We start from the raw sequence: 117,652 nt of genomic DNA on the forward strand, positions 1-117,652 counted from the left end.
AATCTCGGCTCACTGCAAGCTCCGCCTCCGGGGTTCAAGCCGTTCTCCTGCCTCAGCCTCCCGAGTAGCTGGGACTACAGGCGCCCGCCACCACGCCCCACTAATTTTTTTGTATTTTTAAGTAGAGACGGGGTTTTACCGTGTTAGCCAGGGTGGTCCCGATCTCCTGACCTCGTGATCCGCCCACCTTGGCCTCCCAAAGTGCTGGGATTACAGGCATGAGCCACCGCACCTGGCCGCAGTATTCTTATTTTTAAAAACATTCTATCTCTCAAAAGCTTTTGGATGAGTGAAAGGAAAATTCTAATCATTCCTGCTGAATTATAAGCTAAAGAACAAACATGCGAATTTATATCATGCCAACAATTAGTGGTCATAAAAACTCTTATTTTTTAAATTTTATTTTTTTAAGATGGGATCCTTCCATGTTGCCCAGGCTGGTCTTAAACTCCTGGGCTCAAGCGATCTGCCTGCCTTGGTCTCCTAAAGTGCTAAGATTACAGGTGTGAGCCACAATACCTAGCCATAAAAAATCCTAAAATGTTTTTATTTATTTATTTATTTATTTACTTATTAGGAGACAGTGTCTCACTCTGTCGCCCAGACTGGAGTGCAGTGGTGGAATGCCAGCTCAGTGCACCCTCAAACTCCTGGGCTCAAGGGATCCCCCTGCCTCAGCTTCCCGAGCAGCTAAGACTACAGGTGTGCCTCAACAAATCTGTATTTTACTTTTTATAGAGATAGGAGACTCACTTTGTTGCATAGGCTGGTCTGGAACTCCTGGCTTCAAGTGATCCTCCCACCTCAGTCTCCCATAGCCTTTGGATTACAGGCATGAGTTATTGTGCTCAGCCAAAAATCTTTAAAGAACACTTTATATTTAGACTTTTTTTTTCTTTTGAGACAGAGTCTCCCTTTGTCACCCAGGCTGGAATGCAGTGGCGTGATCTCGGCTCACTGCAAGCTCCGCCTCCCAGGTTCACACCATTCTCCTGCCTCAGCCTCCCTAGTAGAGAGACTACAGGCGCCCACCACCATGCCCGACTAATTTTTTGTATTTTTAGTAGAGATGGGGTTTCACCGTGTTAGCCAGGATGGTCTTGATCTCCTGACCTGGTGATCCACACGCCTCAGCCTCCCAAAGTGCTGGGATTACAGGCGTGAGCCATTGCGCCTGGCCTGTATTTAGACTTTTAATCAAGATATAGATGAGTGTAATAGTACTCAGTAAGAGAAAAATGAGAGAAGTATATTTTAATAACTCTGTATTCCAAATCAAGGCAAACTATTTGATTGATTAAATCTGGGGGGTACATTTTGGGTAAAAGATGGCTCTTTGTGGTGTGAAAATCTGGAGATTTTCCCCAGTGAGAAATAAAAATGCAAAATGATATTTTAGCTCATGCAAGAATATAGATTTTTTTAAACGGCAAAGTAAATTTAACTTCCTAAATTTGCTTTATAAACTGGTTCTTGTAAGTATCAGATAAAATGGAAAAATATGTGTATCTACACAGTTAAGATAAAAAGTTTCAAGATGTCATATTTTTCTGACAAATGCTTATTTTCTCTTTTTCTTTCTTTTTTTGCTTTTTTTTGTTGTTGTTGTTGTTTGTTTTTTGTTTTGAGACAGTCTCATTCTGTTGCCCACACTGGAGTGCAGTGTCGCAATCAGTGCTTATTTTCAATAGTGATTGTGTTCTATGGTATTAACATAGGGCACTTTCTAAATTTCTTAATTGTTTAGGGACCATAATCTAAATCAAAATTCAGATAATTGAGTGAGTAATTTTACTGTATGCAGAGGCCACTAGTGAAATTAAAAAATCACTGAACAGAGAAAATAAAACCCATGGTCATTGTGCAACCCTCATTTGTCTTCTTATTTAATTTCTTAGAAGAGCTGGTAAAACTCATTTAAAAGAACTGTTGCTTCTCATATCGATGTTTCTCAATCCTGGTGAGCAGCGGTCCCCAGCCCCTAGGCACCAGGCCTGGTTGATGGCCTGTTAGGAAGCAGGCAGCACAGCAGAAGTTGAGCGCTGGTGAGGCAGCTTTACTGCCTGAGCTCCACTTCTTGTCAGGTCAGCAGCGGCATTAGAGTCTCATAGGACCACAAACCCTATTGCAAACTATGCACGGGAGGGATCTATGTTGCGTGCTCCTTATGAAAATCTAACTTACTGCGATGATCTGAGGTGGAAAAATTTCACCCTGAAACCATCCTCCTCATCCCCTCCCCATCCATGGAAAAACTGTCTTCCATGAAAACTCTCCCAGGTGCCAAAAAGATTGGGGACCATTCCTGGTGCAGGCTGAATCTTCCCAGTACTCTTAAGGGACACAGTGTGTGGATGGGGCATACGTGATGCACAGTCCAGCATTCTTATGTTTCCAAGACTGTGCAAGATGTCAAGAGCTTTATGGCATCTAAACTTCTTTTGCATCATCTAAAACTCTATTGGGTAATTTATTGTCCAATTCAGTAAACTAGTAGAATCACATTCAGATGTACAAAACGATACTCTGAATGCATAATCTCTGTTAAATCTACCCATGTGGAGAAATTCAGCCTAAGGTAAAATAGTGTTCCTCCCACCTTGGTGGATCACCCTCAAAATCCACTTTCCAAAAGAGTCCTCGGAATTGTGTTGACGTTAATAAACAAATATCTCAAATGCTGTCAATATGCAGACTTCCACTTTCAGAATCTGATTTTACATTTTACCCCATGAATGTTGAGATCCCATTCTGATAATTGCCTCGTGGTAAGGAGGAGGGCTGGAGGGAAGTTATTCCTTCTTTTTCTTGTATGGGGTTTCCCTCTAGAGAAGCAGTAACAGTTTGTCCAAGCCATGGAGAAGAGATTTTTCAGGAAAGGAGAGGGAGAGGCTCATCTCTGTTTGGGCGTCAGGAGCAGGACTCTTCTTTGGCAAGCCCACTTGCCTGTGGGATTGCGCCTAATGGGGAAAGTCAGAAGATAATGTTCCTGTCAACTTTATCTCCAGGCAGCAACCCAACCACCAAAATGAGACAAAACATGTCACTCCTCGTTCCCCTTTGTCTGTACCCCTTTCCCCTTCTTCCTCTTGCTCACTCATCTCTAGCATTATTTATTTATATTTGTATGAATTTGTAGGGTACTAGTGCAATTTTGTTACATGCATAGGTTGCATAGTGGTTAAGTCAGGGATTTTAGGGTATCCATCACCTGTATAAAGTACATTGTACTCATTAAGGAAGTTCTCATTATCCACTCCCTCCCACTGTCTCATGCTTCCAACTCTCTATTGTCTATCAGTCCACACTCTATGTCTATGTGTATGCATTTTTTTTTTTTTTGAGACGGACTCTCACTCTGTCACCCAGGCTGGAGTGCAGTGGCGCGATCTCGTCTCACTGCAAGCTCCACCTCCCAGGTTCATGCAATTCCTCTGCCTCAGCCTCCCAAGTAGCTGGGACTACAGGTGCCTGCCACCACACCCAGCAAATTTTTTTGTATTTTTAAGTAGAGACAGGGTTTTACCATGTTAGCCAGGATGGTCTTGATCTGAATACCATGGAAACGTTATGCCCTTTTTGGTGCATCCTACCGAGAGGCCCAGGATGTCTGTGTGTCTGATACTCGCCATGTGAACTTTGACCACTGGGTTAAGTTGATGAAATTTCTCCACTGTACACTTTGATGAAATTTCTCCAATTTATAGTTTCCATCTTTCTTGTTGTAGTTCAGTATCTTGGGGGAGACTATGTACATTCCATTCCCCCCAAAATTTCACCCACTAATTTTTGCTTCTACTGTGGGATTGTGTCTGCAGCCTTTATTCCTGGTGTTTACCTGTTGGCAATGTTTCTATCTTCATTTCTTCATTGGAATTATGTGAAGAAGCATCATCTCTTCCCCATTTGTTTATTGATTTTTGCCATTACTAATATCAGCATGATGGATATTCTATTCTGTGGGTTAAAATCTAATATCATCCTTTATTTTGTTGCTCAAATTATTCCATCCTTGGCAATTAGGAGCTCCTTCAGGTTGGGTCCTGTTTGGACAAATTCCTTCCTTTCTTCCTTCCTCCCTCCCTCCCTCCCTTCTTTCCTTCCTTCTTTTCTTCTTCCTCCCCTCCTTCCTTTCTTCCTTCCTCCCTCCCTCCCTCCCTCCCTTCCTTCCTCCCTCCCTTCCTCCCTCCCTCTCCTCCTTTCCTTCTTTCTCTTAGTACCTCTTCACTTTCTGGTATACAAGATGCTCCAGGCTCATCTTCTATGTTCTCTGCCCCAGCCCTGGAGTCAGTCACTTCCCCTGAGAACCCTGATTTCTATTACTGGAAATTGGTGCTTAGGGACCAAGCTCTGGGCACAAGGCATGCTCATTGTTATAGGGTGTCATTATTTGGCTGCTCTGATGAGCAGAGCCCATTTAAATTTTGTCAGTTGTCTGAGCTCTCCTGTGTGCAGGGTCCTGTGTGGCCCTGGTGCAGCAATGATATTCTACCTGGTGTCTTGCTAATGGAAGCTGCTGGGTTGCAGACGAAGGAAGCCCCAACCAAGCCCCAACCAGGCTGGTTGGTTGAAGGAAGCCCACTAAGCAAGAGTGGTAGTGGCACCCCCTCAGTGAGGGTGGCAGAGGGACCTGGACCTGACCCACCACATGGTGTGGGGAATCTGAAAGTTTTTCTGGGACCCAATTCCCTCTTGGATGGAACTTGAGCTTGTGCTAGATGAATGTGGAGGGCAGGATCCTTGAGGTCTTCCAGGCCCAAGACGTAGCACATAGCCAGATCCAGTGGTCCAGTGTGCTATCACCACCATCACCCTCCACTGGGCCCTTGGCCAGGCCTGGGGTCTCCCTAAGGTGCAGGGGCAATGGCAGCAGCCCCTCAAAGAGCTACTGTAGGGCTCACGCCAGCATGCACGCCAGACTTTTGGGAGAAGGTTGGAGCATGGAGTTCACACAGCACAGGGAACTGTGGTGGGGACCTTCACTCTGGCCAGTACCTGAAGGTGAACATCAGAGCATCCTCCAGGACAAGGAGGGGTGAGATCCAGGTTGTCCCCAGGGTCAAAGAGGGGGTGGTTGTGGAGATCCACTCTGGGTTAGGGCAGTGTTGGGCTGCAGAGGTGGAGCATAGAGCTGGAGGATGTTGGGATCAGCTGTGTTAAAGAAAAAATATTCCTGGTGCTTTTTAAAACCCCATAAGGCCAACTTTGTTCAGGCCCATTGAGATAGGTACAGGGTCTTGTAGTGGGAGAGAGATATTTGGCTCAGTTCCAAACACAGCTTGGACAACTGCGGATTGAGAGCCAAGAGCAGGTTGGGGGTTGCCGGACGGAGAATGATGGAGGGAAAACAGCAGGGGGAAGGGCCATTCTGGCTCAAGCCGCCTAACGGGATTGTTGCTGAAAGCTGGCCACGGCGACCAGACAGCACCCAGGGTGTGGTAGGGGATGGGGAGTCTGGCCAGTTAGTGAAGGTGACCAGATGACTGAGGATGGGGTATTCTGGCTAAATTGATTTAGTAGGATTCTTGCTAAAACTGGGCAATGGAGGCCAGGTGCTGTGGCTCACGCCTGTAATCCCAGCACTTTCGGAGGCCAAGGCGGGTGGATCACCTGAGATCAGGAGTTCGAGACCAGCCTGGCCAACATGGTGAAACCCCCTCTCTACTAAAAACACAAAAATTAGCCGGGCACAGTGGCAGGTGCCTGTAATCCCAGCTACTTGGGAGGCTGAGGCAGGAGAATTGCTTGAACCCTGGAAGTGGAGGTTGCAGTGAGCCGAGATCGCACCACTGCACTCCAGTCTGGGCAACAGAGGGAAACTCCATCTCAAAAAAAAAAAAAAAATTGGACAATTCAGAGACAAACATAGAGACCCCCAAATCAGGGCTTGGTTGAAAGAGAGTTCAGTGGAGCCTGAGTAGAGTCTGGTTAAGGAGAGAACCTTGTCAGCTGCCGTCATGGCTTGGGGCCTGGAGTCTTCTCTCCCACAAAGTCCAGACGTCAAAGCTAAGAGGACACCAGGCCAGGGACTTGACTGGGCTTCTGGGTCCCCTGATGCCAAGTGGAAATAGTGTCTAAGTTGAGGTTTTGTAACACGCCGTTTACCAAGGCTGAGTTGGCACTGGTCTTAAACACCATATTCCCAGAACATTGACAGGCAGATGCAGCCCTTACCATCATTCTGCCATGGGCCTATACACAGACCAGCAGCTGTGGGCAGGCAGCCTGCCTCAGCCGGGTGGAAACACTGTGTGTTTCCCTGTGTTTAGTTCTCGTGGGTTTGCACAGCTGGTAATGATAGGATTGGGGATCTGGGATGCATCATCCCAGAGTGCTGGAGCCTTGGGTGGAGCTGGAAAGTGGAGCTGCAGGGACGGAGTAGGGAGGCAGTGAGGCCCAGACAGGGAGGGCCCTGGTGGCAAGGAGATATCATTTCATCATCTTGCAAGTGAGGTCCCCCTGAGGGAGTTTCTGGAGCAGCGCAGGTGTCAGTAAAGCTTCTTTCCCACATTCTGGATGCTCGGCAGGTCTACCCTCCCTGGTGTCCCTTACCTGGCTGTGGCGGCCACCAGCACTCTGACCTGCCAGCATCCTCAGGTCTCAGGTCTCAGTGCTGTGTTCCAAGAGCCATCGCCACTGAAAATTAAAACTGCCATCCCCTCCAGATGCAGTCCAGAGGGCAGGAGGGGCAACCTGGACTAGGTAGTGGGGTGCTTCTTGAGGCCACCTGGGGAACAGCATTCTCTTTCAGGGACGCTGATGTCCCCAGGGGCTGACAGGGCTCCACCAATTCAGCTCCAGAGCCTGCCAGGGCTGGCACTGAGGTCAGAGAGCCCAGGAGTCCAGGAAGGAGAATCTTGGAGCTCCCATGTCCAGGGACACTCACTGCCCACCCTTACCCAGAACTGCTGTTCCCGAAGGATTTTACACATCGCTGATGGAGATGAGCCAAGTGGGACAAGCAGTCTCCATGACCGGAATAGAGGGGCTGCTGTGGGGCGCCCCTGATGGCCAGCTGTGGGGCCTTGGCTGAGCCATGCCCTCCTCTAAGTCTCAGTTTCCTCTTCTGTGGAACAGAATTAATGATGGACCACCCAGGAGCAAATGATATCCTTGTGTGAGGGCCTGGCACGTACAAAGTATTTAGAACTATGTGTTCATCATATATTCCATGTACAGATGGATATGCAGTTATTTCGTAAAGAGTTCTTATTTAATTCCAATTTAGTATGTAATACTTTACTCCTTCCTTTTGACCAGTTGCTACAGAAAGCAAATTCTGTTTTGTGGTAGGCTTTCACCTCAGGCCACTGATTGGCGTGTTTTATGTTATATAACATATAACACAGCACAGTGTGTTATATGTCTGCGTAGGCTCTCGGAGGGAGGCTGCCATTCCTAGGCTGCTGGGCCCTGGCAGGTCAGACACAGCCAGTGCCCTGTGGCCATGTGCCCAGATGCTGAAGCTTGTTCCTGGCTCAGCAGTTTGGAAACAGTTGGTGCCACCACCTGTTCCTTCTCCTCCGGAATCAGACCGGAGGGTGGAGGCTAGTAGGAGCGGGTGTGAGACCGTCTGCTGGGGTGACAGGAAGCTGTAGTTGATGCTTCTCCTGTGAAATGTCGCAAGCTCATGGCTGAAAGCTGCAAAGAAAGGAGAGCATGTCCAGCCCTCTGGGATGAGGCACTGGCACCTTTGTGCTCCTAGGTAGCAAAGGAGGACTATCTTATTGGCGTGGGCAGCCACTTGGATATTGAAAAACCCAACAAATAAAGCTTGGAATTGAAGTGTTTCTTCATTTTTCTGGGGGAAATCCACATTGCTCAAACCTCAAGTGAAGACACCTTTTCTTTGCTGAGGCTTTTTTTTTGAGATGGAGTCTCACTCTGTTGCCCAGGCTGGAGTGCAATGGCGCGATCTCAGCCCACTGCAACCTCTGTCTCCCAGGTTCACGTGATTATCCTGCCTCAGCCTCCCCAGTAGCTGGGATTACAGGTGTGAGCCACCACACCGGGCTAATTTTTGTATTTTTAATAGAGACGGGGTTTCACCATGTTGGCCAGGCTGGGCTCGAGCTCCTGACCTCAAGTGATTTGCCCGCCTCAGCCTCCCAAAGTGCTGGGATTACAGTCGTAAACCACCACGCCTGGCCTTGCTGAAGCTTTTGAACACAAAAGTTGCCATGGGCTCAGGCCATTTAGGGCTGAGTTCCGTGGTAACACATGGCCAACACTTTCCAGGGCAGGCCGGGGACCACCTTGTGGGGCAGGACTTGGGGCTGACCCTGGACATATTGCAGCTCTCACTCTCCTTAGTGTTTTAGGAGTCATGAAACAGCCGTTCTCTAAGAGGTGTGTGAGTTTTGGGTGAAAAGACCAGGATTTGGATAATTAAATGATACTGCCTAGGGAAAGTACCTGGAACATAATGGATACTTAGAAAACAAAAGAAATTCCTTTTTTTTCCCCCTGATTTTAGTTTATTATATATTACATTTTTTTTTTTTTTTTTTTTTTTTTTTGAGAGAGAGTCTTGCTCTGTCGCCCAAGCTGGAGTGCAGTGGCGCAATCTCGGCTCACTGCCAGCTCCACCTTCTGGGTTCACACCATTCTCCTGCCTCAGCCTCCTGAGTAGCTGGGACTACAGGTGCCCACCACCATGCCCAGCTAATTTTTTGTATTTTTAGTAGAGACAGGGTTTCACTGTGTTAGCCAGGATGGTCTCGATTTCCCGACCACGTGATCTGCCTGCCTCGGCCTCCCAAAGTCCTGGGATTACAGGCGTGAGCCACTGCACCCGGCCTATTATACATTTCTCATCACAACAAAAGAAAACAAGAAGAATATTTGCACAGAGTCCCACCACATGCTCTGTCCCCTCCACACGTGCAGAAATAGTTTTGACCAGGTGGTAATTGCAGCATTCATGATTCTGTTTTCATTGTTTGCAGTGTTTTCCCATGTTGCCACATAACACTCCTGATTATTTTAACAGCCACATGGTATTCTGTGCATCAGCTCTTCAGGAGCAAAAAACCATTTAGTGAGACGACAGCATTTTTCCTAGACCACGAGTCTATGTTTTTATTTGTGGGATTTTTCCCGGCACAGCGAAGGCCAGATCAGGACAGCTAGAGTGAGGAACCCAGAGCTGTCTCCACGGGAAGGGACGAGAAGCACAGGATTACCTGAGTCCCGAGAGCTATCCCCGGGCATTGCCTTTTGGTCCAGACACTGCGTGGGAAGTCACCTGCCATGTGGGCACGGAGTGACCAATTGGCAGCCCCGTGAGGCTGACCCTGTGGGACTGGGGTGCAGGCTGCCTGCCTCACTGCTGGTTCTTGGCCAACACAAGTCCCAAGAACAAACCAGAAATGCAGACCCACAGGAGGTCCTCAGCTTGACAGACCTGTGCTCCCCTTGTAAGAACAAGGGGTCTAGGCCGGGTGTGGTGGCTTACGCCTATAATCCCAGCTACTCTGGAGGCTGAGGCAGGAGAATCATTTGAATCCGGGAGGCAGAGATGGCAGTGAGCCAAGATCACGCCACTGCACTCCAGCCTGGGCAACAGAGTGAGACTCCATCTCAAAAAAAAAAAAAAAAAAAAAAAGAACAAGGGGTCTGGAGGGTCTTGGGTCCACATGCTCTGGGTGGTGTGTGGTGTCCTGGATTTGCAGGAATTTCTCTGTCCCTCTGTAAGATAGGCGTGTGAGAGTGTAAAAATGAGCCATTGTTCATGGTGCCTTGAGACTATCTGGGCAGAGTAGGGTCTGTGGCTCAGGGCTTGGTGAGAGAGAGGCCCCCGGCAGAGAAGGGAAAAAGCGCTTGATTGCTGATTTCCACCCATGTCTACCTCCTGTCAGGGACTGCAAGGGCAAAGAGTAGAGAAGCACCAGCAGAGAACTGGCTGGGACCCAGGAAGGACAGGGTGGGAAGAACCCCATGGCCATAAGAGAACATTTATTAAAAGCAAAAATGTTGCAATATGTTGCAGGGTGAGAAAAACACACCTAAAATAACAGGCCTGGTAGAGTCTGATTAAAAAATAAAAAGCACATGTAAATACTAGAGTAGTAGAATGGTACCAACTGGCATGAACAGAGCAATGAGTGGGAGCTGGGCTGTGTGTGCATTTGTGTCCCATGGAATTCTCTGGCAATGCCGAAGGAGGCCCGGCTAGATGTAGAAGATGTCCACTTTACAGCTGAGGGTAACAAGGCCCCTCTCCTGAGGTGCGGGCCGAGGCTCGGACCTCGGTTTTGGCACTTAGGGACATCCTTTTCCTTCAAAGTGTTTTCTCTTCATTGCTTTTTTTTTTTTTTTTTTTTTTTTGAGGCAGAGTCTCTCTGTCACCCAGGCTGGATGGAGTGTGGTGGTGCAATCTCAGCTCACTGCAACCTTTGCCTCCTGGGTTCAAGCGATTTGAACATCATACACATACTGCTGAGACCAGCTCTGTCCAGGAGACCCTAACCCAGCGGCGCTAGAGGAATTAAAGACACACACACAGAATATTATAGAGTGTGGAGTGGGAAATCAGGGGTCTCACAGCCTTCAGAGCTGAAAGCCTTGAACAGAGATTTACCCACATATTTATTGTCAGCAAGCCAGTGATAAGCATTGTTTCCATAGATTATAGATTAACTAAAAGTATTCCTTATGGGAAATAAAGGAATGGATAGTTATCTGCAGCAGGAGCATGTCCTTAAGGCACAGATCACTCATGCTATTGTTTGTGGTTTAAGAACGCCTTTAAGCAGTTTTCTGCCCTGGGTGGGCCAGGTGTTCCTTTCCCTCATTCCGGTAAACCCACAACCTTCAGCGTGGGCGTCATGGCCATCATGAACGGGTCACAGTGCTGCAGAGACTTTGTTTATGGCCAGTCTTGGGGCCAGTTTATGGCCCAATTTGGGGGCTTATTTCCAACACATACCACAACACAACATGCACCACATAAACCATACACACATAATGCATACAACACACACTACACATTGCACACACCCCCATATCACACACACAACACACAACATACCACATACACAACACAACACATACCACACCACACTAAAACCACAAAACATACCATACACACATCACATCCCACATACAACACGTACACACAACACAACACACATACACCACAAAGCACATTACACACACCATACATCAGATACACCATACACAGCCTACCACACATACACACACCACATATACATGCCACACGCTGCACACACACCGCACACACAAGCATGCACAGCACACACACGCACGGCACACACACGCACATGCACGCACAGCCTCTGCACCAACACCTCTTTAAGCAAGTGCCTATTTCCCACTCCACCCTCTCTAAGCCTGGAGGAAAGTGCACACACCTAAAAAGGGGTTTCCTTGTGGTGAAGGAGCAAAGAAAGTTACTGCTGCCCCAGGACCCTCTAGAAAGTCTGGCAGAGGTAATGGCTCCGGGCAGAGGTGTCAGGAAAAATAAACAGCATTTCCCCCTTGGCCTAAGGGACCCGCTCCGCCCGCAGCCCCCAGCCCTTGTTGTCATGGAGAGCGGCCTGTGCACCCGAGCCGGCGCCCCTAGCCCTCCCGCTGGCTCTCCGCAGGCGGCTTTGTCAGGGCTCAGCGCGTCCCTGCAGCTGCTGGGAGAGGAGGAGACAGGGTGGCTGCCTGTGGGTGCCGTGGACCTTCGGGGCGGGCCAGGGAGGCGGGACCGCTCCTCAGAACCCCAGCGGCTTCAGTCCTGGGCTGATTGGCGCGGGAAGCACAGCCCGGCCCTCCAGGTCCCCAAGGAGACCCCAGCCTCCTGCTGCCCACTGTGAGCGACCTCCCTGGGGCTCCTCTGGAAGCGGCTCTGGCAAGCATTGAGTTTGCCTGTGCGGAGCTGGGGGAGCCTGCGGCTTTCCTGTTTGCTTTGTAAATTATTTTCGTCCCCAGAGGAAGGCGGTGAGTAGGTTACATTGGAAAAGGTGGCGATTTTCGCTTGTTTCAGGTGGCTTTGAGATCCTGTGCGGGCTCATTTTTCTGGGTGTCCGCGGCTGAGCAGGGCTTCTCCAGGGGGCGGGCTGGCGGGACCCTTCTGCAGAAGGAGGAGGTGACTGCCTGGTGTATAGTTTGGAGAGGGGTTTTAATCAGCTTTCTGCCGCCTCCTGAGCACAGCCCAGTGGAGATTGAGCTGAAGAAGACCACCTTGGCAGTCCTCGCGGTGGGTCCTGGGACCCCCGGCTCTGGAACAGGATTCTCCAGGATACCTACTGAATGATTAAGTGCTGGGCTGGACTGTGATGAGACCTGTTTTATTTCTGGACTTCTCCACCCTTCGCCATTCTTCCCATTTCTTTTCAAATGGATGGGAAAGGAAAATAGTCTGCTTGAAAAAAAAGAACACATGTCATTGCCTGGGCGATTGCCATGGCAACGGGGACCCCATGTCGGATGCTGAGATTGTCTTTTCTTTTTGTTACCTTATTCTTGCCACTCGGCATTTCCCCTAAGTGTCACCTCTCTTAAGGGAGAATATAAAACCAGGGTGAAGGCGGGTGCTTTGGCGCTGCTAGGCAGAAGTTTGAGGTTCATTAAGACCTCCAGTTCTTCGGATAGACATGGGCGGAAAGAGGCCGCAAGGCTGGCGGTGCCCCTTTTTGTAGTTCGTGCCTCTGGTCCTTGGGGATCCAGGTTGTCCCGGCTCTTTGACTGCGTGTTTCCTGTGCTCTGTGTCTGTGAATTAGGGCAGTTAGAATGTTGTCATTTTCTGGGATGGCTGGGAAACACAGGTATCATTGCCTAAAATCAGTTTGAAGTGTAAACAATGAGTGCGTGTGTGTGTTGCATCTACGTATGTGTGTGCACAGGATTTAATGTTGTGAACTATTAGGATGATAGCAAACTCCAGCCCCAGTGAGGCTGACCCTCTTTTTCATATTGTGCAGAAAGGTTAAACATTTCTCAACAGCAGGGAAACCTGGCTGCTTTCTGGCCGCTGCCCATGGCTCTTCTTCCCAGGCCCTTGTGTTGGGGAAGGGGGTGGTCAGCTGAAAGCCAGCTGGCTTTGGACACAACGCCTTCTCTGTGTTGTGCCCAGGGTCCCAGCTCATTCACTGAGACTTAGCGGCTCACACCATCTGTTCTGGGATTGGGCTGTGTCCCAAGTGCCCCTCCTCATCCTCAAACCTCAGGACTCACTGGGCAGAGGTTGGGTTGGGACTGGAGGCCTCAGTTTCCTTATCTGCAAAAGCCTTTAGTTGGGCTCCTAGGGGACTGCAGGCTTCTCCAAGCCCATCGTGGTACTGGCTTTTCTCTGGACACCCCGGAGAGGGGGTCACACATGATCTGGGGGAGGTCAGAGCAGGATACATCCTCCTGTCACCATGAAGCACATGTACTGAGGGACTGGTGCCGGAACGCAGAGCAGTGTGGAAGGAAATCTGGCCTCATCCCGTGGACCAGTGCCTCAGTTTCTCCATTTGTAAATGGGGTTATGTGTCACCCACTGGTGGCTTGCTGTTGGGTGAAAGAGCTGAGGACTGCATTTTCGCTGTGTGTAACCTATACGGAAGCCTGTCATCCATGACAGTGTCTGACAAGCGCCTGCCAGTCTGCAGCGGGGCATCCATCCACTCTGGCTATGGGGACATGTGGGCCCATTTCCCCATCATCCCTGCGTGTCCCTTCCCAAGCTCATGAGCAACAGTGCTGACTCAGTCCTGCAGCGTCAGTTCAGTCTTGGGGTGTCCTCATTCTCCAGGACATCCCAACGAGGGATCCAGCAGCCCTCCTTGAGGGTCCCACCCTCAGGGACAGGATGGGTTTGGGTGGTAGCCATAGCTCCGTAGTCTCAGGTTGCCCAGGGCCACCAGGCAGCGGCTCTTGGCCCTGAGTGTATCTGTGTGGTCCAAGAAGAGGCGAGGTGCTCGTGTGTGCAGAAATGTGCCAGGAAGGACAGGGGAGACTCAGGCTTCCTCCACAGCACCCCTGTTCGAGTGTGCCAGTGAGGGGTGGGGCTCCCTTCTCCCACCACAACCCTCTGAGGAGCTCTCCCTGTCCTGCTGGCCAAGGAGCCCTGTGCCCACCGGCAGAGGCTCAACTGACCAACCAACTAACCAACAGCTGACCAACTAACCAACCAGCTAATTCATCAACTCCCTTTCTCTTCTCTGTTTTCTCCTTTTCCTCCTACCCCTTCTTGTCCTCCCTTCCTTCCCCCCTCCCTTCTTTCCTTCCTCTTTTTTTTTTCTTTTTCTCCTCCCTTCATCTGTTCACCTGTTATTCCAGGAAGGATCTGGTTCAGCATAGAGTGCAAAGGATAAAAAGAAGCAGATGGGGCCAGGCACGGTGGCTCACGCCTGTAATCCCAGCACTTTGGGAGGCCGAGGCGGGTGGATCACGAGGTCAGGAGATCGAGACCATCCTGGCTAACACGGTAAAACCCCGCCTCTACTAAAAATACAAAAAATTAGCCGGGCGTGGTGGCGGGTGCTTGTAGTCCCAGCTACTCAGGAGGCTGAGGCAGGAGAATGGCTTGAACCCAGGAGGCAGAGGTTGCAGTGAGCTGAGATCGGGCCACTACGCAATCCAGCCTGGGTGACAGAGCAAGATTCCATCTCAAAAAAAAAAAAAAAAAAAAAAGCAAACGGGTAAAAAGTAAGAGCAGGAAGAGCAGGTTGGATTTGCCAGACAGAACTTGTCATGGGGATGACGAAGTCTGAGGACACTGGGGAGGCTCCGGCCCCATGCAGCTTGGCAGTCCTTGTTCACAGAGGCCAGGACCGTTCCGTGTGGATTCTGGACTTGGACCAAAACTCCTGGGTCCCTGACTGATGGTGGGGAAAGAAGGGGGCAGGAGGGGTTCATTCAAGGCTGGCAAATGTAGCCTGAGTCCCTTCTGACCCCTGGTAGGGCCCTCATGAACTGTGGAGGCTGTGGTAGTCTGTGGCTAGGGTGCCTGGTGACATTTGGTCTAAAGAATTAAATCCAGTGCAGATGAGTCCACCCAGGAGGGATCTGTGGACGACAGCCCCTAAGTGACCTGGGGACAGCTCAGGGACAGTGCTGCCCTTTCTGCCTAGGCAGATGGAAATGGAGCCAGGGTCCTTGTTGTGCCATATCCCGTGCGTCCAGCACTGGAGATTGGCTTCTCCCCGAGATCTGGCTGCCCCTGGCCTGCTTAGGCCCTGAAGAGAATGAGGAGAGGCAAGGGTGCCTAGGAGAAAGGTGGTAGAGGTGGAGGGAGCCCTGCAGGCTGAGGGTTGTGGCCAGGGGCTGCTGAGACACCAGTTGCTCTGGGGGTCCCGCTCTAGGTCTGGTGTGTTCATGAGGGAATTCCAACAGGCCTTTAAGGAATGTGGGGCTTTTAGAAGGAAAATGGTATATAGCATACTAATATGTGCTTGTTGAATGAATACATGAAAAAGGCCTTTTATTTTTCTAGTTACTGATATCCAGTAATTCTAAGTATTCCTAGCTTGTCTTCTCTGGGTAAATTATTTTGCTTCTCAGAATATGCCAGCTAGACACAACCCATAAGGTAGAATTTTTCATTGAAATGTGTCTTACATGGAACTTGTAACTTCCTAAAATAAAGTTGTGTAGCCGAACGGGATGGCTCATGCCTATAATCCCAACACTTTGAGAGGCCGAGGTGGGTGGATGGCTTGAGCCCAGGAGTTTGAGACCAGGCTGGGCAACATGGTGAAACCCTTCTCTGCACAAAATACACAAATAAGCCAGGTGTGGTGGCATGCGCCTGTAGTCCCAGCTACTCGGGAGACTGAGGTGGGAGGATTGCTCCAACCCAGAGGCTGAGGCTGCAGTGAGCTGTGATTGTGCCACCGCACTCTAGCCTGGGTGACAGAGCGAGACCCTGTCTCAAAAAAATTAATTAATTAATGAAAGTTGTGTAGATTTTGCCAGATGTAGGGTTGTGTCTGAGCACGCTTATGTTCTTGGTCCTTGAAACACTAGTGCCTGAAGGATTCATGTAGCTGCGGAGGTGGTAAACTGAATGAATAAAACTTCTGGTCTTTGACCATGCAAAGTAGGTGCAAAGGAGGCTTGGGGGGGATCCCAGTCAGAAGACCCTGACTTTATGGCTGCAGAGAGGATGCCCCTGCCCCCAGTTCCAGGGCAGACAAAATCTAAGGGTCTAAGATCTTCAGTGGCAAAAGGGGCATCTGGTTCTTTGATCCTCTCCCTGATCTTGCTTTTAAACAAGTTCCAAAATATTTTGTCTGCAAAACAAACTATGCTGCATAAGGAATAATTCGTGGCCCTGATTCATCCATTAGAGACCACACTTGACTCCCCAAGGGCTTCTTAATATCCCTGGTTTCCAGCTCATGTGAGTCAATGCAGGGGGTGACCAGAGCACATCTCTGTTTATTTTCAAGTATGCAAAGGATATATACACATATCATTGTTGAAAATCAATTTTTTTTTTTTTTTTTGGGAGATGGAGTCTTGCTCTGTCGCCCGGGCTGGAGTGCAGTGGCACGATCTCGGCTCACTGCAAGCTCCGCCTCCTGGCTTCACCCCATTCTCCTGCCTCAACCTCCCAAGTAGCTGGGACTACAGGCACCCGCCACCACGCCCGGCTAATTTTTTGTATTTTTTAGTAGAGACGGAGTTTCACCGTGTTAGCCAGGATGGTCTTGATCTCCTGACCTCGTGATCCGCCTGCCTCAGCCTCCCAAAGTGCTGGGATTACAGGCGTGAGCCACCGCGCCCGGCCCGAAAATCAAACTGTTTTAAAGCTGAAGGCCCCCCCCACCTCATCCTCTACCCTCCAATCCTAAGGCCCCACTCCCTCCCTTCTTTCTCTGTTTCCTTCTTTCTCTCCTTCCTTCCTTTTCTCTTTCCTTCCCTTTTTTGCTCCTTCCTTCCTTATTTCCCTTTTTTCTTCTTTAGGATAGTGCTGCTGTGATCACCTTTAGGTGCCTCCAATTCTAAGCTTTCTGATTACTTCCTCCCCCGAGGTCCCCCAGCTCAGCATCTGCCCTTAAAGGAAACCTAAATAAACATGTGCTGTTGCATTCTGAATAGCCTCTGGTTGATCAGGAGCTTAGACTAAGGACTGAATAGTAAAGGGTGGATCCAAGTGATTGTGAGAATACCACTTGGCAGAATGTGACGTCTGGATTGGACACGGAGTGCATAGGAAGGGACCCACACCTCCCTGGGCATATGAGTGTTTCTGGTTGACGCTGTGCAGCTGCCCCATAACAATGCTGGAATTATCCTTTATTCAGGGCCTGATTGAGTGGGGGCGTGGCCACCCCTTTATTGACTTATTTTTTAATGTATATCATTCTCTATTTACACATTGATAATTTTTTTCTACAGGGTAAAAAAAAAAAAAATGCACCAGATGCAGCACTTTTGTGTAAGTATAGACACATCAGGGCTCTTTGTTAAGGATAAGAAAGAATCGCTTCCACTTCAGGCTCTAATGTTATCATAGCCAACTGCCAGAGCCGCTCTGTAATTACGTCTCCTGAGTGGAAAGCTCTCAACATGCCACTTGGTCTAAGAGTTTGAAGCTGGGATTGCCCCTCCACTTTGGCCAAGATGACTAAAGCATCACATATTTTTAAAGCAACTTTTAAGAAATGAGGTATAGTGAGTGATGGCTAGCCAGCTCCTCGCTGCTCACACTGTAGCATTTTACACGCGTTTTCCCAGGGAGCCCCCAGGAACTTGGTGTCCAGGGATATTTTCCCCATGTTGGGGTGAAGGGGCTCACACAATGTCACCTGCACACGGGCCTCACAGTTCCAGATCTGGGCTGGTCCACTCTCCCAGCTGCCTGCCTGGGAGGAAGGCAGGTAAAGTTAAGGGCAGTGCCAAGGTTTAGGAAATATTGTCTGCCTTTGGACCAAATGTAATTTCAATTTAAAGTAACCTAGAAAATGTTTTGCAAAAAATGTGTTTTCAGAAAGCAGAATTACACTCAGTATCCCTTCTTTTTTTGGTTTCTCAACCACATCTTTCATTAGAGAGATTTAGGACAGCTAAGTAGAAATTAAATTTTCCATATGTAAACAGACATGGAGACAGCTGGCTTTCACTGGGCAATAGTTCCCGGCTGGGAATCTCCAATGAGCAATGAGCAGCTTCGATTCTCATATTTTTAAACGGGTTGGCTTTCCTCCCAACTGCAAATATAATGTTCTATGTAGAAATTTATATGTTACTGAGAAGCATCAAGAAGCAAATGAAAATTCCCAGAAGCTCACCACCCAGAGACGGTCACTCTCAGGGTTTCACACAGCCTCCCTGCGGGGAGCTTTCATTTCCTTTGGTCTTGTCTATTGTTAGGTCACATGTTGAGTAGGATTTGTCTTGGAGCCTGAACGCTGACAAAGGTGCACCACCCTAGGACCCCATCCAAAGCCACACGGGAATGACTACTCTGGTCCCACCCACTTCCTGCCCTGGCTGGTGTGGTATTTTTGTGGCTTTCCCCTGTCTTGTCAAAAGAATGAGAGTAACTCAACATGGGCACTTTGTCCAATCCTTGGGTCTCAAGGGTTCTGGGAAGGATCCAAGAGCTGTGGTTCTTGGTTCCCAAAAGCAGGCAGGTGATTGGAGAAGCAGCCGGGCTCTGAGTCCTGTGCCCGTGTGGCCCAAGTGACTGGCTGTGACCCTAATAAGTGAGCAGAAGGGCAGGGGCCGGGGTCACCTTGCACAGGAGGAGTGGCAGCCATGAGGGTCTCTGCAGGCCAGAGCTGCTCCTTCCTCAGGGGCCATCTCCCAAGCCTGTCGAGGATTCTTGTGTCCTAGGAGCCGCTCAGCAAATGGTTGTTGACTGACTGAGTGACGGCACTTTGGCCTCTCTGAACCTCAGTGTCCTGGTCATTGAATGGGATTCTTACTTCCAAGCTCTTTACTCCCCTGAGCCCTGGCCCCCTGGTTCCCCTTTGTCCTACACCTTGGGTTGTGTCCTAGAGACCAGCCACCTCAGCTGCATCTTGCTAGGCTCTGAGTGTCGTGGCCTTGACATTTCCTCCACCTCTCTGAACCACAGCTTTGTCTTCTGGAAAAGGAGAAATGAGAGGATGCTTGGAGCATCGTTGCCTGCATTCATGGAACTCACGGTCTGCCTGGAGAGTGATGGCGATATGGTGTCTATGTGTCCGAGAGCCAGCTGCACCCAGAGGGAAGCTCTAAAGCTGGTGTGGTCAGGTGGCCAAGGAGCGGAGGGAACAGACGTGAGAGGCAGGGCCCGTGAGGGTAGGGAGAGGTGCTCCCAATCATCGTAGAGGCCGGGAATGAGGCTGGGAGGCTGCAATGGCCAGGTTCCAGCCGGGCCAACTCTGAGATGACACTGAGGATTCCAGCTTTACTGTGAGTCACTTGTCGGCTCACTGCTTCTCTTATGAGGCAAGGGATGGCCGGGCACAGCGGCTCACGCCTGTAATCCCAGCACTTTGGGAGGCCGAGGTGGGCGGATCACCTGAGGTCAGGAGTTCGAGACCAGCCTGACCAACATGGAGAAACCCCATCTCTACCAAAAAAATACAAAATTAGCCAGGCATGGTGGCGCATGCCTGTAATCCCAGCTACCCGGGAGGCTGAGGCAGCCTGGGCAATGAGAGCAAAACTCCCTCTAAAAAATAAAAATAAAATAGAGCCAAGGGATGCCACTAGCTGGTTGTTTAATTAAACTTTTTATTTTGAAATGACTGTATAGACACATAAGAGATAATGCAGAGATACTGTGGGCCTTTACCCAGGATTCCCCAGTGGTAACGGCTTGCAAAACGATATAGGACCATATCATAGCTCGGACCTTGACACTGGTACAGTCAAGACACAGAGCAGCACCAGCACAGGGAGCCTCCTGTGGCCCTTTGATGTCCACCTGCTCCCTGCCTGCCCCTGACAGCAGCCAATCTGTTCTCTGTTTCTACAATTTTGTCATTTTGAGAATGTTATATAAATGGAGTCATATAGCATGTAACCTTTTGAAATTATCTTTCTTCCACCAGCATAATCCCTTGGGATTCCTCTAAGGGAATTCATGCAGGGGAATCATCACACATCTAGGCTGCTGTGTGTGTCAATAGTGTTTCCTTGTTATTGCTGAGTGCTGTTGTGTGGCATGGATGTACCACAGTTAATGTGTAAATGACAACATAGTTTTCATTTCCATGTCTGCATGTTCATTGCCAGTATATACAAATTAAAGTGATTTTTGTGACTTGATTTTGTATCCCTGACCTTGCTAAATTCACATACTAGTTCTGGGAGTTTTTGTTTGTTTGTTTGTTTGTTTTCGCTTCTTGGCATTTTCTTTGTAGACAATCATGTCATTTGCAAACATGGACAATTTTATTTCTTCCTTTCTGCTCAGCATGCATTTTCGATTCTGTTCTTGTTTTATTGCACTGGCTAGAACCTTCTCCACTACGTTGAATAAGAGTGGTGAGAGCAGGCATCCTTGCCTTGTTCTCACTTTGGGGGACTATTATGGGCCTGCCTATGTCACTGCAAAATACATGTTGAAGCCCTAATCTCCAGTACCTCCGAATGTAACTGTGTTGGAGACAGGGCCTTTATAGAGGTAACAAAGTTAAAATGAGGTGCTGAGAGTGGGTGCTGATCTGTCATGACTGGTGTCCAATAAGAAGAGCTGAGGACTCACAGAGGGACAACCACGTGAGGACACAGGAAGATGATGGCTGCCTACAAGCCAGGGAGAGAGGCCTCAGGAGAAACCAACCCTGCCAACACCTTAATCTCAGAGTTCCAGCCTCCTGGAATGTGAGAAAGTAAATTTTTGACTTTTCAGCCACCTAGCCAGTGAGACTTTGTTATAATAACCACGATAAACTAAGACACTGCCTTCCAGAGTACCACAGGGCACCTCTGTTCATACTTCAGAAACTAGTTCTGCCTGTCTTTGAACTTCATGTAACAGTCTTTTGTGTCTGGCTTTGAGATCCATCCATATAATTGCTGTCTTTTTTTTTTTTTTCGAGACAGAGCCTTGCTCTGTCTCCCAGTCTGGAGTGCAATGGTGCAATGATAGCTCCCTGCAACCTTGACCTCTGGGGCCCAAGCAATCTCCTGCCTCAGCCTCTGAGTAGTTGGGACTACAGGCACATGCCACCATACCCAGCTCTACATCATTGTTATATCAGTGGCTTACTCCTTTTTATTGCTGAATCCTGTTCCATCCATATTGTGGCTGCACCACACTTTGCTTATTATGCATTCTCCAGTTGTCAGACACTTGAAGTTGTTTCCAGCTTTGAGTTATGAATACAGCTGCTCTGCACATTTGTGTACAGGTCTTTGTGCGGACAGATGTTTTCTTTCCTCTTGGGTAGATACCTAGAAGTGCAATTGCTGGGTCGCAGAGAAGGTGTATATTTAACTTTGTGAGAAAATGCCAAACAGTTTTCCAAAGTGGTTGAACAATTTTCTGCTTCCACCAGCATGAGAGTTTCACACTGAGTTACGTTTGCTCCACATCCTTGCCAGCAGGTGGCATTGTCAGTCTTTTTCACTGTAGCCATTCAGCTGGGGCTGTAATCATTCCTCAGTGTGGTTTTTAGTTTCCCTGATGGCAGGCAGTGTTGCCCACCAGCTCATATACTTATTGTCTATTTAGGTAACTCAAGTCAAATATATATTCCAGTTTTTTTTCTCATTTTAAAAATGGAATCGTTTGTCTTTTTTTTTCATTGATTTGTAGGAATCTTTATGTATTCTGGACACAAATCTTTCATCAGATATATGTATTGCAAATGTTTTCTCCCAATCTGTGATTTGTCTTTGAAATTTTCTTTTTTTTTTTTTTTTTTTTGAGACAGAGTCTTGCTCTGTTGCCCAGGCTGGAGTGCAGCAGTAGCATGATCTCTGCTCACTGCAGCCTCCACTTCCCAGGTTCAAGTGATTCTCCTGCCTCAGCCTCCAGAGTAGTTGGGAGTACAGGTGTGCACCACTATTCCCAGCTGATTTTTGTATTTTTGTAGAGATGAAGTTTCACTATGTGGGCCAGCCTGGTCTTAAACTCCTGACCTCAGGTGGTCTGCCCACCTCAGCCTCCCAAAGTAGTGGGAATACAGGCATGAGCCACTGCACCCGGCCGCCTTTGAAATTTTTTAAAAAGATTTAATTTTTTTTTTTTTTGAGACAGGATCTCATTCTGCCACCCAGGCTGGAGTACAGTGGCATGATCTCGGCTCACTGCAACCTCCACCTCCCAGGTTCAAGTGATTCTCCTGCCTCAGTCTCCTGAATAGCTGGGATTACAGGTGCGCACCACCATGCCCGGGTAATTTTTGTATTTTTAGTAGAGACAGGGTTTCTCTATGTTGGCCAGGCTGGTCTCCAACTCCTGACTTCAGGTGACCCATCCTCCTTGGCCTTCCAAAGTTCTGAGATTACAGGCATGAGCCACCGTGCCCGGCCTTAAAGACCTAATTTTTTTACAGCAGTTTTACATTCACAGTAAAATTGAGAGGAAGGTACAGAGATTTCCCATATATTCCCTGACCCCACACGTTCAGAGACACTCGCTTTATCAACATCCTCCCCAGAGGAGACATTTGTTACAATTGATGAACCTGCACTGACACATCATTATCACTTGGAGTCCGTGTGTGGCTGGCCTTTTCACGTTCCTAATGGTGCCTTTTGATAAGCAGAAGTTTTCTATGTTGATGAAACATATTTTCAGGTTGAAGAAGTTGTTTATCAAGTTTTTTGTGTGTGCAGCTTAGTGCCTTTTATACCCTAAGATATCATTACCAACCGCAAATTCATAAATATTTTCACCTATGTGTTTTCAGAAGCTTTACAGTTTTAGCATTCACAATTAAGGTTTGGATTCATTTCTAGCTTTTTTCTGTGTATAGTGTAAGCAGTCAAGGTTCATTTTTTGGTACGGCTATCTAAATGTTCCATTACTATTTGTTGAAAGGAAGTATCTTTCCCTATTTATATGTACTGGCACCTTCATTGAAAATCAATTGAACAAATGAATGAAAATCTATTAGTTCATTGATTTCCATTGATTTATCCTTATGTCGATACCACATTATCTTGCTTTTGGAATTTATTTTATTTTATTATTTATTTAGTTTTGAGATGGAGTCTTGCTCTGTCGCCCAGGCTGGAGTGCAGTGGCATGATCTTGGCTCACTGCAACCTCTGCCTCCCGGGTTCAAGCAATTCTCCTGCCTTAGCTTCTCCAGTAGCTGGGACTACAGGCGCCCGCCGTCATGCCCGGCTAATTTTTTTGTATTTTTAGTAGAGACGGGGTTTCACCGTGTTGCCCAGGCTGGTCTCGAACTCCTGACCTCAGGCAATCCGCCCACCTTGGCCTCCCAAAGTGCTGGGATTACATGCGTGAACCACTGCGCCCAGCCAAAATTTATTGTATTATAGTAATTATTTTATTAATGAAAATAATTACTATAATAAAATTATTTTAGTTAATAAAATATAATTACTATAGTAAGTCTTGAAATAGGGTAATTGGTTGAACTAGTTCTCTGTTGTTGGACCTTCAGCACATCTCTGACATTGTGCAAGGCTCAGTGGCTCATGCCTGTAAATCCCAGCACTTTGCAGGGCTGAGGTAGAAGGATCGCTTGAGCCCGGAAGTTCAAGGTCAGCCTGGGAAACATAGCCAGAGTCCGTCTCTGCAAATAATAAAAACTTAGCCAGGCATAGTGGCACACACCTGTGGTCCCAGATACTCAGGAGGCTGAGATGGGAGGATCCCTCGAGCATAGGAGGTCGAGGCTACAGTAAGTCATGATCGGTCCAGTGCATTTCAGCCTGGGCAACAGAGGGAAACTCAGTCTCAAAAAAAAAAAAAAAAAAAAAAAAAAAAAAAAATCAGCCCTAATAAGACTGTATAAAATGTCCTTGCTCATTTGTGTGGGTGTTTTGGAAGGTCGATGGCTGAGGCGAGTGTCCCTTATGTCTGCGTATCCTATGTCCTTGTGTCCCCATGCCCCCGTATCTCCAAGACCTCACGTCCCCACGTCCCCTGTACCCCCATGCCCTCATTTCTCTATGTCTATGTGGCTCCACAATCCTCATGTCTGCGTGTTCTCATTCTTCATGTCCCCATAACCTCCACATCTCCATATTCTTCATGTCCCCGTATCCCTCACGTCCCCGAGTCCCTGTGTTCCCATGTCTCCATATCCCCATGTCTCCATGTCCTCATGCCCCAAGTCTCCATATTCTTCATGTCTCCATGTCCTCTTTCCCCATTTTCTCATGTCATGTCCCCGTGTCCTCATGTCCTCACATCCCTATGTCTTCAGGTTCCCATGTCCACTTATCCTCACGTCCCCATGTCTCCATGACCTCCACTTCCCATGCTCTCATGTCCCAAAATGCCCATATCCTCATGTCCTCTACGTCCTGTCGTCATGTCCCCATGTCTGCATGTCTCCATGTCTCTCGTGTCCCCAAGTCCCCCATCCCCATGTCCTCATTCCCCCATGAGGACCCCTCTTATCCCCACGTCCTCATGTCACCCATAAACCAGCCCAGAGCAGAGTTTGCCTTATGCTGTGTGCTTGGTAAATATGAGCTGCCTTCCTCCTTAAACCTTCCATTCAAAGGCTGCAGAATCACCATGGGTAAGATGGCTTCCCTGAAAAAATGTACCCCAAGTGTCACTACTAGACGTCAGATGGACACTTTCCCCCACAGCGGATAAACTGGTAGCAACCCTGGGAAGGAATGGGGTGTAACAGCCAGGGCCAGCTGGCTGCTGTAACAGTCCCAGGCTTAGTCATAGTGCAGTGCTGGCAATGGGAGAGTTGTGGGGGCTCTGTTCCTCGCAGTCAGATGGGGGGCACTCACCCACCAGGACAGAGGCCCAGGGAGAGCACTCACCCACCAGGGAAGAGCCCCTAGGCCAGCTGAGAGAAATGAGGCCAGGGGATGCTGAATAGGGTAGAGCCCCTGGGCTTCCCTCCTGGTGAGTGGGTGTTCCCCCTGGGCCTCTCTCCTAGTGGGTGATCCCCCTGGGCCTCTCTCCTGGTGGGTGGGCCCTCCACCCAGGCCTCTCTCCTGGTGAGTGGGTGCTCCCCCTGGGGCTCTCTCCTGGTGAGTGGGTGCTCTTTCAGGCCTCTCTCCTAGTGGGGTGCTCCCCCTGGGCCTCTCTCCTGGTGGGCAGCCACTCCCCCTGGTTGGCAGTTCTCTGCCCATAGGCTCTCTCTATCCTGGCCTCTGTGGTCCCACACAGGCCACTCTGGGTCCTGGACTTCAGAGCTCCTCTGCCCGGCCATGGCCAGCTTTCCTGGAAGACAGGGCTGGGAGTCCCTGGGACAAAGCAGGAGTCCTGGGGAAACCCCCTTTCTCAGCAGAGGCTCCCATCCCTCATGAAGTGAGCCACCTGGGGGAGGATGAGCAGCACCCCTGAGGGACAGGCTAAGGGACACTGGAGGCACAGGTCCTTCTCTGCAGAGTCTCTGACTCCACAAAGTTATTCAAGGGCTTTGAGACTGAATAGCACCAATAGATTGTCACTGTGGTCCCCAGGAGCCCTCCATGGTCACCAGGAGCCCTCCAGGGTAGAGGACTCATTTGAGCCATTGGAACATGAGTGAAATAATTGGTCAGAGAAATTGGAATATGCGTTGATACTTCCTGGTGGTCGCTTCTCCACTGTGGGCTGATCCCACCATTCCCCAACTTCAGGTCACCCCTTGCCCTTTTTCCTGATGAAAATACTACATCACTTTAAAACAACAGGAAACACTTAACTCTTTAGTTTTGATGGGTCAGTATTGGGGTGTGGCTTGGCTATGGCTTGGAGATCTCTCATGAGGCTACAGATGGTGGCTGGGGCTGCAGTGTCATCTGAAAGCCTGACTGAAACTGAGGATCATTTTCAAGGTGACTCATTCACACATCACAAGTTGTTGCTGGCTGTTGGCTGGGGGCCTCAGTTCCTCTCCGCATGGGCCTCTCTGCAGGGCTGCTTGAGCATCCTCACAACATGGCAGCCAGCTCCCCCACAGTGAGTGATTCAGCAAGGAAAGGCAAAAGCTGCAGTATTATGTATGGCCTGGCCTTGGAAGTCACCTTATCATTTCTGTAATGTCCTATTGTACAGTAGTGTCCACAGGTCAGCTCTATTCACAGTGGGAGAGGCAGATAACCAGCAGTTGATGATCACTGGGCCATTGAGGGGCTGGCTGCCACAAACATGTTTCTTTTTGAATGATGTCACTCCCAGGTGGAGGCACCACTTCCTCCCACTCACCCCCACCAGGGACAACAGGACACTTGGCCTCAGTTCTACTTTCAAGCCACAAACCCCTCCCCATCCTCTTTTTGTTCCTCACCTACCACAACCCCTCACCTTTCAGGTCATCACAGCCAGCCTGCTGATGTGCTGCCAGAATTTGTCTTGACCCTCTTAGGACGACAGTTGTGTATTCCTAGTGTACCTGGGTTTGTGTCCCTGGTCCTCATGGGACCCCACTGCTGGCCTTCTGGCACAGGGGACGTCTGTAGAGGAGAAGGCTGAACCAGGTGGTGGTGGCAGGCACCGCTGTCCTTCCTGGCCTGGGATGGAAGCATCTGGATGGTCCAGGGCTGCCTCCTCAGGGGGCAGGAGCCAAGACTCCAGGGCCTGGGCATTGACAGCACAGCAACGGTGATTCAGATGTTGGTGGCTGGGATCCCTTGAGTACCTACCATGGGCAAAGCCCTCATTTCTCACAAAAACTCCACCACATGCATCCCATATTTTCTCCATTTCGTGGAGGAAGAATGGAGGCTTCAAGAAGTTCATCAATGGCCGGGCGTGGTGGCTTATGCCTGTAATCCCAGCACTTTAGGAGGCCGAGGCAGACAGATCACCTGAGGTCAGGAGTTGAGACCAGCCTGGCTAACATGGTGAAACCCAGTCTCTATTAAAAATACAAAAAATTAGCTGGGCATTGTGGTGGGCACCTATAATCCCAGCTACTCGGAAGGATGAGGCAGGAGAATCTTTGAAACCGGAAGGTGGAGGTTGAAGTGAACTGACTTTGCGCCACTGCACTCCAGCCTGGGCAACAGAGTGAGGCTCCGTCTCAAAAAAAAAAAAAGAAAAGAAAAGGAAAAAGAAAAGAAGAAGAAGAAGAAGTTCAGCAATGTGGCTGAGGCCACAGCACCCATGCGTCCGAGCTCAGGTGACACTGTCCACCCCATCCTTGTCACGGCTGGGTGTAGCTCTGCATCCTCACACAGGCAGGGAACTTGGGGACAAACTCCACATCACCTCAGCCTTTAGCTTTTGGGAGGGAGGGACACACCACTCTGTCCCGAGCCTCAGTTTCCCTATTGTCAGACGGGGATAGCCATACTTCACAGGGGCATGAAGGGGCCCGATGAGCAACCATTCACAGGGCACCTGTGGCAGCACCTGGCACAGGGAAACTGAGGCCCAGATAAATTGCATTTATTTATTTATTTATTTATTATTTTATTTTATTTTTATTGAGACAGTCTCTTTCTGTCCCCCAGGCTGGAGAGCAGTTGCGCAATCTCAGTTCACTGCAACCTCCACCTCTAGGGTTCGAGCAGTCCTCCCGCCTCAGCCTCCTTAGTAGCTGGGATTACAAGCATGCGTCACAACACCCAGTTGATTTTTGTATTTTTAGTAGAGACAGGGTTTCACCAAGTTGGCCGGACTGGTCTCAAACTCCTGACCTCAAGTGATCCTCCCTCCTTGGCCTCCCAGAGTGCTGGGATTTCAGGCATGAGCCACCCTGCCCAGGTGAGAAATTGCTTTAAAAAAATGAATTTAAGGCTGGATTAACAAACATCATTAAAATTGAATCCGACTTTGCACTCTAAGCCCTTCAGGACCTGGTGTTATTATTTATTGACTCTCTCCCTAAAACAATGAGGGTGCCCTCCTGGTGGGGCTGCTCAGCGGGGCAGGTGCTGGGCCTGCTGGAGCAGCCCTCATGGGTCAGGTCTCCCAGGAAGCATCTTGAAATATCTGTTTGCAGGGGGCCTCTTCACCTTCTAACTTGTGGCCATTTCATTGTTCCCAACCAAGAGGGTCTGAGGAAGCCTCTGACGGTGTGTTTCTGGGCTCACTCTGGGCTTGTCTGTTCTAGGGCCGGCCCCCTCATTCCCTGCTGGGCCCCTCCTCCCTGAAGATCTACATAGCAGATCTACTCACAAAAGTCCACCCAGCAGAAGCAGGAGGATGGTGGTTGTGGGTCCTCTGTGCGCAGCCCTGTTAACCTTTAAACCAGCACGGCTGCCGCAGCTGTGAGCCTAGCACCTGATCAGTGGAGAGCTGTGGATTGCATGTTTGTTTGCCATTGCCCCCGCCACCCTGCAGTTTGCACCTTCTAGAACCAGCAAGCCAAGCGCCTCTCACCCAGCATAATGATGCGGAAATGCAAATGCACCATCATGTTGTGACCCATATTGCGAAAATTAGAAAAAAGGAAGTTGTGTTTCGCTATTGCACGAAGTTCAGCCCGGAGGAGAAACTCGCTCACCTTCAGAAGACAGGTGAGTGGGGTTGGTCCTGAGGTGTTGGCCGAGCCCTGAGATCCTAACTGCTTTTGTGGAACTTTGGGGTGGTAGGAACATTCAGGGCAGGAGCCATTTGAGGGAGACGGATGTTTTCAAGGCAGGAAGTTGCTGTGGTGGCACGGAATGGTGTCTTGTTTTTGTTCTGTTGTCTTTCTCTGGGTTCCTGTAGCATGATGCGTAAAAATTCAGAGTTATTGTGGGCCTTGAATGGCAAGTGTGAAAAGCCTTTGTAAACTGCTCAGTGCTGGGACAGTGTTGCCTATCGTCTGGGGGTGGCTTAGGCTCTCACAAGATGAACATTGCCTGCCTGTGTCCCCATCGAAGCCTGGCAGGGGCCCGGGTCCGAGGCTGACCAGATGCAGGGAGCCTTTTCCCATCGGCTGGCAGCACATCAGCCAGGGCATCGAGACAACGGCCAGCCCCTCTCATGTCACCCAGGCCTGGGGGGCAGGGGGTAGCGCGAGCCTTCCTCTGCCTGAACAGAGGAGGGTGGTCCCAGACGTGCCCTGGGGGCTAGGCTTTCCCACACAGTGTGGCTCCAGAAGCTTCCTCTGCACTCTGCAGTTTAGATATTAGCAGATGCGGGCCTGTGTAGCATGGGGCTATGAGGAAGGAGTGCTGCGCCCACCAAAGCCTCCTCAGCACTCCGTGCTGTGCCTGGCAGTGTGGGACAGTGGCGGGGCCACCTCAAGAGGTGCATGGACTGATGGCAGGGTCCCAGCGGCAGTGGCGGCACAACCCGATGCCACCGTGATTGTGCCCACTGTGCAGAGGGGGCCCGAGGGGCAGAGGCATGTTCGGGTCGCACAGCACGGCCACACTCATCTGTAAAGTGGTGACTGAGTCGTGCCAGGCTCACTGTAGTTCAGGGCTGGACATGCTCAGCAGGTGCCACTGCCATTCAGATCGGGGCTTGCCAACGCCCAGGGCGGATGCTGGTCAGCCATTCTTGCAGGGGAGGAAACCAAGTCACACAGCTGACTTTCCCTGGGACCCCCAGCCTGCAAAGTGTCTGACTGAGCCCCAGTACAAATCTTCACAACTTGCTCAGTGGCCCCAGAGCCGGGTGGGGCTGGCCGGCTGGGTGTGAAAGGGAGGAAGTGGTTTGTCCCCAGCTGGGCTGTTACAGGAGGCCGGAGGAGGCCCCGGTTCCACTCCTCAGGGGGCGGAGGTCCACGTCTACACAAAAACCAGCACCACGCAGTGTGCAAGACCCCTTGGAGCGACACCAGGCCGAGTGCCCTGCACACAGAGGCCTGCAGCCATGTTGTACAGAGGTTAGAGCTGAAATGACCTTTTCCTGAGAAGCCTCACCACTGTCCAAGGATGGGCCTGACCTTCCTGGCCTGTGCCCCTTGAGGACTCCCAGGTTAGTCCTGGGGCTAGAAGAGTGACCTGGGAGTCACTGGTGCATGTGCTGGGAGCTCCCGAAACATCCTCCCCACCTGCCCCGATAGGTCTATCAGGAACCTGGTTTACAGATAAGGAAACTGAGGCCCCTCAGTAAGGGCAGTGCTGGGCAGGTGTGATACTTAGACAAGGATGAGACTGGGCTTGTGGAACAAGGAGGCTCGGAGGCAAGCATGTGCCGAAAACAATGAACAAGGACAGGAGGAAGAGCAGAGCCAGGCACTGTGGTGCCTGCCTGTCCCTAGGCGGGACGACCATCAGCCGTGGGGACTGAGCCGGTCGGGAAGGAAACAGGATACGAGGACCTTCATTCATCCCTTACATTTCTCCCCATGTGCTGCCTTCTCTTTTGCAGATATTGTGGGTCCTGGTAGGTGACAAGGGGCCCATTGTCTGAGGAGGGAGACAGGGACATGAGCCTGCCACGGTTTGATCTGGCTGGCTGCAAGGACAGTGCAGGGCAGGCCCTGTGTGAAATGGGGGCAGCCACGTCTGGGTCTGGGGACAAGCTGCCTGCTGCCTAGTGACACGAACCTGTGCCTGTGGTGCCTCCGTCCCCACACGTGAGCTTCCCCACTCCCTCCTTATGAGCTTGCCGCCTGCCGGTGAGTGTCCCTGGTCTCAGGAAAGTAGCCCACAGGCAAATAGTTGCTGCATTTCCCCGAAAGCAAGTATTGAACCCCTAACAATAATCTCAGTCCTCCAGGACAGAGCCCCCCCACTCTGTGCCACAAGGTGTGCTGTCCCCCAGCCCCACCCCCCAGGTGGGGGCACCGCAGATTCAGGCCTGGAGGCTGCACCTGTGGGCCCTGCCCGGGGCCCACCCCACCTGGGAGTCTGTATGAGGCCTCTGCCCAGGGTGCCAGTCTTCTGAGGAGCAGCAGTGGCTGTGCATGTGGACCAAGGAAGCAGGGCAAGAGTGTGTGAATGCGGGCTGAGCTCTGCAGCCTCAGAAAGGGACACTAACGATCCCGCCTCCCCCGGACACCCCCAGCTGGGCAGGAAGGTTGACAAGGAGGCTGGCCTGGTGCAGGGCCTTGCCCTTTGCACCTTGTCATTTTGGTGCAAATTCAAGAAACTTCTTATGAGAATCTTCTGCATATGTTTAAAAAAAGTTTTCTTTTTAAAAATGGCAGTAAAATACACATAACCTAAAACTTAGCACCTTCATCTTTTTTCTTTTTTCTTTTTTTTTTCGGGATGGAGTCTCACTCTGTCTCCCAGGCTGGAGTGCAACGGAGCCCATCTCGGCTCAGTGCAACCTCCGTCTCCTGCGTTCAAGCGATTCTCCTGCTTCAGCCTCCCAAGTAGCTGGGATTACAGGCGCCCACCACCAAGCCCAGCTAATTTCCTGTATTTTTAGTAGAGAGGTGATTTTACCATATTGGTCAGGCTGGTCTTGAACTCCTGACCTCAGGTGATCCATCCGCCTTGGCCTCCCAAAGTGCTGGGATTACAGGCGTGAGCCACCGTGCCCAGCCTCCTTCATCGTTTTTAAGTGATCAGTACAGTGCCCTCAGCACATTCACATTGCTGTGCAACCATCACCACCATCCATCTCCAGAGCGTCTTCACCTTCCCTATCTGAAACTCTGTCACTCTCCATTCCCTCCCCTGGCCCTGGCAGCCACCATTCTGGTTTCTGTCTCTGTGAATTTGACTCCTCTAGGACCTCACGTAGGTGGAATCACACAGGATTCGTCCCTTTGTGACTGGCTTATTTCACTTAGCATAATGTCCTCAGGGTCCACCCCTGTTGCAGCATGGGTCAGTATTTCCTTCTGGTTTATTTATTTATTTATGAGATGGAGTCTCACTCTGTCGCCAGGCTGGAGTGCAGTGGCGCGATCTCAGCTCACTGCTATCTCTGCCTCCTGGGTTCAAGCTATTCTCCTGCCTCAGCCTCCCAAGTAGCTGAGACTACAGGCATGCACCACCATGTCCAGCTAATTTTTGTATTTTTAGTAGAGACAGGGTTTCACCATGTTGACCAGGCTGGTCTCGATCTCTTGACCTTGTGATCCACCCGCCTCTGCCTCCCAAGATGCTGGGATTACAGGCGTGAACCACTGCGCCCGGCCTCCTTCTGTTTAAGGCTGAACATGATTCTGTTCTATGGAGAGGCCACCTTTTCTTTATCCAGGTATCTAGGGATGGACACTTGAGGGGCTTCCACCCTTTGGCTATTGTAGGGAATGCTGCTGTGTATGTGGGTGTACAAGTACCTGTTTAAGACCCTGCTTTCAAACCTTTTGGGAGAAACATTCTTGACTAGATGGACTCACATGGGAAACTGGTGTTGGAGAAATGTGGCTGCCCTAAGAAAAGCTGCTGCATCCTTGGGAGAGGTAGACACCCCCCGCCCACCAGCCCCCGATTCCAGGCTGTCCAGCCTGTTCTCCCAGTCCACAGTCACAGCGTCATGCCAGGGCTTTGGGTCATGAAGACTCATACAGTCTTAAACAGTAGAAGTAACTTGTAAAGGTGGCGGTGTGAGCCATATTTGTGAGTGTCTGCTCATGGCATGACTGCAAACGGGGAGTTGCTGCGTTGATCTGCCTCCTCTTCTCCCTGCTCAGCTTGCCCTCACTTCCTGCCCTCTCCGAGGTCCCTCTGACCCCCATCCCAATTCAGGAGCATGTGGCACCTCACTGAGTTCTCAGCAGAGATGATGGAGACACCCCCCTCCATCCATGCCCACAGCAGACAGGGCATTTCCCAGGCTGAGACCCCAAGGTAATTACTCTGGGCTTCCAGGCACCTGTAGGTCACAAGGTGGCTTTAATTTTTGTTTTCTTTTCTTTTTTCTTTCTTTCTTTCTTTCTTTTTTTTTTTTTTTTTTTTGACACGGGGTCTCGCTCTGTGGCCCAGGCTGGAGTGCAGTGGTGTGATCTCCTCACTGCAACCTCCGCCTCATGGGTACAAGCAATTCTCCTGTCTCAGCCTCCAGAATAGCTGGGACTACAGATGCAAGCCATCACGCCTGGCTAATTTTTGTATTTTTAGTAGAGATGGGGTTTCACCACATTCATCAGGCTGGTCTCGAACTCCTGACCTCAGGTGGAGGTCTGCCAAAGTGCCTTGGCCTCCCAAAGTGCTGGGATTGCAGGTGTGAGCCACTGCGCTCAGCCTGGTGGCTTTAATTGACTGCCATCGGCCATTACACCTGGGCATGGCCAGGGTGCCCTGGGCCTTGCTCACTGTGGGTGGCCTCAGTGGGTTTGGGACCTCAAGGGACCAAAGTTAAGCCAGTGAGAAGCCATATGGGGACCAGCAGATGTAGGCAGTTCACATGGTTTATTGTATCACCTAGAGGCACTTACAGTATTGCCTGGATTCTCTATCACAGGGTAACCCACAAGGGAGATCTTGTCGTCATCATCCCTCATGATTCTGGGCCACCCGGGTGCAGCAGGCGGCTCTTGCCCACAGGACTGGGACCCATTGCATAAGGCTTCCCCCAAAGGCTTCAGGCCTGGCTGCCACCTGCTGTCGGTGGGGATGCCCCCGCATGCCTCTCTGAGTGGCCAAGGCTCCCTCACAGTGAGGTGCTGGCTTCCAAGTGTGAGAGCCCGGAGCTGTCTTCCCTCCTGACCTGGCCTCCCGCATGCTGCCCTCTCTAGTTACAGCGAGTCTCTTAGGGGCTCTGTATTTAGGGGAGGGATGTCAGAGTCGGCTTTTAGATTGAAGTGGCGTCAAAGAATATACGGGCAGTTTAAAAACCACCACTAACGTGTTTGTTGCTCCCCCCACATAACATGCCGTTGTTATGGAGCCTCCTGTGTGCCGGGGGGCCACTGGGCCACTCCAGCGACAGGACAGGGGAGGTCCCTGCCTGCTAGGTTCCAGGCAGCACAGTAGACAGGTGCCGTGGTGGGTTTCTTTCAGATGGGGGGGGGACTCCCGCATGGCCCCTGGGAAGGGACATCTGGTGGCAGATAGAGCTGGGTGGTAGGCAGACTGGTGGCCCATCTGTGGGACCAGCCCTGCCTATCTGGGGGGCTGCTGCACTGTGGAGGGACACGGGGCGGGGACCAGAGCGCTTCCCCCTGCTCACTGGCTGCTGTGATGGAGACACATGAACAGTTCTAGGACACCCTGGATTCTGGGGCATTCTAAATTTCTTCAGATTTGTGGATTTCCTCGTGCTACGTGGTGGCAGCCCTGAGTGTCTGGGACCTGTTCCCTGGCTGAGTCCACAGTGGGCACGGCTCACCTGGGTCAGCAGCTCTAGCCTTGTGCTCACCTCAGGCAGCTCAGGGCTTCCTAAAGGGAAAGCTGAGGTGGCTGGATACAGAAGACTGACCTCGGCTCCCTCAATGCCCCTGTGGAAACGTAGGCATAGCCCTGGGCGGACCAGAGTGACCCAAGCCCAGGGGCTTCCAGCACCTGTGTGCCAGGGCCAGCCTCTCTGAGCCTTGGCGTCCTCATATGAAGGACAGAAACGTCCCCTGCGAATGTGAGAAAGGGCTCAGCACTGACCCTGCACATGGGTGTGCATGGGTGTACTTGCATTATATGTGTGTATGCATTGCCAACCTAAAATAATCAAGAGAATCAGAATATAGTCTAAAGAGAGTTTATTCAAGCACAGGGTTGAGGACTGCAGCCAGGGAGACACTTCCAAGTTGCCTCAAGGAATGTCTGGAGAACAAAAGAGAGGCTCAAGTGTTTAAAGAAAAGAAAGGATGAATCAGGAGAGGGGGTGGTGACCGTTGTTCATCAGGAACTCTCATTGGTTCACGGAAATAACACTGGTTAGTGATTGGCCAGCCACTGTTGAACTACAGAGAATGTGGCATTTTAGGGCTACTTGGCATCTGTTAGTCTCAAGCCTGCGTAGCAAGTGGTTTCAGGTGGGACCTATTTTGCTCGATGGGGAGTGACTGTGTTGCATTCCAGCGCCTCTCAATGCCTGATTATATAAAGGGGCTGGCATTCCTCAGATAAAGGTCTTTTTATTTTTCAGCATATGTGTGCACACATGTGTATGTATGTGCACATGTGCGTTTGTTTATGCATGTGTGCATGCACCTGTGCCTTGAAGGCCAGGCAGTGGCCACACCAGCCCAGGAGGGTTGCTGCTGGCAAAGCCTTTGGCCACAGAGGGGCTCTGCCCAGCTACACTTCCCAAAGTAGCTCATCCCTCTCCTGCTCCTCTATCCAGCTCTCTTTGTTTTCTGTTCTCATTACCTCTTTTATTTTAAAACAACGCATACTCTGTAAAAAGTCCTTGCAACAGAATAGAAGGAAGTGAAGTGACAATTAGGGGCTTCTCAACCCAGGTTGCCCCCACCAAGGGCACCCTAAAAACCTCACTTTTAATTTGATTACCTTTGTAAAGACCGTGTCTCCAAACATGCCTTCATTTTGAGGTACTGCGGGCTAGGACTTCAGTGTGTGAATTGGGGCGTACCGACAGGATCCATAACACAGGTGTTTGCAATACAGAGTTGCAAACGCAAAGCTGGAGGTGAGTGTCCTTCATTTGTTTTGGTTCATCTGCTCTTGGACAAAAGCCCTACCAAGATGGGAGTGATTTGAGGGCCTCCAATGAGCACAGTGCACCCCTCTCCTCTGGACAGGATGTCTGGGGACCCGGGCTGCTCGGGCCTCCCAGGCTGCGACCACACACCTCCTCACCTCTCCTCATGATCCATCATGATCCATCCTCCCTTTTGTGGTAAGGAAAATGATGCTCAGGAATGTCTGAAACTCACCAAGTTTGTACAGTTCAAAGGTGATAAGGGTGAGATTTTTCTTTTCTTTTCTTTTTTTTTTTTTTTTTTTTTTTTTTTTTGAGACAGAATCGGGCTCTTTCTCCCAGGCTGGAGTGCAGTGGCGAGATCTCTGCTCACTGCAACCTCCGCCTCCAGGGTTCAAGCGATTCTCCTGCCTCAGCCTTTCGAGTAGCTGGGTTTACAGGAGCCCACCACCACACCTGGCTAGGGTGGGATTTTTCTTGATCAGCCCTGTGAGGTATACTTGGCGTACCATTGATGCATAAAGTTTAAAGTGTACAGTTGGATAAACTTTGACACGGGGTATGCTCATGAAATTATCACCACAATCAAGGTAATGAGTATGTGTGCAACATCCCACAAAGCTCTTGTGCTCCTTTGTAAGCACTCCCCACCTCCCCAGCCCCCTCCACCTACCCACCCCCCTCCCCCACACCAACCCCCACAGCCCCTCCCATTCCTTCCAGGCACCCAACTGATCTGCTTCCTAGCACCATGGCTACTTTGCACTTCCTAGAATTCTGTAGTAATGAGAAAACAGTAGGTCTTCTGTGGCTCCTTTTGTTCAGCATAATTATTTCTAGATTCATCTGTATTCTATTCCCTTTTTAAAAATGGTCTGAAAGATCTGGCTGGATGTGGTGGCTCATGCCTGTAATCCCAGCACTTTGGGAGGCTGAGGTGGGAGGATCACTTGAGGTCAGGAGTTCGAGACCAGCCTGGCCAACATGGTGAAAACACATCTCTACTAAAAAAAATACAAAAATTAGCCAGGCGTGGTGGTGGGTGCCTGTAATCCCAGCTACTCAGGAGGCTGAGGTGGGAGAATCACTTGAACCCAGGAGGAGGAGGTTGCAGTGAACCTAGATTGCGGCCACTGAACTCCAGCCTGGGTGACAGAGCGAGACTCCATCTCAAACAAAACAAAAACAAAAACAAAAACAAAAACAAACAAACAAAAAAAGGTCTGAAAACTCATTAGATGTAGGTGTAGAATTAGCGTCATTATTTTCCTGAAATGTTTGTAGAATTCACCAGTGAAGATCTCTGTGCCTGAAGTTCTCCATGTGGGAAAAGTTTTAACTACAAGGATTTCTCGTGCTTGTTTTACATTGAGCTTCTTAGATGTGTAGATTTATAGTTTCCATCAAATCTAGAAAACTTGTCATTATTTCCTCAAATATTTTTTCTGTCCACCCCTTTTTGAGACTCCAATCACACATGTATTACACTACTTGAAGTTTTCCCACGTTTCACTGTTGCTCAGTTTCTCTGTGTGTGTGTGTTTCATTTTGGGTAGTTTCTGTTCCTATCTCTTCAAATTCACTAGTTTTTCTTCTGCAATGTCTAACTAGTTGTTAATTCCTTCCAGTGTGTTTTTGGTCTCACACTTCGTAGTTTTCATCTCTGGAAGTTTAATGTGGGCCTTCTTACATTCTCCACATCTCTACTGGATTTTAGAACATAGGATGACACAGACATGATAGCAGTTTTTAATGTCCCTTTTTGCTAATTCCAACATCTGTGTTAGTTATGGGTCAGTTTATATTGAATTTTTTCTCTTCATTATCTATAGTCCCTTTTACGCCTAGTAACTTTTTTTTTTTTTTTTTTTTTTTTTTTTTTTTTTTTTGAGACAGAGTCTTGCTCTGTCACCCAGGCTGGAGTGCAGTTGCGCAATTTCAGCTCACCACAACATCCGCCTCTTGAGTTCAAGCAATTCTCCTGCCTCAGCCTCCTGAGTAGCTGGGATTACAGGCGCGCACCACCATTCCTGGCTAATTTTTGTATTTTTAGTAGAGACAGGGTTTCTCCATGTTGGCCAGGCTGGTCTCGAACTCCTGCCCTCAAGTGATCCATCTGCCTTGGCCTCCTGAAGTGCTGGGATTACAGGCGTGAGCCACTGCGCCCGGCCTCTGCCTGGTGATTTTTGATTGGATGCCAGACTATGGGAATTTTACCTTGCCATACACTAGATATTTTTGTAGTTCTATAAATATTTTTTAGTTTTGTTCAGGGATGCAGTTGGGTAAACATATGGACTTCTTCCTGTTAAGGTTTGTTAATATTTGCTAGGTGGGACCAGAGCAGTGATCACTGCAGGGCTAATTATCCATCATTTCTGAAGCAAGACCCTCTGAGTATTCAACGCAATGCCCCGTGACCTGTGGGGCTTTTAGGGCTGGCTGGTGGGCACAGGCATGCCCTGCCCTGTGAAAGCTCCCTGTGGTCCTCACAGGTGGTTCTTTCTCTGGCCTCATGTGCTCTCCCCACCACACACATGCTGAACGGTACTCGAGGAGCCCCTCTGAGATCTCCGGGTTCTCTCTCTCTCTGCAGCTCTCTCGTCTTCAGGGCTCCATGCCGTGGACTCTGGCCACCTTAGTCTTCTGGGCCTCCCAGTTTTGTCTTCTCAACTCAGAGAGTCCACTGGGCCCCACAGGGCTCCCTTTCCCTGATCCATGGCCCAGAAATGGTCTCCGGGCAGTGAGGTGGGGCAATAGGAGGGCTCACCTCATTCATTCCCATCTCTCAGGGACCACAGCGTTTTACTGCTTGGTGTAGAGCCTTGCAAAGTTGTTTCGTAGGTTTTGTCCATTTTTGTTGTTGTTCCAGGTGAGAGTAAATCTGGTTTCTATTACTCCATCCTAACCAGAAGCATAATTCCCCTGAGATGGGGTTGAACCAGGCTCTGTCTCGCCAGACAGCTACCTTTGAACACACCGAGGCTGAGCACAGCTCACATTCCATCTGGTGCGTTTTTATTGCTGTGCCATGTTTGACCTCTGGAAACCTGAGTTTATCTCTTGTGCTATGAGAAGAATGCAGCAAAACATGTATTTTCTGTTTAGAAATCTTAATATTGCCCCCCATTGAACTCGTTAGGAATGCGGCAGTAGCCAATCATAAATGCCCACCTGAGTGATTCTGGAGTCATTTAAAGAAACGTCCACTCAAAAGGGGTTTTGCCCCAGGAGAGTGAGCACTCAGGAGACTGTGCAGGGTGGGGGTGCTCCACCCTGGAGCTGGTCGGCATCCACAGCCACTGGGATGCTGCCAGAGCCCAGGCCTGCGCCACGCCCTGCCCAGAGGCACACCTGCCTGCTCAAGGCAACCAGGGCAGGCTCAAGGCAGCCAGGGCCAGTTCACTGTGTGCCTGTCACTGTGTGAAGCCTGTTTCTTCACTGCTTCTTCTTTATTCCGCTTAGCAAGTGAGGCAGGAACATGTGAAGCTGCTGGCAGAGGAATATCTAATTGTGAGTGTGAGTGTGTGTGTGACTGTGAGTGTGAGCCAGCCCATCAGTGTGAGTGTTTGAGGGAGCCTGTCTGTATGTGCTTAGGGGAGGGTGTGAGGTGTGGGCTGGGGAGGGGCCTGGCGATGCCCACCGGCTCGCCTCACACTAGACAGCGCCTGCGTGTTCAAGGTGACCCTTTCCCCTGGGCCGCAACATGCTGCATGGCAAGGGACAAGCTCAGCCCTAGCCCCAGAGTTTCCAGCCGAGCAAGACACTGCCCACCCCACAGTGCATGGCTGCTGGTGCAGGCCCCACCCTTTTGGAGGCATTGTGTGCCAGCCTGGGGGCTGAGGATATGACTGTGCAGATGGCCATGCCCCAATCCTGGGGTCCACCATGCTAGGTGGTGGCATGGAGCGTCCCTCCTTCACATCCCCGCAGAGCCGGGGCCTCTGGCTGCTCCAAATGCCAGTTGGAGAAGGTGGTTTTCTTTCTCTTCTAATGTCTTTTCAGTACCTCCTAAATGGCTCTACTTTGAACCTGCTGGGCAAGGAAGAGATTTTCAAGGAAACCATCTACCGTGTGCGAGCCCCTGCCAGCCAACCCCAGACCCCAGCACGGAGCCAGGCGCCTGTGCCCGCCGACCTTCAGCACCCTCCTCGGAAAGGCTGGTGGCATCAGGTATGGGGATAAGTGACCGCCACTTGCAGCCCCTAGGCTCCTCGGCAGCTGTGTTTTGGGTTCAAGAGGATGATTTTGAGGGATGATAGTCTCCCTCCAGGCCCGTCTCACCTTTGCTCCTCCTCAGAGGTGCCCGGTGAATTCTCTGTGCACTTAGAATTGACACTTGAATTTGGCCCATGAGAGGCGTGGTGGGCCAGTGTGAGGTGGCTCCAGTGCACAGGAGGGAGGAGGAGTTTTGGGGCAAAGACCTTGGTCCACATCCTCTGGCAAGATACACCTCCTGCCCCAGCCCTCACCTGAGGGAGATAGTAGAGACAGCTGGGACCCTGGACCCCTGGGGGCTGTTTTCTGACCTATCCAGCAGGCAGTGGTGGGGAGGAGGAGGAGTACACTGGCCTCATGTCCTGCCAGTATCAGAGGATTGAAAAGCACCACGGATGCGCTATAAACAGAAGCCACTGTGTTCCTTTTGGTTATGGTCACTACCTTGAGCATCTATTTTGAATTTATTGAACAGCAGATAGCTTCACACCACAGGGTTAATTTTTTTTATGTGGAAGAAACAATTTTAAAACAAAACATTTTCCATTTTCTGTTCTTTAAAAGCCTGTCTGTACAAGACCCAGCTGAAGCTGACCAGGGCATTCACACTTCACACACAACACCCAGCCCACCTGCTCCAGGCTTTGGGTTGGGGGCGGAGGGTACTGCCTGGGGGCTGCATTTGGGGGTTGCACCTGAGGGGGCTGGTCCATGCCTGGCTAGCACTGACTCCGGCTTGTTTCTCCCCTACAGGAAGCCCCTGGCCAGCCTCCACCTGAGCCCAGTGAGCTCAGCTTTAAGGATGGAGTCAGGCGGGGGGTCCTCAACCCCTCCAGGACCCATTGCTGCCCTAGGGATGCCAGACAGTGGGCCTGGCAGTTCCTCCCTAGGGAAGCTTCAGGCGCTCCCTGTCGGGCCCAGAGCCCACTGTGGGGACCCTGGCAGCCTGGCTGCAGCAGGGGACGGCTCTCTAGACACAGGCTCCACGGGAGAGCTGAGTGGTAGCTTAAAGATCCCCAACCGGGACAGCGGGATCGACAGTCCATCCTCCAGTGTGGCTGGAGAGAACTTCCCCTGTGAGGAGGGCTTGGAGGCTGGCCCAAGCCCCACTGTACTGGGGGCGCACCCAGAGATGGCCCTGGACAGCCAGGTCCCGAAGGTCACCCCCCAGGAGGAGGCGGACAGCGATGTGGGTGAGGAACCTGACTCTGAGAACACCCCCCAGAAGGCTGACAAGGATGCCGGCCTGGCCCAGGTAGGCTTCCCCTTCTCTGTCCCCGCTGCGGGCTGCAGGCCTTTCCTCAGGAGGGGTTTGAGATTTTCAGTGGGCATCATCCCACACCTTGTTTCCAGGAATGTGGCACACAGGCTCGTGCTGTGTGCAAGGGGAGGTACTGGGATGCAGTCTGCCCTAGAAAAGCCTGTGGGAAAAATCCATGCAGGCCAGGCCAAGCCCACCTGACACCTTCAGCAGTGACCTCAGTCCTGAGTCTCAGTTTCCACAACTGCGCAGTGGGCACCTCCCGACCCTGGGAAGGTATGATGGTCAGTCCTACTGGTGGTGCTGCCAAAGCCGCCCTTTGCACAGTGCTCACTGCTGACTTTATAAAACTCCTGGGAGGAGACAGTGTGAGTGGGGAAACTGTTTTCCTCAATGGGAAACTGAGGCACAGAGGGCGTGGTACCTGGCCAGGGTCACCCATGAGATGTGGCACAGGCTGGGTGCCCTGTGCTCTTCAGGACATGGTGGGGCAGGACCTGTGAGGCCCGCAGTGCAGTGTGGAGACCAGAGCAGACAGTTCGCACAACACGATGGGGCTGCATAGAGGGAGTTTGTTTGCGTTCTCATTAGCATTTATGGGGCTCTTGGCTCGGTGCTGGGATCTTGGGGAGATGGAGAGGCAGCAGATGGCTTCAGGCTCAGAGAAACTGTGGGTATGGAGCGCACAGCTTATGTAAGTTGCCAAGTGACCAGGTCCTCGGAGCGCTTTGCACGTCAGGCTTGCTGGCTCCTGGGTGGGGACGTTGCTGGCTTACACGGGGACCATCGGGAGACGGGCTGGGCAGGTGAAGGGCAGTCCGGTGCCTGGACCACTGTGAGCCAGCTTCGCGGAGATGAGGCCAGGGCTGTGTTCAATGGAGGCTTTATTATCACTCAGGTGTAGGAAGGATCAGGAGACCACTGCCATTGACAAGATGGTTTGTCATCCTCAGTTTCCAAGAGAAAGGGGCATGTCACACCACACCGTGGGGCCACAGGGAAGCCCAGGGTCAGTCAGGAGGCAGAGGGCTCGAGGGGGAACTGTGGGCCTGAGACGGTAATGTGGTTTCTGCAGGAAACTTGAGTTCCCAGCCATGATGGGATGGGAGGTCAGACACACCTGGTTCTACTCCCTCACTTTTGTAGTTTACACACAACTGATCAGCATTAATCTTAAAATAGAGATCAGAAGACTGACAGACTAGACTCTGTGGCAATAAGATACCAAATTATAAACAGGACCAGGCAAGTGTACACACCATACACTTAAAGAATAAACTATATTCTGGCTGGGCGCGGTGGCTGACACCTGTAATCCTAGCACTTTGGGAGGCCGAGGTGGGTGGATCACCTGAGGTCGGGAGTTTGAGACCAGCCTGACCAACATGGAGAAAACCCGTCTCTACTAAAAATACAAAATTAGCTGGGTGTGGTGGCACATTGCCTGTAATCCCAGCTAATTGGGAGGCTGAGGCAGGAGAATCGCTTGAACTCAGGAGGCGGAGGTTGCGGTGAGCCGATATCGCACCATTGCACTCCAGCCTGGGCAGCAAGAACGAAACTCCATCTCAAAAAAAAAAAAAGAATAAACTATATTCTAATAGCCACGAGGTATTTTCTTTTTCTTTAGCAGCTAAACAAGCAATAAGCAATATTAAAACAACTGTAGCTCCACCAGATGCTGACTGACACTCCCACCGCCCACCCCCCACCCCACCCCCATTCCACCAGCCATAACTGCAGCTTTGATTGGACAAGAGACTGATTTAGTAACTTTCTTTCAGTAAGAAGATCACTGACTCTGTATGGACTGGCTCTGGCCAGTTTACAGAGGCTGCACACTTGCGTGCATTTGTGTCCTGAAAAGACCTTTTGGCATATAGAGCCTGACTGTAATACATTTAAATGTTAAGGCTCCACCCCAAGGTGAACATGAATTGCATGTTACAGGCACCCTCCCCTCCCCTCCCCGCTCTTCTTTCCCCTCCCCTCCCTTCCCCCACTCGCCCTCCCCCACCCCCTCCCCTCCCCCATCCCCCCCCACTCCTCTCTTCCCCTCCCCTTCCCTCCCCTCTCCTTCCCTTCCCTTTCCTTGAGACGGAATCTCATTATATTGCCCAGGCTCATCTCAAACTTCTGGACTCAAGTGATCCTCCTGCCTTGGCTTCCCAAGGTGTTAGGATTATAGCCGTGAGCCACCATGCCCAGCACCAACTGATTTTTTTGTGTTCATTTTGTATCCTGTAACCTTACTGAACTGGTTCGTTAGTCCTAACAGTTTTTAATGGAATCTTAAGGATTTTCTACTATAAAATCATGTCATCTGTGAACAGAACTAATTTTACTTTTTCCTTTCCAATTTGGATGACTTTTCTTCCTTTTTCTCTCCTAATTGCTCTGGCTAGGACTTCCCATACTATATTGAATAGAAGTGGTGAGAGTGGGCATCCTTGTCTTATTTCTAATCTTAGAGGAAAAGCTTTTAGTCTTTCACCATTGAATATGATGTTAGCTGTGGGCTTCTCATATATGAGCTTTATTATATTGAGGTAGTTTCATTCTGTTCCTAGTTTGTTGAGTGTTTTTATCATGAAAGGATGTTGAATCCTTTCAAATGCTTTTTCTGCATCAATTGAGATGATCATGTGGCTTTTGTCCTTCATTCTGTTAATGTGGTGTATTACATTAATTGATTTTTGTTATGTTGAACCAGAGTTGCATTCCAGGAATAAACTTGGTCATGGTGATTAATCCTTTCAATGTACTGTTGAATTTCATTTCCTAGTATTTTGTTGAGGTCTTTTGCATCAATATTCATCAGGGATATTGACCCGTAGTTTTATTTTCCTGTATCGTCTTTATACGGCCTTGGTATCAGGATAATGCTGGCCTTATCGAATGAGCTTGGAAGTATGCCCTCCTCTTCAATTGTTTTGGAAGAATTCCAGGAGGATTGGTTTTATTTCTTTTTAAAATGTTTATAGAATCCATCAGTGAAGCCATCTGGTCCTGGACATTTGTTTGTTTGGAGGTTCTTTGTTACTCATTCAATCTGCATACTCATTGTTGCTCTTTCAAATTTTCTGTTTCTTCATGATTCAGTCATCCCAGGTTGTGTGTTTCTAGGAATTCACCCATTACTGTTCATAGTATTCTCTTTTAGTCTTTTTATTTCTGTGGCACCTCTTGTAATGTCCCCTCTTTCATTTTAGTTGAGTCTTCTCTCTCTCCTTTTTTTTTTTTAGGCAGTCTATTTAAAAATCGCAACATTTAGAAAAAAATCTATACATTTAGACAATAGAATAGATTTTTTTTTTTAGATGGAGTCTCACTCACTCTGCTGCCCAGGGTGGAGTATAGTGGTGCTAACTGCAACCTCCACCTCCTGGATTCAAGCAATTCTCCTGCCCCAGCCTCTCAAGTAGCTGAGATTACAGGCATGTGCCACCACGCCCAGCTAATTTTTGTATTTCTAGTAGAGATGAAGTTTCATCATTTTGGCCAGGGTGATCTCAAATTCCTGGCCTCAAGTGATCCACCTGCCTTGGCCTCCCAAGTGCTGGGATTACAGGTGTGAGTCACCATTCCCAGCCTCCTTTTTCTTAGTTAACCTAGCTAAATATTTGTCAATTTTTTTGCTCTTTTCAAAAAACCAACTTTTCATGTTGGTTTGCCTATTGTGTTTCTATTCTCTATTGCAGATACCTATATGTATATAGATATCTCTATAGGTCTGATCTTTATTACTTCCTTCCTCCTGCTAGCTTCAGTTTCAGTTTACTCTTCTGAGTTTCTTGATGTGCAGAGTTAGGCTGTTGATTCAAGATTTTTCTTTTTTAAAAAATGTACGTATTTATAGCTGTAAAATTCCCTCTTAGCACTGCTTTTACTGCATTCCATAAATATGATGATTTCATTTTTTTCTTTTATCCTTTGGTTGTTTAAGAATGTGTTGTTTAGGCCAAGTGCAGTGGCTCATTCCTGTAATTCCAGCACTTTGGGAGGCTGAGGCAGGTGGATTGCCTGAGGTCAGGAGTTTGAGACCAGCCTGACCAACATGGGGAAACTCTGTCTCTACTAAAAATACAAAAATTAGCCAGGCGTGGTGGTGAGCACTTGTAATCCCAGCTACTCGGGAGGCTGAGGCAGGAGAATTGCTTGAACTGGGGAAGTGGAGGTTGCAGTGAGCCTAGATCCCGCCACTGTGCTCTAGGCTGGGCAACAGAGCAAGACTCCATCTCAAAAAAAAAAGAAAAAAGAAAAAAATGTGTTGTTTAATTTGCACATGTCTGTGGATTTTCAATGTGTTATTGAATTCTAGTTTCATTCCATTGTGATTGAAAAAGATAGTTTGGGCCAGGCACGGTGGCTCACGCCTGTAGTCCCAGCACTTTGGGAGGCTGAGGCAGTCGGATCATGAGGTCAGGAGATTGAGACCATCCTGGCTAACATGGTGAAAACCCGTCTCTACTAAAAATACAAAAAATTAGCCAGGCATGGTGGTGGGCACCTGTAGTCCCAGCTACTCGGGAGGCTGAGGCAGGAGAATGTCATTAACCTGGGAGGCAGAGCTTGCAGTGACCTGAGATCGCACCACTGCACTCCAGCCTGGGTGACAGAGCAAGACTCCATCTCAAAAAAAAAAAAAAGAAAGAAAGAAAGAAAAAGATAGTTTGTATAATTTCAGTCTTTGTGTGTTTGTTGAAACTTGTTTTATGCCTAACATATGGTCTATCCTGCAGAATGTTTCATGTACACTTGAGAAGAACATATATTGTGCTGTTTTTGGGCAGCGTGTTCTGTAATTGTCTGTTTGGTTCAACTGTCTGTAGAGTTGCTCAAGTTCTCTATTTCCTTATTGATCTTCTGTCTGTTGATTCTATTGGTTTATTGAAAGTGGGATATTAAAGTCTCCTAATATTATTTTGCCACTCTCTATTTCTTCCTTCAATTTTGCCAAAGTTTCCTTCATATATTTAGGAGCTCTGAGGTTTGGTGCATAAATATTTATAACTGTTACATCTTTTTGGTGACTTGACCTTTTTATCACTATATAATGTCATTCTTTGCTTCTTGTAACAGTTATTTTTTTTCCAGTTGGCAGCAGTGATTCTTTTTTTTTAAAGTGACACATACTAGCTGTACATATACCTGAGTTACATAGTGATGTTTTGATACATATAATATATAGTGATTAGATCATGGCAATTAACATAGCCATCATTTCAAACATTTATCATTTCTTTATGTTGGGAACACTCAGTACCCTCCTTCTAGCTATTGAAACTATATACTATACGATTGTTAACAATAGTCCTCCTACAGTGTCATAGAACACTGGAAATTACTCCTTTTATCTATCTGCAATTTTATATCTTTTAACAAATCTCTCCCTATCCTTCTCTTCCTCCTACCCTTCCTAGTCTCTAGTATTCTCTGCTGTACTTTTTACTTCTGTGAGATCAACTTTTTTTAGCTTCCACGTATGAGTGAGAATATGTGGTGTTTAACTTTCTGTTCCTGGCTTATTTTGCTTAACTAAATGTTGTCTAGTTCCATCCATGTTGCCACAAATGACAGGATTTCATATTTTCATGACTCAGTAGTATGACATTGCCTATATATACCACATTTTCCTTATTCACTCATCTGTTGTTGGACACCCAGGTTGACTCCATATCCTGGCTGCTGTGAATAGTTCTGCAATAAACATGGAGGTGCAGCTGTCCCTTCAATATACTGAGTTCCCTTCCTTTGGATAAATGTCTAGTAGTGTGATTGCTGGATCATATGGTAGTTCTATGGTTTTTCTTTTTAAAAAGAATGTATTCGTTCATTTTTTTTTTTTGGAGACAGAGTCTTGCTCTGTCACCCAGGCTAGAGTGCAACGGCAAGATCACTGTTCATGCAGTTAGCTCCTGTTCTGCTTGATATTCATGAACATTTCAGCTCTCCATAAGAGTCCTGAAAGTTTTTCCTCTATTCTAATATCACAATCTCCAACGTTATCAGAAACCTACATGTAGGAGCACCTGTTAGAGTCCTATAGCTGACTATAAAAACCACCTTTTGGCCAGGCATGGTGGCTCATGTCTGTAATCCCAGCACTTTGGGAGGCTGAGGCAAATGGATCACCTGAGGTCAGGAGTTCAAGACCAGCCTGGCCAACATGGCCAAACCCTGTCTCTACTAAAAATACAAAAATTAGCTGGGCATGGTGGTGCTTGCCTGTAATCCCAGCTACTTGGGAGGCTGAGGCAGGAGAATTGCTTGAACCTGGGAGGCAGAGGTGGCAGTAAGCCGAGATCGTACCACTGCACCCCAACCTGGGCAACAGAGTGAGACTCTGTCTAAAAAAAAAAAATTCACCTTTTAAAGAGGATTAAAACAAGTCAGCAATTGTCTGTGGATGACAAAAAGTCTTATGGTGCCACAGTCAAAGACACAACTGAAAAAGAAATTTGTTATCTCTGTGGCACACTAATTTAACATAACAATTATCATTATTGGCTGGGCACGGTGGCTCACTCCTGTAATCCCAGCACTTTGGGAGGCTGAAGTGGGCAGATCACGAGGTCAGGAGATCGAGACCATCCTGACTAATATGGTGAAACCCCGTCTCTACTAAAAATACAAAAAAAAATTAGCTGGGCGAGGTGGCGGGCACCTGTAGTCCCAGCTGCTCAGGAGGCTGAGGCAGGAGAACGGCGTGCACCCGGGAGGCAGAGCTTTCAGTGAGCCGAGATCACGCCACTGCACTCCAGCCTGGGCAACAGAGCGAGACTCCATCTCAAAAAAAACAAAAAACAAAAAACAATTATCATTATTAGTGATAACATAGTAAGTTATGTCATAATTATAGAAGTTTTGCATAATTTTGGAACATGTACCAATAACACATTTATAAGGAGCAGAATAATGCTTTAATAAAACTCTGTTGTGCTTTTATTCCAATGTTCAATTTATGGAAAAACTGAATACTCCTTTAACTCTAGCCAATATGGTCACATACAGAATTTCTTTTACAAGATTAATTTTTACAAACCTTCCACAACTTGCTTTAACCTTTATCTTTATCGTATATAATTTAAAACAATCCTTTAACCCTCTAAACTAGGCAAAAATATCCACATTTCCGTGCCTTCTTATAATCTTTTACCAAAAGCACATTCTGCTTTCCCTACACATCTTGCATGTAAACTGTTTTTCCAGTAGTGTCAAGTACACGTTACACTGTTAACTCTTAGCAACTTTTACTTTTGGTGAAAAACCTGGTAAGTAAGCAATTCTAATTATGCACTAGGTTTGGAGCCTAGGACATCCAACAGAAATGCAGATAAGGTTTGACTCTTTCCAGCATAGATGAGGGGATACAGCTAGCTCTGTATGTCCCCAGGCCTTACCTAGCTGTAAAGCAGGCAAATTGTACAGTTAAGAGTCATGATCGCAGTTTATAAAGCATTTTACAACTTGCACTGACCATCTACGGCATGCTTGGACTTTCTGACTTGACCTAAACATCCCTTTTAAACAACCAGTTATTTTACTTTGGGACAAGAATTTACCATACAAAATCCTTTTCATGCAAAATCACTTTTCTTTATAACCTTCCTTACCAACAATACCTTTACCTTTATAACTTTTGAATTAGACAAATTAATTTTCCTTCTGTTAGGAAGTTATGGTTTATACTACATGTTGCTGTATGGGTCCTGTGAAGGGGGAGCAGACAAAGAGGTTATCTACATACTGTAGAAGTTATCCCTCCTTGAGAGATGCCTTGTTTAGATTTTTGCTAGGGTTTGTCCAAATAAGTGTGGGCTATTTCTAAATCCCTGAGGTTAGACTGTCCAGGTTAAAGTTATTGGTTAAAGATTTAGGTGGCTTTCCCAGGAGAAATAGAGCTCTTAGAGATAAAGATGAATTCAGAGGTCAGGTAAATGTTAAGCAAACACCCATCTAGGAAAGTATATTTTTGCCCCAAAGAGGTGTCGGGTATTTAGACACTACCAGGGACTGGTGGGAATGTGGTAATTGGTCTCTTAAATAATATAAAAGGGTGTGAATCTTTTTTTTTTTTTTTTGGAGGGAGGGAGTGCTATTTGCCCACATTACCTGACTGCATTTGGAGAAGAATTGCTCAGAGGAGATTAGCACAGAGTAGGCAGCTCTTGAACCCAAAAGGGAAATTTATAATTTTATTTGCTGCCTCCAGAGTCACCCTTGGCTTTGTCCTGTTAGTGCCAATGTCTGATTTGGAAGCCAGCTAGAGCAGAGAGCTCTCCAGCTCAAGGCCATCAGGGGTTGGGATTCTGTCCTGGGGGCCCTTCAGCCTTCAAAGCAGTCTCGTTTCCAGTGGCCAAGCTTTTGGCAGAGGGGTAAATCCATGTGAGGTTTCCTCCCGTTTGTCCCACTGGGGCAGTTTGCCTTCGAGTGGCCTGGCTTCCCGCGCCAATGACAGTTACCTGGAGGAGTGTCCTTAGGGCAACCTGGAGGAGGCTGGTGGGCTTCCAGAGCAGCCAGTAGTTAAGCCTGCCTCTGGTCCCTGCATTTCTCCTTTTCCTTAGCCCTGTCCTCCTTATTCTACTCCCAGTTATAAAAGACTGAGGAGGTGACTTTGAGGATTTCCTGCATAGAGACAATGACTTTTGTTATTTCTTCCCAGTTAATTTTGAGGAAAAACAGTATTACAAAGAAAACCTAGTTTTTCTATTTTTGTTTGTTTGTTATTTGTTTGTTTTTTGACAGAGTTTTGCTCTTGTTGCCCAGGCTGGAGTGCAGTGGCACAATCTTAGCTCACTGTAACCTCTGCCTCCCGAGTTCAAGTGATTCTCCTGCCTCAGCCTCCCAAGTATCTGGGATTACGGGTGTCACCCATCATTCCTGGCTAATTTTTTGTATTTAGTAGAGATGGGATTTCACCACGTTGGTCAGGCTGGTCTCAAACTCCTCACCTCAGGTGATCCACCCATCTTGACCTCCCAAAGTGCTGGGATTACAAGCATGAACCACCACGCCTGGCCCATTTTCCTGTTTTAAGGTTTGGGGGATCAAACTTTTCCCACTTTTTGGGAATACATCTGAGGGTGTGTCCTGTGGTATGGAGATGTGATTACCCATCTGTGAAGAAAGAACAGCGGAGAAAAAAAGGAAAAAGGTAAAATGTGTTCCTTCTTACTTTCCTATTATCTTGAATAGGGCATCCCCCATTCATCCTTAGGGTTCCAGAATGAACCAGTCTTACTGTGTACCCTTAACCTTGGTCCCATTTCATCACAATTACCCACTTGACAACAGAGGAAATACCAGAGTGAACAGTGGGCCCCCTGCTCATCCCTGGGGTTCTGGAATGAAACAGTCTTACCATGTACCCCTAACCTTGCCTTCATCTCTGTTTTAATGGTAATCTGTCAGCCTTTATCTCTGTCCTATGGGTCTCTTGTGCCTGTGGACTTCAGCCGGCCTATATCCTTATCTCCATGACCTTATAGTGACTTGCTCGGAGCATTCTGGCAACAAAATGATGATCTCTTTTCTCAGAGTCCCATTTCTCATGTTCTTTAAGTAGATGAGAAGCCTGTTTTTCAGCTAACTGCCACAAGGGGGCTGACTCCCCTGCCTTTGAATATGACCTTGAAGGTCTTGATGCATGTTGAGAGGGGTGTGGAAGTGATTAGAGAAATGGAGCCTACAGGAGGAAGTGGGAGGAGGTGAGAGGAATACTCATGGAAAGCCTTTATATGCTTACAAAAATAGCAGCCCTTCCATTTGAGAGGGCAATGTTTATTTTCCCCCTTGACATAAAAGAAGAACCTCTGGAGGACTTAGGGCTTGGGGTAAGAACTTACAATGGCAAAGGAAGAATGTTCCCTTATCCCAAAAAGGTGCTAACTCAAAAAAGCAAGTAGGCAGGATCCTTAAAGGACCACAGAGTGAGGCCCTGTGCCCGCAGACAAACTGCTTCAAAAGCCACTGGAAAACTTGGCCCTGGGGCATAACAGGAATGAAAAGCACATGGTAAGTCAGAAGGAGCTGGCAGAGCCAGGGTTCCAATTAGTGTCTGTCCTGGCCATGTGCCAGTAGTCAGGGGAAGGGTAAGAGGTCATCCGAGCTGGTAGGGTAAAAACAAGTATAAATCTCATGGCGTATCCCCAAGGGAGCCTGTGTCTTTGCTGCCACACAAATTCAGCAAGAGCCATGAGTGCATGAATAACAGGGAGTGTGTGTTTAAGAAGTCCAGCGACATACAAAGTGAAAACAAAGAGGCAGACTTGCCTCCGAGGTAGACAGTCTAGTGAGTGCACAAGCCATTTCAGAATACACACAGAGAAAACAGGAGAATAGGCAGTATGGGTTTTTGGAAAAGAACCAATTTTAGTTGAAAAAGCAGAGGAGGCTGTGTGCAGTAGCTCACGCCTGTAATGCCAGCACTTTGGGAGGCCGAGGTGGTCGGATCATGAGGTCAGGAGATCGAGACCATCCTGGCTAACACGGTAAAACCCCATCTCTACTAAAAATACAAAAAATTAGCTAAGCGTGGTGGTGGGTGCCTGTAATCCCAGCTACTTGGGGGGCTGAGGCAGAAGGATGGTGTGAACCCAGGAGGCGGAGCTTGCAGAGAGCCGAGATAGCACCACTGCACTCTCCAGCCTGGACGACAGAGCGAGACTCTGTCTCAAAAAAAAAAAAAAAAGAAAGAAAAGGCAGAGGAAACAACAGACATTGCATGGTGTTAGGCTTTAGCCCTACCACTCTCATGAGCCTCCTGTCTAGGAGGGCCATGGGTGCCTCAATTCTACTCAGTGCAGACTCCAAGTTCCCTCCTCTCTGACTTGAGAGATTCAAGTGCTCCGTTTAACCTTTGACTTGGGGTATTCTGCACTGGCATGCTTCCAGGGAGTTACATCTCTTCTCCCCTGATTCTTTCGTGTGGTGGGCTGTCTGCATGCCCAGTGGCCCACCAGCACTTGGGAGGGGCCGTATGTGTAGTGTGTTTACTGGAGTTGTGAGCATGCTCACTTGAGCTGTTCTTCCTGTACCTGTCAAGTGTTCCTAGAAGGTCATATACCAATTACACTTCACCATTTCACCCCTTAGCGCGCATGCATGAGCCCATTTATCCAACTCTTGAGATCTTATCAGGAAGCTGATTATCTGTTTCAGGTTTTTCTATCTATTGGGAGAGTGCCTTTCCCTGGTGCTGGCTGCAACCAGTTATTATTTTAGAGAGGCTGTTTAGCAACCACCTGACCAATGCAGGATTTTTTGCTCCTTAGTTCAGCTAAAATCCGGGTTCTTGTCTCATTACCAGGAAAAATTAGGACACATTGAAGGGTGAGGAGGGCGGATTTATTAGACAAAAACAAAGCTCTCAGCAAAGAAAGAGGGGGTCCTGCCAACAGGCTCCCACCTCACAGATTGAATACCAGGCCACCACACACTAGTTGAAGAAGCCAGGCTTCTCCCCTGCATAAGGCACGAATTCCTGGTAGCTCCACCCCATTTCCCCAGTACCTGTGGGCCTCCAGTCCATTGTGGGCATGCCCAGGCAAGACCCTGCACAGGTTCCCTTACCTACACAAAAACATCTGGCATAAATGCTTGTGGGGCAGGTTGGAGATTCTCCAGGGACCCTTTCTTATCTGCCTCCTGCATCTATCAAGACCATCACCTGATATTCCTGGTGTGGCGGGGCCCCTGCTCCCCTGCTCATGTCTGCCTGGCTACCTACCTTACACTAATCTGCCATGTTGACTTCTGATTAATCATAGTTCCAGGAATGCCTCTAAGATTTCTATCTTATTACTGTTCCTTATATAAGAGCAAGAACTTACTGTAAATCTTAACCTTAGGTCATGACAACCTTGATGTTATCATAAACACGTACTTACCATAAATCCTGCCCTTAGGCTATGATAAATACAACATTCTTGCCTTTCCCTGAGGGGTTGATTTCAATGTTCTACACACTCCTTCTGAAGCACTGTATACTCTTTCCCTATGGCATATAAGTCCTGGATTTGAGGGTTGACAGTGTGAAGATCTACCTGTTTTGTGGCCACCCAAGACCATGCTCCTGTCTGTAAGTTCCCCAATAAATCACCCTCTGCCGAGAAACTACATTAGTCTGCCTTGTTCTTTGGTTCCTCAACTCCTTCAGCATTTAGGGATCTCTGCATGCACAGCCCTTTCATGAAACATTATCCACTTCAATTTCTTTCATCAGTGTTTTTTTGTTTTGTTTTGTTTTTGAGATGGAGTCTTGCTCTGTCACCCAGGCTGGAGTGCAAGGGCGCAGTCTAGGCTCACTGCAACCTCTGCCTCCCAAGTTCAAGTGATTCTCCTGCCTCAGCCTCCCGAGTAGCTGGGACTACAGATGCCTGCCACCACACCTGGATAATTTTTGTGTTTTTAGTAGAGACGGGGTTTCACCATGTTAGCCAGGATGGTCTTGATCTCCTGACCTCAAGATCCACCCGCCTCAGCCTCCCAAAGTGCTGGGATTACAGGCATGATCCACCTCGCCTGGCCAACCCCTGACCTCTTCATCCGCCCACCTTGGCCTCCCAAAGTGCTGGAATTACAGGCGTGAGCCACCACACCTGGCCTCATCAGTGTTTTTTAGTTTTCTTTTGTAAACCAAAAAGTATCTGAGACTGGTTTCAACCAATTTAGAAGTTTATTTTGCCAAGGCTGAGGTCATGCTTGGAAGAAATAAACATGGAATCACAGAAAAACTGTCTGTGGCCTGTGCCTTTCTCCAAAGAGGACTTTGAAGGCTTCAGTATTTAAAGGGGAAAAGTGGGCTGGAGGGGAGAAAGGGAAGGTATGTTAATCCACATGTTGCAAGAGAAAAGGAGCCAGTAGGCGAATAGTCAATTATGTATTCATCTGGTTCTCAGTAAATCGGCACTTTACATAAGATGAGGTAAACGTAGGGCAGCCACCTGTGGAGATATTTAACCTTTCATCTATAGCTGTCTGCTTAGGAACAAAAGGAAAGGCAGTTTCTTGCATGACTCAGCTTTCAGCTTAATTTTTTTCTTTTGGCATCATGAATTGGGGTCCTGTGTTGTTTTTTTTTTTCCTTTCGCACCTTGTAGAGGTTTTTATTTTTTACCTCCTTCATTAAATGTATTCCTAGGTATTTATTTTGCAGTTATTGTATATAAGATTGCCTTCTTGATTTCTTTTTCAGCTAGTTTGTTGTTTGTGTATAGAAACACTACTGTTGTTCATATATTGATTTTGTGCCCTTCAACTTTATGAAGTTTGTTGATCAGTTCTAAGAGTTTTGTGATACAATGTAGGCTTTCTATATATAAGATCACATCAGCTAGGTTTAGTGGCTCACACCTGTAATCCCAGAACTTTGGGAGGCTGAGGTGGGAGGACTGCTTGAGCCAAGGAATTCAAGACCAGCTTGAGCAACATAGTGAGACCTTGTCTATACAAAAAAATTAAAAAGTTAGCTGGGCATGGTGGTGCGGGCAACAAGATGTAAGGAAGCGGTCCAGTTTCAGCTTTCTACATATGGCTAGCCAGTTTTCCCGGTACCATTTATTAAATAGGGAATCCTTCCCCATTGCTTGTTTTAGTCAGGTTTGTCAAAGATCAGATTGTTGTAGATGTGTGGTATTATTTTCGGGGGCTCTATTCTGTTGCATTGGTCTATATCTCTGTTTTGGTACCAGTACCATGCTGTTTTGGTTACTGCAGCCTTGTAATATAGTTTGAAGTCAGGTAGCATGATGCCTCCAGCTTTGTTCTTTTGGCTTAGAATTGTCTTGGCAATGAGGGCTCTTTTTTCGTTCCACATGAACTTTAAAGTAGTTTTTTCCAATTCTGTGAAGAAAGTCATTGGTAGCTTGATGGGGATGGCATTGAATCTATAAATTACCTTGGGCAGTATGGCCATTTTCACAATATTGATTCTTCCTATCCACGAGCATGGAATGTTCTTCCATTTGTTTGTGTCCTCTTTTATTTCGTTGAGCAGTGGTTTGTAGTTCTCCTGAAGAGGTCCTTCACATCCTTTATAAGTTGGATTCCTAGGTATTTTATTCCCTTTGAAGCAATTGTGAATGGGAGTTCACTCATGATTTGGCTCTCTGTTTGTCTGTTATTGGTGTAAAGGAATGCTTGTGATTTTTGCACATTGATTTTGTATCCTGAGACTTTGCTGAAGTTGCTTATCAGCTTAAGGAGATTTTGGGCTGAGATGATGGGGTTTTCTACATATACAATCATGTCATCCGCAAACAGGGACAATTTGACTTCCTCTTTTCCTAATTGAATACCCTTTATTTCTTTCTCTTGCCTGATTGCCCTGGCCAGAACTTCCAACACTATGTTGAATAGGAGTAGTGAGAGAGGGCATCCCTGTCTTGTGCCAGTTTTCAAAGGGAGTGCTTCCAGTTTTTGCCCATTCAGTATGATATTGGCTGTTGGTTTGTCATAAATAGCTCTTATTATTTTGAGATATGTCCCATCAATATCTAGTTTATCGAGAGTTTTTAGCATGAAGGGCTGTTGAATTTTGTTGAAGGCCTTTTCTGCATCTATTGAGATAATCATGTGGTTTTTGTCTTTGGTTCTGTTTATATGATGGATTACGTTTATTGATTTGTGTATATTGAACCAGCCTTGCATCCCAGGGATAAGGCCAACTTGATGGTGATGGATAAGCCTTTTGCTGTGCTGCTGGATTTGGTTTGCCAGTATTTTACTGAGGATTTTTGTATCAATGTTCATCAGGGATATTGGTCTAAAATTCTCTTTTTTTTGTTGTGTCTCTGCCAGGCTTTGGTATCAGGATGTTGTTGGCCTCATAAAATGAAATAGGGAGGATAACCTCTTTTTCTATTGATTGGAATAGTTTCAGAAGGAATGGTACCAGCTCCTCTTTGTACCTCTGGTAGAATTCAGCTGTGAATCCTTCTGGTCCTGGACTTTTTTTGGTTGGTAGGCTATTAATTATTGCCTCAATTTCAGAACCTGTTATTGGTCTATTCAGGGATTCAACTTCTTCCTGGTTTAGTCTTGGGGGGGTGTATGTGTCCAGGAATTTATCCATTTCTTATAGATTTTCTAGTTTATTTGCATAGAGGTGTTTATAGTGTTCGCTGATGGTAGTTTGTATTTCTGTGGGATCGGTGGTGATATCCTCTTTATCATTTTTTATTGCATCCATTTGATTTTTCTCTCTTTTCTTCTTTATTAGTCTTGCTAACGGTATATCAATTTTGTTGATCTTTTAAAAAAACCAGCTCCTGGATTCATTAACTTTTTTGAAGGGTTTTTTGTGTCTCTATCTCCTTCAGTTCTGCTCTGATCTTAGTTATTTCTTGCCTTCTGCTAGCTTTTGAATGTGTTTGCTCTTGCTTCTCTAGTTCTTTTAATTGTGATGTTAGGATGTCAATTTTAGATCTTTCCTGCTCTCTCTTGTGAGCATTTAGTGCTATAAATTTCGCTCTACACACTGCTTTAAATGTGTCCCAGAGCTTCTGGTATGTTGTGTCTTTGTTCTCATTGGTTTCAAAGAACATCTTTATTTCTGCCTTCATTTTGTTATGTACCCAGTAGTCATTCAGGAGCAGGTTGTTCAGTTTCCATATAGTTGAGCGGTTTTGAGTGAGTTTCTTAATCCTGAGTTCTAGTTTGATTGCACTGTGGTCTGAGAGACAGTTTGTTATAATTTTGGTTCTTTTACATTTGCTGAAGAGTGCTTTACTTCCAACTATGTGGTCTATTTTGGAATAAGTGTGATGTGGTGCTGAGAAGAATGTATATTCTGTTGATTTCGGGTGTAGAGTTCTGTAGATGTCTATTAGGTCCACTTGGTGCAGAGCTGAGTTCAATTCCTGGATATCCTTTTAACTTTCTGTCTTGTTGATCTGTCTAATGTTGACAATGGGGTGTTAAAGTCTCCCATTATTATTGTGTGGGAGTCTAAGTCTCTTTGTAGGTCTCTAAGGACTTGCTTTATGAATCTGGGTGCTCCTGTATTGGGTGCATATATATTTAGGATAGTTAGTTCTTCTTGTTGAATTGGTCCCTTTACCATTATGCAATGGCCTTCTTTGTCTCTTTTGATCTTTGTTGGTTTAAAGATTGTTTTATCAGAGACTAGGATTGCAACCCCTGCTTTTTTTTGTTTTCCATTTGCTTGATAGATCTTCCTCCATCCCTTTATTTTGAGCCTATGTGTGTCTCTGCACGTGAGATGGGTCTCTTGAATACGGCACACTGATGAGTCTTGACTTTTTATCCAATTTGCCAGTCTGTGTCTTTTAATTGGAGCATTTAGCCCATTTACATTTAAGGTTAATATTGTTATGTGTGAATTTGATCCTGTCATTACGATGTTAGCTGGTTATTGTGCTCATTAGTTGATGCAGTTTCTTCCTAGCATTGATGGTGTTTACAATTTGGCACATTTTTACAGTGGCTGGTACTGGTTGTTCCTTTCTGTATTTAGTGCTTCCTTCAGGACCTCTTGTAAGGCAGGCCTGGTAGTGACAAAACCTCTCAGCATTTGTTTGTCTGTAAAGGATTTTATTTCTCCTTCACTTGTGAAGCTTTGTTTGGCTGGATATGAAATTCTGGATTGAAAATACTTTTCTTTAAGAATGTTGAATATTGGCCCCCACTCTCTTCTGGCTTGTAGAGTTTCTGCCAAGAGATCCGCTGTTAGTCTGATGGGCTTCCCTTTGTGGATAACCCAACCTTTCTCTCTGGCTGCCCTTAACATTTTTTCCTTCATTTCAACTTTGGTGAATCTGACAATTATGTGTCTTGTGGTTGCTCTTCTCGAGGAGTATCTTTGTGGCGTTCTCTGTATTTCCTGAATTTGAATGTTGGCCTGCCTCACTAGGTTGGGGAAGTTCTCCTGGATAATATCCTGCAGAGTGTTTTCCAACTTGGTTCCATTCTCCCCGTCAATTTCAGGTACACCAATCAGACACAGGTTTGGTATTTTCACACAGTTTCATATTTCTTGGAGGCTTTGTTTGTTTCTTTTTACTCTTTTTTCTCTAAACTCCTCTTCTCACTTCATTTCATTCATTTGATATTCAATCACTGATACCCTTTCTTCCACTTGATCAAATCGGCTACTGAAGCTTGTGCATGTATCAGATAGTTCTCCTGCCATGGTTTTCGGCTCCATCAGGTCATTTAAGGACTTCTCTACACTGGTTATTTTAGTTAGCCATTCATCTAACCTTTTTTCAAGGTTTTTAGCTTCTTTGTGATGGGTTCAAACATCCTCCTTTAGCTTGGAGAAGTTTGTTATTATCAATCGTCTGAAGCTTACTTTTGTCAACTCGCCAAAGTCACTCTCCTTCCAGCTTTGTTCCGTTGCTGGCAAGGAGCTGCATTCCTTTGGAGGAGAAGAGGTGCTCTGATTTTTAGAATTTTCAGCTTTTCTGCTCTGGTTTCTCCCCATCTTTGTGGTTTTATCTACCTTTGGTCTTTGATGATGGTGACGTACAGATGGGGTTTTGGTGTGGATGTCCTTTCTGTTTGTTAGTTTTCTTTCTAACAGTCAGGACCCCCAGCTGCAGGTCTGTTGGAGTTTGCTGGAGGTCCACTCCCTGTTTGCCTGGGTATCACAAGTGGAGGCTGCAGAACAGCAAATGTTGCAGAACAGCAAATGTTACTGTCTGATCCTTCTTCTGGAAGCTTTGTCTCAGAGGGGCACCTGGCTGTATGAGGTGTCAGTCGGCCCCTACTGGGAAGTGTCTCCCAGTTAAGCTACTCGGGGGTCAGGGACCCACTTGAGGAGGCAGTCTGTCCGTTCTCAGATCTCAAACTCTGTGCTGGGAGAAGCACTACTCTCTTTAAAGCTGTCAGACAGGGATGTTTAAGTCTGCAGAAGTTTCTGCTGCCTTTTCTTCAGCTATGCCCTACCCTCAGAGGTGGAGTCTACAGAGGCAGGCAGGCTTCCTTGAGCTGTGGTGGGCTCCACCCAGTTCGAGTTTCCCGGCCGCTATGTTTACCTACTCAAGCCTCAGCAATGGTGGACGCCCCTCCCCCAGCCTTGCTGCTGCCTTGCAGTTCGATCTCAGACTGCTGTGCAAGCAGTGAGCGAGGCTCCGTGGGCATGGGACCCTCTGAGCCAGGCGCAGGATATAATCTCCTGGTGTGCCGTTTACTAAGGCCATTGGAAAAGCACAGTATTAGGGTGGGAGTGTCTCGATTTTCCAGGTACTGTCTGTCACAGCTTCCCTTTGCTAGGAAAGGGAATTCCCCAACCCCTTGTGCTTCCCGGGTGTGGCAATGCCCCACCCTGCTCCATGGGCTGCACCCACTGTCTGACAAGCCCCAGTGAGATCAACCCGGTACCTCAATCGGAAATGCAGAAATCACCCGTCTAATGCGTTGCTTATGCTGGGAGCTGCAGACTGGAGCTTTTCCTATTCAGCCATCTTGGAACCTCTTTTTTTTTTTTTAAAGACAGAGTCTCGCTCTGTTTCCCAGTCTGGAGTGCAGTGGCACAATCTCAGCTCACTGTAACCTCCGCCTCCCGGGTTCAAGCGATTCTCTTGCCTCAGCCTCCTGAGTAGCTGGGATTACAGGTGCCCACCACCACGCCCAGCTAATTTTTCTATTTTTAGTAGAGATGGGGTTTCACCATGTTGGTCAGGCTTGTTTCAAACTCCTGACTTCATGATCCCCCCGCCTTGTCCTCTCAAAGTGCTGGGATTACAGGTGTGAGCCACCACGCCTGGCTGCCAATATGTCTTTTGATTGGGAAGTTTAATCCATTTACATTTAAAGTAGTTACTGATAGGAAAGGACCTACTACTGCCATTTGGTTGTTTTCTGGATGTCTTATAGGTTTTTTGTGTCCCTCCTTTACTCTCTTACTATCTTTCTTTGTGTTTCATTGATTTTATTTTTGTAGTGATATGCTTTTATTTCTTTCTCATTTCCTCTTTTTTCTATAGATATTTTATTTGTGCTTACCATTGCAATTACATAAAACATTTTAAAGTTATAGCATTCTATTTTAAACTAATAACAACTTCAATCACATGCAAAAACTCTACTCTTTTACAATTCCACCTCCCTCTCCCTGCTCTGATTGATGTCATGAATTCATCTTTATTTATTCATATAGATTTAAATGTTTAAATGTTTTTGTGATTTGAATTCTATGCACCAAAAGGATAATAGTACAAATTATTGTATTTATCCATGTGTTCACCTTTACTGAAGAACCTTATATTATCCTGTGGTTTTGTGTTGCTTTTTACCATCCTTTTGTTTCAACATAAAGTACTACTTAATCTTTTTTATTTTAGAGCACATTTAATGGCAAAGAACTCCCTCAGCTTTTGTTTAACTGGAAAAGTGTTTATTTCTCCATTTTTGAAGAACAGTTTTATCAAATACAATATTCTTTGTTGACAGTTTTTTTTCTTTCAGCACTTTGAATGTATCCTCCCTCTGCCTTCTGGTTTGCAAAGTTACCACTGACAAATCCTCTCATAATCTTATGGAAGACCCCTTACATGAGACAAATTATTTTTCTCTCACTGCTTTCAAGATTTTCTTTGTATTTGACTTTAGACAGTTATATAATTATAATGTGTCTTGGTATGGTTCTCTGTTGATTTACCCCAGTTGGAGATCTTTGAGAGTCTTGAATTTTTAAGTCCATTGCTTTCCTCAAATTTGGGAAATTTTCAGCCATTATTTCTGTAAATAAACTCTTTGCCCCCTTCTCTCTCTTCTCCTTTGGAACTTACAAGTGCGTATATTGATCTACTTGATAGTGGCCCATACATCCCTCAGGCTCTCCTTGCTCTTCTTTCTTTTTTTTTTCTTATCTGACTCTATGATTTCAAATGACCTCTCTTCAAGTTTGCCGAGTTTTTCTTCTGCCTGATCAAGTCTGCTGTCAAACCCCTCTTAAAAATTTGTCGGTTCAATTAAAGTGTATTTCAGCTCCAGAATGTCTGGTTTGTCCTTTTTAATAGTTTCTATCTCTTTGTTGATATTCTCACTTTGTTCATGCATCATTTCCTGATTTTTTTTAAAGTCATCTATCTGTTCTCTTTTATCTCATTGAGCATCTTTATGACAACTATTTCTATGTTTTTTTCTCAAGCAGCTCATAGATCTGTGTTTCCTTAAGATCAGTTTTGAAGTATTTTATTTTTTTCCTTTGATTGGGCTACATTTTTCTGTTTCTTTGTAGCTAATTTTGTTTCATCTAGAAGGTCAGAGGCAAAAAATGCTTGCTAAGTCTGATTAAAAGAGCCCCAGTACCTTCAAGGCCTGTCTACTGTGGTACTGGAGTGATTATTTCTATCTTATCTTCTTTACAGCTTGGTCTGGAGAGCCGCCTTAGACTCTCCAATGAATCTATTTAAACAGCTGTCTCTGTTACCTTGACTTGTCTCAGATTCCGTTGACCCAAGACGGGTCCTGGCACTAGGAATGTAAGACTGCCTCCATTATTTTGACTTGCTCCAGGTTAGGGAGAAGCTTATGCAAGGCTCCTACTGACTGTGTTTTATTTCTAGCTTTGATGTCTGGGCACTGATTTCCCTAGGTTTAACTACTTGCTCCATGTTAAGGCCATGCTGTGGAAATCTGTCTGTGTGACTGTCATGCAGTCCTGTCTATGTGATTGTCAGGGAGAACTGGACTGCCACAATAGGGCCTTCAGGAGGTGATTAAGTAATGAGGTCAGAGCCATCATGAATAGCATTAGGGCCTTTATAAAAGAGAAAGTTCATGGGTTTGCTCTCTGCTCTTCCACCATGTGAAGACACAGCCTTAATCTCCCTTTTTCTCTTCTACTGCTTCCACTATGTGAGGGGATAGTGTTCAGGCCACCATCTTGGAAGCAGAGATCAACCCTCAGAAGTGTGAGAAATAAACTTCTTTTGTTTAGAAATTACCCAGTCTCAGGCATTTTCAGTGAAAATTTCCATAGTGATGATTTCCAGCTTTGATTAGCTCATACTCTGTGCCCTGTCCCGCATGAAGTGTTTCATATGTGTTGTTCCACTCAATCCTCATAACATCCCTGTGATGTAGGTACTAGGTGGTGACGCTGCTGTTTTGCATTTGGGGTCACTGAAACTTACAGAGGTTTGTTAGCCTGCCCGATGTCAAAAACAGGAGGAGGCCAGGCACGGTGGCTCACACTTGTAATCCCAGCACTTTGGGAGGCTGAGGCGGACAGATAGGTTGAGTCCAGGAGTTCAAAACCAGCCTGGGCAACATGGCAAAACCTCATCTCTACAAAACGAAAATAGAAAAAAACTAGCTGGACATGGTGGTACGCATGTAGAGCAGGTAAAATGGACTAAGACAAGCCTGCCAAACATCACCAATTTCCCTACACCTTTTACTGAAATCTTTTCTTGGCTTTATAATGGCTTGGGTGCTGTAGCTTCTCAGCTGGTCTCTGGAATTCTCACACAGGTGTTCTGGCCCATATATTGTTGTTAACCTTATGTCTCTGAGCAGAAGGAGGGCTGAGAGCTGTTTAGTCCATCATCTTGCTGACATCACTGTGCAATATATTTTGACGTGGTCGCTGCAACTGCTCTGTAGTCAAAGGCCCATCTACGAGAACTGAGCACCACATCGCCACCACAGTGGCCCCTCCTGCCACCCCCGTGGCCCCTTGTTCTCCTGCACACAGTGGCAGCCCGTTAGGTGCCGATTCCCCAAGGCTCATCTTCCCCAGGTGAGCTGCATCTCTTCTCTCCACAGCACTCTGGCCCCCAGAAGCTTCTCCACATTGCCCAGGAGCTCCTGCACACCGAGGAGACCTATGTGAAGCGGCTGCACCTGCTGGACCAGGTAGCCCACATGGCTTGGGGGCAGTTTCAGTATCTCTTAGCATTGGCTGGGCATTATAGGTGCAGTATGAATGACTTAAATACTAAAACTCAGACAAATTTAAGTCTGGTCTACAAACTTTTTTTTTTTTTTTGAGACAAAGTCTCACTCTGTCACCCAGGCTGGAGTGCAGTGGCGCGATCTTAGCTCACTGCAACCTCCGCCTCTCGGGTTCAAGCAATTCTCCTATCTCAGCCTCCTGAGTAGCTGGGACTACAGGCACACGCCACCACGCCCAGCTAATTTTTGTATTTATAGTAGAGACAGGGTTTCACCATATTTGTCAGGCTGGTCTTGAACTCCTGACCTCAGGTGATCCACGAGCCTCAGCCTCCCAAAGTCCTGGGATTACAGGTGTGAGCCACAACGCCCGTCCTAGAAACTTATTTTTTGTTTTCAGTGCTTGTAGCTCTGAGGAAAAGGCTTTGCCAAGTCACCTGTGGGACATTTCTTCTTGGCAGCTGCATGATCTGAGCATGTAAATGGCTTCTGGATGTTTTTCTGCATAAGTACTTGGGACAGGGTTTGCCACTCATCTCTATCCACATGACAACGTGGGGTTTATGAGCACAGGAAATAAAGCACCCATGGAAGCTGGGGTTTTGACAGATGGTGCTGCTGCTGTTTTTACCTCACGAGAAAGAAAAGGAAGTCTGAACCTTCCATTTTGCATGAGAGGTGGCTGAGGAAAGATGTCATTCCCTGTCCTCAGGGGACTGTCCCTGCCTCACCCACATCCGTAAGTCATAAGTGAGCTTGCATTAAGACCATGAGGTTGTCTGAACCAGTTCGATGAAAAGGGAGGACAATAATTCTGAAATTCATTAAGAAAACACAACGTGGCAGCAGCGGCCCTTCCCAAGCGCCCTCACCAGTGGCCGAAGCAGGGCGGCAACTGTGCTCAGTGGAAGAAGAGGCTCACTGGCCACACGTGGGCTTTTCTATGCTCAGGTTTTCTGCACCAGGCTGACGGATGTGGGGATCCCTCCAGAAGTCATCATGGGCATATTCTCTAACATCTCCTCCATCCACCGCTTCCACGGGCAGTTCCTGCTGCCGGAGCTGAAGACGCGGATCACGGAGGAGTGGTGAGTACCATCTGCGGATGCCCATGGGGCCCCTCAAGTGGTCTCTAGACCTGGGTTCATGTGCCTGAGAGCCAGGCAAGTGCTGGGGAACTGTCTCATGGTGGCTGGGCGCCTCCCTTCTCTGCATGGTCCTGGGTCCGATCCAGACTCCACCCCTTCCTGGTTGGTGACCTTGACTGGCCACTTACAGTCTCCAAGGCTTAGTTCCTGAGAAAGCAGATGATGCGGAATGAAGGGCTTTTAACGCCCCACTTGGGGCTCTGAAACTAAAATGAGGTTTGACATCTGGAAACACCACACAGTGGATAGTGCTAGTTGGTTTTCTTTTCCCTCCTAGCTTATACTCCATCTTTGTTTTAAAAATGCTGTTTTTCCCTCTCAACAGTGGACCTCAGATCCTCCTCCTGCTGTCCCTGTGGCCTGTCCCTCTGTCTCACTGCTGCTTCTGTTCATTAGCAGAGGGACAGCTCAGTGCAAGTCACAATTCATGAAACATCCCAGGCTAGCCCCCAGACTCATCAGTTCCCCACGTTGCATGTTGTGTTTCCCCTCATTCTGGGTGCCGCTGCTGTTTGACTTAGGGTCTCTGCTGCCTGCATCCTTCGCAGGCCCAGCTTCCCTCTGCATCAGGAGCCTGGCCCTTCTGTGTTCCACAAGCCCATTCTCCAAGCTGCAACCCAGGAGACCACAGAGGCTTGACTGGAATGGGAGGCCGGGGGGAGTCCTTTCACCTGTTGCTCAGGGAGGGCTGTGTCAATTTATAAATCTGTACAAGGACATGGTCCAGCTGCCAAACAGGTTACATTGTGTCCCCGAGGCAGTCAGGACTGGATGCAGCCTTCTGGCTGACAAAAATCCATGCTTGGTAGAGACAGGTTTTCTCCTGCAAGGCCCTGGAGACTGCTAACTCATGAGTGCATGTGTGACCTCCTCTGCAACTTTTATAACAGCACAGGGGTCCAATGACTTAGCCACTCTGCCCTTTGGACTTTTTTTTTTTTTTTGAAACAGAGTCTCACTCTGTCGCCCAGGCTGGAGTGCAGTGGCGCGCTCTCGGCTCACTGCAAGCTCTGCCTCCTGGGTTCACGCCATTCCCCTGCCTCAGCCTCCCAAGTAGCTGGGACTACAGGCGCCCGCCACCACGCCCGTCTAATTATTTGTATTTTTTTTTTTAGTAGAGACGGGGTTTCACCGTGTTGGCCAGGATGGTCTCCATCTCCTGACCTCGTGATCCGCCCACCTCAGCCTCCCAAAGTGCTGGATTACAGGCATGAGCCACCGCACCCGGCCTGGACCTTTAATTAAATGTATGAGTGCAGTTCACAGTCACGCCTTAGTGATGGCTTTGTGCCTGTGGCTTTTTTCTTTCTTTTTGAAACAGTCCTAAGGTCAAAGACGATTAGTATATTTTTCTGTTTCTTGAAAATTATTTGCAAATCCCTGTCCAAAGCAGCTTTTTTCATTATCAGTACTACAAAGAGCTACTTTCCCCAGGACTTCGCCAGCATTGGATAGAACCGTTGTTTCTAATCTTTGCCCATTTAAAAGGAGCATAATGGTATTTTGTTGGTTCTCTTTGATAACTGTGGTTCATCATTCAAGCGATTCTGCTACTACTGTTATCTCCTGTGTCTGGGTCACTGGTTCTAAGCTTGCAGCTTGCACTTTTAACTGTTTTACAGGCATCTTTCATTTAAGTGCCCAGTTAACTATTTTCTACTCTACATGACATAGGGGAGGAAGCTAAGGCTCAGAGAGGGTGAACAGTTTGCTCACCATCACACCGAGCTGGCCTCCACCCCACACTCCCCTGGTGGAGTTCATGTCCACTAACCTCAGAGCCCCCATTGCACCCAGCTATTTCTCTGATGATTCATTTCTCCGCAAAGGGACACAAACCCACGGCTCGGGGACATCCTGCAGAAGCTGGCCCCATTCCTGAAGATGTACGGCGAGTACGTCAAGAACTTTGACCGAGCCGTAGGGCTGGTGAGCACGTGGACCCAGCGCTCCCCACTGTTTAAAGACGTCGTCCACAGCATCCAGGTAAGGCGGGCAGTGGGAGTGTGGACACGGATATTCTCAAGATGCACAGAGCCCAGTGTTTTATTTTTTAAAAACATATATATGTATATTTTACTCCAAAAAGTAACATATGACATTACTGGAATTTTGGAACATAGAGAAAATTAGGAAAATTATAGGATGTGCCCAGATGCTCTGTTGATGCTTTGAGCCTTACAATAACTCCCAGAGATGAATCAGCATTCCCATTGGAAAATCATGGCTCAAGAGGCTGTGCAAGCTACAGCATCACGAGCTATTATCTGATGGAACCTGAATTCAAAGGACAGTCTCTTGATGGCACAGTGTCCCTCGATATCTAGTGCAGGCATTTTTGTTTAAATGTTACATTGCTTTTTTGTTTTTCGCTTTCTGCTAACAGCCTCCTCACAGCCCTGGCTGCTCTTGTCTCCTATAGGGCTGGTCTCTTTCTTCTTGATTCACAAGGCTTTTATATGCTAAGAACATCAACTGCTTTCTGTCATGCATGTCACAGATTATTTTCCCCCATTGATCTTTTATTTTTTTATTTTATTTTTGAGACAGAGTCTCACTCTGTCTCCCAGGCTGGAGTGTGGTGACACAATCTCGGCTCACTGCAACCTCTGCCTCCAGGGTTCACGCCATTCTCCTGCCTCAGCCTCCCGAGCAGCTGGGAATACAGGCACCCACCACCACGCCCAGCTAATTTTTTTGTATTTTTAGGAGAGATGGGGTTTCACTGTGTTAGCCAGGATGGTCTTAATCTCCTGACCTCATGATCCGCCCTCCTTGTCCTCTCAAAGTGCTGGGATTACAGGCGTGAGCCACCATACCCAGCCTGATCTTTTAACTTTGTGGTGTTGTTTGCCATACAGAATTTTTTATTTTTTATTTTTATTCATTTATTTTTTAATTTTTTTTGAGACGGAGTCTCGCTCTGTAGCCCAGGCTGGAGTGCAGTGGCACAATCTCAGTTCACTGTAAGCTCCGCCTCCCAGATTCACGCCATTCTCCTGCCTCAGCCTCCTGAGTAGCTGGGACTACAGGCACCCGCCACCACGCCCAGCTAATTTTTTATATTTTTAGTAGAGACGGGGTTTCACCGTGTTAGCCAGGATGTCTTGATCTCCTGACCTTGTGATCCACCCGCCTCGGCCTCCCAAAGTGCTAGGATTACAGGCGTGAGCCACCGCGCCTGGCCCAGAATTTTTTATTTTTAAGTACCTCCACTCACCACTTCTTAAAATGTAAAGCTTATTTTTAAATGCATTTCCCACTACCCAAGACTATATAACCCCATCTTTACTAAAAATACAAAAATTAGCTGGGCGTGGCATGCCTATAGTCCCAGCTACTCTGAAATGAAGGCTGATTCAGGAGAATTGCTTGAACCGAGAGGCAGAGGTGGCAGTGAGCTGAGATCACGCCTGCCATGTCCTGGATGACGTCTGCCTGGGGACACTCGAGGCAGACACGGTCCCGGTTGCAGGCCAGCCACTGGTCTGCGCATCCCCTCATCCTAGGCAGATTGGGCACAGGGCCAGGCAGGCTGTGGGGAGGGCTCTCCACCTGGACTCAGTACCATCCAGCCATTCCCTGAAGGTGACTTTGCCCCCCGGGGATCCCAGGCCATATCTGCAGACATTGGGTACACCCAGCATCTGGTGGGTGGGGTCCGGGGATGCTGCAAAACACGTTGCAGCAGACCGGATGGCCCACCGCAGAGAATTCTCCAACCCGAATGTCCATAGTGCCCAGGCTGAGAAGCCCTGGTGTGGACAAAACAGGATCGCGTGACAGTCAAGTTGCCCATGGCCTTTTGCAGGTTTCCTTCCTTTAATTCAAAGCATATTTTAAACGTTAAACTTTTATTTTGAAATAACTTTAAACCTTAATGGGAAAGTTGCAAAAATGACAAATTGTTATGCATTATTAACATTTTGTCTGGCTTACTTTATTATTCTCTCTAAACTCATACAGATGATGATGACTTTTGAGCGTTTTGAAACTAAGTTGCAGACACCGTAACCCTTTATCACTAAATATGTGAACAAGGATATTCTCTTGCATACTCCTAGCACAGTGATCAAAATTGGGGATTTTACACTGACGTCCTGGTGCTATCTACTCCGCAGCCCACACTCAGATGTCACCGATTGTCCCAATAACGTTCTTGTTTTCTGATCCATAACCCAACCCAGGGCCACACATTGCGCTCATTATTGTATTTGTTCTCTTGGGTCTGGAACAGGCCTCTGTCCTTGTCTTTTTGAGGGGTGCAGCCTAGTTACTTGTAGACTGCCTGCTTGGGTTTTTCTGCTGTTTGTCCACAGTTTGATTGAGGCTGTGCCTTTTCCTGGAGTGAGGCTGTGCTCTTCTCCCTGCGTCCTGCCCAGTGACGCAGTCTCTGCATCCTAATCCTGGGGATATTCACTTGATAAAGGGCGTGTCTGTCAGGACTCTTCAGGTGAAGCTGGGTTTCTTCCCCTATTAATAAGTTTCTTGGCCGCGCTTGGTAGCTCACGCCTGTAATCCCAGCACTTTGGGAGGCCCAGGTGGGCGGATCACCTGAGGTCAGAAGTTCGAGACCAGCCTGGGCAACATAGTGAAACCCTATCTCTACTAAAACTACAAAAATTAGCTGGGTGTGGTGGCGCACTCATACCTGTAATCCCAGCTACTTGGGAGGCTGAGACAGAATTGCTTGAGCTGGGGAGGCGGAGGCTGTAGTGAGCCAAGATCACTCCACTATACTCCAGGCTGGGCGACAGAGCAAGACTCCATCAAAAAAAAAAAAAAAAAAGTTTCAGCCGGGCGCGATGGCTCACGCCTGTAATCCCAGCACTTTGGGAGGCCGAGGTAGGCAGATCACAAGGTCAGGAGTTCGAGACCAGCCTGACCAATATAGTGAAACCCCATCTCTACTAAAAATACAAAAATTAGCCAGGTGTGGTGGTGTGCACCTGTAATCCCAGTTACTTAGGAGGCTGAGGCAGGAGAATCGCTTGAACCTGGGAGGCGGAGGTTGCAGTGAGCCGAGATCGTGCCATTGCACTCCAGCCCAGGCAACAGAGCGAGACTCCGTCTCAAAAAAAAAAAAGTTTCTTGTAGGGAGATACTTGGAGATTATGTGAATATCTTGACAGAAACAGTTGTTTTTATGAAGATTGTCGACTTGGGTTTCTCTCACCCTGTTGTATCCCAGGCATTTTTGAGCTCATTTGAGCTGGAAGCCGTTCTGTTCTGGGCCCTGAGCCAGATGAGGGTGGTTGAGGCCCTCGAGTTGCTGGCAGGTGGGTGGGGAAGCTGGTGGGCAGGACGACAAAGTCAGCAGGCCCTCACAGGCTGCCCAGTGGGCATCGTCAGGGGAGGCAGAGGCAACGTGGCCCGGGCAGGAGGACCCGACTGGGGAGCACAGAGGTGACAGGTGGGCAGCATTCAGCGCACGTGTCTGGGGTTCAGATGCCAGATGGAGACATGGCAGCGAGGAGGTGCTGCAGGGTGCGAGGGGAGGCACAGGGAGCCGGTGAGCAGAGCTGGGCACGGGTGGAGCGCGAGGGTCTCAGCACCCGATTGGAACACTGGTGCATTTACATCGAGAGCAATCTGCAGAAGAACTCCCCAAGCTGCTTCTAGTCATAAGGACAAGCCCTGGCCTGATTCCCAGTGGGGATGGTTGGGCGAAGCTCTGCCTGATTTCTCAGCAGAGGGGTCGAGGGAGTCCTGCTTAGGCCCACGGATGGGTGAGAGTGGGGAGAAGCCACTCTTGACGGGAGGAGACAGTCCTGTCCAGGCATTTATTTTCACCACCGAGGATGCATGTAAGAGAGCCAGCTCTGGGCCAAGGGCCAGCCTGCCTGGGGTTCCAGTTCTTGCTCCATTGGTCAGTCTCTCTGAGCCTCAGTTTCCCCCATTGTAAAGTGTGGTCTGTGCCAGCCATGTCTTGAAGGACAGTCAGTTCCGGGCAGCTTCCTGGGGCTGTGGTGGCCAGAAGCCGGGGTGGGGCTGGCATCCACACACGCGTCCTTGGGGTGCCCAATGCTCCCTCTGTCCCCACAGAAGCAGGAGGTATGCGGGAACCTGACGCTGCAGCACCACATGCTGGAGCCCGTGCAGAGGGTCCCCCGGTACGAGCTGCTGCTCAAGGACTATCTGAAGAGGCTCCCGCAGGACGCCCCAGACCGGAAGGATGCGGAGAGTGAGCTGGGGCCAAGGGCTCCCAGGAGGGTGCAGGGGCACCTGTCAAGAACTCTGGGGGTGGGGAGGGGGGGAGAGAGAGTCATGGGGTCACGGGGGTACGGGAGAGAGAAACAGAGAGACCAGAGGGAAAGAGACAGAGACGGGGAGGGAGAGAGATGGAGACAGAGAGAGAGATAGGGAGACGTCAGGGAGAGGGAGAGGGAGGGAGAAACAGACAGAGGAGGGGAGGAGAGAGAGACACACAGAGACAGAGAAAGGAGGGGCAGAGAGAGAGAAAGAGAGAGAACGAGTGAGCCCCCTAGCAGCCCAGGAAGGGACTTAGTGTCTTTGAGGGCAGAGAAAAATCTCCCCTGCTTGAAGTATGCGGGTGGACATTGGTCTGGGGAAGGTGCTACTAAATGCTGGCCCTGTTCAGGAATGGGCCTCATGGGGCTGGTGGGGGCTGCTCCTGGTCCAAGGGCAGCAACTGGTGTGGCTGGCAGGCAACCCGGACAGGCGTCTGTGCAGAATCGTGGGAGCCCCCTGCCTGGTATTGGCCCCAGAAGGGATGTGTCTGGAGGGTCTGAGGCAGGGTCACCGCCTTCCTCTGGGCCAGTCCTCTAGAGTAGCCCAGGCACCCTGGGAAAGGCCGAGAGCAGAGACAGATCCTCTCTCTGGAGGCAGCTGCCCTGGAGCCCCTCAGGCAAGCAAAAACAGAGCCACCGTGGCCCCAGGCTGAACCCAGTCTTCCTCCTGCAGGGTCCTTGGAGCTCATCTCCACAGCCGCCAACCACTCCAATGCCGCCATTCGGAAAGTGGTGAGTGTGGGGCTCCGGCGGCAACCGGCAGGGTGGTGCAGCAAGAGTGAGGGCCAGGGGCCCTTTTGGGCCAGCCCCTTCACCCCCATCCTTCAGGGGGCTCCACGAGTGACTCTTTTACACCTCCTTCCAACCCCATCCCCAGGGGGGTCAGCTGGACAGCCCCGCCCCTTGCTATAATAGATCTGTGTCCTTGGGACTTATTTAGCACTCTATGCCTTAGTTTCCCCATCTATAAAATGGGAGCCCCGACAGAGCCTGTCTCACTGGGCATCTGTGGAGAGTAAAAGAATCACTCTACGGGCCGGGCGCAGTGGCTCACTCCTGTTATCCCAGCACTTTCGGAGGCCGAGGTGGGCAGATCACGAGGTCAGGAGTTCGAGACCAGCCTAGCCAATATGGTGAAACCCCGTCTCTACTAAAAGTACAAAAATTAGCTGGGCGTAGTGGTGTATGCCTGTAGTCCCAGCTACTTGGGAGGCTGAGGCAGAAGAATCACTTGAACCTAGGAGGCAGAGGTTGCAGTGAGCCAAGATCGTGCCACTGCACTCCAGCCTGGGCAACAGAGTGAGACTCCGTCTCAAAAAAAAAAGAATCACTCTACGGCCAGGCGCGGTGGCTCACGCCTGTAATTCCAGCACTTTGGAAGGCCAAGGCGGGCGGAGCATTAGGTCAGGAGATCGAGACCATCCTGGCTAATACAGTGAAACCCTGTCTCTACTAAAAATACAAAAAAATTGGGCGTGGTGGCAGGCGACTGTAGTCCCAGCTACTCAAGAGGCTGAGGCAGGAGAACGGCATGAACCCGGGAGGCGGAGCTTGCAGTGAGCCGAGATCACGCCACTGCACTCCAGCCTGGGCAACAGAGCAAGACTCTGTCTCAAATAATAATAATAAAAAAAATGTATAACAAACAAAAACCAGGGGAAAAAAAAGGAATTTCCTTTGTTTTCTAAGTATCCATTATGTTCCAGGTACTTTCCTTAGGCAGTTTCATTTAATTATACAAATACGAGTCTTTTCACCCAAAACTCACACGCCTCTCAGAAGACGGCTGTTTCATGACTCCTAAAACACTAAGGAGAGTGAGAGCTGCAACATGTCCAGGGTCAGCCCCAAGTCCTGCCCCACAAAGTGGTCCCCGGCCTGCCCCGGAAAGTGTTGGCCATGTGTTACCATGGAACTCAGCCCTAAATGGCCTGAGCCCATGGCAACTTCTGTGTTCAAAAGCCTCAGCAAGGACAGGCGTGGTGGTTCATGGCTGTAATCCCAGCACTTTGGGAGGCCGAGGCGGGCGAATCACTTGAGGTCAGGAGTTCAAGACCAGCATGGCCAACATGGTGAAACCCTGTCTCTACTAAAAATACAAAAATTAGCCAGGCGTGGTGGCACACACCTGTAAGCCACCAGGTGTAGGGAAAAAAGAAAAAAAAGAATCAGTCTACATAGAATGCTCAGAACAGGACCTGCCTGGTGCAGGAAGTGTCAATGCTCAGTGTTATTGTCATTCATTCACTCACTAAAGCTGCATTAGTCCCTTCATGGACTGGCTCTGTGCTCACCCAGCCCCCCAAGACATGACAGGTACACACCCAGCCCTCTTAGTGCACACCAGGTGCTTGCCCAGCCCTCCCAGTACATGCCAGGTGCATGCATTTCTCCACTGTTAGACACCAGCTGCACACACAGCTCCCCATTACATACCAGGTTCACACCCAGCCCCCCCGGTACACACCAGCTACACAACCAGCTACCCAGTACGTACCAGGTTCACACCCAGCCCCACTGGTACACACCAACTGCACACCCAGCCCCCAGTAGTGGGCAGGTGCACACCCAGCTCCCCTGTGTATATACCAGGCAGCTGCCCATTCCCCCAGTTCTCAAAAGACCCTCACCCCTACCTACCCTAGTCTGCTCCTCTAAGCTCTCTGCAGCTGGCTCCTCTAGTGCCCCCCACACCCTATGCCCACTTGCACCTACCTGCATTGGTGCCAGAGACGGAAGGGTCAGCCAAACCCAGCCGCCTCCAGGGTGTACAGGCTGAGATCACTCAGGTCCAAGGATGGGGCTTCCGAGGCACGGCAGGTCCAGACTTGGACATGTGGCTGTTGTCGAGGTTGCCGCAGGCTCAGCTCTGCGTTCTGCTACACTGGCGTCCGGCTCAGAGCTGGACCATGAGCTTTGACCCTGTCCCATCGCACTTCTGGGTGCTGGTTACCCATGTGACCGCCCCACCAGTCACCATGGCCAGGGGAAGGTGACATATGGATTGTCTGAGTCTGGGTCTCAGATACTCAACTGACCTCTCTGTGCCTCAGTTTCCTTGTCTGTAAAATGAAGATAACAATGGCACTCACCTCACTAGGTGAGTTAAAACATGTATCATGTAGAACAGCACATGGCTCACAGCAATGGTTAGCTCTGTTGCTGTTTATCATTGTTATTATGCTCTACATGGTGAACTCCTATTCATCCTTCAATACCCAACTCAAACATCACTCTGTTTTCCCTCCCACCCTTGTCAGTAGCTCATTGCCCTCTCTGGATTCTGGGCCACGGTTGCAGGGAAGGACTCAGCGCATTTCTAGGTCACCAGCCACTCTCACAGACCTTTGGTGCCTGAGTCCCATGTCTCTTGCAGGAGAAAATGCACAAGCTCTTGGAGGTGTACGAGCAGCTGGGTGGGGAAGAAGACATTGTCAACCCAGCCAATGAGCTGATCAAGGAGGGCCAAATCCAGAAGCTGTCAGCCAAGAACGGCACCCCCCAGGACCGCCACCTCTTCCTGGTGAGCCTGGCCCCTGCCAGCCCAGCCGCAGAGCCTCCCTTGCCATTTGCCTCAAGCCCAGGGCAGTGCCAGGAGGGCTCTGGCTGCCCGAGGACATGGCTCTTCTGTGGCCTCTCCTACTGGGGACTCTGGCTCCCTCTGAGACCCTCAGCATCCCTCCCCCAGCCATGGGGAGCCTCCCTCCTCCACATCCAGACACCAAACTTTTGCCAGTGGCTCTTCCCCATTTGCTGCAAATATCTCATTTTTAAATCCCTCACAGCCAATACCTCTTTCCTCCCCAGAACTGAGCAGACTCCAGCTTGTAGCAACCAGGAGAGCACAGAGAACTGTAGCAGCGAATCACAGTTTCAACTATTCCTGAGCCAAACCCTGGCCGGGAGGGAGGGGGAAGGTGGGATGGAAGTGTAATTCGAGACCCACCCCGGGTGCCATGGCGCAGTAGAAACAGATGTGGTTCTTCTTTCCTCCTCCATTTTCCTCTACCTTCTGATTCTCCTTGAATAAACAATTATTTCTTCAAAAGGTTTTTAAGTTTTTAAAAATTACGTTAACTAAAACTCATTTTTGCTTTATAATTCTGACTTTTGACTAATACAGTTGTGACCACAATCAAGTTACAGAACAAGTTTTTGTTTTTGTTTTTGTTTTTTAAGACAGAGTCTTGCTCTGTCGCCCAGGCTGGAGTACAATGGCTCAATCTCGGCTCACTGTAACCTCCACCTCCCAGGTTCAAGCAATTGTCCTGCCTCAGCCTCCTGAGTAGCTGGGATTACAGGTGTGCGCCACCACGCCCGGCTAATTTTTGTATTTTTAGTAGAGATGGGGTTTCACCATGTTGACCAGTCTGGTCTCGAACTCCTGACTTCAGGTGATCCGCCCACCCAAAGTGCTGGGATTACAGGTGTGAGCCACCTCACCTGGCCAAGTTACAATTTGATCACTACCCCCGCCCACCCCCCCAAGTTCCCTTGTCCCACCCCTTTGTGGGCAAGTGCTCGCCTGCCCTGGCAACCATGGATCTCTTCTCTGTTTCTAGAATTTTGCCTTTCCCAAATGTCACATCAATGCCATGAGATGAGTCTGGCTCCTTTAGCTTACCATGTGGGTTTGAGAGATTCATCCATGTTGGTGAAGGTATCAGTAGCTCATTCAAAAGATTTGGTTTGGCTGGACATGGTGGCTCATACCTGTAATCCCAGCACTTTGGGAGGCTGAGGTAGGCGGATCACCTGAGGTCAGGAGTTTGAGACCAGCCTGACCAACATGGCAAAACCCCGTCTCTACTAAATATGCAAAAATTAGCCGGGCGTGGTAGCACCTGCCTGTAATTCCAGCTACTTGGGAGGCTGAGGCAGGAGATTTAAACACGGGAGACGGAGTTTGCAGTGAGCCAAGATCGCGCCATTGCACTTCAGCCTGGGCAACAAGAGCAAGACTCCATCTCAAAAAAATAAAAAAAAGTTTTTTTTTAAAAATTATACAGTTAGCTCATGTTCATGGTTTAAAAATTTAAAAATAGAAATGAACAAAAATAAAGCTAGCGACTAGAGTCTCCTCACTCAAAGATGTAACCATAGTTAAAATTACTGCACATATCTTTTAAAAATATTTTTCACTTTAAAACATTTAAAAAAAATGAAAAGGATCCCATGTGAGAAGCTCGCTGGGGCCCCTGGGGTGGCCTGCGGGCAGCTCTCGTTCCTCACCTGTGCCATCCCTCTTGCAGTTCAACAGCATGATCCTTTACTGCGTGCCCAAGCTGCGGCTCATGGGCCAGAAGTTCAGCGTCCGGGAGAAGATGGACATCTCAGGCCTCCAGGTGGGTGAGCTCCTCCATCTCAAACCTGTCCCCCTGGAAGGGGCACTGAGCAGGGCTGGGGACACCGGGCTCTGGCCGCTGAGGCACTCACCTCTGTGCAGCCTGGCACCCCTACCTGCTTTTTCGAGCCATAGACCCTATCTGTGACCAAGGCATTGCCTCAGTCCTGGTGCCCCAGGCTGGAAGGGCAGGATTCCACCCTTCTCTGCTTGGCCTACCTGCCACGTTGCTGTCAACTCCCCTTTCTGCAGAGCCTTGGAGGATGCAGGGGGCAGTAGGGATGGCACCAGGACCTGGACTGAACCCTGTCACCTGTGAGACTGGGACTTGGGGCCCTATTTACAAACCCAAACATGAAGCCCAGGGTTGCAGGGAGAAATCCTGGCTGGGGTGGGGGGACCTGCTTCCCTTGCCTGGTTCCTGGGTCCTGAGCTCTTTCCTGTCCTCCTGCACCGGAGCCGGGGGAGAGTTCCAGGCAGATCTGTAGCATGGTCCAGAATTACCTTCTTTTTTTTTTTTTTTTTTTTTTTTTTTGAGACGGAGTCTCGCTCTGTCGCCCAGACTGGAGTACAATGGCATGATCTTGGCTCACTGCAACCTCCACCTCCTGGGTTCAAGGGATTCTCCTGCCTCACCCTCCCGTGTAGCTGCGATTACAGGTGCGTGCCACCACGCCCAGCTAATTTTTGTATTTTTAGTAGAGACGGGGTTTTGCCATGTTTGCCAGGCTGGTCTCGAACTGACCTCGTGATCCACCCGCCTCAGCCTCCCAAAGTGCTGGGATTACAGGCGTGAGCCACTGCACCCAGCCTAGTTAGTCATTATTTTTAATGGTATTTCTTAACCTGGAGTGCAATGGCGCAATCTCGGCTCACTGCGACCTCCACCTCCTAGGTTCAAGGGATTCTCCTGCCTCACCCTCCGGAATAGCTGTGATTACAGGTGCGCGCCACCATGCCCAGCTAATTTTTGTATTTTTAGTAGAGACGGGGTTTCACCATGTTGGTCAGGCTGGTCTCAAACTCCTGACCTCGTGATCCACCCGCCTTGGCCTCCCAAAGTGCTGGGATTACAGGCGTCAGCCACCATGCCCAGCCATGACCGATTTTTTGTAGAGAAATACTAGAAAAGTGGTTTATTCTAACTACTATAAAAAGCTGGACACGTAGTTTTGGTGGCTCACGCCTACAATCCTAGTACTTTGGGAGACTGAGGTAGGAGGATCACTTGAACCCAGGAGTTCGGGACCAGCCTGGGCAATGTAGTGAAACCGTGTCTCTATAAAAAATAAAAAATTAGCCAGGCATGGTGGCGCACATCTCTATTCCCAGCTACTTGGGAGGCTGAGGTGGGAGAAATGCTTGAGCCCAGGAGGTCAAGGCTGCAGTGAGCTATGATTGTGCCACTCACAGTGCTCCAGCTTAGCTGACAGGGCAAGACCCTGTCTCAAAAATAATTTTAAAAATAATAATGAAACAACCTTAAAAAAAAGGTATTTTCTGTAGTTAGTGTTTTTTTTCTTAACCTGAATTCAGAGAATTTCAAGGTAAGAAGGAATTTTTGGTGGCATTAAGCAAATGATTACATATTTTGATTTAGCAAATATTTTTGGAGCACCCATTAATTCAAAGCCCTCCCTACAGGGGACAGGGACCCATTCCAGTCCCCCAGCTACCACTGCAATGAGACATGGAACAGGCGTGAGCTACTGCACCCAGCCATGGTCTCTGTGGTCTCATCCTGATGGAAGAGGATGGAATCTGTGGCTGCGGTTCTATGAAGAAGTGACCCCATTTTCATTAGTTCTGGGCACACATTGTCCTATTTACATCTCTAATCTCAGGGTGCACCTGCTCAGGGGCTCAGACTCTGCAGGGTGGCTAAGGCCATCCTCGCTCTTCTCATCAGATCCCTTTCCATCCTAAGGGGACGTGGCTGCTGTGGGGGGCAGTGCCCAGTGGTGCCTATGGGGAATGGCTTGGCTTCAAGGAGGATGGATGGGGCGACATGGGGAGGAGGCCTGACGGGCTGGGTGTTGGGGGCTGGGTTTGGTCAGCAGAGCTCCAAGCACAGAAGATGAGTGGTCCTAGCTGTGTCTGAGCAGGATGGGAGGCCCGCTGTCCCTGATGGACCAGCTCATGCAGCAGCCACGGTGACCTGAGCCTCTGCGCCCCTCTCCCTGCAGAACTGTGGGGCTGCAGGCTCACCTCTGTTACCTCCTTGGGGAAACACTTCTAAGTCAGAAAACATGAGGCTGGAGCTAAAATGACCAGCTTGGGTTTGCTTTGTTCTTTGTTCTTGCCCCTTCAGGTGCAGGATATCGTCAAGCCAAACACAGCACATACATTCATCATAACGGGAAGAAAAAGGTCCCTGGAGCTGCAGACGCGGTACGGAACGGGCTGTTTCTAGTGAATGTCTTTGACCTCATGTCTTCTTTTTCTAAACTGGTTAACCTTGTAATATATTTTCATTTATGCATGGTTTAAAATTTAATAGTACTGTTACCGAAGCACCAGGGTTCCGTCTAGGTCCTGCGCTTGCTGCACAGAAAGCCAATCACTGAGATGATTATTGCCAAGGAAGAAGCTTTAATTGGCCGAGGAGATGGGAACTCAGTCTCAAATCCATCTCCCTGACCAACTAAAACTAGGGGCATACACAGCAGGGAATAAATGTAACAATGTGTAAGAAAACAGGAACTAGGGAGGGGCAAGAAAGCAATCATGATGAATAAAGGGTCTGGGCATCTCATTGTCTGGATGTGGTGACCTGGTGAGTTTCAGTCCCTTGGTGGTTTTTTTGAGAGGCCTGAAGGTGTTTTCTGAGGAAGGAACTCAGATAAAACAAATGTTAACTTTCAAGCTTTAAGACCAGAAGGGTCAATTTGTATGTTTATCAGATAAATTATCTATGGGACTCAGGGCGGTTTCAGTACCAAGGGAAGTTGATGAAAATTAAGCCTCTGCCCACCTCCTGTTCAGCAGGCCCAGCACATTCTTATACTCTCTGGAGTATCCTTCTAGGATTTTCTTTTTTTTTTTTGAGATGGAGGTTCGCTCTTGTTGCCCAGGCTGGAGTGCAGTGGCAAAACCTCGGCTCACTGCAACCTCCACCTCCCAGGTTCAAGTGATTCTCCTGCCTCAGCCTCCTGGGTAGTAGGGATTACAGGAGCCCACCACCACGCCAGGCTAATTTTTTGTTTGAGTGAAAACCCAACGGGGTTTCACCATGTTGGCCAGGCTGGTCTCGAACTCTTGACCTCAGGTGATCCACACCCCCTCAGCCTCCCGAAGTGCTGGGATTACAGGTGTGAGCCACCGCTCCCAGCCCCTTCTAGGATTTTCCATGCACATGCATATATATCTGTTTTAAATCACAGATGGCTGTTTACTGTATAACCTGTCATGCACCTTGCTTTTTCACTTAATTTGTCAAGAATCATCCCATATCTGCACACCATTCCTAAAGCAACATAATTTTCCATTATGATCATTAGCTAGTTCCCACTGACGAGGACCTGGGCTCCTCCCGAACCTGGCCATCGCAAATGCTGCTGCAAGTAGTGTCCTTGTTTTTAGGTGTTTCTGCATATGTGTAATTATAGCCATCAGACAGATTGCTGACATAGATTTGCTGGTCACAGGGTAGTGCATCTGTTTCAAATTTTGGTGGCTGTTGTCACACTATCCTTTAAGGTGATGTCAGGCTGTGCTCTGACTAGCCATACATGGGAGTTCTGTTCTCCCACACCTCACCAACAGTGGGATCTTCATAATGACCCATTATGGTCCAAGGAGGCACTAAATTACAGCCACTGCAGAGGGCTCCACATGGCTCACCTGGCCCCACCAGGTCACGAGTGTTTTGAGGCCCTTGGGGCCAATCTTCCAATCCTTGAGCTGCGTTGACAAGCCAGTGCGTGGCTCGGGTGTGCTGCAGGGCTGAGAGAGGGCTGGTCATTTAGAGTCAGTATCCAAGACTGGATTAATACAAGACTGTTTTGGTTTTATAGGACAGAGGAAGAGAAGAAAGAATGGATTCAGGTGAAGCTTCTAAAGTTGTAAAGTAACCAAATGACCAAGTGATTGAGCAGTAAGGCCATTCATGTTGGGGCAGAGGGTGGGGGCCCTGGCCTCCGGGACTGCTGGCCTTGTGCTGCACCCTGCAGGGATGCAGTGACCACACTGTGCCTTCATAAGCACCTTCAGATGCCACAAGCCTTTCAACTCATTCATTTCTTTGAAGGCCCCCAAATAAACATGAACGAGCCTGGTGGAGTCACAGGCCAGGTTCCCCGCTCAGGGTGGATCTCCTCAATCTGGACAGCTCCAAGGGGAGACCACATCATTGCTAGGGGGGAAGGGAGATGGCCAGTGGCCTGGGCATTGTTCTGGGAACGCCAAGGCCCGTCGTTGGGACAGAGGCAGGCGTGTCCCTCCTGTGGGTAGCATCCTCCCATGCTCCTTGATAGTCCTCACTGTTGTGTTGCTGTGTCCAGATCATCCAGGCCACCATCGAGAAGCACAAACAGAACAGCGAGACCTTCAAGGCTTTCGGTGGCGCCTTCAGCCAGGATGAGGACCCCAGCCTCTCTCCAGACATGCCTGTGAGTCAGTGGCCTGGAGCGCAGAGGGACCTCCAGGGGACAGGCTGCCTGTGGAGAGCAGAAGGCACTGGCGTCTGGGTGGGCAGCTTGACCTCCAGGCTTTCCTCCTGCTACACCAGGGACCAGGACAATGGGCACTCCCTTGTGTTAAAAGAAAAACTTAAGACAAATTAAATTTAACAATTTAATTGAGCAAACAACTATTTGTGGATGGGATAGCACCCGCCCCCTACAACCCCTGAGACCAGAATAGGTCCAGAGAGCCTCCTGTGCTGCTGTGTGGTCGGAGAGGATTTATGGACAGAAAAAGGAAAGTGAGGCACAGAAACAGCTGGGTTGGTTACAGCTCCGCATTTGCCGTATTTGGACATGGTTTGAACAGTCGGCCACCTTTCCATGGCAGCTCTAGGCTGAACTTAATTTCACCCCTACCCACCCTCCACTAAGTGCCACTGCAGCCTGCTGGGCCCCAGGCCCGTGGTCAGCGCCCAGGTGGGCGGGAAAGCAGGATGTGGGCGTGGAGGAAGCGCTCCTGTGTGACCTGTTTGGTTGTCTGGTGCCTTCTGCACAGCATCCTACACACCAAGGCATGTTACATCATCCCCACATAAACTGAGTCTGAGGAGCTCTGTGACGTCCCCAGGCCATAGGTGGTGAAACTGGCATCACAGGGCTGTGGTGCACTGCCCGCATACCACTCTGTCTGGCCCAGCACAGCCCATGACTGCAGACACCTTTCTGTGATTGTATTTCCCCCCCCCAGTGCCCCTGTGCCCTGGGAGATGGTGGCTCAGAGCCCCTTGAGGGAAGCAATAGGAGCACCTCACTCCCCATCCTCACGTGGAGCTGCCCCAAGGGCCCAGGGGGATTTCATGTGGAGACTTAGACTGGGAAAGAGGCGGGGCTGCAGGGTCCTTGCCGAGAAGCCTGGCCAGGGATTCAGGGCTGCAGCCCCAGGGCCGAGCCTTGGCCATTTCTCCCCCCGGGGCTTCCCTGGAGTCAGGGAGAGAGGATTGGGTGAGGAGGCTGATCTTTGCCTGCTGCGAGGAAGGCCCTGGAGCCACTGGCCCTGGACAAGGCATAGGGGTTGGAACTGTGGCAAGGACATATCCGGGGAGGCACCCAGGAGAGATGGTGCCCTGAACCCTATGCCAGGCCCTCTGTTCCAGCCTTCATGGGAGCACCAGGCATGACTCAGAGTGAGGGTGCCCCAACTCTCGCCGCCTGGTCCAGACCCCGCAGGCCTGAATCCCAACTCCAGGCTGGTTCTGCCCTCCCTACCACCTCCAGGGGTCTGCCTGGCACAGCCCACCTCCCCCATATCCACTTCATATTTGTATCAAGTCCGCTAGGTTTTTTCTGCTTTCTGCATTTACTTTGCAAGAACTTTGCACCATCCAGAAAGAAAGAGTCCTGGGACTGCCTTGAGTGGAGGTGACCTGGGAATGTGAGACACTGAGCCTGGCTGTCCTTAAATCTGGCCAAGCCCTTTCTGTCCAGAGGCTGAGTCCAGAGCCTCACTGTGCTGAGAAAGTTGGGGGGCTGCAGAGACTCCACAAGGAACCCTGGAGGATGAGAGAGAACCCAAAGGGACCCTCCTTACTCACTGGGTGACTTGGTATAAATTAGAGCCCCTGAACAGGGCGGGCCAGAGGGAGGCGTCACCCACCAGCCACCCACCTCACTGGGAGATGCTCCTTCTAGGAGAGGCCTCCAGCTCAGGCCAGGCCCAGGGAGGGAGCAGCTTCCCCAGAGGCACAGCAAATCCTAGGCCTGGAAATTCCTGCTCCCGAGCCTGCCCTCAATGCATGGAGGTGCTGGGGGCTTCAGGAACTGTCCCCCCGCTGCACAGTGGCTGCGTGGCCCTAGAATCTCCTCTCACTCCGCCTCTGTGTCCCTTCCAGATCACGAGCACCAGCCCTGTGGAGCCTGTGGTGACCACCGAAGGCGGTTCGGGTGCAGCAGGGGTAAGTGCCCCATGCTCAGCAGTCAGCAGGGGTGAAAGGCGGAGCAGGGGGTCAGACCAGGATGACCTATAGGGAAGATGGAGAGGGAGGGTCAGACCAGGGCCTCCTGGAGGCGGAGGGCTGAGGTGCCAGCCTGCCCTGCTCACCGTGACTGGGGGCCTGGGTGTGCGGAGGTGAAGCTATGTCTGAGTCCAGGCACTGATGAATTGTGTGGTCACTGCAGGGGACTCTATAAGGCGGGCACACAGAGGCCTGTCAGTGTGGGGATGTCCATTACCTGGCTGGAGGTGGTCACACAGCTGGGCACACATGTGAGAATCCTCTGAGCTCCAAGTGAACATTTATGCTCTTAACGTGTGTGAATCGTCCCATAAAGCATGTATTAACAGTGCAAGGTCCTTAGGAGGCTCGGTAATGCAGAGGACTGCTTAGTCCTTCACCCCAAGCCGCGGCCAGGGAGGCCTGAGCCTCCCTGCCTCTCCCCGTCTGTGTTCTCGTGTGCCTTATGGCAGCTGCTTCGGCACAAGGGTGCTGCTCCGGCCAGGCAGCCTGTGTCCACGCACCCGCCTGCCAGGGGAGAGGGAACTGGGATAAGGCCTGCCTCCCTCCATTTAATCTGGGAAGTTAAAGAGGATGAGTGCCGAGAACATCTGTACCTGGAGCCATCATCATTGGCGCCCAGGCCTGGCACTCACCAACGCTGACAGCAACATCACCGTGGAACACCCCGATGCGGCTGCTGCACCGAGATGCAGGAGGGTGATTCTCCAGGCACCTCGCCTCACCCCATGCTGTGCAGGCCCAGGAATGACGTGGCCCCAGATTGCTGCCCTAACCCCATCCAAGACGGGTGTGTCCAGGTGGGCTGGCCGCTGGCTGCCCCCTCCCATGACCTGAGCTTTACCAGGCCCCACCCATCATGATCTGGGCTGGCCGGGCATTGGGAAACCATGAAGAAACTCAGGAGGTCTCGGGAAGGATGTAGTGCTTCAGGAGCACGACGGAGTATGGAGGCGTGGGGGGCTTGCAAATACATCTCAACGGGCAAGAGGACAGACCCCAGATTCACAAAGCGCAGCCACCTGGCCTCTGCAGAGCAGACAGGCCCCCTGCGGGGACATCTTATTAACACTGAAATGAGGAAGTCTGACACGGGGTGGGCAGCTTGGGGGAAAGTGATGCCCTGGCCTTCTAGGAGAGAATCTCCTCTCACTTGTCTCTTCTTCTTGTGTCTGGCCTCACCTGGCTTCCTGGCCACCCTCCCCTGAGATGCCCTGGGTTCCCCTTGCCCTGCTAGACCCCAGGGCCTTGACACTTGCTGTTTGCTCTGTCCAAATCTATGAAGCCCCGTATCCTGCCCCGGGGGCCCCTGATAAAAATGTCTCAATGACAGGAACCCGCCCATCAGCAACTTTTTTTTTTTTTGAGACAGAGTCTCGCTCTGTCACCCAGGCCGGAGTGCGGTGGCACAATCTCAGCTCACTGCAACCTCCACTTACCAGGTTCAAGTGATCCTCCTGCCTCAGCCTCCCAAGTAGCTGGGACTACAGGCACATGCAACCATGCCCAGCTAATTTTTTGTATTTTTAGTAGAGACGGGGTTTCACTATGTCAGCCAGGATGGTCTCAATCTCTTGACCTTGTGATCCGCCCGCCTCAGCTGGGATTACAGGCATAAGCCACCATGCCCAGCCTATGATGAGAATCCGCCCATCAGCAAATTTTTGTATTGCCAAACAGTAAGTGTGAGGCTGGCTGTGCCCCAGACTCACAGAGTTCTTTAGGCCCTTTTCTGGAGCATTTAGGAAAGTTATGAAAAGCAATGTGTACTCATAGTGTGAGTGCAGCCACAGAAGCGTGAGCTGCCCACAGTGGACACACAATCGCAGGGTCACAGTGGGGATGTGACAGCCCACACCCGTGCGTGCGAGGCACTGCCTGATCAGCCCCACTGCCTGGCATCCCACAGCCAGGGCAGACATCCCTGACAGTTTCCATGGTGACGCGCTGGCACAGAGCACTGCCTCCCACACGCACAGCTCACATAAGGAATGAACTTGGCTGGCCTCTGCCCGATGACCCTCCATGTCCAGCCCCGGGCCCTGGGCCAGGCTTATGGAGACATCCGTGGTCACAGTCCTGCCACAGAGGCATCAAGGCTCAGTGAGAGCCACCTGTCCTTTGTGAATGCATCTGTCCTGGATGTGAGCCCACAGGACATGGAGAGCCACCTTCAGTGTCTTGGGGAGGCAAGGAAGCAGAAGTGGGTGGAGGCCACGTGCTGAGGGATGCCCTGGGTGGGCAGGACCTGGGCGGGTTGTAGGAACAGCAGGAGCCCAGGCCTGGCTGAGGGGATCCACATAGGGCATCTGAGTGTGGGACAGGGTCCTGGGGAGTCTAACCCCGGGTTGGTACCCAGACAGGAGAATGTTCTAGCTGGAAGAACCTGCAAGGCCATGGTTTAAAATGTTTTAACTTGTGGGAAGACACAGCTTGGAGATGGCCTTGGAGCAGGGCTTTGAGCAAATGCCGCCTCTTGAGCCTCACTTGGCTCTGGGCAGAGAGATCAGAGAAGCTGTCAGGCGCCGCTGGCCACACAGGCAATGCCCCTATTGGCCACCTGCCTCCGTCACAGGCGAGAAGGTAACTGGGGCTCAGGGCTTCAGTCAGTGTCCGGGCATCTGCTGGACCAGGCTGTGGCCAGCAGACCCGCTGTGCCTCGATGGGTGCGCCCAGCTGGGTGGACAGCGCCGCCTGCCCCACTCCCTTTACTTCCCCTGGCCCAGGGCTCAGCTGCCTCAGGTTCTGCAGCAGCCTGGGGAGCCAGGTACTCAGGGTCACAATTCCAGTTCCGATCTCCTGTCTCTGTTCCTTATCCACACCAAGCCAGAGCTGGGCCCACGACAGACCACCAAACAACAACAGACCTCGGCTCCAGCCCAGGGCCTCCCTACGCCCAGTGGATGTGGCCTGGCCTGGCCCTGTGTTCCTCACTGGTGTCTTCCTGTGAGCAAAAACAGCAGAGTTGAGACGAGGGTAGGAGCTGGGACAGCTCAGTGTCTGTGTCAAGCTGCACAGGGTGAATGTGGTGTGATGGAGGTGAGCTCAGTGTGCATTTTACAAAGCACTCAAAAGCAAGTTCATTCTCTCACCAACAACAGTGATTTTTGCTACAGTATACCAAACTTCAACTTACTTCCTGAGCCCAATTTCTTCAGTGGTATAGTCCCTGTAAGCCCCTTTCCTACGAGAAGCTACACCCAAGCCAGGAAGTTTTGCAAGAGGCCTTGCAGAATTCAAAGCCTTCCCTGATGGGCAAGCATCGAGTTGCTCTTAACAGAAACACAAAATGTCAGAATCCAAAAGGTCTCTTAGGGCCTACGACCCACCATGGGTGACACACGAACCCCTCCAAGGAGCCAGTGAGGCATCTAAGGGCACCCTTGACAGGCCAGTGCCAGGGCCTCTTCTCAGGCACTGCCCCTCCTGGGACAAGGCCACGCCCTGTGTCAACCCTCGGGGCTCCAGGGCAGGGCTGGAGCAGAGGCATGAGGCCTCAGCCTGGCCACCCTCCTGTTGGAATAGCCCCAGGCAGTGCCTGCGCCTCACAGCCTGTGTCCCCTGCTGGGTCATTTCCAGCATCTGATGAAACTGACTCGGTTTCATCAGGGCCACTTACTGGGCTCCAATTCTGTGTAACTCAGCTGTGCCCCCTGTTCCTAGATGTGCAGCTCAATTTGCTCAAGAAAAAATGCTGGAGGGAGCAGCCCCGTTGGCCCTTGGTGGAGACCACTTTTTGGGTCAACGCTGGTGTGTTTTGGGCGCTTTGGGGGTGAAGTCACTCGGTCAGATACTGAGGAAGCCACAGTTCTCCATCTTCCTGGAGAGACTTGGGCTCAGGTTTTCTGATATCCCGACATCCACAACGAAAACCTGAGCTCCCTTCTTTGGGTCAACCTGCGTGGTAACTTCATCCACAAAGGGGCGTGTGCATGGCCGAGAGACCATCGCTGGCTACTCAGGTGGGCCTCTTGCCTCTCAACTACTGGGTCATGCCTACAAATTCAGCCACACCTTGATGATGGGAGCTGGAGGGTTGGCCTCGGTGGGCTGCAGACCTCAGCTCCATGGGAGCGGGTGCAGGGCCAGGACCCACCCCGAGTGCTCAGCTCAGCTCCATAGCTGGGAAGATTTGCCAGATAAAGGAAGCCAGTGGGACTCCCGGCACTGCCTCAGCCCTGAGCCACACTCGCTGCTTCCAGAATTGTCCTCTGTCCCTTCACTGGGACCCGGTCCCCGCTGGTCCTCAGAGGCCAAGCTCTTGCTGTGCACCCAGCCCCGCAGGTACCTGTCCTCCCACATGGTTGTTCTTTGCTCCTTCAGCCCCTGCTGCCCGCTGCCCCATGGGCACGCCCTATGTTGTTCTCAGCTGCCATGCAGTGCTGCCCCTGGGTGCTGTGGCCGGGGTCCCCCTTCCGGGGTCAAAAGCAGGCAGTTCTGGGCTGAGGTGCACATCGGGGCCGCCCTTCCACTAATCACTCCCACTTCCCAGCCTTTCTGGGTGCCCATCTGGAGAAGAGGTTTTTGCCGCCAGGTCAGTGATGCCCATTCCCTGCCTAGTGTGCTTGGAGCCCCCACTGTGGTCTTGGGTGTGAGAGAAACTGCAGAGGGAGCCCAGGCCGCCTCACCTGTGTCTTTGGAGCAAGGCCCATTCAACAGAGGTGCTGGGGAGCTGCAGCACAGCGAGTGAGAGTCCCTGTCACCCTCAAAGAAGCCAGCCCTGCCCTTGGGCTCCTGTGCCAAGCAGGCCAGGCGCTGGGGGGACCTGCAGGTGGGCCAATGAAGGGGGACCACAGACCAGGCCACACAGCTGGAAGTGCCCGGCTAGAATTTGCACAGAGGCACTGGTGTCAATTTGTTGGGGCTGCCAGAACAAAATACTACCTGAGGCTGAAGTCTGAGATCAAGGTGTGGGCAGGGTTGGTTTATCCTGAGGCCTCTCCTTGGCTTGGAGATGTCAGTTTCCTGTTTCCACACATGGTCTTCCCTCTGTGTCTCTGTGTCTCTGTGTCCTCATCTCTTCTTATAAAGACACCAGTAAGATTGAATCAGGACCCAACCTAAGACCTCATTTTAACTTAATGTCTCTTTAAAGGCCCTGTCTCCAAATATAGTCACATTCAGAGTTACTGGGAATTATATTTTCAACATATGAATTTGGGGGGACATAGTTCAGCCCATCACAGCCTCCAATGCTTATGCCCAATCTGAGCCACCCCTTTCTTGCTTCTTCACCCCCAACCAGTTCAGTTCATCTTTTTCTTTCTTTTTTTTTTTGAGTTGGGATCTTGCTGTGCTCTCCAGGCTGGAGTGCAGTGGTGTGATCACAACTCACTGTAGCCTTGACCTCTCAGGCTCAAGCAATCCTCCTACCTAAGCCCCCCAAATATCTGGGACTACAGGCACGTGCCACCACATCAGCTAATTTTTTGAATTTTTGTTGAGACGGGGTCTCACTATGTTGCCCAGATTGGTCTCGAACTTCTGGCCTCAAGCAATCCTCCCGCCTCAGCCTCCCAAAGTGCTGGAATTACATGCGCGAGCCACTGCGCCTGGCCCTCTTTCTCCTTAAACCTGAAGAGTTTATGTTAAACTTTTTTTAAGCATATGTTGTTTAGCATTTTCCTATGGCAGTTTTGGACCCATACAAGTGGGGATAACCGCAGTGAGTATCCCTCCCCAGCTCCAGAAACCTCAGCCTGGTGCTGTTCTTATGGCCCCTCGGCCCCCAGCCCTGCCACACACACACACACACACACACACACACACACACACACACACACATTCTATTTTCTGTAATATTTTAAAGCATATCCCGCACACACACACACAGGCGCGCGCGCGCGCACACACACACACACACACACTTCTATTTTCTGTAATATTTTAAAGCATATCCCGGACCTCTTTTTATTCTGCTCAGCTACAGTAATGGTAAGCTTATTTTAGGTAGTTTTCTTTTAAACAGGAAAAAAAAAGAAAGAAAGAAAAACACCTGCAGGCTTCAGTTTCCCTGACTGGAGAAGTTGAGATAAACATTTCTAGTGGCAGCTCCAGCTCTGACATCCTGGGGAACTCGATACATATCTTTGCCTTTTCCTAAAGTCTTCTTAACAGTGGTTTCTGCACCCATAACAAAGTGTCTCAAGGGAGGCGCCTCCTCCCCAGAGGAAATGCTGGGTGTGGACCAAGCTTCAAAAGCCCAGGAAGTTATTTCATCAAATGATGGGGCCTTTCCAGGGGCTGCAGGCTATTGTAACAGGAAAGGGTAATTAGCAACTTGCCAAACGCAGTCGGGGTTTTATGTACTGTGATGAGGCTTAGGACCCAGGGACCAGTCACCCATCCCATTTTACAGGTGAGGAAACTGAGGCTCAGAAAGGAGAGGTGAGTCATCCAGGGTCTCATGGCTGACATGAGGCAGGAGCCTGGGGTCTCTCCACCTGGCACTGTTCATAATCAGACAGGGAAACCAAGGCTGGACTGGGCAGCCCCAGGCTACACCTGCTCCAGCCTCCACACCACCCTTCTCTGTAGGCAGTTCAGGCACAGGAGACAGAGGAGGGTACAGCCCCTGACCCTGGCCTCAGCTCTTCATGGCTTCCTCACATGTCCTCACAGATTTTTTTTTTTTTTTTTTTTTTTGAGACAGAGTCTCGCTCTATCGCCCAGGCTGGGGTGCAATGGCGCGATCTCGGCTCACTGCATCACTGCAACCAACCTCTGCCTCCTGGGTTGAAGCAATTCTCCTGCCTCAGCCTCCCGAGTAGCTGGGATTACAGGCATCCACTATCACTACCACGCCCGGCTATTTTTTGTATTTTTTTTAGTAGAGATGGAGTTTCACCATGTTGGCCAGGCTGGTCTCAAACTCCTGACCTCAAGTGATCTGCCCGCCTCAGCCTCCCAAAGTGCTGGGATTACAGGCATGAGCCACTGCGTCCAGCCTCCCCCTAAAATGTTGCCATGCTTGTCTGCACACTCAGCCATGTGGGTGCACACCCATATTCATCCATGTGGCGTGCCTGGAGGGTGTGGCCCCCGGTGCCCAGCATAGAGTAGGCGCATGGCCACACAGCTCCGGTTGCAGGCAGGGATGCCCCCGTCCCCAGGGCTGCAGGCCATGGCTGTGCTGCCCACTGCCCACCCTAGTAAGTGCTGTGTTCCTCCAGCTGTGGCTCCTTTCAATAGTTTCTCAGATGCACCAGATAAAGTCATTGGCCAAGTTGTTCCAAACCTGAAGATCTTGATCCACTTAAAATCTTTACTTGGTGCAATGGGCACAGGCAGCCGCTGGGAGGTGAGGGAGGGAAGAGAGACGTGGCCGACTTGGCTCTTCATTCCCTTCTGCATGTTCCACTTTTTGCCTTAAGCCTGTGTGGCTTTTACAGTCACAAGAGCTGCCACTCCACTGCCGTGTGGGGTAGGGTGCACACATGATTCGGAAGTTGATGGCATCTATTTGCCTCTTTGTAGCTCGAGCCCAGAAAACTATCCTCTAAGACCAGACGTGACAAGGAGAAGCAGAGCTGTAAGAGCTGTGGTGAGACCTTCAACTCCATCACCAAGAGGAGGCATCACTGCAAGCTGTGCGGGGTGGTGAGTCCCGGGAGAGGGGGACAGGGACAGGAGGCCACCCGTCCTCTGCTCTGACAGAGCAGCTGAGTCCTCACTAGCAGCACACCAGCCATGCACACCAGCCCTGCATAGAAGGGCTTCCTGATCCTGGCTCATGGATATAGATGCCTTTGAGTGCAAAACTGTCCTGTCCGAAGTAGAATCGAATCACTTTTCTCTGGTCAGCTCTGGTGTTCAACAAACACTCCTTGTGGTTGAAAAAGTGCTGGAATTGGAACCACAGAACCCCTAGCTGGGTGACCTTGAGAACAAGGAGATGATAATCCTCATTCCTTGCAAGGTGTATTGGAGACGGGTGAAGGGTGTGGCTGTGCTGGAAGCTCCTACTGCTGGCCTTTGCCCCAGCGCTCCAGTGATGCTGAAGGCCTAGTGGGCCCATGTGATGAGGCAATGCCTCCGACTGGCGCCCCAGCTGCACACCATCTCCATTCCCCTCACTCCAAAACCCTTTCTCCTGAGAATGGAGAAAATTCAATGCTTAATGTTGAATGTAAAAGTATCCCTGAGGGAGGAATGGATCATTTAAGTATCTTTAGGTTAAGAGATTAAAGTTGAATCTGTGTTAGCAACTGGATCTCAGCACAGTATGCTTTGGAGGTGTTTTTCCAAAGGGCACCAGCAACCTGTGCCTGAAGCAGTTGATGTTGCTTGTCATACCTTTGCCACATAGCGGGGGGCAGCAGGGGGAGGGGAATAAGTAGATGAATCCTTGGAAGGATGGATGATGGATGGATGGGTGGGTGGAAGGATGGATGAATGGATGAGTGGATGGAGAGGTGGGTGAATTGATAGGTAGATGGATGCATGGATGGATGGATGGAGAGATGGATGGATGAGGGGATGGATGGATAGGTGGGTAGTTAGATAAATGGCATATGGAAGTATGAATGGAAGTGGATATATAGGAAGTATAAATGGATGACTGGAGATTTGATGGATGGATGGATGGATGAACAGACGAATAGTTGGATGGCATACAGAAGTATGGATGGATGGGTGGATAGATGAATGGTTGGATGGATGGATGAATGGATGAGTGGATAATGAATGGGTGGATGAATGGATGGATGGGTGGATGAAGGGATGATGGATGGATGGATGATGGATGGATGAATGGATGGTAGAGGATGGATGGGCAGGCAAGTGGGAAATGTGATCCGTGCCTCTTAAAGAACTCTCAGTTTGGGGCCCAGTTTGTACTCCAGAATTGGGGGATTTAACTCAAACCTGGTTTCCCCATCAGACGTGAGGGGAATCTGTTGCTTTAAGAGCCATCCTCAGAATACATGCCCTGGTCCCTGCTCAGCTCCAGGCTTCAGGCTTTGTGACTACTCAGGATCGGAAGCTGCGGCCTCCGTTAATCTTCCTTGGAGTGAGCGTCCTCATGGCCAACCTGGACTTCCCCGCACAGCAGAGGTGGCTCAGTGCCCTCAGTGACGTCACTGCATCTCTGTGTCAGCCTGCTGGGGCTTAGCTTGGCTTTCATTGCCTTGCTTTGCCCAGTATTCCTGCTTCCTCACACAAGAAGTGATAGAGAAAAGAGAAATTCCAAAAATCCCCATAAAAGTAGGACTCCAGAAGAGGGTGCCTTCCGTCTACTTAAAAAGAGCAATCTCCCCTCTGCTGTGGCTCCTGAGACCTGCGATATGAGCTCAGTGTTTGAGTGCCATGGTCCCTTAGCAGCCAGTGCCTGCAGGTTTAGGTTCAAACTAGAATTTCCCAAGGTTTGAACAAGGATCTCCAAGTCCTCTGCAACATTCAGTACTCGGGGCAGGATGGAACAGGAGAAGCAGATGCAGAAGTGGGTGTGGGTGGCGCTGAGACAGCAGGAGCCTCTGTGTGCTGGGAAAAGGATCCAGCAGAGGGAGGGAGACCGAGGCAGAGAGAGACAGGACCATCGATGGGATGCAGCTGGAGGGGCCAGAGGAGGGGGCACAAAGGGGCCTGCTGGGAGTGTCCAGGGTAGGAAAAGCTCTGGAAAAGTCACTGAGGAGCACTCCTTGGCTAAATTCCCATGCTCCACCCATGCATCTGAATCACATTCCACTGTACAGACAGACCATGACGACTTCATCCATTCATCTGCCTATGGACACGGGTTGCTTCCAGCTTTTGGCTATTGTGAATAACGCTGCTATGGACATGAATGTACAAACATCCCTTCAGATCCTCCTTTCAGTTCTTGCGGGTGCATACCCCGAGTGGAACTGTTGCATCATATGGTAACTCTGTGTTTAACATTTTGAGGAACCACCCTACTGCTTCCCACAGAGGCTGCACCAGTTTACTTCCCACCAACAGTGCAAGGATTCCAATTTCTCCACATTTGTGCCAACACTATTTTCTTTTTGTCGCTGTTGTCATTGTTTGTCTGGAAAATAGCCATGCTGAGGGGTGAGAGGTGGTTTCTGGTTATGAATTTGATTTGCATTTCCCTGATGGCCAGTGATGGGGCGTCTTCCCGTGTGCTTGGTGGCTCTTCTCACTCTTCCTCCCATGCACACAAGACTCCTGGACTCTGGATCCTCCAGGACAGGAGGGTGCGTACCAGACACCCAGCAGGGCCAGCCTTGCTCTCTGCCCTCAGACAGGGCTCCCCTCAAGGAGAAGCTCTTACCCCTCCCCACACTGTGTTAAGTCTCCTCCAGCCCACTCCACCTCCCACCCGCTCCACCTCTCCTCTGGCCTCTTCCTGGATAATCCTCTGTCCCAGGGCACTGGGGTCACAGGTGCCCTCTGTTTGGCAGGTCATCTGCGGGAAGTGCTCCGAGTTCAAGGCCGAGAACAGCCGGCAGAGCCGTGTCTGCAGAGAGTGTTTCCTGACACAGCCAGTGGCCCCCGAGAGCCCCAGCCCCGAGGCTCCGGCCGAGCCCAGGCAGAGCACAGAGGTGTGTGCTCCCAGCTCCTGCTCCCCTCCTGGTGGCGCGGCAGAGCCTCCAGACACCTACCTGCTCCTGTGCCCCAGCAGCTCCAGCTGCCTCTGCTTTCGGAGGGTCCCTGGGACCAGGATAGATGTGGGTGTGTCTCAGTGGGGCCCCCAGGCTGGGAACACACTCAGAAGATCCTGTGTGTGCACGCTGGCTTCTCGGGACCAGCCAGGGCCAAGGCTTGGGAACCATTTGCATCCAGGAGTTAGATGGGAACAAGTGTCACTCCTGGTCACCTGGTTGGAGGGCATGGATTGAAGCTGCCCTCAAGTCCAGGCCTTGAGGCCCACCTGAGGGGAGATACTGCCCTTCTCTCCGCCTGCCTCACCTCCAGCTGTCAGAGGGTGAGCAGGGCCCTGGAGGCAGGCGCCCCCTCCTCCTCCTCCCTGTACCCTTCTCCTCCTCCCCATACCCTTCTCCTCCTCCTCCCTGTCTCCTTCTCCTCTTCCTCCCCCTCCTTCCTCTCCCTCCGCCTCCCTATCTTTCTCCTTCTCCTCTCCCTCCTCCTCCTGCTCCCTCTCCTCCCCGTACCCTTTTTCTACTCTTCCCTCTCCTTCTCCTCCTCCTTTCTCTCCCTCCCCCTCCCCCTCCCCTTCTCCTCCTCCCTCTCCCCTTCTCCTCCTCCCCATCTTCTTCTCCCCGGCACTCCTCTCCTTCTCTTCCTCTTTTCCTCCTCCACTCCTCTTTCTGAGAGTAGCTGCTGCTTTCCCTGCCTTCGTTCCTCAAGAATACAGTCTATTCTGGGGGTTGCAGGAAAGCTGAAAAAGAAAACGTGAGTTTCCCGAAAAGCTCATCGCCCTTTCTCTCCACTCGACACAGCCTGCGGTTTGCAGCGCCAGCTGCACGTTGGGGTCTCCTGGGAAGCTTCTAGTGTTGATCTCCCTCCTAGAGGCTCAGTGAGGTGATCAGGGGGTCAGTGTGTTTTCAGGGTCCCAGCTGCTCTGACTTACAGCTGTGGTTGGAGCCCTGACCTAGGTCCTTGGTCTAAGAAGTCAAGGATATAAGTCTATTAGGACTGAGCGTTAAATGGTCTTAATGGTGAAGAAGAACCTTGCTGCCCACCGAGCTCCCTCATGCCTGCAATTTAAATACCGAGGTGTGTTCTGAGAGCCCCAGGTCCTTGGGGCATGGGCCTCCAGGGCCCTGCAAGGTGGACTCTGGCCTCGAAGGGGGGCCCAGGTTTGAGGGGTCCAGCTCTGGCAGGGGGTGTCTAAGCCATGTCCAAATGGTGGACAGTAGCTCCAACAGTGACATGACAGAGGGAGGGCCTGTGTGTGTGGCGTGTGTGGTGTGTGTGCTGTGTGTGCATGCACGTGCATGTATATGGTGTGTGTAGAACTGACACGCTTGAAGTCCCTGTCCCATGACCCACCCTCAGGTACTTGCTGTCGGGTTTTCCTATGATTTTGATGTGTCCTGACCCAGCATATGGATGCTCTCCCCTTGGAGGGCCCAGCCTGCAAACCCCATCTGATACCACACACGCCTATGTCCTGCAGGCTTCTAGTGACCCTTGCAAGCCGGGTGAGGCTGGTCCCAGTCTCTGTGCAGGCCTTGGCCATGTCTCCACAGCCAGCTCCTCCCAAGCAGTGGCCCTGGCCCTACCCCAGCCTCCTCAGAACAGGGCGTGACCACTGCAGGCGAGACTGCCCCTAACCTGTGTCTTTGTGTTCCCAGAAGACACCCACTGCAGACCCCCAGCCCAGCCTGCTCTGCGGCCCCCTGCGGCTGTCAGAGAGCGGTGAGACCTGGAGTGAGGTGTGGGCCGCTATCCCCATGTCAGATCCCCAGGTGCTGCACCTGCAGGGAGGCAGCCAGGTACGTGTCCCCACCCCACCAGGCCCTCAGGGGAGCAGCCCAGAGCCTCAGGCCTGAGGCACCCACAGCAGGCCTGCGCCACCAGGTGGGGCCCACCTGCTTGAGCAGTGTTACCTAGGGCCTCAGTTTCCCCAGCAGTGCAGAATTCCCTCTGCTTGCCAGTCACAGGAGACAGAACCCACCGGCACCTGGGTGGACCCCAGAGCCAGCCAGGGGGCAAGGAGGGGTGGGCCAAGGGGGCACAAAGGGTGGCCAGGAGCCGCAGAACCTGTCAGGTGAGACTCAGGAACCCACGCAGCCCTGGCCTGGCCCCTTGGAGCCCCAGTTGCTACTGTCACAGGGGCTGGCCTGTCCTGCCTCGCCTCCCCAGGGGCCAGACAGCCCAAAGAAGGCCATGGAGTCTGGGGGTCTGGTGAGGTAGGGAAGGCATCCTCCTCCCTATATCTCCCTCGGGAAGAACCAGTGGGTCCCCCCACGAACTGTCCTCCTGTTGACAAAAGGCAGTGCAGGCACAGCCACCAGACCCCTCGGGCTCAGCACTTGCCTTGCGTTGCAAGGGTCTGGGAGTGGCTTCCTGGGAAAGGCCCCCATCACTGAGGTGAGCCCGAGGCCGGGAAGCTGTGGTCCCGCTGACCATCTGCTCCTCTGCTGCAGGACGGCTGGCTGCCCCGCACCATCCCTCTCCCCAGCTGCAAACTGAGTGTGCCGGACCCTGAGGAGAGGCTGGACTCGGGGCATGTGTGGAAGCTGCAGTGGGCCAAGCAGTCCTGGTACCTGAGCGCCTCCTCCGCAGAGCTGCAGCAGCGGTGGCTGGAAACCCTAAGCACTGCTGCCCGTGGGGACACAGCCCAGGACAGCCCGGGGGCCCTGCAGCCTCAGGTCCCTATGGGCGCAGCTGCTCCGTGAGCTGAGTCTCCCACTGCCCTACACACCACACCACATTGGACCTGTGCTGTCCTGGGAGGTGGTGTCGGAGGCCCCATGAAGAGCGCCCTGGACTGCTGAGGGTGGGCCAGCAGCCCAGAGTTCAGGACACTTGGCTTTGGAGGGAAGGAAACTGAGGCCCAGAGAGGGGCAACCACTGGCCAAGGGTCACCCAGCAAGTCTTGGCTAAGAGCCTGGCCTCCAGCCCCAGCAGTGTGGCCCAGAGCAGGGGCCGACTGCCAAAGTAACCATCATCCATATGGGCCGTGTAGTGATGCTGGCCCGGAAGGCAGAAGGAGGCAGCATGGGCACTGCCAGGGACAGCCACATCCTGCTGGTCTGCAGTGTGGTCCACCCTGCCTCTGCCCAGCCTGTCTACACTGTGTGAGCTGAATCGTGACTCGCTTCCCACCTCCTTTCTCTGTCCTCTTCTGAGGTTCTGCCTGCAGCCCCCAGGAGGTGGGCCTTGCCCCATCCTAGCTGGACTCATGGTTCCTAAATAACTGCGCTCAGAAGCTCTGCTAGGACTTACCCCAGCCACTGAGTGGCAGGCGCATGAGATTTGTGGCTGTTCCTGATGCTAGTGGCACACAGTGCTTATCTGCATAAATAAACACTGACCACCAGCAGTGGGCGCAGACTCGGTGATCTCTCCCCAGCCCCTCAGCAGCGTCCCCCCGCAAGGTGGGCTGGCTGATAAAGGGTTGAGGGACAAGGGTGATGGAATCACATCGGCCACACACACCACCTGGAAAGCAGTTCTGCATCTGTTGTCCTGCCAGGGGGTGGGCAGGTGGCAGGTGAAGATGGCCAGGCTGAGAGATGGGGAGGGTGGAGTGCAGGGCACTCAAGATGGTGCCAGTGGGGACCTTGCAAAGGCTACTGGGGTGGGGGTGCTGTTTGCACCAGAGCCCTGAGGGCCTCTGGGAGAGAGTGGGGGAATTTAGGGACCAGTGATTGGGGGTGCTCACTGGTCAGGACCCCCGCCCCTTTAATATTCATGTAGCACCACGTGGAGACACCTGGGAAGACAAGCAGGGCACCTACCTGGGGGACTGAGAGGGCAGGAGGAAGAGCCAGAAATGGGAGACTGGTCACAGGTGATGGGGGGGACAGGTGAGATGGGAACACAGGTGAGGGCACAGATGAGCTCCCGCGAGCTCTAGCTGGGCCATGCTTGGGATGCTGCTGCAGCCACTACACACGGAGCCCCTGCTGGCTACCTGGGCCTCTGCCACAGCTTCCCACGCTATGCTGGATGTTCTGGTCCCACTTCACACTGAGGAAACTGAGGCTCAGGGATGCTAAACAACCTGCATGCTTCCACATTGGACAGTGCCCACCAGGGGGAGACGGAATCAGACCCTTTCAGCTGCACAGAGGCATCTCAATAGGCTCCGGCTGCTGCCCAAGGAAGCAGCAAAGCTCCTCACCCAGCTCGGGCTGGAGCAGGGACAGTGGGTGGAGGAGGCCTCGAGGGGACCCCAGCCCGTTGGCCCTGCCTTCTCCCCTGCAGAGCTGAGCTCTGACCCACATTCATCCCCTACAGAGCAGTGCCGGAGCCGCTCCCTCCCACACATCTACTGAGCATCCGCTGCAGCCCTAATGAGGCCCTTCTTTGAAGGGTCAGGGCTCCGTCCTCTGCCTGCTTCAGTAGTTCTATTTCTGCCATCTCACCACAACCCCAGGAAATCCCCACTTGACAGCTGAGGAAACTGAGTCAGAGAGAGGACACCCCCAGAGCCCCACAGCTCCGGAACCAAGCAGACACCTGGAATTGGCCTGCCGGCCATGGTGAATCCAGCAGGGCAGGGGTCTGCTGGGGCCAAAGACTCTGCTGTGGGGTCACCATGGCGAGTCCCCTAGCCTCGAGCCCTCTCTCTTGCACCCACCAGCCTGGCTAGTCTGCTGGGAGGCAGAGACAAGGTCTGTCACTGCAGGCCTGGGGGCAGGGCATGCCCCCAGACTCTGCCGCCCGCTGCGAGGCCAGTCCTGATGGGAGCTTGTTTGCTGTCATACTGGTGGCTGTAGTCTGTTGTTCCCACTTTTTCCAAAAGAGGAAGCTGAGGCTCAGACAGGGGCAGTGAGAGGCCTCCAGCATGCAGAGCCTGCGTGCTGTGCCCTTACAGAAGCTGGCCTTCCTAGGGTCTGTCCCCAGAGACCCCTCCTGCGGGACACCCCAGCAAGGATGCTGCTGGGGAGCTGGCTGCCTGGGCCTGGCCTCTCACCACACACTGCCCTGTCCCCCGCTCCAGCCCTCCCACCCCACCCCACAGTGGAGTGGGCACACTCCACTGCCCATCCATGGAGTGGCAGAGCCTGGACACATGCTGGCTGGTCGCATGCTGGCTTTTGGCCTCTTTACGATCCTCCCTCCCCTTTCTCCCCAAGGCCACCCCCCTCCAGAGGCATAGGAGACCACCCGATGGCAGTGGGGGAAGGGATGCCTGTGGCTGAGTAGGAGGTGGCTCCCAGGGTCTCGGGCCTGAAGAACGAATGGGGCAGCACAGAGTCTGGGGAGTCCATCACCACAGGTGTCAGGGAGGGACTGGGCTGGGGGCCCTTCCGAGGCTCCCCCGCACCATAGCCTGTAGGATGGGGGCTCCTGGTACCAGCCCAGGGCCTGAGGTTGGAGCACACTGGACACCAGAGCAGAAAGGCTTTCACAGGTGCAAGAGCTGAAGCGGGGAGGAGAGAGCAAACCAGGGCAGAGGGGAGGGAGTGTGCTTCTGCCATGGGCAGGTTCCCCACCCAGCACACCACACCTCACTAGGCCCAGACCAGGGTGCTGGCTGTGGCCTGGCAGACCTGGAGACGATGAATGAGCCTCCAGGAGGGGCTGCTGCAAGCCCAGTGCTCCCCAGCTGCCTGAGAGGAGAATTGTGACTGAGAAGGCGTCTTGGCAGTAGTGAAACTGAGACCCAGAGAGGGAAGTGCACTTTCCCAAGGTCACACAGTAAGTTAGGGACTGGCCAGGATTTCCTCATTCACTTTTTTTTTTTTTTTTTTGAGACGGAGTCTCACTCTGTCACCCAGCCTTGGAGTGCAGTGGTGCGATCTCAGCTCACTGCACCCTCCGCCTCAGCCTCCTGAGTAATGGGGATTACAGGTGTGCACCATCACACCACGCCTAGCTAATTTTTGTATTTTTAGTAGAGACGGGGTTTCACCATGTTGGCCAGGCTGGTCCGGAACTCCTGACCTCAGGTGATCTACCCACTTCAGCCTCCCAAAGTGCTGGGATTACAGGCATGAGCACCGCGATCGGCCCCTAATTTATTTTTCTTCCATTTGCTCATGTACCAGGTACTACTAGCAGACTCTCTGGGGGCTCAGCCTGGGCCACCACACAGCGGGGGCGGGCCTCCCAAGTGCCTGTCCCATAGGGAAGCAAGTGCACTGAGCATCATTTGGATTTCTGGGACAGAGGACAAAACACCACCTGTAGCCCCAGCCAGAGTCACACTTTCAGCCCCATCACCAGGCTGCAGCTACCTGGCCTTCAGAACCGCCAGCCTCCTTTCCCCCTGGGGCCTTGGCACATGCTGTTCCCTGGGCCTGGGGGCTCTTCCTGCAGGGCTTTGTGGGCCGCCTCCTCAACGCTTACTGTGCTCAGACATTGCCTCTGCAGACAGCCCTCCAGCCTTTCCACTTTTTTGTTTAGCCATTTGCTCTCTTGTTTAATCTCTCTTTTCCCACATAGCATAGAAGCTCCGAGAGGGCAGGGAGCAGCCCCTTTAGCAGTGCCTGGCCCACAGTAGGTGCTCAGTGAATACCTGTCCATAGCCTTGGAAAGGCTCAGTGACTCCTGCCTTGCCATAGGGGCCCTGAGCACTTTGGGTCTGGAATCCTCATTTTATAGATGGGAAAGTAGACGCTGCCTGAGGCCATAAAGGCTCAGTGCTCCCCTGCCTCACTCACCGTCCTGGGTCTCGGGGACATTAGAGTCAGCTCCTTCTCAGATGGTTGGTCCTGTTGTAAAGACGGGCACACTAAGACCCAGACAAGCTTCCATGCCCCCAGGACATGGGCAGAGGGAGACTGGGATGCAGGTCAGTCCAATTCCCGCTGGGCCTGCCTCCCACCGTCCCACGGAGGCAGCAGGATCTGCAGTAGGACAGGGCCTCTGAAAAGGCACTGGCCCCCACAAGCCCCAGCCTAAGAGGGCGTCTTACCCCAGAAGCCAGAGCCCAGGCCTTCGGGTGGTCCCAGCCCTGCCCTCCCTGCAGCCATGGGGGCCTTCAGAACTCTGTCTTATCACCAGCTGCCCCAGGAGCATCACCCACTTCCCAGAATCCAAGCCCCTCTGAGCAGCCAGTTCTGGCAGTGAGCGTGCAGGAAGAAGGGTGGGCTCACCTCCCCTTGGGGTTGCTTGCTCTGTTTCTGCCAACAAACTCCCTCTGGACGATCCCTCCAGGGACATCCAGGGAGAGCTTTGGGCCCAGCCGGTGCCTGGGGGTGGCTGCATCATGACCCCACAGCCCATTCCTTCAGGCACCCACCCCAAGACACCGTACTTTCTGGGTCTCAGTAGGCAGGGCCAGTGGCGGTTGGCTCTGAAGCTGAAACACTATGTCCATGCAGGCAGCGCCTGGCACTGGGCAGGTATGGTCCAGGCCCCTCCACCCTTCCCCTCAGGACCTCCCTCTCACCCCAGATTGAAGCAGTCATGGTTCCCCAGGGGCACCTGGTGGTCCCTGTAGCAGCTGGCTGCGACAAGAGGCCAGGCTGCTCCCTGCCCACAACATCATTCACGTCGTTACTCTGGGTGAAGGATTCCTCTCCATTTACTGGGGAGAAAACTGAGGTTGGGGAAAGGGACCCACTGGAAGCCACGGGCTCCATCTACCTCCAGGGTTCCTCCCTCAGTTCCAGGGTTGTTAGATAAACCTGGAGGTCTGGGTAGGCCAAAAAGGGAGGCAGGGCAGGCCATCAGGGAGCAGCCAGGGCCACACCCCACATTCTGCACATTCTATCCTGGAAAGCAGCCGCCTGGGCTGCCCTGCCCCAGGGCCTACCCCACTCTCTTCACACTGCCTTGGTGGATTTCTGGGCTTGGTGCCCTGCTCCTAGGTGGGAAGCTCTGACAGAGGCTCCCGCAAGCCTCCAGAAGGCTGCAGCTTAGCCAGGATGACAACTGTGTGGTCGGATAGCAGCCACATGCCATCTCCCAGCTGTCAGGCTCCATGGCCCCTGAACCCCTTGTGCACTAAGGCCCCTTCCAGCTGGGCCACAGGAGGTGCAGGCCTTAGTGCTGCCTTGGACATGAGTGTTCCCGGGGTCCCTGACGGCAGCAGCCTGCCCACTTCCACGCTTCTGTCCTTGCTCCGTTGGGGCCTCCTCCCACCCTAGTTGACGGATGCCCAGTACTGGCCCCAGGCTGGACTCAACCCTCCCTGTCTAGTCAGGGCGGGGCAAACACAAGGCTGTGCCCTGGAGGCTTGGGGACAGCAATGGGTATCATCACCTAAGAGAGAAAGAGCTGGAGGCTGGGTGTGTGTCAGCTGAGCCCCGAATTTCTGGAAAGTCAAGGTGTTTCAGGAAGCAGACTCCACCTCTTGGGATCCTGTGACCTGACCCGAGCCAATCAGCATCCTCATTCCCTTGGCCACAGTGATTGGTCTGCATGGTCACATGGCCCAAGATGGCCTCCCCACCCCTTGATGGCAGGAGGGAGCCTGGCTGCTGAGCTTGGGCAGCCATCTTGGAACTAGAAGAGCCTCCCAGTGAGGCCCAAACAGAGGTTGGAGGAAGTCAGATCTCTGGTTTCATCTAGAGTAGTTACATGAGTCAATAAATTTCACGTGGAGTCAGGTTTTCTGCTACCTGCTGTCCTTGTCCACCCAGCAGCCACTGTGTTGCAGGGATCAGCCTCTGCTCTCCAAAATTTCTGCCTTGGCCATATTTCCCCCACCCAGCAGCCAGGCTCATAGCATCTCTTCCTCTTTTCTGCCGGGGCCAGGCCTGGCCCCTTGGAGAGCTCAGTCTTCAGTGCCCCAGTGCTGCCCACTATAAATTCTACCACAACTTCCTCATGAATCTCCATCTCAGAAAGGAAGCTTGGCTTTCCCTTTACCTTACCAAAACTCACGTAAATTATTCACCCCCAGCCAGGCATGGTGGCTCACGCCTGTAATCCCAGCACTTTGGGAGGCCAAGGCAGGCAGATCACCTGAGGTCAGGAGTTTGAGATCAGCCTGGCCAACGTGGTGAAATCTCATCTCTACTAAAAACACAAAAACATCATCCAGGCGTGGTGGTGGATGCCTATAATCCCAGCTACTCAGGAGGCTGAGGCAGGAGAATCCCTTAAACATAGGAGGTGGAGGTTGCAGTGAGCTGAGATTGCACCACTGCACTCCAGTCTGGGCAACAAAGCAAGACTCCATCTCAGGAAAAAAAAAAAAAGATCCACCCCTTCCATCAACATCTGTCCCAAAGAGACATTGAAAAACTGCTGACACCTGAATAGCCCATTCACATTTAAGAAAAATCATGGCCAGGCGCGGTGGCTCACGCCTGTAAAGCACTTTGGGAGGCTAAGGCAGGCGGATCACAAGGTCAAGAAATCAAGACCATTCTGGCCAACATGGTGAAACAACCTCATCTCTACTAAAAATACAAAAATTAGCTGGGCATGATGGCATGCGCCTGTAGTCCCAGCTACTCAAGAGGCTGAGGCATGAGAATCGCTTGAACCTGGGAGGCAGAGGTTGCAGTTAGCCGAGATCACACCACTGCACTCCAGCCTGGCGACAGAGTGAGACTCTCTCAAAAAAAAAAAAAAACCAAGAAAAGAAAAATTATATTGGGGTATAGTCTCAAAGCACTCCTCTTCCCGGAGTCATGAAATGAATATTTTGCTCTGTGAGACAACAGGATTCTCTCCTCTGCCCTCAACAAAACCTCAGAGGAAAGCGCTACTGCCCTCACCTGCATGGAGAGAAGGACCGTGCAGCTCAGCATGGGGAGGCCACGCCTTAGGCATGTTCTTCTAGTAGCAGGCCCTGCTATGTAGATTTCAATGCAAGGAGTTTATTTGGGAAGTGATCCAGGAAACCGAGTAGGGGAGTGGAGATTGAGGCAGAGAAAGGCTGAAAGCCTTTCAAGGATAGTGTGTTGAATAATGTCACCTCCAAATTCATGTCCATCCAGAACCTCAGCACATGGCCTGATTTGGAAATAAGATGTAATTCGTTAAATTAAGATGAGGTCACTGTTTGTGACTTAAGTGAGGCATTTAGGTTAGGTTCGGTTTAGTCAGTGGGGGACCTCAGACCAAAATGGTGAAAGGATTGAGTTTCTAATTCACAAAGCCCAGGGAGCAGAAGGCAGCATGGTTCACAAGGCCCATGGGAAGGGGAGGGGACGTCTGGGACACATGTGCTCAGCAGCAGGTAAGGAGAAAAAGAGAGGGATCTGGGGGCCGAAGTCTTTACTGGGGTCCAGGGTGTTACCTACGTGGGTTTCCCGAGTCAGGGGCTCATTGGTTGATTTAAAGGGAGTGTGAGGGTAAGCACCGGAACTTGGCTACACTGTCAAGTTCACCAGACTTAAAGCAGAAGTAATGTGATCCTGCAGTACAGAGTATGAGACCTTATCTATCCAAAATGCAAAAACAGGAACTGCATGGAGACTGTGTCAAAATATGTAGGTCAGGTGTGACAAGCCAGGGACAGGACAAGATGGATGTTGAGGCAGCATTAATATGAATGAGAGTTATAACAGCCATATTGGATTAGGAAAGGCCCTAAATCCGATTATTTTTGCCCCTATAAGAAGAGGAGAGGGCCGGGTGCGGTTGGTTCACACCTGTAATCCCAGCACTTTGGGAGGCCAAGGTGGGTGGATCACGAGGTCAGGAGATCGAGACCAGCCTGCCCAACATGGTGAAACCCCATCTCTACTAAAAATACAAAAATTAACCAGTGTGGTGGTGCATGGCTGTAGTCCCAGCTACTCGGGAGGCTGAGGCAAGATAATCGTTTGAACCCAGGAAGTGGAGGTTGCAATGAGCCAAGATCGCACCACTGCACTCCAGCCTGGGCAACATAGCAGGACTCTGTCTCAAAAAAAAAGGAAGAAGAGGAGAGATACACTCAGGGAAGAAGGCCATGGGACAGCAGAGGCAGAGAGTGGAGTGATGCCTCTACAAGCCAAAGAATATGAAGGATTTCTGGGAGTCACCAGAAACTAGGAAGAGGCAAGGAAGGATCCTCCTCCCCTAGAGCTTTCAAAGGGGTCTTGGCCCTACCAACACCTTGATTTTAGACTCCTGGCCTCCAGAACTGTGAGAGAATTAATTTGTACAGTAGCCCTAGAAAACTAATACAGATTTTGTACCAGGAAGTGAGGTGCTGCTGTGACAAATTTTTGAAAATACAAAAGTAGCTTTGGAGTTGAATAATGGGTAGAACCTGGAAGAGTTTTGAGGTGCTTGATAGAAAAAGCCTAGATGGCATTCAAGTGCTTGTTGGTAGAAAAGTGGACATTTATTTAAGGTGCTCCTCATGAGGCTTAGAAATCAAAGAAAAATGTAGAGAAATCTATCACCTTTTTTTTTTTTTGAGACAGAGTCTCACTCATGTTGCCCAGGGTGGAATGCAAATGACGTGGTCTTGGCTCACTGCAAACTTTGCCTCCTGGGTTCAAGCAATTCTCCTGCCTAAGCCTCCTGAGTAGCTAGGATTACAGGAGCCTGCCACCACGCCTGGCTAATTTTTTGTATTTTTAGTAGAGATGAGGTTTCACCATGTTAGCCAGGCTGGTCTCGAACTTCTGACCTGAGGTGATCCACCTGCCTTGGCCTCCCAAAGTGCTGGGATTAGAGGCATAAGCCACCATGCCCAACCAAAATCTATAATCTTAAAGAATATATATATCATCAAGAACAGGCTGGGTGCAGTGGCTCACACCTGCAATCCCAGCACTTTGGGAGGCCGAGGCAGGCGGATCATGAGGTCAGGAGATCGAGACGATCCTGGCTAACGCGGTGAAACCCTGTCTCTACTAAAAATACAAAAAATTAGCCTGGCATGGTGGCAGGCGCCTGTAGTCTCAGCTACTCGGGAGGCTGAGGCAGGAGAATGGTGTGAACCCAGGAGGCGGAGCTTGCAGTGAGCCGACATTGGGCCACTGCACTCCAGCCTGGGCGACAGAGCGAGACTCCATCTCAAAAAAATAATAATAAAAAATTAAAAAAAAAAAAGACTAGCTTGACCAATATGGTGAAACCCTGTCTCTACTAAAAATACAAAAATTAGTCAGGTGTGGTGGCACACGCCTGTAGTCCCAGCTACTGGGGAGGCTGAGGCAGGAGAATCACTTAAACCCAGGAGGCGGAGGTTGCAGTGAGCTGAGATCGCACCACTACACTCTAGCCTGGGTGGCAGAACGAGACTTCATCTCAAAAAAAAAAAGAGAATGTTGGTAGAAATAGGAACATCACAGGTGCTTCTGGTGAGGCCTTAGAAGAGAGTAAGGAACATGCTATTAGAAAGAGGAGGAAAAGTGATCTTTGTTATAGAGTGGCAGAGAAGTTGGCTGAACTACATTCTAGTGTTGGGTAGAAAGTAGGAGACTTCCAGCTGGGCGTGGTGGCTCATGCCTGTAATCCCAGCACTTTGGGAGGCCAAGGTGGGCAGATCACGAGGTCAGGAGATCGAGACCATACTGGCTAACATGGTGAAAGCCCATCTCTACTAAAAATACAAAAAAAAATTAGCCGGGCATGGTGGCGGGCACCTGTAATCCCAGCTACTCGGGAGGCTGAGGCAGGAGAATGGTGCGAACCCAGGAGGCGGAGCTTGCAGTGAGCCGAGATCGCACCACTGCACTCCAGGCTGGGCAACAGAACAAGACTCCGTCTAAAAAAAAAAAAAAAAAAAAGAAAGTAGGAGATTTCCAGTGTAGAAGGTATGGCCTGGTTTGTCTTTGCTGCTTGTAGCAATTTATCTCTTTTAAGAGAAAAGAGATAAATTGAGGAAGGAACTGTTAAGCAAAAAGGAACTGTACTTGGTAATCTGGGAAGCCCTTAGCCTGTCCAGATTGCTAAAATTAGCAAATTCACTATTGAGAAAGTGTGAAGAGAACACCAAGGATGTTGCTGGACATTTTGTTGAAGACATTATGAATGTGACTCGTGGATCCAATCAACCATCTCAGTGGAATTGAGGAATAGAGATGAGGTTATCTAGGAATGATCTGTGGATACAGCCTCTTGTCTGATGGCATGGGTCCCTGTAAACTACACAGGAGACCAACAAGATTTCTGAGAATGTTACACCAGCAGAAATGCTGCCAGCCTGGATTGAAAGGCATGGGGGTGCTGGGCATGGTGGCTCGCACCTGTAATCTCAGCACTTTGGGAGGCCAAGGTGGGTGGATCATGAGGTGAGGAGATGGAGACCATCCTGGCTAACATGGTGAAAACCCTGTCTCTACTAAAAAAATACAAAAAAATTAGCCAGGCGTGGTGGCGGGTGCCTGTAGTCCCAGCTACTTGGGAGGCTGAGGCAGGAGAATGGCGTGAACCCGGGAGGCAGAGCTTGCAGTGAGCCGAGATCACACCACTGCACTCCAGCCTGGGCAAAAGAGTGAGACTCCGTCTCAAAAAAAAAAAAAGAAAAGAAAGGCATGGGGATGGGATGAAATGAAGGAAGAAGGTCTTGGAGGACAGCAGACATGGGTGCAGAGACAGGCTAGGGGTGGGGCGGGGGGGTGTGGCAGGAGGGTGGCTACTGCTGCTGGCAAGGCCCCAGAGTGCAGTGCCAACAACACGGGCCCAGAGGACAGAACACTGAGCCACTGAGGATTATTTTCAGACCATGAAACCTAATGGAACTTGCCTGCTGGGCCTCAGACTTGCTTAGGACCAAGTGACCCTTTCGTTTCTTCCCTTTTCTCCCTTTTGTTTTTTGTTTTTTGTTGTTGTTTGTTTGTTTTTTGAGATGGAGTCTCGTTCTGTTGCCCAGGCTGGAGTGCAGTGGTGCGATCTCCGCTCACTGCAAACTCCGGCTCCCGGGTTCACACCATTCTCTTGCCTCGGCCTCCTGAGTAGCTGGGACTATAGGTGCCCGCCACCATGCCTGGCTAATTTTTTGTATTTTTAGTAAAGATAGGGTTTCGTTAGCCAGGATGGTCTCAATCTCCTGACCTCGTGATCCACCCGCCTCAGCCTCCCAAAGTGCTGGGATTACAGGCGTGAGCCACCGTGCCTGGCCCCTTTTCTCCCTTTTGGAAGGCGCTCAGACTTTGGAGGATATTGGGATGAGGTGAATGTATTTTGAACATGGGACCACAGTGACCTTTGGGAGTTCCAACTGTAGTGGGTTGAATAGTGTACCTGCAAATTTATGTCTGCCTGGAATGTCAGAATGTGATCTTATTTGGAAATAAGATCTTTGCAGATATAGTTAGATATAGAAGTCATACTGGATTAGGATGGGCCATAAATCCAATAACTAGTGTCCCAATAAGAAGAGAAGACACAGAGATGTGGTGGTGGAGGTAGAGATTGGAGTGGTGCACTACAAGCCAAGGAGTACCAAGAATGCCTTTGCTTTGAGGCCCCGATTTGTGGTACTTTGTTGCAGTGACCATAGGACACTAACACACAGGGTGGGTAATTAAGCTATTAGGTCTGGAGGCAACTGGAACTTAGTCTGCTGGGGAGTCTGGTAGCTACTACTCCATCCCTCCAGTTAAAAGCCCTAGAACACATCTGCTGATGAACAAAGTTGGGTTTGCAGACTTGCTGCAATGAGTGGGAGCACATGCGTTGGGAAAGCCTAGGGCGTTGCAATGGGATGCTGTTAGGGAGGACGTAGAGTAGGATTTGGGCTGTGTTAGGTGGTTTTGAGGGGGGTTCAAAAGCCAGTCTGCACTGGATGCTATCGGGAGCAATTCTGTGCTTTGGTATTTTAATACATTCCATCAGAAAGCAGAGGAATGAAATGAGGCTCAAGCTGCAATTGGTATGAAACAGCAGCCACTCATATCACCCAGGATTTTGGTATTGTCTTTCCAGGGACTTTTTTCCTTTTTTTTTTTTTTTTTTTTTTTTTTGAGACTGAGTCTTGCTCTGTCACCCAGGTGGAGTGCAATGGCACGATCTCGGCTCACTGCAACCTCTGCCTCCCGGGTTCAAATGATTCTCCTGCCTCAGCCTCTCACATAGCTGGGATTACAGGTGCCCACCACCATGCCCAGCTAATTTTTGTATTTTTTAGTAGAGATGGGGTTTCGCCATGTTAGCCAGGCTGGTCTTGAACTCCTGGACTCAAGGTTATCCATCTGCGTCAGCCTCCCAAAGTGGTGGGATTACAGGTGTGAGCCACCACACTTGGCCTGTGACTTTTTCTGTGCCAAGATAAGATGTTGAAGTGGCCTTGTCTGATATTGATGCCCTGTGAGATTGTTTATGTTCAATAGGAGCTGTGAATGCCAGCTTCTCACAGGGTAGACAGTCACCCCGGTACCATCCAGCTGGGCATTTACCCTCCAACACCTGGGAGACACCAGGAGACACTTGGAGACACTGGTTGAGGGCTGCTCTTGGGACCATTAATTCATTCCCCCACATTTCTGACCTGCCCTGCATGAGCAGAGGGGCTTTGGACCTGTTTTGTTTTGTTTTGTTTTGTTTTGTTTTGTTTTTGAAATGGAGTCTCGCTGTCCCCCAGGCTGGAGTGCAGTGGCGCGATCTCGGCTCACTGCAAGCTCTGCCTCCCGGGTTCATGCCATTCTCCTGCCTCAGCCTCCCAAGTAGCTGGGACTACAGGCGCCTGCTACCATGCCTGGCTAATTTTTTGTATTTTTAGTAGAGACGGGGTTTCACTGTGTTAGCCAGGATGGTCTCGATCTCCTAACCTCATGAGCCGCCTGCCTCGGCCTCCCAAAGTGCTGGGATCACAGGTGTGAGCCACCGCGCCTGGCCTGGACCTGTTTGAAAATGATTCCGGCTTGATTATTATTCAGGTATGGTGAGGCCAGCAGATCAGTAGACAACTACCATTGAGAAGATAGCTTGCTATCACAGATCCCAAGTGGAAGAGGCCTCCACCCTTGCAGGGTCACACAGGGAAGCACCAGGGTTGGTCAGGAGGCAGAGGGAATGGGGGAAGTGTGGGCCGGAGCCTTTACTGTGGTTTTGAAGGAAGGCATGGGTAAGGCAGGGTAAGCAGGCTGAGTACTGGCTGGTGTGAATCATTTCAGTGAGCTCTGGGGCACAGAGGCTCTTGCTGAGTGTCTGGTACCTGCCTCAGGGTGAGAAGTGCAGGGGGATGGTGGCCCAGAGTATGGTAGCCCTGGAGAGGAGGTATAGGATGTGGGCTCTGGGTTGGTTGGTTTGCAATTGAAAGGCATGATCACAGGAAGTCCTTTACTCTCTAGGGACTGGCTATCCCTGGGAGGGACTGTCACTCCAGGTCAGCAAGTCCCCAAGATGTCAAAGCATCAGAATACAGAAAATAAAAAAATATGATTAATATGGGCCCACAGAGGGAGTCTCCAGCTGTTGGAAGTTGGGCTGAGGGCCCCCCGAGTGGGCATGGCTGAGGAGACATGGCAGGCACAGACAGCATCTGCTACAGGTGACCAGCCCAAAGTCAGCTGGCTCAGGACCAGGGTTTCAGCTCAGGGTGGTCTGATGCCAAATTCCATATTCTGAACTATAGCTCAATTTGGTGAGAGGAGAGAAAAGAACAGGTGTTTTCCAGTGTCATTGACCGCATTACCTATTCGGACTGTGTCTCACTTGCATGTTCCGCAGACCGTCACCAGTGCCTGCTCTGTGCCTGGCCCCATGCTGGGCTCTGGGGCCACAGAGATGAGCCAGGCATGGTTCCTGCCCTTGAGGTATGATTTGTCTGCAGGGGGTTTGAGGAGGGAGCAAACCTATGGTCCAGCCCAACCCAGCCTGGATGGCTAGAGAATCCTTGCTGGAGAAGGTGGTGCCCAAGCTGAGTGCTGAAGCTCTAGCAGGGCCACAGAGCTGAGCAGAGCGGGCAGGAAAGTCACTGCAGCTGGAACACAGTGGGGACAGGGCTGGGGCAGGGAAGTCACTGTAGCTGGAACACTGTAGGGACAGGCTGGGGAGGAAAGTCACTGCAGCTAGAACACTGTAGGGACAGGCTGGGGAAGGAAAGTCACTGCAGCTGGAACACTGTAGGGACAGGCTGGGGGAGGGCGTCTCCTGCTTCACTGGGGAGTGAGGACTTTGCTCCTGGGCCCTGTGGATTTGGGAGATCTCCAGGGCCAGCAGCATGGAGCACAGAGACAGGCAGAGCCTGTCAGTATTAATGAGTGAATGGAATAAAATTGGGAAGCAGCTGGGCGCAGTGGCTCATGCCTGTAATCCCAGCACTTTGGGAGGCCAAGGCAAGTGGATTATGAGGTCAAGAGATCCAGACTATCCTCGCCAACATGGTGAGGTCTCTACTAAAAATACAAAAATTAGCTGGGCATGGTGGTGTGCACCTGTAGTCCCAGCTACTCGGGAGGCTGAGGCAGGAGAATTGCTTGAACCCGGGAGGCAGCGATTGCAGTGAGCTGAGATCACGCCACTGCACTCGAGCCTGGCGACAGAGCGAGACTCCATCTCAAAAAAAAAAAAAAAAGTTCGGGAAGCAAGGGGAAGGACTTTTGACTCCATGGAAGAGCCAGGCAGGGGCCTGTTCACATAACCATTTCTTGAAGTCTGGCTTCCAGAGGCAGTGGCCATTTGCACTACAGAAGGTGGTCTGTAGTGCAGGACCAGTGAGCTCTTAGCCCCCTGAAGCCTGCAGTGACATGATCCCCACCAAGGATCGCCATGTTCAGTTGAGCAGGTCATCCACTGCACAGAGGCACTGATGAATATGTACATACACTGAGATCCAGCCCATGTACCACCCTCAGGGATGTGGCCTTCTCCAAATTTGTACAAAGTCACCAAATGGGCTAGCTTTGGCCCTCTCCTTGCCCTCTGTAATTCTCTCTGAGGAGCCGAGAATGAGCTGGTTTCCAGGAGGGCTCAGGACCATGGGGGTTCAAGGAGACAAGAAAGAAAAGAGCGCAGGGGGCTGGGGGCGGTGGCTCACGCCTGTAATCTCAGCACTTTGGGAAGCTGAGGCAGGCGAATCACTTGAGGTCAGGAGTTTGAGACCAGCCTGGCCAACATGGTGAAGTCCTGTCTCTACTAAAATACAAAAATTAGCTGGGTGTGGTGGTATATGCCTGTAATCCCAGCTACTGGGGAGGCTGAGCCAGGAGAATCGCTTGAACCTAGGAGGCAGAGATTGCAGTGAGCTGAGATCGTGCCTCTGCACTCCAGCCTGGGCAACAGAGTAACATTCTGTCTCAAAAAAATAAAAAAGAAAAGAGCGCAGGGAGACCCTGGATGGCCCCGTGAGCTTGGACTCACCTGGGTTAAGCCAGGCCTAAGGGAAAAAACAAACCGCACACCATCATCAGATTCATATGTGCTCATATGTGCAGAGACAAGACGAAAGATGGTCTTGTCTCTGGTAATGGGCTGCACCCGCCTGCCTCCTAAGACAGCATCCTTACAGCTCAGAAGTACAGACCAATGAAATGGGACATTCCGCTAAAGAGTTTAGCAAATATGGATAGGCACTAAGAACAAGCACCTCACCTGTATCTCCACCCAGTAATACCACCACACACTTAGCACCCTTCAGCCACTCCCTGTGTTTGGATCTGTCTGTATATGTGTGTGTCTGTGTTTTATCAAAAAACAATGGGGGCTGGGCACGGTGGCTCACGCCTGTAATCCCAACACTTTGGGAGGCCGAGGCGGGCGGATCATGAGGTCAGGAGATCGAGACCATCCTAACACGGTGAAACCCCATGTTACCCCATTTTTAGGGTGAAACCCCTAAAAATACAAAAAAATAGCCAGGCGTGGTGGTGGGCGCCTGTAGTCCCAGCTACTCAGGAGGCTGAGGCAGGCGAATGGTGTGAACCCGGGATGTGGAGCTTGCAGTGAGCCGAGATCGTGCCACTGCACTCCAGCCTGGGCAACAGAGTGAGACTCCATCTCAAAAAAAAAAAAAAAAAAAAAAAGGGAAAAAAAGAAAATAAAAGTCATGGGATCATGCATACATTTTGGATCTCAGCTTGATCTTGGTGTTCTAATGTGGAGCAGGCTTCTGGAGCTCAGGTGCACAGCAGATACTCAAGAAGTGGTTGAGAACAACCTGGCCTGGTGCTCATATCCAAAGCACAGTGGCCCTTCAATTTGTTGACACTCCCATTGAAAGTGAGGTCTTTGACTCTGAACTCTATGCTTGGTGAAAATAATATAACAGCAGTGTCGTTTCTGGGCTGAGGCCTTGAGAAACTGGCAGCTTCCACTTCCTGTCCTCTGCAATGCTTGCTCCTGGAAAGCCAGCCAGCAGGCTGTGAGAAAGCTCAAGCCACCCTAGGGAGAGTAGTCAACACCCTGCACCAGCATGTCGGCCTGTGATGAGCCAGCCTGGGAATGGATCTCTGCTCCAGCTGACCCTCCCCGTGGAGCAGAGACCAGATGCTGGGTCCTGCCTAAATTGTAGGTTCGTGAGCAAAGGAAAGGATTATTGCCATTCTAAGAAGTATCGGTGGTTATCCAGTGACAGGTACAGAGATACTGGAACACTTGCCCAGCCAAGTGCCTCTGCCTGGCCACAGTGATGAGGGTGATCCATCCTGGGATGAGATGTTAGGATCCTGGGAGAGAGCCTTGCCCTGCCTCTAGGACTGTAAGCTGTGAGGTCTTTGCTCAGAACCCCAAAGCTGCAGCATCCATGGTGGGGTGGAATGAGGCCGATAGACAGAGAAACGCATGCTGAGCGATGGAGAGACAGATGGAGCCCTGCAGACGCCTTTCCCCATCACCCACAACCTGCCTCCTTATTCATCCATGGGTTTAACTTGGGTTTTTGTCCCTTGCAACTAAGGCAGCCACTTAGCAAATATGTGACTCAGAAGCTTAAGCCTCAGTTTCCCGTCTGTAAAATGGGGATGGTGAAGCCCTCATCAACATAACTGGGTGATTATTAGAAAACTGCAGCTGCCAGCGCAGGCAGAGGGAGAGGCAAGTGTAGACAGGGAGCCGCCAGCAGCCCTTCCTGCTCTCCACTTTCCTCCAGAGATGCAGCAAAGCTCCATCTATCATGGGCTCCACCCTTGGCCCTGGGACAGGAGTCCTATCATGCCCATTTTGTGTGGCGAGTGGGAGGAAACTGAGGCAAGGAGAGCACAAGTCACATGCCCAGGTCTCACAGGCTGACCCCAGACAGGCTCCAAAGCCTGGTTTGTAGGGAGACTCTCCCCTCACCGCAGGCCTCAGTCTCCCCATCTGTAAAACAGGAGACTTCCAAGAAGCTTCCTAAGGCTGAGTCTCTCTGATGTCTCTGTATGGATGAGCCTCAGCCAGCCTTACAGGCCACTGAGAGGCCACCCGGGGGCCATATCCAGATGTAACCCCCACCCCCATCGGGGGTGGGGAGGGCAGGAATGCTTCCTCCAAAGGTATAAGCCAGGTGGTAGGCCAGGGAACCTCAGCGGCCTGAGCAGAGACTCTGAGCTTCAGCGGCATGGCTGCCAGACACACTGCACCTGCCCCAGGCTGTCAGGACCCTCTGATTCAGCTCTTTTTAAGAGGAGGTGGGGAAACTGGAGCCCAGGGGGTGTGGGCTTACCTGAGGCCACCAGAGGGCTGGTGAAGAGGCAGGACGAAAACACGCTGAGCCTGGGGGCTGGTGAGGGCTGAGCAGCCACTGCTCTTTCGGGGGCAGGGTGGGAGCTGGCAGGAAGCCTGTGGGGAGGGAGGAGGCGAGGCTCTCGCGCTTCTCCAGTGACCAGGCACTTGGCGGCCCACGCTGCTCACTGCGCAGGTGCCGGGCATCAAAGAAGCTTAACTGGCTCTTGAGCATTAAGCCTCGGGCTGCCCTTGACCCACCTGTGCACCCCCTGACCCGCCAGCTTAGCTGGGAACAGCTCCAGACCAATGAAAGCACAACCCCCCACCTGAAATCCTATGCTTGGTTGTAACACCTTAGAGCATGGTAATGCCGTGTAATCCTAGCAGCCGAGGACCCAGGTCAGTCCACATCTTTCCCGACAAGTGAACATCAGAATGGTTGTGGGAAATTTTGCAATAGTTTACATTTACAAAGCATTTAAAATCCTTGTTTCTTATCAGAGAATAGATACATGCTCATTGTGGAAAATTCAGAAAGTACAAAAAGAGTTGAAGAGTGGGAAAAAAGATGACCTGCTATCTGCCAGCCCAGTGGTGGCCAGGTAAAGGTCTTGGTGTGCAGGATGAGGATCCGGGGAGCAGCCCCTGGCCAGAGTTTGTCCCTCCTAGGCCCAGCTGTATCCCAGCTTCTAAACTGGCCTGGCATGCAGTAGGTGCTTGGTAGTAGCTGTTCCATGAATCTGTCATTCCTTCTGCCCTCCGGGCGCCTTGCTTTGTGTCTCTGCGTCACCATTTCTGAACCTGGGGGTGGCAGCTCGATGTCATGTCACCCGGGCTGACTGATCTGCTTGTGCAGGCTGCGGCCAGGTAGGACAGTCTGATGGTCAGAGCTCAGGCCCCAGCAGGGGAGTACCTCCGGGGAGGGGCCTTTGTTGCTCTGCACAGTGAGGACAGGGCTCTTGCCTTGCTTTAGGAGGATAAGTGGTGTGTGTTGAGGGCTCCAGATGGCCCAGCAGAAAACATTTTTGGGAAAATTGTTTTCTCTGCAAACATCTGGCCTGCTAGAGCTTCAAGTTCAGGTTACTTTTTTTTTCTTTTTTTGCTTTTAGTTTTTAAAAGGTAATACAGTTTTTAAAAAGAGAGGACACCCATGAGGCCACGAATGCTTCCCTGACTCTTATCATTTTGCAAAAGAACTTTCTGGACGTGGTCTATTGTGAGAGGTTTTCAGAACAAAAATCTCATTTTTCTATTGAGTAAAAACTAAAATCAAGAATAAAGCAAAACAGGCTGGGCGCGGTGGCTCACACTTGTAATCTGAGCACTTTGAGAGGCCAGGGAGGGGTGCATCACCTGAGGTCAGGAGCTCAAGACCACTCTGAACAACATGGTGAAACCCTGTTTCTACTAAAAATACAAAAATTAACTGGGCGTGGTGGTGCATGCCTGTAATCCCAGCTACTTGGAAGGCTGAGGCAGGAGAATTGCATGAACCCAGGAGGTGGACGTTGCAGTGAGCCAAACTCATGCCACTGCAATCCAGCCTGGGTGACAGAGGAAGACTTTGTCAAAAAAAAAAAAAAAAAGGCAAAACAAACTTTTAGATTTCCACAATTATTATCTAATTTTAGAAAAACTCGCCAAGCCAAGAACTCTGCCACCACCAGACTTCTGCATGGGTCCCCTCCCAGGCCACCATGGCCCATGGGTGCTGAGTCAGGCAAATCAAGGGTTAAGGAAGGCTTCCTGGGGGTGGCAACACCTCAGCTAAGGTCTGAGGAAAGAGGAAACTCCCAAGCCAGACCCTCACCTTCCCCTGGAAACCTCTGGCAGCGCACGAGACCCCCATGTTACAGAGTGGAACACTGAGCCCCAGGGCTGGCAGGCCTCCCCTGCCTCCCAGGTTCCATCCAACAAGTGTCCACTGACAGTGCACTGTGTGCTCCCAGTTGCAAATGGAGCTGGGAAGAGGCTGCGGCTTTGGTCAGTTCCTCAGGCTGTGCCTGACTCTGCTTCCTTCTCCCGGCCTGCCTCACCAGCAGCCAGCAGCCTGTCCGTTCCTCCTAGCCTCCTCCAGCAGGGAAGCCCATATGTTTTGCTTTTTTTTTTTTTTCTTTTTTTGAGACACAGTTTCCCTTTGTCACCTAGGCTGCAGTGCAGTGGTGCAATCTCAGATCACTGCAACCTCCGCCTCCTAAGTTCAAGCAATTCTCGTGCCTCAGCCTCCCGAGTAGCTGGGATTACAGGTGTGTCTGACCTCAAGTGATCCTCTCGGCCACATGTCCATAGCTCCACACCTGGCCACATGTTCTCTTCATTTCAGAGACGTGACACAAGCTGAGCACACCTTAAGGACAGGCGGCATGAAATGGCTCTGACAGGGAGTGCCATCAGGGAGGGCTCCATGGAGGAGGAGGATGAGGAAGGCAAGGAGACACACCCAGGCAGGCAAAGCCCAAACACTGCTCCCAGTTTGTGCCTAGACTTGGAGAGTCTGGGAAACCAGGCAACTAGGACAGCTGGGTGGGTGGGCCAAGCTCAAAAGCTGACGGGCCTTGGCAGTCCAGCTTAGAGGCCACCACTCCATCCTGAGCACATCACAGTCTCTCACTTGCCTTGAGAGGGTGGCAGGACCATGTCCACCCCTCAGATGAGAACACGAAGACTCAGTGCAAGGGTACCCACCCCTGCCCCAGGGATCAGGGAAGCCTGTCAGAGACCCATGGTTACCACCATGGAAGGGGGCACCCCAGGCAGTTGTCCCTAGTGGGCCAGTGCCGTTCCTTCCACATGCCTCAGTTTCGCCCATGTGCATGGCTAGAATTGCTGGGCTTTCTAGGAGCAAACCATTCCAAGGGCCTGGGAAAAGGTGGACAAGATGGCCCTGATCAGGGTTCAAATAGGTGACAGGCCCACCTCCAGAACCAGCCTCAGATCCCTCCCATAGCTCCTGAAGATGGCCTTTGGCAGCAAATGGGTGTTCTGAGCCACAGCAAGGCGTACAGTTCCCTGTGGAAACGACATGACAGAGGTCCTTAGGCCACCTCCAGGTCCCCTAACAGTACAAATGGAGGCCCAGCGCCACAAGCCTGAATGTCCACAACCCAACCGAGCGACAGACTGCTCAGAAAAACATGCTCTGTCCTCCTTGATCCCACCTGTCAGGGGCTGAACTGTGTCCCCCAAAATCTACATGTTTAAGTGCTAACCCTCAGTACCTCCAAATATGACCTTATTTGGAGACAAGGTCTTTACAGACTTTTTTTTTTTTTTTTTTTTTGAGATGGAGTCTTGCTGTGTTGCCCAGGCTGGAGTGCAGTGGCACGATCTCACAGCTCACCACAACCTCCGCCTCCCGGGTTCAAGTGATTCTCCTGCCTCAGCTTCCCAAGTAACTGGGACTACAGCCACGCGCCACCACGCCCAGCTAATTTTTGTATTTTTAGTAGAGACAGGGTTTCACCATGTTGGCCAGGCTGGTCGCAAACTCCTGACCTTATGATCCACCTGCCTCTGCCTCCCAATGTGCTGGGATTATAGGCATGAGCCACTGCGCCTGGCTGGTCTTTACAGACTCTTTATAGAGTCTTAAGTTAAGATGAGGACATTACAGTGGGCTCTAATCTAATATGACTGGTGTCCTTAGAAGAGAGACTTGAACACAGAGAGACACAGGGAGAGCACCATGTGTAGACACGAGTTAAGTTGCCACCGGCCAAGGAACTGCCAGAAGCTGGATGATACAAAGAAGGCTCTGTTCTCCTGGAGTTTTTGGAGGGACTGCAGGCCTGCCGACACCCTGATCTCAGACTTCTGGCCTCCTGTACCATAAGACAATAAATTTCTCTTGTTCTCAGGCACCCAGTCTGGGGTACTATGTTACACAGCTCTAGGAAACACACTTCCTAAATGGCCAGGTGTTTAGCATTAGAGGACTCCTGAAGGCCTGGGTCACAGCGTGGTGGCTTAGGGAGCTGCAGGCAGCCTGGTGTTTTCCATCCCCACCTAGCTCCACCCAGCTATTGGAGGGCTGCCCCAAACCTCCCTCCCAGCCCTGTCCATGCACCTACAGGCAGTGACCCTCTGCCTGGTGGTGCATGGTGGGCAAAACCAGGGAAGGGACCACACAGGCCTGAGAGGTGGGCTAGGGGCCACTTGGCAAGACATTCTGGGGTCCCAGAGTGTGGTCTGGAGTGGGCACTGCTAATGGCCCTGCCCTTCCTCACATGGCGGAAAGAATACACATGCTTGATTTTGAATAAACGAGATTGAAGTAAGCCATCGTGTGTGACCCACAAGTCCAAGTGGGAAGAACATATCAGGGGTGACGCTAACCCTGATGGCGAAAGGGGGAGGGCCCCTCACGTTTCACACCGAACCTCAGCTTTGGAGGGCTCGGCGGAAAGCAGAGGCGGGGAGGGGCTGCTCTGCTGGAACCCTGCTTCATGGTCCACCTGAACATCCACACTCTTCACGGTCACCTGCCAGGCACTCTGGAGCCAGCCTGGCCC

The 117,652-nt window shown here is 50.4% G+C and overlaps 1 protein-coding gene across 3 annotated transcripts; it reads left to right on the forward strand.

The window, feature by feature from the left end:
* The first annotated feature begins 11,680 nt into the window (after positions 1–11,680).
* FGD3 (FYVE, RhoGEF and PH domain containing 3) lies at positions 11,681–96,087 on the forward strand. 3 transcript variants are annotated; one of them, XM_054519476.2, is made up of 18 exons: positions 11,681–11,949; positions 39,428–39,595; positions 40,394–40,895; positions 62,643–62,732; positions 63,723–63,859; positions 65,749–65,905; positions 69,965–70,103; positions 70,844–70,902; positions 73,547–73,693; positions 75,423–75,515; positions 77,826–77,905; positions 79,531–79,561; positions 80,017–80,124; positions 82,029–82,091; positions 89,628–89,750; positions 92,537–92,677; positions 94,394–94,534; positions 95,189–96,087. In XM_054519476.2, the coding sequence occupies exons 3-18, from the start codon at positions 40,443–40,445 to the stop codon at positions 95,438–95,440; spliced, it is 2,214 nt and encodes a 737-aa protein (XP_054375451.2). In that variant the 5' UTR covers positions 11,681–11,949; positions 39,428–39,595; positions 40,394–40,442; the 3' UTR covers positions 95,441–96,087.
* The last annotated feature ends 21,565 nt before the right edge of the window (positions 96,088–117,652 follow it).

Source organism: Pongo abelii, chromosome 13, assembly GCF_028885655.2.
Source record: "Pongo abelii isolate AG06213 chromosome 13, NHGRI_mPonAbe1-v2.0_pri, whole genome shotgun sequence".
NCBI lineage: Eukaryota > Metazoa > Chordata > Mammalia > Primates > Hominidae > Pongo > Pongo abelii.

What these genes read in the sequence shown, in the direction of transcription:
- FGD3 (XM_054519476.2), top strand. Translation starts at nt 40,443, where the DNA reads ATGGAGTCAGGCGGGGGGTCCTCAACCCCTCCAGGACCCATTGCTGCC. An exon ending in GCGGTTCGGGTGCAGCAGGG is followed by an intron (nt 82,092 to 89,627) that starts GTAAGTGCCCCA and finishes GCCTCTTTGTAG; the next exon opens with CTCGAGCCCAGAAAACTATC. An exon ending in AGCCCAGGCAGAGCACAGAG is followed by an intron (nt 92,678 to 94,393) that starts GTGTGTGCTCCC and finishes TTGTGTTCCCAG; the next exon opens with AAGACACCCACTGCAGACCC.